Below are 134,714 nucleotides of genomic sequence, written 5' to 3'. Positions count from 1 at the left end.
CTCTGCTCACGATGACTTGATCGAAGCCACTCAGGATAGGGAGGAGGGTCAGCGCAATGACATAATAAACAATGAGTCACAGGCTACGACTTCTCAGTCACACAGTCTCGTTTCCAGCGACAAGGACACACCTCCGAGCGCTTCAAGTAGACATTCCGAGAATTCAGGTATGTCGCGGTTTCAGCCATCTCCGTTAACGGCTGAATCATGGCAATTAACAACTCTCCGGCAGCAACCTCTACGTCCTCGTCTATCTCCGTCTCAGACTCGTCTGATTACCTTGCACCTGCATCAAACGGCCGCCCGGTCAATTTTGGTGTAGTTTTCCCCGGTGTATACCGAAGCAGTTATCCAAAGCCCGAGGATTACGACTTTTTGGGAAGTTTAGGGCTCAAAACAGTCGTGTAAGTTGCCCTTCAGTTGCCCTGTACACCTGTACAAGTTATCAGCACTAACATGCTCCCAGGACCCTGGTGAAGAAGGACGAACTAGATCATGACTTGCAGTCGTTCTTAACCACCAATGGTATTCGCCAAGTCATCTTCAATATGAAGGGAACCAAAAAAGAGGCTATTCCCATGAGCACCATGAGGTCTATTCTTGAGCTCGTGCTGGATCAAAAAAATTACCCTCTAATGCTCCACTGCAACCATGGTAAACATCGAACTGGTTGTGTCGTGGCTGCAATCCGCAAACTTTCGGGTTGGCAGTTGGGTGCTGTCCTCGACGAGTACAAGGCCTTTGCTGAGCCCAAGGTCCGTGAATGCGACGTTGACTATATCAGCGCATTTCCTTGCGGGCCACTACAGAGCCTGTATGACTTGTACGGGGAACCCGCTAGATTCAGCCCAGTACAAGTACGGACCTTTTTTCGAGGCCTTCTCTTTACGTCGTTTGTGATGGTAGTATGGCTGGTTTCAGGGTCTCACATACATTTAGGACCTCACGACTCAGTCGTGTGAGACCACCTCTTCAGTCCACCTCCAAATGGTAAATCATAACGACATTCTCCAACCTACTCTACAACTATGCGGGTCAACATTTTCACCCGGCCGCTCTGAGTCATGGATGACACCTGCCTCTATGTACCAGCCGAGCAGATCAACAAGGCTCAACGTCCCGCCGATCAATGAATCGGAATACACATTACCACATCATATTAGACCTCACAGAGAGAATCGTTACAGTTAATACCCATGGTACATCGCATATTGGCGGTATCTCCGCCCTGTTTTTGACATTAGCCCTTGGTTTTTTTTTTTTCGATTTCCACCGAAGAGAACTGTAGCAAATCAGACGCATTGTTGGACATTTTTTTCATCGAGATTATTTGATGACCCAGGTTGGGGGCCTTAGAGAAAATCAAGAGCTGAGAAAATCTTGAGGCGGCGTTCTGGGAAAGAAAGAGGTGTCTTGGGGTTGGTGAAGAGGGAATTGTTTGATGGCATAGCCGGAAAAAGAATTGACCCCAGCGTTGTGTAGGAGTGTAGTGGCTACTTGTTTTTGGTTTGAGTTTTCTTTTGTGCTTGGCGTTGGCAGGATGCAATACTCTTCATGAGGAAAGCATGTATCATTATGGATAGCATCAATAGATGATTGCTGCCGCTGATGAGGAGCGACTTGTGATTATGTATCTGTTCATGCCAGTCATCCGTGTTTATCATGGCTCTGTTGGCGATTTAAACCCTGAAGTTGCTGACAGTGTAACAATAACTGGCAAATGACTTGGGTGTAGTTGATCGGTGTCGCGTCCGAATGGCCATGTGTACAATATATATATACATGGCGCGAATGTGTCCAGGTGCTTTGCTTTGCTTTGCTTTCGGAACGGGATGCGGACAATTGAAACGTCAGTGGTGAATACGTCATAAGCGGATGCCCTATGGGGAGCCAGGATCACGGCCTGGAGTGGATGTTTCTCATTCACAGCAAGCCTTGAAGCTTTCCATTCAAATTACACTCGTGTTTAACCCGAGAATACAAAAGATGCATGGGTGTCAAATCTTGAGTTTATATATTACACCATATTGTACATTCACTCTTTCCCAAACAACAACAGTCCGACAGACAACTTAACCCGCGTCCGTCATTTCCGCCCTAGTCATCTTTGGGCGCCCATCTGTTCCTCCTAATCCTCTCCTCCTCATCCTTTGCAAAGTCGCCGCCAAAGTACACCCATCCGCCAGCGACGGCGTTCGCAGCCCCTAACCCAATCGCCGTTCCTCTCACCAGACCCCTTGCAGAAAACTTGCTCCTGAAGGGCTGGCGCCTCCGCAGCGCGAGCAGCGCATACAAGCCCGACCAAGCGGCCGTGAGGCCAGCGCTGCCAGTTGGGTATCCCGACAGATTGAGGTATGACGAGAAGAGCAGAGGAGGTGTGAAAAGAAACAGGGGCAGCTTCTGGAGTGGACGGGCGTGGAGGGCTGTGACGAGGGTTGCCAGGAGGGCAGGGGGAAGGGAAGATGCTAGGATGAATGAGTTAGTCAACCGTTGTTACTCTGCGTCTAGATTATCCGGGACGAGGCGAGAGGGTTGCCTGGTGGTGATATAGCTATGACTCTTTCCTAGTCCCATCAAGGTGGTGGGATTTGCTGCCAGGAATACGAGATAATGCCGACGAGAAGGAATCGGACCTCGTTCGACGAAAATTCCTTGCATATCGAGGTCTTATACAGAGGGGAACACTGGGGACGTGGTGATGTGCAGAGTGAAGAGCACAAGGGGACGATCTGTGAGGATGACATCAAGGCCGCCACACGTCAAAGTGAATGAACCCCTGCCCCCAATGGAAGGAGAACACATTGATTTGCGAGAGCAAAGGGCCACAATAGAAAACTTACATCCCCAGTCTTGCAGATGCGCCACGACCGATTTGCTCTGGGATGGCGTGGTTGGAACCGTGGGTGTATCGCCTTGCGCAGCCATGATGGGGTCAATTGATGGTGTCTTGTGCTGACGCGGACGACCCTGGCACGGCTGCACGAACAGCTTCGGCCTTAAGACAGAGCCTCACAAGTGGTTGGGATATGTAAGCGATGCACCATGTGCTGCTGCCAATGCGGCAGATGATGAATCGAGGTGGTTGTTGGTGATGGCTGTGAACTGTGGGTGTTGCAGAGGGTGTTGCACACTCCTCCCAGCCTGCCTTCCGTTTATGGGCGCAAAAAAGTCGGATTCTTGGTTGTCAGTTGAGCCGCATCACACTCGGAATTACTAAGCCCCGACCACGCATCTTAGAATCTCAGAGGCTGCCCTGTGCATGGAAATCTGAGAACAACAGAAACATGGAAGCAACATGCAGCTATAACCACGCACTCTGTTTTCCATCGGGTTTGCGCGCCTGGTACCTTGGCCAATACTCTAGAGCCGTTGCACTCAGTTGCACCCAGTTGACTCCTTTCTCGGCACCAATTTATTGCGCGGCCTTGCCAGCTTGCCAGACTTCTTCTACTCCATAGAGTGCTTCAGCTGTTATTCCGCCCGCGGCTTCTAGATCCTTGCTCCGCATCTGCACCAGGGCCTCCGCTCCATGCAGACAAAGAGGGAGGAGGAGGGAACAACTCTCAACGGGGCTAGGAAAACTAGGCTCTGGGGCCAGGCACAAAGCACACCACAGCCTTAACCGTCAAGATGCCCTGTCGAACCAGCAAAGCTCCTGGGTCCCACGGTCCCGCGACTCCCGCCCCATGACCAACCGCATATTTTGTGCTGTCGGCGGTGAATTTTGCATACGACGGCGCATGCGGTGCGGTTCCCAGGGTTTTCCCCCATGCGAATGCACTTGTCAGGTGAGTTAGATGCCTGGTTGTGATGCAGGCAGATCCAAGTTCGTTAGCCCTCATCAGGCTGCAGTCTCCTCTTGTGCTCGGTCGAGTCACGATCGAATCGGAATCAACTGAAATGAAATTGCCAAAAGAACCTCTAAAGATCCCCTCTTTGCTGCGACCATAGTCACAACTCACAATGTCTCGACGAGCAAGGTCATGTCCACCAAATTACCTCATGCTTAATAATTTAGGGGGAATATGTCAATTCAATATATGCATCATTGGGGGGGGGGTTGTTCCATTTGCCAATACGGCCAAGTCGTCTCCTCCGTAGTGTGGTCTATCGCTGCGAAAAGAACACAAATTCCAAAAGCATTTAACAGAATAAGTATCAACACTGGGATACACTTGAACCAAGTGTTAACAGATTTGCATATGTCTTGCGACGTCGCAGCTCGGGTCTGGTCCAACTATGTGTCTGTAACCTTCTTTTCCATCTCTTCCCTTGCTATGTATATGATACATAGTACCATGCGCGTGGATTCGAAATACTTTGAAACCGATGGATGAACTAAACATCTAACGTGCTGAGGACCCCAATCCCTTACTGCTCCAAAACCTTACTACTGGCAAGGTGCTAACGGCATGTAGCCCACAGCTGTTAGGTCAAGGACAAGGATCACTGTCCCATGAAGCCCAAGAGAGGAGAGGAAAAGAAAAGAGAAGAAAAGAAAAGCAAAAGGGGCCACAAAAAAAGGTCGCAGACGGAATCGCAGGTCGTGACATTGTAAATATTCGTGAAACTATATGCATGTGCTGTGCAAAGAAAATAAGGAAAAACAGAATGACGAGTTGTGATGTCTCCCAGTCATCGTTTAGAAGATGAGAAACCGGCGTTGCCCCAATGGCACCTATCCACATGCAATCACCTCTAGACATAGCGCACATTGCTTGTCAGTAATTGTCATTGCTGATCCTGGTTTTGAGGCCAAATCGGGGGTCCTCATCTGGATACATTTGTTGATACATATCGAAGCCGGTTTGATTGGAGTAGCTTGAGAATGCGTGGGCATCATCTGTGTACATTGCTTCCGAGGTTGCGATAAACGAAGAGCCAATGCCAGTGCTTGTGCTGCCATCCAGCATCCATGTACCTTGTGTGTAGTCGCCAATAGCCGCAAAATCTCCCATTGGGGCAGTTGCAGGATACCCAGAAGACTGTGCTTCCATAGTCGAGGACATGATTGGGTAGCCGTCAAACGCAGTCATTCCATGCCCGGCGAGGACCGAGCACTCGTGATGCGTGTTCCCGCCAGTTACTACTGAATCTCCTCGAGAGCTGCCAGGCTGAGGAGTACCTCGCCTATCCTTGGATTTGGATGAATAGGATTTGTGAAAGCTTTTCGGGCTGCCACTACCATCACGACTACTTCTTGAACTACCCGCAGAAGGAGGGTCGGACTTTCTGTTCTTTTTTGAACGAGAATTTTCACGACTATATTCGCAGGTTAGACCTTGAGCGGTGCATCTCTCGCACCCGTCCTTGTCGCCGCTGCATTTCAACTGCTCTCGAAGAGGACCTGGTTAGCCTCAAGATCTCAGAAGTTCATGTTCGAGGTATGTTAAGGCCTGAGCTGCCATGTGCTCTGGCGATGGATTCTGGAGGGATCATTGTTTTGGCGGAATTATAAGAGCCCGTATGAATAATAGAGGAAATAATAAAAGGCTTGCGGGAGATATACTCCGGTCATACTGAGACAGATCAATCTGTAACGAAAACAGAAATGACTGTTTACAGTAGAAAACAACACCAGGACCCGGTAATCTGAGCGCGGAGTTTTAAGAGATAGGGCGTTTTTGATGCAGCGTACCTTCTTCTCATGGCATCCGTTACAAGCTTGATGCTGATTAGAGCGTGCTGTCTCATAATCGTGGGAAGTTTTCAGGTTTTCGACCTGTCCTTGACCTTTGCCGTACTTCCAGGTACCGAACATGTCTAGCTTCTCTCGCAGAAACTGCCTGAAACAAAATGGGGTGGTGAGTAACGCAAAAGAAAACTCGATTCAATATATCCGGCTGCTGCTCGAGCTACAGAAGACAGACTCAATGCTTGGTAACGATGGTTCCGAATGTAGATCTTGTTTGATAGGGTTGTCTATGCAGACAAAATGAAGTTCAAGACCAATTTGGTAAGCGTAGCGGCAATATATATTGAGGAGAACAGAGAGTGTAGGCCGATAGACCTGGTGTCTGGAAATGGATTAGTCGAAAGATGACGGCAAGGCTGAGAGAGGTCCAAGATTATATAGTACTGAGGTCAACAGGCCAAAAGGCGAGGGCCGAGCTGGATGAAGAGCAGGCATCCATGGGTGTATGGAGTCATCGTCTGCATATCAACGAGTCCTTTCCAGAAGCCGCATACCTCAGGCCCCGCGAGGTACCGCGAAGATTGAGACATGATACTCGAGAATGGTGTGCCCCCAAGGTACTAGAAGCGTACCAGACTAGCTAGGGAGGCGTGGGTGGAAGACAGGGAAAGGAAAAACTGCTCGTCTCATGGGGCAAAGCCACGAGAGAGGGCAAAGTAAAGGGTGTATGGAGCATGGAGTACGGAGTCCGGAGACCGGAGAACGGAGTGAGTGGATGAGAACTGCGGGCTTGCTGGTTGTTGGTGGTTGTTGTTGGTCGCTGGACGTTGAGACTTGGGGGATTCAAAAGCTCAAAAGTGTCTGGTGGTTGGCTGTGTCGAAACGCCCTCGAGGTACCGAGTACCAAAGTGCCTGAGGAAGGTATTGCAGAGTAGCATGTTCCAATGTCGAGTCAACTAGCTCCAGTCAGCATTGTAGACGGCGGATGCTCCGTACGGGACACTGGAGACGAGCCATTCGGGGCGAGGCCAGGCTGCAGTCCCCGCCATACCAAGCTGCCAGTGGATGTGAGCCAACCAGCACAAAGAGGATAAAGCAGCTCGAGGCGAAAGTGCTCGAGTGCTCAAGTGCCCCTAGCAGGAGCAGAATAGAGGAGCAATAACCGGGGAAAGAGCAGACGGCTCCCAAGCGGCCAAAGCAGGACAAGCGCAGGCACGAAAAACCATGAGGAAGCAGGAACAGGCAGGAACAGGCAGGAACAGGCAGGAGCAGGCAGGAGCAGGCAGGAACCCTATCCGACGTCACTGCCAAGTCTGACTCTTGCGGCCCTTTGGTGGCAGCCGGGCCCCCAGAATCCCAGCATATTATGGAGCATGGAGTTCGGAGCACTCAAGTCACAACTAATGTTCGAGTGCTCAAGTGCACGGGTAGCGCCCGAGATTTGGAAGTGGAAGTGCGGAAGTGTGTGCAAGTACAGAGTAGTGGGCCTGCCTAATGTCAACCAGACTCGTCGATGTTTGGCGGTACTACTGGGCCACTGGGGTTGCATCCACCGTAGCCGCCTGTGGCCGGCTGCTGGTGCTGCCCAGATGCCAACAATTCAGCGTACTGTTAGTCGCTCCAGCACGCTACTGCACGGTTTACAGCAGCTCCTGCCGTCTCTTAGCGTGCCCCACCCTCACCCTCACCCGAGCACTGCACTCGCTCAGAGGCGCGCTCCACGTTGCGCGACTTGATCACTGCGAGCAACTCATAACTTACAACCGTCAGACCCAACGTCGCCGTTCAAACATCAACATCAAAGTCTCGATGAAATGCACCAGCCCTCTGTACAACAGAGCTTTCTTCAACAACCTACCGCCCCTTTCTCCGCGTCAATGCGCCTCCGTGCCCTCGGGGCCCCGTGCTCCCGCGCCTTTCCCGACTAGCCAAGATCAAAAGCATAGTGCATGCTGGCAAGGGCTGCGTTCCTTTTGTCAGGTCTGCCTCTCCAGTGCCTTTCTTCAGGCCATCATTGTCCAGATTAGCATCCTGCAGAATCGACTGTCACCTTCAGACCCCGTTCGTTTGCTCAGTCCGCACCACCGTCGTGCCACCCCTACACCATGCAGGAGAAAGATCCCAGCGAGGCTGCCTAGTAAGGCCCTAGGCACGTGTGAACAATGGGGGGAAATATGCATGGGAAGAAACCTTATCTCCGACACAGAGCAAGTTAACTGCAGTCGTATCAAGCAAACAGAAAATGTGCTTGGGAATACGGAGTGTTGCTTCCCACGTTGGTCTGCCAAACCCGCCCATGACTCGCTTGTTTACACGAAGGTTTTATTGATCAGCAAATACGAATATCCCGGGCGGTTTTCGGCTCTGTGATGGCAAGCCTTACCAACAGCCAACGTATCACACTCCATGGGCGACCCGGCGCTGACCAAGCAGAAACAAACGTTTCAATCATGGTAATTGCAGCACATTCACACTCCGGTTTGTTTGTTGGTTGGTCATCCAGCCCGTCCGTGGCGATACCGGGGACGGCGACCAATGGCACAAACGGGGAGGGTGCTGTACAAGCAGCATAATACCGTTTCTCATCAATTCGACAGTTGGAAACAGGTTCAAAATCTTCATATGATGCGTACTATCAGGCATCTCATACGGGGTGCGAGGGCGATGCAGCCGGTAAAACTCGAAGCCTGTCGCGAATGTACCAGACATGCGCAACTGGTTCTAAGCTGCATTCCATCGTCAGCAGACCAGGGTTAACTGCTCAGAACATTTTTTTGCGCAAGACAAGACAGTACAATATGGACACAAATAACTCGGCATTGGTTGGTCGCCTTACAATACAAAACCGGCACTCCCACTGTCCCTGCATCTTAGATGTCATATGTTCTAAAAAAGGTTTGTTGGGCCTCACACAGATAGATCTCGAAATACGCCACATTATCTATAAGACAAGCCACAAGGCCCGCACCAGATGTACAGTACGAACAACCTTTTGGCGACAACTGGGGCCAGCATCTGCCTTCGCATAGAGTTCCTTCCGATTGGCCAATCTCTCACTTTTTACCCCTAAACCAGATACAGCTGGTTTTCTCACCCTGGTGATTTGTGGCGGGAACCCCTTGACAGTGTGGGCCGGAGAGGGTGGATCTGCTCCATGTGGGCAGACGACCCGGATACTAATTTGTCTTGGAGCCCCCCGAGGCTGATACCAATGGGAGGCAGCAACAGCACAGAATGATAAGATATCCAGATCTGCTATGAGCCTATGAAAAGATATAGTCCATCATGGCTGTGCAGATGCCGTTTTCTTGGCCTCTGGTAATCCGATCTCTCCACAAGGTTACGTTCCTGGGTCACCATCATTCTGCGCCAACGAAGCGCCCCAATGCCCGACTTAGCAGGCTTCTAGATCTGACCTACGTCACCAAAGACCGCGCGGGAGCGACCCTGCCACAGAACAATGTGCCATGTCATAAAATAGCCATACAAGCATGCTACATACCGCTTCTAGGACAATACAAACGGCCCAGCCATCGTCATCAGAGAGGTCTTGGTTTCAAATGGTTCAGATGCGCTAAAGTTTCACAAATGACAATACACCGTGCAACTCCTTCTCTGCTACTCTCAAATTATGGCGCCCTTTAAAAATGCGTTCCAAAGTAGGAACGAAGGACTCTTCACTCGTTTCGAGACCAGGATTGGAAAGACCCATCGAAAGGATTTGGGTGCCACGCCCCAACCACGATATGATCGACGGACAGGAGACTGGTATCAAAACGCCCAGCCTCGGCCAATGTGTCATAGAAAGTTGGCAGCACGAATCCAAGTCTGTGGGCAACCTTGCTCAAATGGCGTTGCGGGAGTTGGCTATGAAATTCGTCGTCCCGTTTGGCACCAGCAGCGCAAGGCTTTATTCGGGGCAAATCACGAATAGGGCTTAAGGTGGTTCGGAACAGCCACATGGACGTCCATCCCCAATCCACAATCCTAATCACAGCTTATCTACTTACTCTCAAGTCTGATGCTAGCGGTTTTGGTCGGCAGGGCGCAAATTCATCGACATCGGGCAAGCACCAAGCCAAGGTCAAATGACATTCCTGTTTCTGGGCTTCTAGAGAGGTTAGGGCCATAAAGGTATTCGCTCTGTAGAATATTCTGTGTAGCCCGGCGACTAGGACAACCAATTCAGCTTGCCTACCATCAAAGCCCCAGAGCCAGCCTTGCAAGCAACCCTGCCTGTCACACGAGATCGACCAGCCGATGCGGGTAATTCCCACACTGACGAGGCACCATGTACAGAGCTCGACTGTTTGCAACCGCGCCAAGCCGCTCCTCCCAGCTGAGCTGGATATCAAATACAAAGACATATGGCTGTAAATGTAGCACAACTGCTCCTTCAAGCTTCGTATCAATCGTCAGTAGCGATTTATGGGCTTTCTAGCGCACAAAATCATGGCAGCTACGTCATTTATTGGAAGACCGAGATTGATGTACTCTGGAACCAGCTACACGGTATCACGGAGTGAAACAAGAGATATAGATGCTTCGCGGCCTGCAGGTCTCTCGACAAACAACAATGGGATGATTCAACATTGGACAACATGGTTATTTACAAGAAGAAGAAAAATGATTCCAAAGTGGGAACATTACGAGAAACGTCGTGTTTCTCTCCTTCGGCGTTGGAATGCTTCCTGTCACAGTAAGTAAGCTTGGACTTTCTCATCCCACTAGTGTGGCTACTTCCAACAACACTATGACCTCTTGAATGTCTTGAAATGGTTCAACACGAGAGATATAACCGCAATCATAGATGACACAGCCTCTTCAGTGAGTCGGTTCGTAGTGCCTTCTCAGGGTGCGGTCGTGGTTGCATCCTAACCACGGCAACTGCCGCTGCAATGCACACGAGGCCATAGAGCACGGACAAGCCGCACGGAAAATTTAGAAGCCAACCTAAAATGTGCTGCAACAGTCCTGCCTTGCATTTCTGATAGCTGACTGCACCCCGGGGCTGAGCTCAAATTACGTCAAATAGCCCATCTCGGTATTTTCGTTGCTCGCCTTGTGTCTTCGTACAAATGCAAGCAGGTTGCACCGCCAGGGGCGGCTTTTTGTGTCACAGGATAAGACTCGGTCCTTGGAGCACGGGTATTTTTCCTCCAATGCCACCCACAAGGAGATGATCTTCTTAGGAGTCTATTTTGGGCCAATCTGGGTAGCCCTCTCTCTGTCTTGGCGCTCGGAAGCGGATATACATCCTTGCGCTCCAGCAGGCTTGGGGCCCGGGGGGACAAACATTGTGCGTGTCAACAGTATCAACGCCGATTCGAGCACATCAAAATTTCGCCACGGCCTGGAATCGTTCCTTTATAACGGAAACCTCCGGGTGTGGGGAGAGATACACTGTGGATGCGAACAGATATGCCTACCGAAACCACTGTGATGAAAAGTAGAGAAACAAGTTTGTCTTCTGTCATTTGTTTCGACTGTCGTTATTTCCAGACAATGGCATCCAGGGCTTGGCTTGGCGGGGGGTGGCCAGGCTTGGCAAGAAACATGGGGTCCTTGTCACTTCTCGCTTGCTTAGTTTTTACACTTACGCCCTATCTACATAGATCTTGGGTTTGCGGGCTATCTCACACCCCGTCACAATGCTCCTCCACTGGTGGAAAGGGGAATCAGCTTTGCCGATTAGGGTAAAATCCGCCGCTGCTAAGCCCATTACGAACTAAGAACTGGAAAGGGACCCAATGTCCTGTTTGTTTCATACCACAACAAAATGTCGAATGTCCTGTCTGCAGGGCCAATTGTGCACTTATGCGGGAGAAAGATTCACGAAACATCTGCACTCAACGGGCGGCTATGTGCTTTACTCCAGCACCTTGCGTCTATTATAACTACTTTCCACAATCACTTGAACGGGGTGGTTTGTTCAGAACCCACCAACCATGATTCTTATCAAAGGAGTCATTGTGACGGTTTCACCGTCAGTAAAATGCGCAGGCATCACGAGGTCAATAATAACAAGTCTCGCATGGATCACAATATCTTTTTTTGGGGGGGTTTATACTCAGTGTCTGGGCTACTACTCTCTCCTCCGGAACACGTCGGGGCTCTTCCAGTGTGGACCACATGGAAGCCAACGTCGCCAAATTACCGCTCTGCCAGCAGGCTCCGCCGCTCCCATACTTGTGCAAATAAAAAAAAAACAAAAGAAAAAAGGGATTAAAAAAAACCAATCATTCCCGTCTCCTGTATGTTGCTATTTTGTGCCCCACTAACCCCGGTTCAAGTCTAATTCCGTGTGCGGATGCCATGTGATGGTCGTTTGCGAGACCCCAGCAACCCCGATTTACGAATGCTGTGGCTGGCGGCTGGCGATTAAAGAAGGCACTTATCGAAGAGGTAAAAGTCCGGCTTGGCCATCCTTGTCGTTGTCGGTTGATGGAGCTTACACTCGCAGGGTCCCAGAACATAACAGGCGGCAGGATCTAGAGCTCTATATGCTTCACGAGACTATGTTTCTTCTTTCTAACTTCCAGAGTCTCGGATGGACCAAGGACTTTTTTGAGGTTCATATCTTCCGTTAGCTCAAAAATATTTCCGAATGGAGGGTGAACCAGAACAGTGTAGTCATGGGGATTGGACGTCAGCCTGCTCAGGAGATCGTACGCGCCCCAACGGAGTGGAAACGTGATGGTGTAAAAGCTTCCTCGCTCATTGGCCAAGTTGTTGCTCGTCATATCGATGACGCCCATGGTGTGCCGTTCCCCGCCTCCGCCGCCAAAATGCAAATGTTCTTGGTGTGACGAATGTTTGTGACTATGGTGGCCATGGTGGTGATGGTGGCCATGGTGGTGATGGTGGCCATGGTGGTGATGGTGGCCATGGTGGTGGTGGTGGTTGTGGAAACTCGGTCCGTGATAGTGATGCCCGCCAAAGTGGACGTGCCTCGGCAGGGGAGGCCCGAGGCACAATTCACAGAAATCCGCATCGTCGGGAAACGAAAAGCCGTCATCGCAAAACATGATGGCCTTTGATGACGAGCGATGGCGCGTCAACGAGGAAGACGAAGAAGATGACGATTTATGCGACGAACGTGACTTGCTGTGCGAGCAGGAGAAGCCCCAGTCGCAGCCGCACCGCTTGAATTTGATGGCGAGCGAAGTTTCTCTGATTTCCCTGATCCGGCAGGGCATTTGGAGTTCTGCTGAGGTGACTGCCTCTTTATGGATATTCTGTCCGTGTCGGATTGAGACTGAGGTGGGAGGCCGTGGTTATATGGCCGGCTGTTCAAACGTTTGGTGGTGGCCGTGGTGGTGGCCGTTGTCTTTGTTGCTCCATTACAATGGCCTTTGGGGAGCACGTCTCGACAAACAGCATCGTGTGGCAGCCGTCTTCCTGCGCAATAGCACAAGGTCTCTTTATCGGTGGCATAGGTTCCAAAGGTTTGTGAATACAGGGCCTCCCTACGCGCGGGTTGCCGCTGTGATTGATGAGAGAAGGTGTGAAGCGCTCCAGGAAACCGGGTTGAAACATTCGACAGGTGGATGCAAATGGCGCGCAACAAACGCGCACAATGACCTCAACTTACCCCCCCCCCCCCTGCCGACAACAGCTCTTTGCAGTTAGGGATAAATAAAAGCTGCTTTTACGCTTTACAAATGGGCTGCTGTTTCGCCCTCCCTTTAACTGCATGCAGGCGTAGAAGCAAGCACTGCCTGACCACTGTCCAACAAACCGAGAACAATGGCGCTGCCTTTTCACCAGCCATCTGCAAGCCAGGCCGTCTACAAAGAAAGTCCTCGGTCACCAAGGGCCTTTGAGCGGAGTAACCAGCGGTGCGCAAAGAAAGTTGCATTCAACGTGGCTCAGCTACAGGGCAATGAATGCATCTGATGCCGCCGATGATCAACATGGCTTTTTTGTCTGTTTTTTTTCCTTGTCGGCTGCGAAAATCCACTGGTGTATGCGTCTATCCAAGACCCCTCGCTCGTATCACCCCTGACTTTTTTGTCGTAGGGCTGACGTGGGCTTTGTGAGAGGAGGGCAGCGTCCTTCTAAAGGCGGACGATGCAGCGAGATGGTTACACAATGGGTCAGCGGTGGGCTTGCCGGGGGGCAAAACCCGGCTTGCAGCACTTGCAGATGATCAAGCATCGCCTTGGTGGTGATTGTGTGTTGGTCAGCGACTCGGCGTGCAAGTACGGTACTCTATACGGTAGGCCACGACGACTGTTCCTTTTCACGAACCGGTGCGTCACGCGGTCATCAATGAATACGGGCATCTACATGGTGTTCTCTGCCTTTGTGCCTGGTTTCCGTTTCCGCTCCCCGGGGGCGCTGACAAGCAGACATATAAAGAATCTTCCATGCTTCCACGCCCTGCAAATGCCACGTGTGATGGCCTGCGCCAGCGGGGGCCAAGCGAGCCACGCATCTCGAGGCTTATCTGAAAACTCGCCCTGTTGCGGCCGCCAAGTCCCGGGGTACTCCATCCGGCTCATCTTCTGGGTTGGTGAGGGACGCGGCCTGACGAGCTACTTTGCTCAGCCATCGGGCCAGTAAGACAGGCGAGGCAAGTTGGCTGAAACCTGGCGGAATTCAGGGCTTGTTTGTGGGTCTAATGATACAGACACCGCCCACAAGGCGATGAGCCCTCATTTACTACTAGTATATGCCGTTAGCCTGAGACCGGATGGAGGCTTGCAGGGTTCAGATCACAGTTACTAGGGTTAGTCTGGACTTTTGTGCTTTTAAGCCATGTGGAAAGAGGATACGGGGCCGGTAATTTGGCGTGTGAAGCGGGTGAAGCGGGCTTTGTAGTGTTGCATTGTGGTGGTGCTGACTTTGATGTTCAATGAGTTGATATTTGATGGGATTTGGCGTCGCCGGGCGGGATCCACGGCTCATTATCGTTTAAGGGAGAGTTGGTTGAGGCCTTGGTGAGACTACGTTTTTATTGATGCCGGCTGAGGGGGCGGGTTTCGCATTTTGCATCAAGAATTCCCAACATTTTTTAATATGAGCAACGAGGCCGCAGCGCTTACGTCTCGACTTACGAATCGGGTCATGTCGGTTCATGTTCGCTGTGTCTCAACTGCGGTTGTGGAAAGACGCCTGCACGACCTTGCCGCTCTGGTTCGTTTGGCTCACTCCTTGACGCAGGCACATGGTAGTAACTGAGCCACGCAAAAATACCAATGCTGCCGTTACGAATTGAGCGTATCTAACTGATAGCAGAGAAGATCGGCAACTCGGGGGCCTGCAATGCCATATGGCGGACGTAGCCAGGCTCTGGGCCCAGGTAAGAGGAAAGGGTACATCAGGATGCCGCTGATATTGCTGCTAAAGCGGCCTCTTCGCTTCAAGGTAAAGCAGTGCCCATATAGTTGATCAACCGAGAAGCACGTTATCAGTTATGCGCCATCCTGGTGAGCAGAAACTTTTATACTAATGGCTCTATAGTGTGATGTGAGTCTGTCCATACTGGGAGGATGGCTGCTGTACAAGATGCACGTCGAGAGCACTCGAGTCCATCGTGGAGATATATCGCCGTCATTCTCCATAGATGATGCTTGATACCAGATCTGGGAGTCGACTTTTGGCATTGTCTGTGGCTCTCGGTCATCGGCAAAACGAGCGGGAACATGGCATATGCTGAATGAACAGGTTTTTTTGGTGGCAGTGGGTGAACTGCAGGACGTGGATTTCCACACTTTTCTTGCAAGTCGTCTCTCCAACTGCGTGTCCTGCTTGCTCAGCCTGGAGTTGATAGTTCTGTTTGGGAACTGAGGATGGGGAACACTTCCTCTTAGCTCCAAGGAATATAGACAATGTACCTCAGCACCATACCGTAGAGTGACGGATTCAGCTCGCCATTTACCATGGCTTGCGGAGAGACTGGCCATGACTAATGAGCTGATGTGATGTAGCATCAAGCCGAGCCGAAAATGTACTCAGTACGGAGTAGTCAATCGTCAAATCGGATCCGGAAAAAGTTTCCAACGGAAGGGTATACTGTGGCTGAGGCTGAGAGTCCCCTAATGCCCTGGAGCTCTGCAACCAACCAGAGCACGTCAGCCACGCCTCCGCCACCCATTTGAGGCAAAAAGGCCAGGTTGAGCGAACCATCTGGAAAACATCTGACCCTGACCAGCCATTACTCTCCTCGTCACTTCCTTGGAGCCTTGCGACCACGTCCTCGGGTTTGGAGTTGCACGTTTTGCATTGTTACTCTCTTTGTTGACATTGTTGCCAACTGTCGACTTCATCCTTCTCTTTGTCGCCTGTCTGTCCCACCTATCGACTTCACAATGGCCGGCCTCAACCCCCAGATGTGAGTGGGTGAATCTCTGGTTCCTCTGCACGTGGACATGTGTCCGACGGCCCTCTATCGGGGAATATCACCAGTCGCGTGGCTTCATGTGTGCCGGCGCAGAGGACATCTGCATCGAATTTGTACCGGGTGACAATGTATGCTAATATCCCGTCCTGGACAGCACCAACCTCGTCATCATGTTGGGCATGATGCAGGTGTCGAAGCGCATTCCCTTTGACGACCCCAACGTCCTCAACACCGTTCGCGCCGTCTACCTGGGCAGCAATGTCCTCATTGCGCTGCTGTACCTGTACATTGGATCGCAGATCAACAAGAAGAAGGGTATGGCCGCCCAATTTTTTTTTTTTAATTTTTTTTAATGTTTTTTTTTTTTTTTTTGGCTCTCGTGTCTCGGGCTAGTTTTGCAGAACTTGTCAACTAGAACACCAATACGTGCTCGCACCTTGGTCGGCGCCAGAAGGAAAAACTAACACCGTATACACTAGACTTGACCACGCTCAAGTACGTCGAGCCCCCGCCAATGGGCTCCACCGAAGAAGGCAAGCTCGTCACGACCACGATCCAGGCCTACGACAAGGACCAGCTCCGCGCCCTCTTCCGCGGGCAGATGATGGGCATCGCCATCATGGCCTTTATGCACCTGTACATGAAGTACACCAACCCCCTCCTCATCCAGAGCATCCTGCCTGTCAAGAGCGCCCTCGAGAGCAACCTCGTCAAGATCCACATCTACGGCCAGCCCGCCAGCGGCGACCTCAAGCGCCCCTTCAAGCAGGCCGCCGGCTTCATGAGTGCCATGCAGCAGGGCCAGGCCCAGAGCGACAAGAAGGCTGTCGAGGCTGCCGAGAAGGCGGGCCGCGGCGGCGCCAAGGAAGAGTAGAGAGGGAAAAGGGGTCATGGCTAGTCAACACGTGGCAACTGCACAGACGATGCTGGGGGCAAGGGGGGGAGGCTTTCTGATGCTTCTGGTAGAAGCAGAATCCTTGGGATGAAAAGAACACATGGGTCGAAGGCCATGACGCCATCAGGCTTGTTGGATTGTATTAGATGTCTGTACCATGGAATGTAATTGGCTTCCTTTGGCGAATTCGCGGCTCCTCGGCTCGAGATTTTCCCCATCGAGGCGGTGAGGTGCGTATATGACGGGTGTCTACAACATGCACACGTTGCTGGTATAAAGTACCGGGTTGCTTACCAATATGCCGACGGGGGCATGTGGTTCCACTGTCGCGTGGTGACGAGACGCACATGCACGTATTAGTGGTTGCTGCTATATGATGACGGTGTTTGATGGAGTTGTTACCCAGCCGGCGCCATGACCTGCAATGTGTGTCCTTGATCGCCAGCTTATTCCAAAATGATCCAGGTGTTTCATATGACTTGCACGCGGGGGCCGTTTGTTTCCGTTTGGGTCTGGTGACGATTTGGCGGAACTCTTTGACGCCGCGGAGTAGGACCGGCCGCATGTTTGGTGCCCCGAGTCTAGAAGCTTCCTCGGGCGTGGATAGAAGTCGCCAATGTGTCGTGGGCGTTGCCGGTTCTCTGCGTGACGTTCTCATGCTGCGACTATCCGCCTCCCGACGCGCCTCCCGACGAGTACTGTATCTCTCGGGACTAAAAGCGCCTGGTAACGCCGGCTCTGGCCGAGGCGTAACGACTGCAACTACGATATACACGGCGTATATGACTCCGGGCCTGTGTAAGCCAACCGGTTGACGTCCTAAAGTGCAACTACGTCCCACGACCAAGCTCACAGCTGGCATTGGACCACTTTCAAAGAGGCCGTTCGCACCGTGCTACCCGCGATTTGGTTGGTTTACTAATCGCAGAATTGGAACAGCCAATTTTGGGGGCATAACGCACGTCCTACTCGTGGAACTTGGGTTGTTTTCTCACGCCCCTGGGCAGTTGAGCGAGACAAGGCATGTACATTCTGCGAAAGTCACATCTGACGTGTACTTGTTTATCCCTACCATGACACATGTGCTGGGCTCACTGTGTAGTACCAGGCGTCTGTTTGCGTCTGCCCGGCAAATAGTGCCTTTTTGAGAGGTATACGCAGCCCTCGCCATGTTCCCATGTGGCTGTACGCGCGGCATGCATGCATGTCAGCCCGCGTTTCAGCACGTCGAATGGGCAGAAATCTACTGTTTTATTTCCTTTTCTAGGCCTGTCATATACGCCAAACGCTGCTGGCCGACGTGCCATGTGATTCTGTGAAAAGCAATCGAATAGCTCTCCCGGACTGTTATGCTGCGAGTTCAAACCGGTGTATTTCGCTCTCGTGGCCGTCTAGTTCCTGCGGTTGGGCCGGCAGCCAGGTTGTCCTGGGCCTTTTCTTGTCCGCCCTTGTTAGCGAGCTCCTGATGATTGGTGCTGGCTCCCGCTCGCTTTCCGCGTCTCATGAAGGGTAGTGCTGCGATGGCCCCGATGGCAATAACACCGAGGGGGACGCCGAGTCCTGCGCCGATTTTGACGGCATTGTTGTCGTTGGCGTCTGAGACGCCGAGCTCGCAGTCGTCGCGATGGTCTGGTATCCGGATGGTGTGCGTTCTGGGCCCCATGAGAGAGTTGTTGTTGCAGGACCTTTGGCGATATTGCCGTTTTTGTCCAGAAATACGCCCTTTTTCTGGCCGCAGCACGCGTTGCCATCTTTATCGCAGCACAATGAGCCGCCGCTACAGACCGCAACTCAGGGAAATCGCCTGGCGGATTGGTCAGTCTTGGCCTCGTCTTTTTGCGTCCACGCCGTTAGCCGCGCATGTCAAGGTTGGAAAAGATGGCTTCATTCTCAAAGTTGTACCACAAGGCTAGGGGCGTTGAGACAGTGTAGCTGTGTCGATTGGTATAATTCGCCAGGCGTACCGTATTCGCAAATCTGGGGACATAGGCCCTTGTCCCAAGGTTTGACTGCACAAGGCCCTCTGATGAAAGTACCAGGTCCGTCGTCAGGCGTGTGACACAGGCGATAGACATGTGGCATCGATGCCGCAGCATGCATCAGATCCAGGGCATCGAGTGTTTTTCGCCCAGGCGGATCCGTCGTGGCCGTAGCAAGACATGACCTCCGATATATCCGCAGCACGAACGGTGACTATTGCTGCCGCCAGCAGCCCAAACACCTCGCTTCTTTATAGTTGGCATCTTGTGGTGCTGGATTGAACGTGAGAAGCTGGAAACGATGCGTGGGTAAAGATCAGATTGGACGGAGAATCAATATGGTCGTTTGAATGGAGTTAGGAATGGAGAAGAAAAGTCGCGGTTTTCAGCATGTTGACATCATGAATACGCAGGAAAGGAGCGGCTGAATCTGTTACGACCAACTTTGAACCGTTCATCCACTTCATCTCTATCAACCCTGGGGGGATCATCAAAGCGCCGCAAAAAACGCCGATATTGCAGGTGGGATCGCACGGCTTTGGCCGTGTGTCATTGCCAAGTTGAAAGTAAGTGGCGACTAGTGCCGACGTCCAGACAAGGGCATACAGCCTCAGTTTTACTGAATTCAAACTTGAAGCTGGCCACCATGAAGGTGAGTGAGCTAGTCTGTCAGTTAGTTGCTGGCCAGTTTCAACGAATTGTCAGAAAGTACTTTGCAGGTGCCTTTGCTTATGCTGCAAAGAGTCCTGCCTTTCAACGATGCCATTCTCAATACGAACGTTGTTTCGCATTTGCCACGTTATGTTTCGTGAATGCAGACTTCATCTCAGAGCTGCTTGGTCGCTCCCAGCTGGTCGATTTTGTGATCTCGACTCGCGGCTCATATTTCATTTGACGGTGAATGAGAAGATGGAGCAAATGATGAAGACTACATAGCTTGGAAAATGAAATGCGGACATGACAAGTGGCTCAATTTCTTAGACGGGCGATGGCGCATTTCTGGTGCATCTCTTGATGGCAAGTCACGTTTTGCGCCGCGCTCTTGAGTCAGAGTCAGGAAGGTGCGAGTGACATGGAGTGACATCAGGCATCCGGCCTTCCCCCACAGCTGGCCCCTCCACTTCCCATATCACCGTGAAACGTCTCACCACTTCAACACAATCGTATCTTCTGCAACGATAACCAACGTCCTGAACACTCCGTATCTGACTACGTGCCGCCGCGTCAACTCCAGCTTCAATGGAGCGAGGAACAACACCACCTCCGTCCATAACTGCACCTGTCGCATCGCCACCGACCCCCGAAGTTATCAGACGAATCGTGCGTCATTTCATCGCCATTTCGAGGTCTTGTGGTCTTCTTTTATCGCTCAAATGTACTGATATCTTCAAGGAAGAGAACCGATTACGTGCTAAAGCCATTCGAGACCAACGCGAAGCCGAGCAACGTGCTGCTGGCAAGACTCCGAGCATCCCCAAGTCTGCGGCCGGATTTGTTCCCACTGAAAATGTTCACGTATCCAAGCCAGTAAATGGCAAGCGCTTGCATAGCGAAATATCTACGCACGCTTCGTCTGCGATCGAGTCGGGCACCAACCGCGATGGCCGTAACAAAGGCGATGAAGAGGCTTTGCGCCCAGCCCGCAAGTTTACCAAGTTTGTCGATTACAATATGAGCTCCATGACGGATACAAAGGGTGGTTTTCTGACCACAGAAGATGACCCTCATAACTACGCCTTGGGCACAAAAAAACCGGGCCAGGAAGATGAGCAACGACCAAAGGACATGACTGTGCAGGAGTGGGAGCGCATGCAACTTATCCGGAAGCTTCAACGACAAAAGACGGGCCCATTTGAGCCCGGAATCAGTGTTTTAAACGATGAAGAGAAGAGAAAGAAGTGTAGAGAGTGCAAGAGCCTGGAGATTGATTTTGTCTGGGAAGAGGTCTTTCATATTTGCGTTTGCAACAAGTGTAAGGAAAAGTACCCCGAGAAGTACTCACTCCTGACCAAGACGGAGTGTAAGGAAGATTATTTATTAACAGACCGTGAGTTTTCTTTCTCTCTCTCTCTCTCTCTCTTTTTTTTTTTCTTTTTTGGGGGCATATTCTCTTTCTTACTGACACGTCACAGCTGAACTCCGAGATCCGGAGCTTTTACCCCATCTTTCGAAGCCAAACCCGCATAAGTCTCATTGGCATGACATGATGCTGTTCCTGCGATTCCAAGTTGAGGAGTATGCGGTCAACACGAAATGGGGATCTGCAGAAAAGCTGGATGCAGAGTATGAGAGACGAGAAGCACAAAAGAAGGCGCGGAAAGAGGCCAAGTTTAAAGAAAAACTGATGGATTTGAAGCGCAAGACTCGAACAGATGCCTTCCGACGACAGGCTGGTACGCTGGGCAAGTCGGGCGCAAACAAATTTGGAGATTCCATACGAGACACGAAGCATGTCCATCAATGGGGCCGCACTGTAGAAAATGAAGAGGGTATGACGATAAAGACATGTGTTGATTGCGGCATGGAAGTTGAAGAGCTGGAATTGTAATGAATTCGAGGTGCATGGAGTTGGTTCAAGTGTATAGATGGATTGATACCCATGGCATTGGAGTTTTCAGCGTGTTTGCGCGTATTTCAAATAGGAACTTTTTAAATATGAAGTCGAATACCAACATGCTCAGAAAATGGTATGATATCGTCATCTCGAACCTCGCCGTTGAGAGAGAACCTGCACCCAAAGAACTGCAATACCCACTGCCGATCATGTTCCATTCGTCTATCATGGACTACGTTGCCCTAGTTTTGCACGTCCAAAAGCGCAGATTCGCATGCTAAATGTGGCCATGCGTATTTCCCCTTTGGTGTGTATCTTGTCGGAGCTGAACGAGATGGAAGTGAGCTGCAGACAACTACCAAAAGCAATTTCGGCACTTGCGCAAATGGGCAAAAGTTCAATATGGATCTAGGCATCTCTGGTACTTGAGCCATGGAGTAACCGTATGTTCGTTGACATCCGTGCATCCACATATCTCCAGGTACACGGTTGGGTCCCAGCCTTGCGTGCGCAGTGTCCGTTGTAGTTGTCAGCAAACGTCGAGAAGGGACCAATACATGGTGCATATGCACGTATTTGCAGCAAATTGGGAATTTACACAATGACGAGCTCTTCGTGTACTCCGTACCCTTGAAGTCGGTACGGAGGACACCCCCACTGCCGGTGCAAATCCTCGGAACTGGTGCAGTTGGTCAGGGGGCGGATTGATGCCTTACGGCCTCACGCAAACGACGCCCTCTAATTGGCTAGCAGGAGCACCCGCATCCCAGCAAGGAACAGCAACATCGGGAGCTCAAGGTACTAGTTACACTAGCAAGCAAGTTGACCGGTTCGATAAACCTCATCGATTCCCAGCCTCAAAGCGCGCCACTACCGTAACCCTCAAGACCTCCTGAGCCATCTTCTACGCACGCGCAACCGCCGACGCCTCATTGCTGCCAGCATACGGCAGAGCCTGCGAACCAACCTCTCGACTGGCGTAGGCTCTCAATGAGCCCGCCTATTTAATCGAGGCGCGCCATGATGGGCCCGACCGTGGGCAACGGCGTGGGCGGCATGGAGATGGGTATGGGTATGGGTATAGGTATGCATCCAAACGGGCCAAATCAACCTCAGGCGACCGAGTATACTCTGCAGGGCGTTATGCGGTTCTTGCAGACCGAATGGCATCGACATGAGCGAGACAGAAACGCCTGGGAAATCGAGAAACAGGAGATGCGAGGGAGGATAGCTCATCTCGAGGGCCAGGCGCGGAGAGCAGATGCCACTCAGAAGGCCCTCAAGAAATACGTCACGATTCTTGAACGAAAGGTCAAGGACCAGGCGGCACAGCTGAAGGGCACTGCGGCTACGGAAGCTGCTGAGGCGGCAAAGAATGACCGTGCTGCCAAAATTCAGGAAAAGCTTCGAAGTGAGTCGCACTCCGCCGTCTGAAGTGCCGATATGACGAATGCGGCTAACCCAACATGTAGCTTCGTCGGATAAATACAACGTACCAGGCGTCGAGGGCATCGAGGTCGAGAAGCCCGATGATGATACGCAAAGAAACGAGCTGAAGACGTTCCTTGATCAATGCCAATCTGAATTTATGTACTTGATGATTACGCCCGCCAATCCCCAACCGCCCCGCGACTCACCACCGCTTCCGATGATTGAGGACTTGCGCGAAGTTGAACAATTTGGGATGCCACCACCCCAACACATGGATCGACAGTACCACATGCAACGACAGAATGCGAACCACGTCCAGGACTTCAACGTGATGAATGCGAGACAGCAGCCTCCCCAGAATGCTGGGCCTCAAATGCAGCAGCCCTCTGCCAACTTTGCTCCGAAGCAGGAGCTACAGCCACAGCCGATGCTTCGATCTGCCGGCGATAATCAGCAGGCCATGTACGGGACGCCCAGCGATTGGTCTGCCCCTGTATCCGTGACGACCCGTCCCGTCGAGGAAAATATGCCAGGTCTCAACCACGCTGCCGAGGCGCTGGGTGGTATTCAGGATACGACGGAGTCGAGAGACAAGGTTCCGCCAAATGCTGATCCCGATGGCTGGGACTTTCCAGAAGGTACCTTTCCAGAACCTGGGGCTGTTCCACAGAGTGCCCAGTCTGCAACGAACCGTCCCGACACCGACGTGTTTCCCAACGCCGAGTACCTGCCCAAGTCGCCCAACAGAGTGCCAAGCGGTGGACATCGGAGAAAAGGCTCAATGTCGAGAAGACGTAGCGGCGAGCATGAGTTGGGACTGGGATCTAGCCAAAGGTCGGACAGTGGCAACTTTAAGTTACGCTTTGGACTACGGGGTCATCTAGATACCGTCCGCACAGTCATCTTCTCTGGTGGTGGCAGCCCAGGAGAGCCTGAGATTTGTACGGCTGGCGACGACGGCATGATTAAACGGTTCCACATTCCCAGGCTCGACCATCCAGGCTCATTTGCCGGGGCTGCTTCTGATTTGGATGTCATTGCGAATTTCACACACCGTGGCCACTCCGGCTCGGTTTTGTGTCTAACGTCGTGGTCGCCTGCTCCCAACTTTTCTACTGGTGGTCGCGCGCAAGGTGATGGATGGATCTTTTCTGGCGGCCAAGATGCCACTATTCGTGTGTGGGAGCGTGGGCGAGTCGATCCCAAGGCAACTCTTGAGGGTCACACGGATGCCGTGTGGGCTCTGTGCGTCTTGCCCACCACATTGGGTGCAATATTCGGTACATCAAGTCCCTACGGGAACGCAGACCGCATACTACTCGTTTCTGGAGCCGCAGACGGATCGGTCCGTATCTGGTCAGTGAGCGCTCCACCACAGCTAAGCTCGCCGCAGCCAGGCTCGAATCGGGGCATGACTGGCCGCGGTGGCAGAGTCCGCGGCAACTCGATGAGTTCTGGCAGTGGCTTCTCGAACTCGCCCCAGGCCAGTGTCGCATCCAACTCCCCATTCCACTACACACTGGTGCACGTGGTCTTGCGGGGGGATGGCTCCAAGGGCAGCCCTACGTGCATCGCGCCGCTGGGGACCTCGGGCGAAACATTTGTCGTGTCTTACTCGGACGCAGCCGTCATTGTCTACGATACCAAATCTGGCGAGCAGGTTGGGTCGATGGACAGTATGGAAACGTACGACGGGTCAGTCAAGACGGGCGTCAACGCCATTGTGGCCACGACGATTGGCCTAGACCAAGGCAACCAGCACCATGGCAGCAGTCTGGGTGGCGAGGAGGAGAATGCGGCCGGGGGGCCGACGGGCGGGCGGTCTATGTCGGGCTCCGGCGTGGAGGGCACGATTATTTCGGGGCACGAAGATCGATTTGTGCGCTTCTTCGATGCCAACAGCGGTACGTATACGCTATGCGGCTTTGCCTTCCGCCAAGATGCATGGCAGCTCTACTAACTCTTGCCCTAGGCCAATGTACGTACAATATGCTGGCTCATCCCGACGCCATCTCCAGCCTGTCACTGAGCCCCGACGGCCGCGAACTCGTGAGCGCCGGCCACGACGCGTCATTGCGGTTCTGGAGTCTGGAGAAGAGATCATGTACACAAGAGATTACGAGTCACAGGGTGATGCGCGGGGAGGGCATTTGCTCATGCGTTTGGAGTCAGGACGGACGATGGGTGGTCAGCGGTGGCGGCGACGGAGTAGTCAAGGTATTTGCGCGATAATGAAAGGGTTTTTTTTTTTTTTTCGCTTCTTATATAAAGGCAGAGAGGGATGGCATGAGCGAGGGCCGTTTTTTTTTTCGGCTTTGTATCAATTGGCATTGTTGACGGCGTGCCTGTGTCAATAGTATGCTTCGGAGGGCCGTGTATTACGTCGATACCCGGCAACTGTGACCTGTCAATCTATGTCTGGCTGCGCTGGTGACGCGACTGCTATGTGAGGGCATGTATGCAACGGTAGGGCCATTTGGTGTAGCCAATCGAATCTGGTCCGACTCAAATCTAGATTGTCCGACGTCGCACAACGTCCATCCCCCGCAATCTCGAACCAACAAACATCGCTTATCGCCACACATCCACCCCCGTATGAATAGAATGACGTATCTCGGTCTTGGCCGGCGGCTTCGCAGCCTCGCGCATTGTTGTGGTGTTTTCGCACTACGGGGACGCGTGGGAGGGCTGGCGGTTAGTCGTGAATCCAGGACCGGCGGAAGTGCTTGCGACTGGGGTCGGGCTTGGGAGGAGAGGGCTTTGAAGTCGTGATGAGGTGGTATTGTGACGGATCAGAGGGGGGCTTGTTTGGAGACGTCACAGCCTTGTGCCGGCCATGGAACCAGCACCGACGAGGTTTGGAGCTTGCTGGTCATGATAAGACTATCAGGGTCTATCGAAGGCGTCATCTTGCATGTTCAACGAGTTGATTGTTTCTCAACTACACTAGGTTGCGCGTGTAAATTGTACAAAACTCTAACAACATATAGCAAGCCCTCATGGACAGTCTAGCGAGCAACGCAGGGCGGCAAAAATAAAAAACAACATCAAGCTTGTCCCGACTCCCCATCAAGTACCATTCTTGACCCTCAGCCTCGCTGCCTCTGTCCGGCGCTCCAGCGCAGTGAAATCTGAGAAATCAATCAGCAAGAGCTCAGTTCCTCAAAGAGGTCGACCAACCTTCTTTCAGCAGCGGGCCGCCCGACAGCGGAGTGGGCAACGCCTGCACAGCCGCTTGGATCTGCGGTTGACGCACAATGTCAGACGTGAGACACTGAGGGGAGTTTGTTCACTCACATTCTCCGCAACCAGCTTGCCGGCCAGCTCCTTGGTGCTGTCCACCAGCTCCCTGAGCTCGCGGGACCGCTTGTACGCAAAGCAAAAGGGCACGCGGTACGGGCTGACGACGACGTGCCGCGGGTCGTACCATTTGACCGAGGCGGCCGGCACGCTGAAGTGCTGGTCCGCGAGCCACTCCAGCAGCCGGGCATACTCGCTGAGTAGGTAGTACGCATACTGCTCGGTCCGCCGGTCCTTCCTGGCCTGGTCGATGAGGCGGCCGTCGACGGGGGCGCGATCCGCGACCTGGCCCATGAGGTTCTTCGTCCTGGCCCGGCCGAGCTTGTTGGTGGCTATGCCGTTGTGCACGAGGGCGATTGTCGTCGCCGCGCTCGCGAGAATGGCCTCCACGGCTCCCACGCTCTCCATGGCGGCTGTCTATATCTGAAAGGTTTTGCACAAGGGGTTTCGAGGTCTGCGGCAACTTTGGCAGGAGCACGTTCGTAAACCGCGCGAGATGTTGGCGATGTTGACGGCAAACAGCCAGCGAGGGCGAGCAGGTCGGCGCGGTGAATTGACGGCAGCGCATCCGGCCTGGAACGGGAATTCTGGCTGCTCATTCTTGTCGTTCAGCCACAAGATGGGACGTAGGTTTCTCATAGTAAGTAGCGACATGTGCCAGTGGTCCGAGTAAGCAACGCAAAACATAATATATGGGGAGTCGTGCGCCTCTTGCTCACATGGCCATGGGATTTCGCAACTGCGAGCCCGCAAATGATCAAGTCATGGCTACTATAACTCTAAAGCCGCCCTGTGCAACGGAGTCACAGAACCGACTCAACTGGCAGTTCGGTAATGGGAGCCGCATGGACGGGACTGCAGCACAGCGCCTGCCGTCAGCGCGGAAATGGGCCCAAATAGTCGTACCCGGGTGAGGTCGTTGATGGTCTGGACGTGTCGATGGCTGCCTCGTGTTGTATACTTGCCGAATTGTCGAAAATTGGCTGTCCAATCCAGCTTGGCTCATATACCACAATAGCACGCATTCATCACATCACCTACTACGATGGCTGCTCACAGCCAGTTCGAGTCTTCCGTAGTATAGTGGTCAGTATGCAAGCTTGTCACGCTTGAGACCGGTTCAATTCCCGGCGGGAGAGCCACTTTTCATTTTTGCCATCTCACGGCGCAAATAAAACACATAGTGAATTTTTTTTTGTTCCCATCTCATTCATTTTCTTGATCCCCTTTCGCTTCGGGGAGTTGTTCATTGGCGCAGGTGTCTGTTCTTGTCAGACGTAGTTGGGCTTGTGCAAGAAGCGTAGTATTAAACCGGTGCACGATGCTGCACTATGCCGGCCCAAGCCATCCAACGAGCTTCGTGTTCTAGCCACGAGGTTCCCTTTGGCCGATATTACATGATGAACAGATAATTTCACATCTTGGGCAGCATGATTTACTTGACATTACCGTATATTCACTAGGTACACGTAGAGAGGCAAGACTCGACTCGCTCTATTGGGAAGATGCTATTCGACGCCTCATGACGACTCTACAAGCCAATTCTTCCACCGGTCAACACTCAAATTTGACGCATCCCAGCCTCCCACCCTACCACCTAATCCGATATCAACCAGCGGTACCAAGCTGGGACGCCCGTGCGCACACTGGAATGGAAAGGCGCATTGCGACAGACGTTGGACCACTTGCTTGCATTCGTCCATGCTGAGCTCATCATTAAACATTATGGCACCTGCAAGTTGTTAGTGGGCTGCACGAATAGTATGTATGCTCTTTGTGTTCACCCTACTTCGACAAGATCTGGAGTGCAGCAGCTCCAGTATACCTTGGGGACAGTTGTGGAAACTGGAAACCCACGGGTTGCCCCGCTCATAGACCGGCTGAGATGGTATAGTTCTATCCTCAAGTTTCCAGGTTTCTTTGCGTACGAGGTCAATCAAGAGCTTTGGTTCGGTCCGACACCGCTCTAGAATGCTTGGCGGAAGAGACTTGATCTCAATCTGGTGCTCGTTCGTGCTGCTCGTCTTGCCTACGACATACATGATACCCCATGTACGAAAGTGGCTATGAAATCGACACAAAAGCTCGTATTCTCTGGCTGAGACCTCAAATACGATTGGCTTCTCCAAAAGCTCTGTCACGGCTCGCAATGGGTTTAGCTGAAAATACTGAGACATCAGCTCCTCTAGGCGACACCTCTCATCCGCCGCGTGTTGATCCAGCATGATGAGTGTCGATGATGCTTCTGTACCTTGGGCCACGTTTGGTGTATGCAGAGATAGCCGAAGAAGAAGGAACTTTTTGTCAACTTGGCCAATGACCTCAGCTTTAGCTAATGAAGTTCGGGACAGCCGTCCATTCAGGGCCATTGCAGCTGATTCGAACTGTACATTATATTCTTGGGAGTAGAATTTGCTGCATGGCCCGTCATAGTTTGCATTGACTGGCCGCTCTACGGGAACGGCCTGGTCAAGGGATGGTATTCGAGGCTCCGTTAATTCAAAGACGGGGTTCTTCCATGAACGCATGATGTTCTGCAGCCATTCCTGGGGTTGAGCTTTCGGGCCGCCTTCCGGAATCTGTTCAACTTTGCCTTGTCAATCTTGTCTTTTGGGACGATGGACAAGCCTTGGTGTCCGCTTCAAGGCTCTTTGTGTTGTTCTTTCCTGTGGTTGCCCTCGAGAGGACCTCAGGCTCGTTCGTATGTTGGCTCCGAACAGATGGTTCGATATCAGCAACATCGTCAAGTGGCCTTTGCAAAAGTACACCATTATCACCTACAAGACGGCGAGTTGTAGGCTTAGCGGGTGTAGCGAGACTCTCAATGGATTGGTGGGCGACCTTGTATTCAGCGACAGCCCGCCCGATTTTGAGACGATTCCATGCCTCGAATGGGCTGCATGGTCGTCGGAGTTCCGGCTCTGTGATTGCAGCAGAGGGTAGCCGGGAAGACTTTTGGCCTTCGGATATAGACTGCCTGGTCCTTACAGTGGCTGGCACCTCAGCGATTCGTTGGATTTGCTTGGGCTGCAGGAAATGCTTCTTCAGAAACCCGTAACAGACAACTTTGAGGAAGGTCAATTATGGCCTGCAGACTGTGTTTTGAGTCCCCGAGGACAGTCGTCCATAGCCAAGTCTTCATCGTTTCCGAGCAGGTGTATCTCTAGATAGAACATTGGCCACCGTTCAATGCCTTTTCTAGGCTTCCCCTGGACACCACCAATCTGCTCATCAGCGTCAACCACACCAAAGTTGGAACCCTGGAAAAGCTTGTTGACCTCTTCGTAAAGTACATTGGTGCCAAAGCTGTTGGGTATCGGTTGAATGCCGAGGCTCATTATCTGCGACCGACGGGTTGCGACAGGGTTTGTTGAGATGGCTCCCTTGATGCGGACACGACGACATGACGCCGATACGGGTACCCACGAGCCAGCGTCTTCGCTACCGGCCAGGCCTGACTGTGTGAATATCCGTGAAATTCGCGATGCGAACTCGTTGTTGCCCGATCTCAAGCGCTGTTCCCGTTGTGTATTTGCTTCCCTCAGGAAGATGGACACTTCGGTTGGCCACGGCAGCAGCAGCCCGGCAACATCTCGCATCAGAGATTCCCATTCCCTGTCGAGACGAACACGGTCAGAGAATAAAAGTCCTCGCTGCTTTACCCTGACGGGCATTGACCCAAATAGATTGCGAATGCTGATGCGGGTTCCATGGCTGAATAGTTCGAACCGCTGGTCTGGCAGGGCTGGAACATGGCGAGCAAGCACCTTGCCATTGTGAACGGAGAGAGATGCTTGAGATGCGTGGTGTCGATGATGCGACGTAGCTGTCAGGAGCGACAAGGTGGCGACGGAGGCAATAAAGCTGCCGTGACTGCCGTGGGTGTTTGGATTCGGCGGAGTCTTTGATGTGTCTAGTGAGTGTTAGCCCACATCTTGCATGTTGCAACATATGAACACCGGGTAGCATCGCACGGTGTAGTTTACACAGGCCGCCGTCTTGTTCAAATTCACTCGGTTCTATACCAAAACCGTTGTCTTGGACAGTACAGTTGCCCAAGACATAGTCGAGGCTGATGTTGACCTTGGTGGAGCATGCGTCCAGGGAGTTGGTGAGCAGACCGCACACAACTTGATTTAGGGAGGTGATTGCCGAGGAAGATTTGATTCTGTCAACGACATCCTTGGGGAGGGGGCGGATGGACATGATACGCACGTCCCATGTTGGCGCGAGAGTTGAGAGGTGAGAGCTGTGTGTGGTTGAGGTTGAAGCAAGTGGACATTTGGAGGCTGGCTGAGGAAGCAGCTGAAGCTGAGCTATGGTGGGGGCAGATGGGGCAGATGTGGCAGATGTACGGAGTACCCGGCCCAACCGTTGACGCCCTACTCAATCTAGAGTAACGGAATACCTTGGTACCTGGGTGGATTGTACCTTGTACTTCATTTTCGAGCCCAGCAGACTGGGAGGTTCGTGTAAGGCAGCACTAGGAGGATAAAATCAGCCGTCCAGGCGAGGAATGTGTCAGTTCCTCAGGGAAGGAAGGGTGCAGTGTCGTCGTGATTATTCTTTTGGCACCCCGGTAAAAAAGCCCACGGACCTCAATCTGCACGCAGTTCCAAGCTTGTTCTTGCAGCATTCGACGTTGAGGCGTCGTCTCGGGACCCGATGACCCGTTGACGCCTAGCAGCGCGAAGGGCTTGTTTCCGACCCGCCATGACGAAATAACCCAAGGTTCAGGTGCTCCTGAAATCAAGGATGCTGAAGTCAAAATTGAAATGCATGTGGCGCAACTTGTTGGGAACCATCAATCGACGGCAGCATTGAAACTGATATGCCTGCTACAGGGGGAAGGTGCGCTGAAGCGTAGCTGCCACAGCGGGTGCACCGCCCGGGGCCAGTAAGCGATGGGGCCTGGGACCATATAGTGCTCAAGTGCCGGTATCTGCCGCCAATATTGAAGTGGCCCAGCCATGTCGACGCACCGTGCTACTGACTGCTAGTACTGCATCCCGAGGTACCTGGATACTTCCAGCGGCATCCAAAGCCCAAGCAAGTGCGTTTGGATGATGGAGTTCAAGGTTTGCGTCCATCATCCGTAATAACACACGACTTCACCCCGACATCTCCGTCCTCCATCACACGCTCTCGTTTAAAGCGTACGCCCACCTGAGACGACGAGTTCCCCCGCGCCACCCTTATTTGCAGAGTGCCCCGTGTCGCCCTCGCTTCAGTTGCAAAAGGGCCGTCATCAGCCTTGGCCTCAAACACGTGCGATTGACGTCGTGATCCCACAGCCAAGCAGACAGAGCAAGGGTCTGGTCGCTGGGCTCTGGTCTGCTCCTCAGACCTCGAGATCCTCAACGTCCCCTCCCGCATATATCCATCTCCAACTCCGACCGTCTGTTGTCTGCCGTCGGAAGCTTGGACAACCGCGACGACTCCCGCTTTCAACGAGTTTGCCTGCCTGGCTGTCATGACCGCGGCGGATATGGTCAATGAACCTCACGGTAAGCTAGCCTCAGCCTTGCACCGTCAAACTTACCGCCGCGCTAGACGACCGTTGCCCAGCCCTGTCCATCCTTCTCTACCTCTCAAGACACGCATCTAATGAATTCCAGACCGACAGGCGCACCGGCGGCGCCCCTTCTCAACATGGGTCAAGAAGTTGACCAATTTCAAGTCCTCCTCCGACGGCGACCGCCCCAAGCGGCACATGAAGATGAAGCGCGGACATAAGTTGAACAACCCTTATCCTCAGTCCGGCCATGTGAGCCAAAATCAGCCCAACGACCCCAACAGGTCCCAACGGCCCCGTCAACAGGGCGAACCACACCGACGCGAATGGTGATAGCTCCTACTCCTTTACCACCGCCCGAACCGGAAGTATTACGTCGCTTGACCAGCCCGCACGAGGCTCTGTTGACGGCCTTGGCCTTGCGCCCACAACGGCTGGCACCGTCTCTACGGAAAATGAAGCTCCACGATCTCTTGCTCCCAGCCACGGAGGAGCTAGTTCTCTAGCTGGAACCAGTCGTACCATTGGTGGTGGAATGGACGGCCGAAGAGGAGGCGATAGCACCTTTTCCAGCCCTGCTCCTTCGGTACGATCTTTGACTACGACTCTGACCACGATTCAATCCGTGGCTCCCAACGGAAATACACCTTATGTTGCGGCGCCCCCGCATAGCAACACGCAATCCATACAATTCAGCCAGCCGTTTCCCTCCACGTCCCCGGCGTCGGCGATTCCGTCGCATCTGGCACCGACTAGCAACCCAACCACGTATACGACTGCCACTGCCAATAATCTCTTGACCGACAATGCCTCTATTTTGACACTGGCCTCGTCTAGCAAGCGCCATCGTCGCCGTTCTATGGACACCGACGCATCGGTACGCGCATTAGCCCCATCATCACTCTGGGGAGGCAGTCGTGAGAGTCTGCCACTTAGCGTTCTCAGTGCCAACATCGACCAGGGAGGCATGCCGACAACCCCTGGAATTCCGGGGAGCAGTTCACGCCTGGGTCCAGAGCGAAACAGCATCTACTCATCTACTGGCGTAGCTCCAGCCATCACCTGTGAGAGAAACAGCATTCTTGCCAAGCAAGGCGACGGAGCAAGTGTTCGGAGCGGCCCTTTGAGTCTTGGGCGGCCGGATAGCATTAGCGGAAGTATTGCAGGTGTGACCAGCCCGTTGGCCAGTCCGAGGGAGGAGCCGGAGCAGCAAAACCCCAAGGACGACGGGGCGGCTCCCGGACCGAAGGAAGACTAATCTGGGTAGTTGCTATCATGAGTAAACGAATAACTGGGCGTTGTGCGTGTTGGCTTGTGGGAAATTTGGCTTTGGGGCTGGTACACTTTGTTTTGGAGCTTGGGACTAGGAATTGTCTGGATGGTTAATGGCGGATAGGAGTAGCATAAGAGATACCCAGGACCACAGCTAGTCTGTGTCGGAATCGACTAGCAGCGGGCAGAAATGCAGACAAGGCGCATCAATAAGAAATACCAGCGTAAAGAATTGATTGTATTGATGTTGACTGACTGGCGGCGTTGTGCAGTGACGTGTAGTGACATAACTGCCTCGGTCAGCCACTCCGGAGGTGTGGCGGTGCTTGTTACCTCCAAAGTCACGGCTGGGCAATGAAAGTCGCCCCAGCCAGCAGAGCTTACCCGGAGCGAGCTGTCCCACCATTGTCGTCGTGAAGACAACCCGCCAACCTCACCTCTCCATCTTATCGGCACTCAATCATCTGATGCGTCGACATGGCAATTTCGGTACGTGTCTTTTGCTTCTCCCGTGGCAGAGGCTACCCCATCCACCCCAATCCCGAGACCTGCTGCCCGCACCCTGCCCAAGACTGCTGACACCCTACAGTGGAAGTCCTTCGACTTCTTCGAAGTCTCACAAGTCTCCCTCCCCGATGACGACACCCGTAGCCTGTTCGACGCCAACGAAATATCCAGCATCTGCTCCGGATCCGACAGTCTCTTTCTCGGCGGCAGCGATGGATCCGTCAGCATCATCGGCAAGAGCTGGAAAGTAGTTAGGACATTCCAGGCCCACGATGCCGGACGAGTCACACACATGCGCCAAGTCGAGGGGACGAGCTTACTCGTCACTGTCGCCGAGGACCTGAGCAGTGAACCCGTTCTCAAAGCCTGGGCGCTGGACAAGCTCGTCAAAAAGACCAACATGCCAACCTGTCTGAGCACCCTGATCATAAATAACGGCCGACGACAGTTTCCGATTTCTGCTTTTGCCGCCTCCGACGACCTGTCCCAGATTGCCGTCGGCTTTGGTAACGGTGCCGTGACGGTAATTCGGGGCGATCTTATCCATGACCTTGGCACGAAGCAGCGCATAGTATTTGAGTCTGAGGAACCAGTCACCGGTGTGCAGCTTGCGACAGATGAGAAGCTTACGACGTTGTTCATCTCCACGACTACGAGAATAGTCAAGCTAGGGTTGTCTAGGAAGGGTCAGGGCTTTCCCCCCAAGACTGTGGAGGATAGCGGCTGTGCGTGGGGATGCATGACGTTGAATAAAGAGACGGGCGATGTGGTGGTGGCGAGGGATGATGCCATCTACACATATTCGTTGGATGGTCGAGGACCGCCAAAGGCATATGAAGCCCCCAAGACCTTGATTGCCATGTATGAGAATTATGTGGCGCTCAAGTGTTTGCCGACGGGGCCCAATGGACGGGATCCGGATAGTATGCGACGGCGATTCGGGGGCGGCGGTAACGACGACTTGTTCAATGCCACAATGTTTGTTCTGCTGGAACCGGATCTGCGAGTCATTGCGCACTCTGAAACGATCATGTCCCCTGTGAGGTACATCTTTGATGTTTGGGGAGACTTGTATACTATGACGGAGGAGGGGAAGGTGAGCCTGAACCGCACTGCATGATCCGGTGTCAGTGGCTGATGTTTTGCAGATTTATCGGTATCATGAAAAGCCGTTGCAGCAGCGATTGGAGATGTTGTACCAACGCAACATGTTCCCTCTTGCTATTGAGCTGGCACAAGGCTCCGGAATGGACAGTCAGCAGCAGAGCATTATTCATCGCAAGTTTGGTGATCATTTATATCAGAAGGCTGATTACGACGGAGCCATGATGCAGTATATTCGGGCCATTGATACGACGGAGCCATCGCAGGTTATTCGCAAAGTATGTTTTTTTTTTTTTTTTTTTTTTTTTTTTTTTTTTTTTTTTTTTTTTTTTTTTTTTTTTTTGCCTGCGCGTTGAATTGAGCGCGAAAGAAGACGTAAATGTGCTGACAAGGCAGTTTCTTGATACCCAACGAATACATAATCTCATCCAGTACCTTGAGCAATTACACGAGCATAGAAAAGCTACGGCTGACCACACAACGTTACTCCTGAATTGCTACGCAAAGTTAAAGGACATTGCCAAGCTAGAAAAGTTTATCAAGTCACCGGGAGACTTGAAATTCGACCTGGACACGGCCATTGCCATGTGCCGACAGGGGGGATACTATGAGCAGGCTGCCTATCTCGCCAAACGGCATGGGGAGACGGAGCTTGTGGCCGATATTCTGATAGAGGATTCCAAGAGCTACGGTGAAGCGCTGGACTACATTTGGCGGCAAGATCCTGAAGTGGTAGGTCTGCGTCCGGACACACTATCAACGTGGTGACTGACTTGTTTCGTAGGCATATCCATGTATGCAAAAGTATGCTCGGGTACTCATCGAAAACTGTCCCAGAGAAGCGACAAAGCTGTTTATAGATTACTATACAGGGAAATACCGACCAAGAAAGTCGGCGGTTGCCATTCCTGGCGAAACATCATCGACTGGAGGCGTCACATCAGGTGCAACTAGTGCAGTGCAAAACCTTACCAATTATCTACCCTTTCCCTACATGGGCACATCCTCGGGACCAACGGCAACACCGGACACGCCTAGTAACACGAAGCAGCCGGCAAGCAATGGCACCCTCGAACTTGGCGAGGACGACCATCCTCCACCAAAGTACACAGTACCGGCACCGCGAACTGCATTTTCTTCATTCATCGACCACCCGGATGAGTTTATCACGTTTCTCGAAGCATGTCTCCAGGAGGGAGATTTGAAGGTCTCGGATCGAACAGATTTATACACCACTTTGTTTGAAATGTATCTGTATAAAGCCGGCGAGAAGAAGGGCCACCATCGAGAGGAGTGGGAGGCCAAGGCAAAGAAGCTGATTGAGGGAGAGCACGTACCCATGGAAAGCTCCAACGTGCTCTTGCTGTCAGACTTGTCCAATTTCCGTGACGGCACTGTCTTGGTCAAAGAGCAAGCGGGGCTGCTTTTTGACATTTTCCGATCGTACACGTCTGCCAAGGACACGCGCGGCGCCATCAAGGCTCTAAGAAAATACGGTCCCGAAGAACCGCAATTATACCCAGCAGCCCTCGCATACCTCACATCCGACCCCAAAGTCCTCGAAGAAGCGGGGCCGGACGAGCTGGCCAACGTGCTCTCCAAAATTGACAAAGACGGGCTCATGGCCCCTCTACAAGTGGTCCAAACTCTGGTTGGCCAATCATCGGCCGGCGGCGTAGCAACAATGGGCATGATCAAACCCTATCTTCACGACACGATTATGCGCGAGCGCAAAGAAATCCAAGACAATCGCAGACAAATCGACACGTTGCGCGTGGACACGGAAAAGCGGCGAGCAGAAATTGCAGATTTGGGTTCGAAACCGGCCGTCTTCCAAGCAACGCGGTGCTCGGACTGTGGACAGGGGCTGGACTTACCGTCTGTCCATTTTCTGTGCAAACATAGCTTCCACCAGCGGTGTCTCCGTGGTGGTGAGGGCGACGAGGTGGAGTGTCCGCTGTGCGCCGGGGGGAATGATCTCATTCGCAAGATGAGGGAGGAGCAGCGGAAGGCGGCAGAGAAGCACGAGCTGTTCAAGATTGAGCTGGAGGGCAGCGAAGATCGGTTCGGGACGGTGGCCCGGTGGTTTGGCAGGGGGGTGATGGACGGACAGAATAACGACGATAATGTTTGAGCAACTCGTAGCGGTCTGCCTTTATCAATTGAAATTTCGGAATGACTGAGTATGAGTCTACAAGGCTCTGCTCGTTTTCTTTTATGTCATGGTTGATGTGAGCTCCCAGGTTGACGTTGGGCGACCCGTGAAAGTCGTCTCGGCTCCGCGGTTTTGGTAAATGGGCCGGGGCCGGCTGCATGTGTCCCCATCTGGCAAGTCGGTCGCACATTACACGTCAGTTCTCCGAGAGTGGGGCCGGCATCAACCTCACCGCACCTCACCTCACCCGACTTCACCTCATGCCCCGAACAACGACCGACCGCCCGCCATGCCAGACGCGCAAATGACCACCAAGCAGACGGCCGCCCTGTTCGCAAACGCGCTCCGGTCCTTCTCCGCGTCCCGGGACGCCTTCCGCGTGCTGTCCACGGTACCCCCTCGCACAGAAACACCGCCGCCGCCGCCGGACAGCCTCGTCGTCCTGGACTCGAGCTTCAACCCGCCGACCCGGGCGCACGCGGCCATGGCCTCCTCGGCGGTGCGGCAGGCCGGCCCCCGCGCGCGGCTGGTGCTCCTGCTCTCGGTGACCAATGCCGACAAGGCGCTCGTCCCGGCGCCGCTGGAGGTGCGCCTCGGCATGATGGAGGCGCTCGCGCGCGAGCTGGTGCGCGAGCTGGCGCCGCTGCAGGCCGACGTGGCGGTTACTACGAGGCCGTACTTCCACGACAAGGCGGCGGCGATTGATGGCACGGGAAGGTACGGCGGCGCGGAGCAGGTGTTTCTGTGCGGGTTCGACACGGTGGTGCGCATCTTTGAGCCGCGCTACTATGGGGGTGGTGCGGGGATGGGGAGTGCGTTGGGGCCGTTTTTCCGGCGGGCGAGGCTGCGCGTGACGATGAGGCCGGATGATGCGTGGGGGACGGCTGAGGAGCAGGCCGCGTATGTGGGTGGTCTTGAGGGGACTTTGGGCAAGATTGGTGGTGACGGCGCGTGGGCGAGGAGGATTGAGTTGGTGGACGGGGTGGGGGGGGCGGTTAGTAGCTCGAGGGTGAGGGAGCTGGTGAGGACTGGGGAGAGGGGAGAGGGGGTCGAGGGCTTGGTTGGGGCCGAGGTCGCGAGGTGGATTGACGAGGAGGGCTTGTATAGGGAGTAGTTGCTGCTGTGATGGTGGTGACGAGAGGGAGTGTAGTGGCTGGGCTTGGGGTGTACTTCTGGAGGCTGGGCATCTGGTCTATTGGGTGGGTTGTTCGTTTTGTACCGGGGCAAAGAGATGGGTTTGCTTGGCTTTCACTGTTGGTCTGCGGCTCACGACACACGAGGAGGCAATGGCAAGGCTAGCAAAGAGTGGCTTGATTTGAATTTCCAAATCAGCAGAAGCAGAAGCTTGAGAGAATGACGGCTACAACTAGGGCCGGGGGGATGAGTGTACAAGGGTGAAACGACTTCGATGTCCCTGAAAAATGATGCAATACGGCGAATGTGTGTTGCAAAAGCAGCTCGGGGGCAGGGGCCAACTCGGCTCTACTCTCCTTAGCTTGGCTTCAACGCGCATTAGCCTGCACCTCACTCTCTATGCCTCGTGTCTTGTGGTACATGTTTTCCATTCCTGTAGAAGAATAAACCCAAATTTTCGCGTGAGATGCGTCCTCACATTTGGCTTCGCCGGTACCCTTGCACTTTTCGCACGCGGATTTGTTGCCACCACACTCGCAACGGTATTCGATATTCTGAGCAAGATAACTTCCGCAACCTTTGCAGGGGCAGATTTTCACGTGAGCCCAAATTTGGGCTTCTCTGAGAAACCGGCTGCCGCAATTCGAGCATATTCGCAAAATGACTGTGGATGGTGGTTTCTGGGTGGGAAATATGCTGCACACATGGCTTAGCCGACTCTCTCTCAGGTCCTTCCCACAGTAGCCGCAAAACACGCCCCTATTACGTTGCTTTTTATTATTGGATGCTTTAATTTATAGTAGGGTAAGTGAGATATATGCTGTGGCATTTTGTCCTCCTTTCTTACAGAAAAGAGTCTTACCCAGTGGTGTTGTGTTTGTCGGTTTTTGGAAGTTGAGGGCTTGGGACTTGCGAGGTTGGGAGAAAAAAGCCGAGATTCGGGGGAATAAGAGCTCCTTATATACTGTATGATGTCGTTGAACAAGTCGTGTACTCGATCTAACGGGATGATTGTGTGTTCTGCTACTATTATATCCAGCACAGGCACTGAATTACGCACACATCTAGCCGAAGGCGTGAGAGCTTGTTCCGTTGCTATTCTATCCAGAAAATGCAATAAATTCTCAGGCTAGTGTATTTTTTCAGAGCAGTGAGGGCTTGTGCTTTCACCGTTCTCACCCAACACGGACAATGAGCTGCGCATGTATCTAGCTTATAGCGCAAGGGCTTGTTTAAGTTTTTTTTGATCTAATGGCGGCACTGAACTACCAGAGGCATTTGTTTGGTCTCAGTTGCCAGGGTTCGTGCTTTCACTGTTTTACCAAATTCAGGCAATAAGCTACGCATGTATCTAGCCCACTACGCAGTGACATCTGGCATGCTGTTCTATCCGATAAAGACACTGAACTACTAGAAGCATATGCTTGGTGTGAACCATGTGGGCTTGTGGTTTCACTGCTCTTTATCTGACAGATGTACTACAACTACGCGTGCATTCGCTCTGTCGCAAGGGGGCTTGTTCTGCCACTGTTCTGAATAATATGACTACTACACTATGTATTGTGGGAGTTGGGCATGTGACATTGCGACAAGGGCAGGGACACTGCGCTTGGAACGTAGTGCCTTAATTCAATCTTTCCTAATCTGCTCCCAGGTATCAAACGTCCCTGGTTTTCCGTCGGACCTTGAGAGACCAAAGGACCATATATACACAAGAAGTCGGGGATTTTGGAGACCTAAGGCTGCCCTAGCCCAAGGCCCCAACGTAGGTCTCGTGACATCTTCTTTGTTGCTGTGTAACCGTTGTTGGCCCAACGCCTTTCTTGTGGCCTAACCGTGTGACGGACATGGCATAGACAAAGGCACAAAACACTTTAGGGAAGAAAGAATGAGAAGATATTTTTATTGAACACTAGATACATGTCTCATACTACTTCTGATACATAGCACACAGCGAACAGATTTATCAAGTCAGCGCTCATCTGTCACGCTTTAAATCTCGTTCTAGTCCTTGTGGTATATAATATCCTTGATAGGTATGTGCCCCCTTTCGTAAGAATAACCGAAGACTTGACGGTGGACTTTCGATTCACAGGGAACAAATCCCCAGCCAGAACAACTGCATCTTCTGTCTCGAGAGTTTTCCGCGAAGAATTCACAGTCCGTGCAAGGTTCTGCCGTGAGAGGCTTTTCGCATTTTTCGCACAAGCAGGTCTGCAGGTATCGTACCCGACAGAGACACCAGCTACGCATGCGTTGAGTCTATAGCGTGGGGTTCGCTTGTTCTGTAAATGTTTCTTCTCAACAGAGACCTAAGCGAGGCGTGAATTTAGTCCAAGAGTGAGGTTTGTTTGTTCAACAGGTGTTCTATCCAACAGAGACACTCGGCCACGTATGCATTGAAGCTGGAGCGTGAGACTTGTTAACCCAGCAAGGACGCCATGAAAGAATTTCGAGTATCCGAGCAATCCAAATAGCCGTGCAAGTAGTTATTTTGATGGCCCAAATGCAACGCACAAACAACACAACTGACTGTACACGATGTTCCCCGCGCAAGTCACCACGCCGCAATCGTAACTCGAGCTCTCATAGCGATAAAGGCTCTAAATAAGGAGCAAGCTAATTAGAATGAATTAATAGAATAGAATGGATCAATAGAAACTACGCGTAGCAATGATCAATCTCATTTCAGCGGAAATGCTCATCTTCCGCTAGGTAGATAATTACACGGTATATGTAATCCGTCCACGTGGCGGAGTTTACACGAGACCCGTAAAACAATCAATAAGATGTAAGTAAAGGATGTAAATAAATTTCTTGAAACCAAAAAAGATTGGTCAATTTGATCGGTAGGCATAAGGCAGCTTCTTATATAAACTACGATGCCGCGATCAAATGGATTCTACAATTTTCCCCGACTTTTCGTGTTTAGAAAGCCGCCACACATTATCAGCCTTTTACAATCAAGTCTTGCAACTGATGGGTCGGAGGATGAGTGCGGGACGTGTGCCAGTGGCCTTGTGTTTGAGCACAAAGATGTTTGTTGGTCTAGAGCTGCTCTACATTCACTGAGGCAATAGCAAGGCGAGTATTAAAGCATGGCTGGGTCCACATGTGTTTTATAGCGCAAATAGAGACAGGAAGGCGAGGATATAAAAATGAAGGTATTTATATATAAGGCTAAGCGCTTATAATATAACCCTCAAGATGGTGAACATGTCGGAGAAAGTGATTTTTTGGTATAATTTCGTGTCTCTTCCCTGCCCAGCCCTGGCCTGTCCCAACATGGCCCCTTCGATTGTTTGCGTGTTTGTCGTCTGTTGGAGGCGCGCGCGATGGAATGGGTCGTCGTCATGGTCGTTGCGGTTGTCGAGGATCCACGTCCCGATGTCGTCTCCAACTACTCATGCGAATATACCCCCCAGAGCATCCGCCATTTCAACCCGGGCTTCAAGCGAAGCATTCATCAACGCCGGTATCCGGTCAAGAAGTCCTTCATATTTTCCCTCAATCACCTCGATCATACTCACGTGACAGGGATCCTCACACCGGCCAGGGACGTGTTTACAGTCGTGGGAGCTTGGAGGACCCTTGGAGGGAGGCGCATTTTTGCAGCCGCACGGTTCCGGACCACGATGCTTCAATGGCTTTCTGCAGGCTTTGCAGGGGCATTGAAGCAAGTGCCCCCACATCATCTCCTCATTCCAAGCAGCTGTAGTCTCGCAAGAAGCACATACAAGTAGGTGGAGCGGGCCAAGTGGCTGTTGCGGCTGCGCGCCGAGTGTCAACACGATCTTCAACTTCTTGAATTTATCTGACTGTTTCCCCGATTCGGTGTTTTCTTGTAGAAATCGGTGGGCCATATGGGGACCTTTGATTACGCTCAAGTCTTCATCGCAGATTGTGCAAGGCTTAGTCATGTTGCTGTCCATGTCGCTTTTTCTTGTTAGTCGCAGCCCTCTCTACCTTACGAATAGATATACATACCTAGACGTTTCTTGGTGTGGTTTTTTTTTTTTTTTCTTTTTGGTGGCTCTCTTGAAACTTCTGCAACTGTCGTCCTGTGTCTTGTCTTTATTGTTCTTTGAAGTCGAGGGATTGTCGTAGCTTGCCGTGCAGAAGGGGCCTTTGGATCTGGGAGATTCCATGGCCTTTTATAGTCTTTTTCATGCCGGCCATACTGAACTACGCTTATACCCAAGACTGAAATATGACGTCTTGTTCTGCCGCTGTTCTGTCCAACAAAGACAATGAACTTGTCTCGAAAGACCTGGGCGAACATGACAATGCTGCAAGAAAGCCGTCAGATGCACCATCTGCAACATTTAACGCCACGTACCCCCAAAAAAGGTGGAATTCCAGATCTAGACCTTTGTGCAAGTAGTTTGAACACATGAAGCACACGATTTCACCGCCGACCGACCGACGAGTCTCGGCCTAGTTTCCTGGCACAACGCTTCGCCGCTGTCGTCAACAAGCCACTGCTCAGGCGTTTTCTTTTCTCACGGCCCTGTTTTGTTTCACAAGAAGCCAGCCTCTTCTCGGCGTTGAGTTCTCCGGGGTCGTGTATCAACATGTAATGAACACGTTCAATATGTTTCCTTTGCAACCAGGCTGACGAAGCAATGCATTTAACATCTCCCGGTACTATCTCTACCGTAATCTAGTATGCGAGTAAGCCATACTGCTTGTTCTGTTGGCTACTCAACATACGTTCGCAGGATCCGCCACACGGAGACTCTTCCTTGATATGTGACGAGACCCGGCTGCCAATGAGATATCCACCTAGAGTTGGATAGGTTTTGAAGCAGCCATTTCTATTAACATCCATTTATCTGCCTGGTTCGGCCTGGTATAATGCAAACCACTTGGCCTATGCCACTGTGAACCCGCAGCACACGTATTAGCAAAGCGTAAGCAAAGCTCCCAGTTCCCAAATGAGCATGTAGCATCGCATGCATCATCCCCCCTCCCTTCGAAAAAAAAGCAGTCCCCCGCCCCTCGAATTCAGTAGTTCAGTCGGTATTGCACCCGGCGCACGGTAAGCTAGATAGCTCACTACATCAAAGGGCTGTCAAGTTGCAGCCGGGAGGGGTAGAAGTCGAAGCGGACACGGTATCATCAAACTGTGTCTCTCATCGCGAGGCAATCCGGTGAGCTTCCTCCTTGCACCTCCGAGTCCCTGTCCCGTCACATGATCACAGTGAATGCCTAGGAGTATCCATTCATCCACAAGGGCCGACGGTCGCATGGACAAAAGATCTCAGCGGGATAGCACAAAGCGACGTTGCAGGGACGGCACATGAATCTTCATTATAATTTATGTGTTGTGGATGCCGGCTGGAACAGCAACTTGATGAAGAGCTTTGCGTACGCCTTTTCTCGTATTCAAGATTCTCTGTAGAGCAGTCTAAGAAGAAAAAATCAAGAGCACAGCAGCTCTCTAGACCCTTGTTTGTCTTCTTCCTTGACCGTGTGTGTTTGCTTCTTCTTTGTCCAGTGTCCGTCTTGGGTGCCTTCTCTGTACGCAAAAGCCATCGGGTCACTCCGCCGCCACGTAGTACGAAGTACAGCGGTTCTGCAGGTCTTACATGAATCAATGATGTCTTTTGTATGGGCAGCGATGCAGTGAGAATGACACATCAAGTGTTGCTGTGCGCTGTATGCAATGTTTGGTAGACTTGCGACGAGAGTTTCTGACATGGAAACTCGATAGGAGTTGTCAAGCAGCCCCCTTCGATTTGATTTACGATATTCCAGCGAATCATCTTCAAGGCAGTAGATATCGGCCAATGATGGCTCTTGGGCTAACGCAGGTATCCCTTTAGTCCCCACAGGTATCGCGAGTTTCAGAGTTTCCCTTGATCACTTAACAAGAGGGGAGCAACAGCAGGAACTTTGGCTAAACAATACGAAGAGTGAATGTTCATACAGGCTCTTTATCAAGTTTTGAAGAGAGGATCTACAAGTGCCTCTGACAAAAGCAATGTACATACAAAATATGACTCCATATTACTTTGTCTTTATATGTTAACTATTCTAGTCTCCACGTTGTCATATGGCCCAATACCTAATACAGCTACTACGCGGTCATGCTGTGTGATATGGCTGATTACATTAGTAGGCGCAGCTTATCGTCTCCCAACAAAACTTCACACGTAAGACCTCTGTTCCCTGACTGGTCTAGTTTGTCCATCACTGGCGAATGTCACCAGAGCAATGCGACCAACATCAGCTTCGGGTTCAGTGTCCCCTGGGCGAAACCGCGTGTGCTTGACGTTGTTTGCCCATGCGTCGGCAGGCCAGGCGGAAGACCCAGTTACTCGGCGAACCCTATTGCCAGGCAAGACAACGGAGACGGATCCCAACACGTCTGGGGCGACTATCTTTATTGGCACAATCATCATCACCAGTGCAAAGAAAGAGGCGATGAGAGACGCCAACATGAGCACGACGGACCAAGTGTCGTGGCGTCGAACAGTGTCTTTCCGTACAGTCGTGATGACCGTCAAATCCACAGTGAACTCTTTCAAATTATCATCTTGTGACTCGTCAAGTGCGCCCGTAGCTGCAGCCGGGAAGATGCCGACGTAGAGGAGGGTGTTGAGCCTAAACGCAGCTCAAACGTCGACCGCCCGATCGCTGACTATCACTTACGGTTAGCATGGATGGTAGCAAAAGTATATCCCTTCATGGGCAGTAGTAATCCTTGTGCAGGCAGAGCAAGTTTTTGGAAGCCAAGATTTCTGCCACATCTACACTGTCCTTGCAGCATTCCCTGGCTCTTGTTGGATAGACGCGAGACATTGATCATCTGATGTCCAGACATGCAGAAGTGACTAAAATTTCGGCCGGAAAGATGTCGTGAGAATTCGAGCCGGTCCGCATGTGGTGGAGATGGCGACGTCAAGGACTGACTGAGTCTTGGCTCATGTGCGACGATCCCAGACACGATTGTTCGAGAACGCGCTTCCAATTAGCTGAGCATAGCCCAGGCGACGAGACGGCTTCCTGCACAACCTCCAAGGCCCGCTATCGGCATTTATGAGCCCTGGTTGACCAAGTTCACACTGTGGGAAAACTGGCATAATAAGGTGATGACCACTATTCAAATTAGCCAGACTTGTGGTACAGTCTCATCATGTTCATAATGGGGCGTTGACGGCTGGGCTACCCTATGGCGCAAAGCGCACTCTGCGTCGATTACGGCAAAAAGTAAAAAGAAGAAAAAGATGGATGTTCTTTATATAAAGAGTACTCTCTGTCTACATGCGAGATGGGCGCGGCATGGAAACATGCGCCTTGTCAACATTGCACATCAAAAGCAACACATGTGTTACAGCAAAACACCGTAAGAGTAACATTGAACACTCGGCAGAACTCCCGGACCACGAGGCAACATGCCACCTTGTGCATACACGGCATTGCATATGTACACCAAGCCACAAGCGTCGAGCAGACCTCGCGGATGCAAAGCAACACAACGCCATGCAAGTTTCGCTCCCTGCACTGCGTGCAAAAAAAAAAATCCCGCCAAGCAGGTCCTCAGCAATAAACCCATAATACCACCGAAGCCACCCGCTCTTTTCTCACCCTACCGAGATGAGCCGCTCCACAATCCCTCGAAGTTTCTGCACCCAAGAGCAAAAAGCGCAAGGCTACTCGTGCCACGCCCCACCATTAGGTAATTCAGCTACAGAAGCTCTCACCACCTTTGGTGGTGCTTATCAGCAAGGCGGGCACATCAGCAAGGCGGGCAGGTTAGGGGGAGAAGAGGGAAACAGGGAAAGAGGGAAAGAAAGAGAGGAGAGGGAAAGAGAGAGAAAGGGGAAGAAAGGAAGAAAGAGGAGAAGGAGGAGGAGAAGAAGGGGAGGGGGAAAAAAGACGGAAAAGAAAGAGAAGAGAAGGAAAAGGAGAGAGAGGGGGGGGAAGGGGGGAAAAGAAAGACGGAAAGAAGAGGGGGAGAAGGGAAAGAAGAAGAAGAGGAAGGAGAGAAGGGGAGAGGAGAGAGGAGAGAGAGAGGAGGAAAGGAAAAGAGAGGGGAAAACGAGAGAGAGAGAAGAGAAAAAGAAGGAAGAAGGAAGGAAGGGAGAGGGAGAGAAGGCAGAGGAAGGGGACGGAAAAAGGAAAGAAAAAGAAGGAAAAGGAGGGGGAGAGGAGAAGAAGGGGAGGGAAAGAGGGTAGAGGGGAGAGAAGAGGGGAGAGAGAGGGTAGAGAGGAAGGGGAAAGGAGGAGAAAAGATGAGGAGGAGGGGTGGAAAGGGGGGCGGAGAAAAGAGGAGGAGGGAAAGGGAGGTGGAAAAATAGAAAGGAGGAGAAGGGAGAAAGGAAGGGGAGAGAAGAAAAGACGGGAAATGAGAAAGAAGAGAAGAAGAGGGAAAAGATAGAAAATCTAGTTATTTTATATTAGAATGTAATATTATATTTTTATTTAATTTATTATTTAAAATTTAAGAAAAATTATATTTAATTAATTAAAATATATAAAATTATAATTATAATATTTTATTATATAATATTATTTAATATATTTTATATAATTTATTTTATAATTTTATTTATTTTATTTAATATTATTTTATTTTTTAATAGTAATATTTATATGTAAGTGCCCGCCTTACTAATTGTAACGGTAGCTTAGGTTCTAAGGCATAGTAGGTCTATTTCTTAGAAAGTAAGTTAGGTTAAATGCTATAAAGTAGCTTTTAAGTAGTATTATAATAAGGCTATTAAGAGTATAACTCTTAATAGTAAGACTATTACTTAAATTAATTAATAAAGATTTAAACTATTTAACTATAAGAATATCTTCTCCTTAAGTACTCGTTTATCTCTTTATTATAATTCTAGATTAAATAGATTCTATTTAATCTCTTATACTAGATTAGGTTAATCCCCTTTAATCTATTAAGTTAAATTAGACTAATCTTATCTAATCCTCTCACGTAATCTACGATCCTATTAAGCCTTATTCTTATTTATATACTAGCGGCTTATAACGTTAGTTAATTACTTTAAGTACCCTTAGTTTATAATATAATACTTCTCCCCTATTAGTCTTATCCTTAAGGCTATTTTATTTCGTTTAATAAGTATTCTCTTTCTTTCTCTCTTTTCCCTTTTTTCTTTTCTTTATTATTCTTTTTATAATATCTTTTAACCGTATTTTAAAATAATAATCTTACCTTAATTAAAAGATTAATTATAAACGTCTTTTTAAGTTTATATTTGCCTTTAACTTTATTATACCTTCCTATAATTCGTGTTAAAAAAACAATTAAGAGTGTATTATTACTAAAGGGAAAGATAGGTGTAACGAATATGCTTTACGTGGTAATATTAACTGTAATTTAAGTGGAATATCTTTAAATGCTTATAATCGTATTCTTTACGAAAAGAATCGTTTAAATAAAGAACGTGCTTTAACTAAGAAGAATTTAAAGTAAGTAATAGCTTATTTATAATGGATTTATTATTAGGAGAAATTTCTACGATAAAAGGCTATAAAGATAATTACTCGTAGTATAAAGAGTCTAAATAAGTTAAAGGCTTAAAAGCATTTAAAGTTAAAGTTTAATATACTTAATTAAACACTTAAGTTTCTAGTAAACTTAGGTTTCCTTATTCCTAATAAGTTTTTATTCTCTAATAGAACTATTTAAGTAACGTTAAGTAGTTTATAAGATTCTTAGCTGGTTTTTAGGTGTTTTTAGAGTTTAAATATCCCTTTTATTTAACGAGATAATAATAATTCTTTATATCCTCTCGTGCTTTAAGTATTCGTTTAACTTTATATTTATTAATATCTTCTATTATAATATTAATAGTAATTATAGATTTATTTAATACTTTCTTTAATAATAATATATAAAATATAGAATAGATTCTTATTTTATTTAGTAATAATAGTTTATAGTTAGTATTTAAGATTTTCCATTTAATAAGAAATAGTCTAATCTTCTTTTAGTTAAGTTTATTATTAGGTTACTTAATTTTAATGTTTTTATAAATAAGATATACTTTATATCCCTTCTTTAGGATTAGCGCTAGTAATCTCTTTTTATTTATATAGTATTTTATTTAGTTCTATAAAAATATTTATTTCTATTATAAGTGTTTTTATATTTCTATTATAGTTATTATATACGTTATAGCTATTAGCGCGTTTACATTCTATATCGTATATATTTTAATAATAGGGTTAAATTCGTAATTTACCTTAAATAATAATATCTTTATATTATTAATCTTAGAGCTATTATAAGCCTATTATACTAGTAGTAGCTATTCTACTTAATTATTCTATTAGTAGTTAATATAGCTTTATAGATATTATTTAAGTATTTAATTTAAGATTTCTATTTATTTATTTAATTATAAGTGGAATACTATTAATAAGCTTTATTTAATCTTTATAGTTTCTATAAGGTATTTCTAAAAGTTTAAGGTAAATAATTTATTATAATCTAATATAAGCTTTATTAGTAATCTATACTATATAATAACTATTTTAAAGAACATATACGTTAAGTCCTTAGTATTACTTAATTCCTTATATAGAATATAATAAGCGTATTTTATAAGTTTATTTATAATAATTAAAATGCTATTATAAGCTACTCCTATTATAGGTTCCTTTAACTTTAATAGTTTAATAATAAAGTCTATTATAATAGTTTACTATACTCTTTCAAGTAATAGTATTAGTTATAGTTTATTATATAATACGTGTTATATTACCTTTACCTTATTATACGTATCGTATTTCTTAATAACTTCTTATACTATTTTTCTACTTTCTAAGAAGTTATATAATCTTTATAATCTACTAATTATCTTCCCTATACCCTAATATTCGTGTAATAGGTGCTCGTATATTTCTTTAATAAGCTACTCTTAAAGTGTACTAGGAATATACTACCGTTTATTATATAAGAAGGTTTTACCTTTCTTAAATAAATACGTTTTTATTTTCTAATTATTTAGGTAACTATTATTCTTAATATATATTATAATCTATTATATTTATGTTTTATTTAGCTTAACTTATTAGGTTATATTAACTTCTTAAATACCTAATATAAGGTTTTTATTCTTAATAGCGCGTAATAAGGGTATATTACTTACTTACTTATTTAATTTTAAATTCTCTCTTTAGCTAAGCGCGTTTACTCTTTTATTTTTAAATTCTTTATAGTATATAATTTTAAGTTATAATTTATAAGGGTTTTATACTATTTAATCTATCGTTTATTTAAATTCTTTATAGTTAAAAATAATATAAGATTCTTATAATTAATATAAACCTTAATTTAATGCTTTACTCCTATAAAATAGTGTCTTTATTCTTTAAAGTACTTAATAATAGCTATAAGTTCTTTATTATAAATTTTATAATTAAGTTTAAGTTTATAGAGTTTCTTTAAGAAGAATATAATTAAATATAATCTTTCTTAATTATCTTATTATTTAAGCTATTCGCCTAATATAAAGTTTAAGGCGTTCGTTTTAAGCTTATAAGATTTATTTTAATTAAATGCTTTTAATATAGGTTTTAACGTAATTAAATCTTTTATCTTTTAAAATACTATAGCTTTTAATTCGTTCTATTAAAAGCTAACTTCTTTTTTTATTAGGTTTATAAGAGGTTATAAAATATCTTTATATTCGCTTAAGAACTTATAATAAAAGTTTATAAATACTATAAATTCTTTAACTTCCTTTAAATTCTTTAATGTAGGCTATTTCTTAATAGTTTTAATCTTATTTAAGCTTATTTATATTTCTTTATATATAAGCACGTACCCTAAAAAGTGTATAGTATTCTAATAAAACTAGTATTTTAAGGCTTTAATTAAGAGTTTATTATTCTATAGAGTTTATAGTACCTTATATATATATCGTTTATATTTCTTAAGAGTATTTAAATAAATAAGAATATTATTAAGGTATATAACTATAAATACTTTTAGTTATTTTCGTAAGATTATATTAATTATTCTTTAAAAGGTTACTAGTACGTTAATAGGCTTAAAAGATATTACTAGATATTTATAGTATTCTCTACTAGTTTAAAATACTATTATTTACTTATAGCCTTCTTTTATTCATATAAGGTTATAGGCCTCTTTTAAGTTAAGTATAATAAACTATTTAGCTTTTTTAACTTTATCTTTAATTTCTATTATAAGCAGTAATAGGTATTAATTCTTAATTATAATCTTATTTAAGTGTTAATAATTAATATATAATTATAGTTTCCCGTTTTTCTTTAATACTTATAGAATTAAGTATTTTATTAGGGACTCTAATAGTCTTATATATCCCTTCTATAATATATCCTTTAAATACTCCTTAAGCGCCTTATCTTACTTAAGGTTCTAAGAATAAATCTTATTAAACGTTAGTTTAATACTAGATTAAAGTCTAATCTTATAGTCCTAGCGTAAATACTTTAATAGTTTTATTTTTAGCTCTTTATTAAATAGCTTACTATACTCTAAGTATTCCTTAAAAATCTCCGTTATCTTAGCTTTTAGCTCTTTAATAATTATATATATTCCTAAAGGCCTATTATAGTTTAAATAAGGTGCTCTTTATAGGCTACTCTTAGCTTTATAATTATATCCTAGTAAATTCTATTAAAGTTAGCTGGTTCTTTAATTAACTTATAAATTATTCACTTATAATTAGGGTATCCCTAATATAATATTATATTTTAAGATTACTATAATATTTAATATAACTTAATATTTTATACCTTATATATTAACGAGAAGCTACGTAACTTTTATATTAATTATCCCTTAACTATACTTTACTATAATTCCTTTTATAATTATAAGTTAATAAAGCTTATCTTTAAGTGTTTAAGGTAATTATAATTTATTAACGAGATTTAATAAGATAAAATTTTCTTATACTTTACTATTAATTATTACCTAAATCTTTCGTTTTATTATAATTATATTAATTATAAGGTATACTATACTACTAATATTTATAGTATATAAAGACCTATTAAATCTTCGTTAAGAAATTAGTTTTAATTATAATAATAGCTATCGTTTTTTAATTTATTAATCTTATTCTTATATTATTCTTTAACGCGTTATTTTAAGCGCTATTATTAATAGTAACTTTTAACGTATTATTAGAGCTTTCTTAGTAATCGCTTAACCTATTATTTATATTAATTAAACTTAAGCTAAGCGAGTTACTTATAGTTATATAATTCCCTTTCTCCTTATATTATAAGGTTATAACTTAAGTAGTATATATATTATTCTTAGTATAATATAACTTTCTATTTAATATCTTTAAATTAATTTATTATAATTTTAGTTGTATTATAAGGGTTATTCTCCTTCCCTTTTATTCTCGTAAAAACTATCTATTACCTTACTTATTACTAAGGTACGTATAATAATTATTATTATAATAAAAGGTTTAATTAAGGAGTTTATATTTAACTTTAAGTTTATCTTTCTTAATTAAATAATTCTCTTTCTCTTAGATTAGCTCTAATAAAGGTTCGCTTCTTAATAAGGGTATCTAGTATTTCTAAAAGTTATTAAGTATTAATTAGGTTTTAAATTCTTAATCTTTATTTAAACTAATATTATTTATTAACGTAAGGTTTCCTTTCTTACTTATTACACTAAGATTTCGCGTGAGTAAGTCTTCTTAGTTTATAGTATAAAGCTTTTTACCTTTAAAAATTAACTTTTATAGCTTCTTTAGGGCTTTACATTTATTCGTAAAGTATTTAGTCTTACTATAATTATAATAAGTCCTCCCCCTTTCCTTATTTATAGCGTTAAGTTTTATAAGTCTAGCGTAATACCTATATACTATTAATATTTAGCGTAGCTTATTACTATTAGATTTATTAAACCTAGTATATAATTTAAATTTCCTATAACTTTTTTTATAACGTTACTTATATAAGCGATTATTTACCTTAATAACTATTTTAATAAAGTTATTAAATAACTTAAAATAATTTTCTTAATAAATGTTATTCTTTACTTCTTCTTTAAGTTCTTAATAAAAGACTTTTATTTTAGGTTTAATATTCTAGTTAAGTTTTACTATAATACGCTTAAACTTCTTAGCGTAATAAGCTATAGATTTAATTTACTTAAGTTAAGTAAGCTATTATATAGCTTTCTTATACTTATTAGGGTTTTTAAATGTAATAAGAAGTTATTCTTTAAAGGTTTTATAATTAAAGAAGATATAAATAACTTTTACTTTAACTTTAACGTTATATTTAAGATATACGTGAAAGGTTAGCTCTTATTACTTTATTACTTTCCTAGTTAAGAGATTACTAATATAAAGAATTTATAACTTAAGTATTATATAAATTTTTTCATTAACTTATAGGTAAGCTTAAGCTTATATAAGAAAGTTCCTTATATTACCCTTATAATTATTATATAATTTAAGCTTAAGGAATTTTAGTATATTATTATTATTAATAGAGAATATAAGTATAAGATTTTAAACTACTATAAGTTTCTCTTCTTATACCTTAAGTTTTTTATAGAGATTATTCTATTAATTAAAAAGCTATTAATTCTACTTCTTAAGCTTAATAATCTTATTATAAAGGTACTTTATTATCTTCTTAGGGTTAATAGTCTTTTCGCTTAAAGTAAATATCTTAAAAGTTATTACTACTTAAAGTTTTAAAGTAACTTATTAAATAGAATTAATTAAAATGTAATAGTAGCTTAAGTTTTAAGGTATAATAGGTTTATTTCTTAAAAAGTAAGTTAAGTTAAATACTATAAAGTAGCTTTTAAGTAATATTATAATAAGGCTATTAAGAGTATAACTCTTAATAGTAAGACTATTACTTAAATTAATTAATAGAGATTTAAATTATTTAATTATAGGAATACCTTCTCCTTAAGTACTTATTTATCTCTTTATTATAATTTTAAATTAAATAGATCCCATTTAATCCCCCGTACTAGATTAGGTTAATCCCCTTTAATCTATTAAGTTAAATTAAACTAATCCCATTTAATCCCCTCACGTGACCTGTAATCCCGTTGGGCCCTATTCTTGTCTGCATGCTAGCGGCCTATAACGCCGGCCAACTGCTTCAGGTACCCTTGGTTCGTAACACTAATGTGCCCGCCTTAGTGATAAGCACCACCAAAGGTGGTGAGAGCTTCTGTAGCTGAATTACCTAATGGTGGGGCGTGGCACGAGTAGAGCAAACGCAGCCCGCCAGACAATCCACACCAGATCCGCCCCAATCAAACAACCCCGCTTTCCTCTCACCGTCAACTCACTTCCCCTTCACCACGGCGGGACCCCTCGCGCCGCGAAAGAAATACTGCCGCCCAAAAAAAACTTTTAGGCGGTCACGCGCTCACCGCCCGCCTCGCAAATCCTCTATAAAAGAACCCTCTGCCGCACACACTTTCAGACCTTTTTTTCCTTTCTTCTTCATGTCGACAATACTTCAGTAAGCGCACACCTAGCTGCTCCCTCTTGCACCACAACGCCCATTTCTGACAATCCTTGCAGGAGAATCATTTCTATAGTATTCGACCTTCTCTTGGTTTCCTAAAGAAGCCACAGAATCCACCCTGGTTGATGAATGAATATCCTCGACGCCCTAGAGTGAAAGCTCCGGTTCCTCTCGCTCTGTCCGCAAGGACGGCGGTGTTTGCGCTCTGCAGACACTGTATAGAGAGATTGTTCCCATGTGGCATGGCAACATGTCGGGAAGCTTTGTTGATGATCTCGACCCTGTTCGTTGTCTTGCCTTCGGGCGCATGGGCAGGGTGGGCGTTGATGGACGTCTGACAGGCTCCTCTTTTCTTTTCATTGCTGTCTGAGCTTGACTTGGACGTGAGGAAGAGTTTGCATTTTGGCCTGAGTGGATGTTTGATTTGATGTTCGCAAACCTGAATTGACTGCCTGCACTGAAACCCTGACGCCATCTGACCCGAAGAATATTTCACGGGCCCATAGTAGCGCTATGCCGGCTTCATCCATTGCAAGCCGATGATGCTCTAGCAGACGTATTTTTTCGGCCGTGCAGAAGCCGACGCCACGAGCTACAATTGAGTCGCTGCGGATCATCAAGTAGGTTGGACGCCAACGTAGAAGACATTCCTACGCACATGATCCGGTAAACAGACCTTGTGCAATGCCATGCCAGACCAACTTTGCTAGACTGGTACCAAACCACATCTGGGAAAGCCCTGCTCCGCCCAGTCGAGTCGCCTAGTTTCCACAACACCACAAACAATCGTTGGAACGAGAGCACGACGCGGCAAACAAATAAACAAACAAACAAACAACACCCCATTATACACATGACTCAATAAATTAGTCCCATTGCTAACGCAGAAATAGTGCCCATGCGTCCCGAAAACGACCAACGTCCCAACGATGCAGACAACAAACAATGCTTTCGCCCAGCCATCTCGATACACAGCTCAACAAGTAGAGATACACGTATGGAACACCGCCCTTTCCACCTGATCCGGGTGCTTGCAGCAGGACAGGGAACCATGAAAGTCTGTACAGTTTATCAAGTCACTACACCTCTTCCCCGCCCACCATTCACAATCCATACGCTCGCCCGCTCGACCCGCGGCCTATCGTCTTGAAGCTCTTGTAACTCCCATCTTCTCCCATGACATCGAAGCGTTTGAGGCCCATCACCTCGGACGTGAAGCCGCTAAAGTAGAACCCAATCACCACCACAAAATACGTCAGCACCAAGATGCTGCCCTTGAAATAATTGCTCTTTCCTTCGCCGTAGACGTAGCTCAGCAAGAAGACGCACAGAATAACCGTCACCATATCCCACTGCGGGAACAGCAGAGAAAAGGTGTACAAGCTAGGGTCGCTGCCGCTGGGGATGTTGGCGTACACGGCTGAGAACAACACGAGCGCAGGAATCTGCAGCAGGCAGACTTGCAGCGCGTATGCGGAACCGATTTCCATTGACAGTGCAATGTTTCCGTTCATTGCAAAGGAGATGGCGTTCTGTCATGATGATGATTATTATTACATGTCATATTTGCAGCAATTTTTTTTTTTCGAGCGAGGCGCCAACTTACCAGGAACTCGGTGGTATTGGGAACAAGTGCAAAAAGCGTGATACCCAAAAACTTTTGATCAATCGAGAAACTCTCCAAAACAACGTCCACCGTGTCCACTAGAATTTCCGCAATGACGGCATACAATACGGTGGCTCCCAACAGAATGATGGAACTCTTTGCGCGACCCCAGTTTGGAGCATCATGGCCGCCTCCTCCATGGCCTCCAGCATGCACGGTTGCCGTTTCACCAGCCGCCGTGGCTTCATCCGCCTGGTGCTGATGCGTTCGAATGGTGCCGTGTTGGCCCGGGGTAGAAGATAGCTTTCGCAGCCTTTCCCGATCCCTCGATGCGAGCGTGGCCGCAGTGGCTGCAATGTGTGCGACCTCCCGAGCCAGAGCGGTGTTGTCCGCTTGGCTGAGACCAGGCACATTAACGGTAGACCGAATCGTATCGCTGCCCTTAGGAGGAACTACGTGTGGGGTTGCGGCCATGCCGTTGGTGGCAGCGTCTGGGACAGGTGCCTGGCGGCCCATTTCCTCAGGGCGAGGTTGAAGCCCGACATGCTTTAGTGACTGGCCCAGAATGCGTTTATAGAGATGAGAGTCGCGGATATCCGTCCCAGTAGTTTCGGCCGCCGAAGGTTGCGAGGCCCGAAGTAGAGATGCTTGGAGTTGCTCTTCGTGCTTCTTCTCCTCAATTTCGGCGTTCCAGATGACGGCGGCGTGAGTTCGCAGCGTGAACCACAGTCCGATCAAGTATGAGAAGAAGAGCATGGCAGCAGCCAGGTAACAGTACGGTCGCACGGCCTCGAGATAAAACCGATCGTCAAGCGCCGGTGCCTGCGAGAAGTAGCATCGACGACAATCGCGAACACCACCAGAACCATCCTTTCCGCCATGTCCCAAGTCATCGCAATCCGTACAGCTCAGCTCATGGGTTCCATAGATTTGATAGAATAGTGTCGGACCAAAGGCACCCACTACGGCAAATAGTAGCATGGTGGACGTGACACCAGCCGACCGGGCATTGAATCTCTGCGTCTTGCGCTTGAGGGCGCCAAAACACATGGAAATGCCAGGCAAGAAGAGGATACCGGCGAATATGCTGCCGACAATGCTGCCTTCCACGAGCTGACCCTTGCCCTGGCTGAGAGCAACGCAATAGAGAAACACTTCGACAACAGTGGCGAAGAAAGCATTGATGGCCGCACCCAGTCCCATGGACGACTGGGCCGATATGGATGCAACCGCCTGGCCAATGAAATACGCTAGGGGGATGATGGACAACAGACCGGCAGTAAACAGGAAAGCCGGGGAGGTAATGAAGCTCTCCACGTGAAGTACGCCCTCGAGGACGGCCCAGTCGAAAATCACAAAGCACACGACGGCCATGAGGTTGATGAGGAAGATGTTGGTGCCGTCAATGGTGTACTTCCAATACTTGGAGCCAACGGCTCGGTAGGTGCACACCAAAATGGACGAGTCGGGCGCGTCTTCGCTTCGCATGTAGCCCATGTGAGTCTCAAACGACAGGGCGAGTGGATGTCGACGGAGATGATCGAATAGGAGGATCGTCACTTTGCCCATGGGAATCCAAAAAACGAGGAACCAACAAATGGCAGAAGTGATGATCAAGGCCGGCGAAATGAGGCAGTAAAAGAAGACGAAAAAGATGACCCTGCCAATGTTCCACTCGCCCCTGCCAAAGAGGCGCCGTCGTCTCTTCATGCGAGGGTGCGTATCGCCAGAAGAGGCGCCCCGTCGACCCCGTCCTAGCAGGCTATCAGTTTCGCTGCGCTCGGAATCGATACTTTGTCTTGACCGCCCGACAATGGATCGGTTGCCGTCGGGCCCAAAGAAAAGCCGGCCGTACTCTAAATCGCCGCTCTGCCACTGCTCATACTCCGAGATGCTTCGGCCTTCATCTCCGTCTTCGTGTGAGTACGCTTCGTCCTTCTCCATACGTACAAACTTGCCAAAGGGGTAAAACAGGTAGCCGGCCAAACCCCATAAAACTCGCCCATACTCTTTGCCACTAGGGGCCGCTGCAAAAAGTAAGCAAACGATGGCCCCAAGAGCTGCAAATGTGGCCATCCACCATCCAAATACAAGGGTCCAGACAAGGTTGAACAGCAGAAGCCAATTGCTCACGCGGCCTCCAGGAGAGGAGTGAATATCTGCCTGGGCAAACTTTTGAATGGACCGGTCCTTCTTGTACAATGCGGGCTTCCAGACTCTGATACCAAAAGGATGGGTCTGGTTTATTGCCTGCTGTCTGTCTTTGAGAGTAAAGCTTTCGGCCTCACTTATCTCGCCGTCAGAATCACAGTCAACGTGCTCTTCCAGTGGCAACTCCTCACTATGCTCTTGTTCGTCCTCTTCTGTTGTCGTGGTGGGAACACCCCCAGCGCGAGTTTCCTCTTCGTCTTCTCCATCGCCACCAGCTCGATATGACTGGAGGCGAGACAGTGGTGTGCTAGCCTGTTGCGACCGCCGACGAGTCGAGTAGCCTTGGCGCTCGGCAGCATCGGCCACGACCTCGTGAGGTTCATCGTCGGCAGAGAAGATTTCGCCACGGTGCGGAGTGTTGGAAGATGTCCTCCTGGACAGTGGTGGTTTTCGCAACCGGGGAAACGACTTGACCTTATGGGGATGTTTGAAACCCGATCGCGATGACTGAGGCGTTCCTTTGGACGGGGGGCGGTCTTGCGATTGCGACGACTCAGCTGCGGTTTGGCTACTGCTTGCGGTGGGAGGATTGTTTATGGATCCTACAGATGACGGCGTCAGCATATGCGCAGACGTGAAGTTGCGAGCAGCAGCACATTAGATAGATGGGTTGAAACGAATGAAAAAGAATTGACACGTACCATATCCAGCACCTTCGGGTCTGTGTCGCACGGTTTCGGTTGACTGGTAGCTCTCCCCGAAGCCATCGCCGGGACGACTTTCTCTTGTGTTGTCGTCTGTGCTGCGACTTGCGTCAGTCGAGGATGCGAGTGGTGTTTGACGACGTCCCGACGACGCGCCGTCCTTGCTTGGAGTATCCATGGGTTCACAGGCAGCGGTACTCCAGCCGCAGAGTTGCCGTGCTCAAACAAAGGTCGATCAGCAAGGTTGCAGTGCAATGCAAAGAAAAACTGCCGACCGGGATTAGGAGATTGGAGAAGCAGCACGCAGCGGAGCTCAGGACAGCTCAATCAAGTACAGAAAATAGAGAGCATTTCCTTGCGCCTGCCTTCTGTGAAACTGATGCTGCGTTTAGGAAGCAGCAAAAGGGAAATAGGATCGGACGGGATTGTTTCTGTAGCAAAGCATGCGGCAGAAAATGATGAAGCGACACGAGGAGGAAAGCTAGAGTAGCACCGGCAGACGCGGCAACGGACGGAGTCAGTCCTACGATTGAGGCACGGGACTAGCGTGGGAGTTGCTCGGGGGCGGAAGGGGGTCGGGGCAGTTTGCGGCGTCGTGCGTGATGGATGGGTTGGTGGAGAGTGATCGGACGACGAGGGCGATGGAGATGATGGCCGGTGAGGCTTCCAATGGCTGGGCGCCGGCGTGAGAGAAGCCGAGATGGGTTTTGCCTGGATGCCTCACGCAGCTGGATAAGCTGAAGGACTACCTAGGCGGTAAAGAACTCACACCAGTTTGTGGTGGAAATGAGGGAACAAAAAAAAAAATCAAAATGAAGAACCAAATAATAAAGACGAGAGAGACGCGCCTATGTAAGAAGATCCCAGCTGGGCTTATTGGCTGTGGTCCTTGGCAATCCTGAACCTTGTCTCTGGGCTTGGCACTGAGCACGACGCCTTCTTTGGCTGGACGTCGCTCACGCCGAGACTCAGTCACAGAGTGGATGCAGCCAAGCCGGGCTACGTTTTTAGGAGAACCGAGTACCGGATGCATCATGGCATGAAAATAAGGCAACTGGGTCGCCATGGACGCAGGCCCATCATTATCATCGTCATCATCAGGGGGCCCCCTCGACCTCCTAGTAATCATCGATCAAATCACACACACCCTTCGCCGACCCTCGCAAACACAACATACATCGACCATTGGCCCATACCAAAGGGGAAGAACTCCATACCAATGCTCCCTAAGGCCTCAATCCTGCCTCCGGATCGCATCATCTGTCGTTCACCATCTGTGACTCGAGCATCTGGGATGTTAGATGACACCGTTTCGGACCGTCACTGCTGTTGTGTAACATCCTGAACATGATTCCATCAATGCTACTGAAGCTTCTATGTTGCGGCGAGGCTGCCAAATCCATTATCTCTGCCACCAAACCCGTGCGTAGGTCTCGATGGCTCACCATGCCGTCTTGACCAATATGAAGAGACGCCTCGTGGCCTCCGCTATGCCATCTGCCCCCATTTCGACGTCGCACAGCATTAAGTCCGTATCTCTTGCCAATAATTACTACAAGTGCCGGCAGGCCAAGATGTCCACCCACCCACTTCATAGGTGAGGTTGCGGGTTGGCGAGGGACTGGATGCCACCTTCAATTTCCTTACGCCTCGCCATGTGCCTAGTAGTAATCAACCCATGCCGAGTTCAACACCGGATGCAAGACACCAGACGGTCCGTTGTTGTGGTGGGCGCTGATAGGCGTCGGCCCCCGCGTGACTCAAAGAATGGAGGAGCCACGAAGCGCGTGCAGTGTGTCTTTGGACCCCTTTCGAGGTGTTCCATGCGCGCTCACCTCACAATTGTGGTGATAGTCTGGCGTGGCCGGCTGCAGGTCTCAGCGTCCTGGCGGTTGTTGGTGAATGGACATTGGAAACTGGAAAGGCGGCGGGCAGCTTAACCGGAGAGGAATATTGTAGCTGCAGATGTGCGCGTATTCCGTCCATCGGAGAATCCCATGACCCATCACACGATACTCCTTCGCATCTTGTTGATCGGTTCGAAAGACTGATGATATCTGACCGGATACCTAGATTCTTGGATCCCCAGATACGACCGACCACTGGGAAGACCAGGCAGTCATGATCCACTGCGGCCCGACGGTAGGTATGGGCCTGGCAACTGCAGCATTTCAGCTTTTCGCCTCCAGCAGAATCCCCACCCTCCATAATGCAAACCGGTGGCTGCTTGGGATGCGCCTTTGTTTTCCCCACAAACTGGATAAACGCGGTTGGCGTTGGGAGAGGGAGGGACAGACATTTGAGACGAGCCTTCTCGGAGCCCGGCAGAAACTTCTTCCGGGCGGCCATAACCAGTGCCGTGCATGTCGCTCACGCAGCCCAAAGCAATGCCATGGCCAGCTGCTTACGAGACACCCTGCAGCCTTGTCAAGCTTCACCTCGAGGTGCACATCACCACCATCCAACGCCATCGCAACAACCACGAACAGCATCCCCCAAACGATTCGAGTCCATCACATCCGGTGTTCCTGAACTGCCTCCGGATCTGCGTCTAGCAGTCGACACCTGCGACGCCTGATTCTCCCTTTCTCCTCCCTCCCCAGATAGACGTCTCAGCATACAAGAAGACATCATGCCGCTCGACGAATACTACCACAACAAGATCGAGGCAATGAAGCTCGAGATCCTCAAGGGTCAAGCAGCTCTGCGCCGTCTCGAGGCCCAACGGAATGACTATAACTCACGCGTGCGGTTACTCAGGGAAGAGCTCGGTCTGTTGCAGCAACCCGGTTCCTATGTCGGCGAGGTGGTCAAGGTCATGGGCACCAAAAAGGTGCTCGTCAAGGTGCACCCCGAAGGGAAATACGGTACGCTACCACCAGCCAAACAAGGGCCATTACTCAGATCCCCTTCCCTATCAAAGGCTTATAGCTAACATTGGTCATCAGTCGTCGACGTTTCCGACAGTGTCGACGTAGCCAAGCTCACCCCGGGAAAGCGCGTCACCCTCCTCTCCGACAGCTACAAGCTCGAGAAACTCCTCCCCTCGTCCGTCGACCCCCTAGTGTCGCTCATGATGGTGGAGAAAGTCCCCGACAGCACCTACGACATGATTGGCGGTCTCGACCAGCAGATCAAGGAAATCAAAGAAGTCATCGAGCTTGGCCTCAAGCACCCCGAGCTCTTCGAGTCCCTGGGAATCGCGCAGCCCAAGGGCGTGCTCCTCTACGGCCCCCCCGGTACAGGAAAGACGCTCCTCGCCCGAGCCGTCGCACACCACACTGCCTGTAAATTCATCAGAGTGTCCGGCTCGGAACTCGTCCAGAAGTACATTGGTGAAGGGTCCCGCATGGTGCGCGAGCTCTTCATCATGGCACGTGAGCATGCGCCGTCCATCATTTTCATGGACGAAATCGACAGCATTGGCTCCTCACGAGTCGAGGGCTCCTCGGGGGGCGACTCGGAAGTCCAGCGAACCATGTTGGAGCTCCTCAACCAGCTGGACGGTTTCGAGCCCACCAAGAACATCAAAATCATCATGGCCACGAACCGTCTGGATATTCTGGACCCGGCGCTCCTCCGACCAGGCCGCATCGATCGTAAAATCGAATTCCCGCCTCCGAGCGTCGAGGCCAGAGCGGATATTCTGCGCATTCACAGCCGCAAGATGAATCTTACCAGAGGTATCAACTTGACCAAGATTGCTGAGAAGATGAATGGTTGCTCCGGCGCAGAATTGAAGGGTGTGTGCACAGAGGCGGGCATGTATGCCTTGCGAGAGAGGAGAGTCCATGTTACGCAGGAGGATTTCGAGCTGGCTACGGCCAAGATTCTGAACAAGCATGACGATAAGGAGGTGTCGCTGGGCAAGCTGTGGAAGTAAGGTACAAAGCAAGAAATTTGTGTTTGTTCTTGCCGGCGAGGGTGTGCGTGGCTTGCTGGTCTGCATATAGAGAGGGACGGGCTTGTATGGATATGTAAATGTACCATTATTCGGACATGTCTCTGTTTTCCCCTATGTGATGTACGAATTTCTCAACTTGTGCCTAATGCACCAAATCATGTCATGTTTCTGGCTATAGGTTGTAGTTTTCAAGAGCTACAGCATGTCGAGTTTTAGCGAGGACGACAATCTAGCATGAACACAGGATGCAAAATGGGCCAGCAACTGCAACCACTTCTCAAATCATAGCCTTTTCATGACTGGTTACGACTTGACTGAATATATCGGTGACGAGTGTTGTCTAAGCTCGCTTCTCGCCCTCGGGAGACACGACGCCGTGCATACCAGTGTACTTGGACACTTCGGCTGGTTTCCAGCCACACTTGTTCAGCAGCTCCTTATCCTCGAGCTGGTAAACCTGTACCTTGAGTGGGCGGCAGCACTTGATCATTTCTTTTTCGTTGTCACTGCCAAACCCCCAGGCCGAGAGATCACCGCCGGGGCAAGTGCCTGCTGATATATTAGACATGGGGCCCAAAAAGATGGCGGAAAACATTGACAACGTGAGAGGGTGGAATGCGAGTTCAAAGAGAGAGAAAAGGAAAAAAAAAGGAGGATCAAGGGATACGCACTCAAGGCCATTAGGAGATCTTGCTCGGCCAAGAACTCAATGCTGTCGCCGGCCTGCGCAGGACTAGGGTTCATAAAGTAGCGGCCTTGCTCGTCTAGGCCGGTGACTTGGAAGATGTTGATCACGTCATGGACATCCGACTCGTTGAGGCCATAGGGCCTCACGGCCCGAGTCAAGTTTGAGTGACAGTGGAAGTCGTATTGCTCCCCGGCCAGGACGGTGTTGATATAAGGATCACAGCGCGTGCCTAGCAAGTCGTGCACTCTTCCGCCGTGAGGATCCACGCCGTACCAGTCAAGGCTATCGTGGATGATGGTCGCCAGTGGCCGCATGTAGGGCAGCACTGACCAGAGGCGGTCATGGGTACTAACGTGCGAAGCATGGAGCTGCCTGGTGCGGCTTGCCCAGAAGCGTTCGCGGGGGTTGTGACGATTCCATATGTTCAAGTCGCCTATGTGCGTGTTAGTTTGCAAAAAGTTCAGCCGCGGGAGGGATAGTTGTGAGTGGAACTGGGTGTTTTATATGGCTAGACATCAAGCGATTGCGCATCGACTCACCGACTTGGGGCCCTTCGGGGGTGCTAATCTTCACAATCGAACCAGCTGGCGCTTCCCATGCTCTGCCTGCTCGAATGGGAAGAGTAAATTCGTCGATTAGAACCCGAGGCGCCTTCTGTATGGTGGCGTATGCCTCTTTATCAACCGCTAGTGGCGATCCGGCCGTGGGCAGATATGCCGGAGCGGCCTTGGGGATGCCGTCCCTCGCCTTGAGTCGTTGCTCAATGGATTCTCTGGTTTGAAGCTGTGACATGGTGATCGTTTGGCTTACTTTTTGACTGTTGGGAAGGCTGCGGCGTTTATTCTACCTCGAGTTCCGATGACCGGAGTCGGGTGGAATTCGGTTGGGCAATCCGCTTCATATGGGCTTTACCAACATCAGCAGGCGTCTGGCATGTTTTGCATCCAAATGGAGACTTACCCAGTAACAGCCAACTTGAGGTATCATAACATAAACATCATTTGGTTGACTGCCCTCGGCTTCGCTATTGAAGCTGGGTTCGATTAGTCAGGCATCAAACTCGACGAGAGGGCGTTGATGGGTGGTGGATCAGGGCGGACGCGCGAGTCCGTTCCGTAGATTTTGTAATTGGACTCGGAACCACACAGTTCATGACATCTTGGTCGTAATTCAAGCCAGAGATTGCCAGAAATCCGGAACAAGACAATTGGGTTGACAATGAAAAAAACGCTTGCGCAGCTAGCATCATATTCAATGTTATCACAACAAATCTGTCTCTCAAGCGCCTGTAGCAGCTTCGGTCTCCGATAAGAAGCCAACTGCTCTCGAATGTGGGGCAACTGAACTGAACTCATCCTCTCTTTAAGAATCCCTCCGTGTCATGCATGATGAAATTGCCGGCCACAAAGCAAACGAGGGGGTGACGACCAATTCCCATCGCGCGTGCTGCTGTGTTACCTGACGGTGTGTTTTAACCCCGGAGTTGTACGAAGTAACTAGTACTCCGTACTCCGGAGAACGGTCGCCAGCGCTATTATAGCCACAAGGCCCTGATTCTCGAGTCTTCTGTAGGGATCGAAGCTGCCGGAAGCCGTCGTGTGAAAACAGGCCATGCTTCGAGCCAACAAGTTAACGCTACGAGCTAGCGTCGGACCAGCACCCGTCCGGGACACACCACACGCATCCACACTTCTCCATTGCTGAGCGCACGAAGGTCTAGAATCATGGATCGGCATGACGTTGGAGAGATCTGCACAACAGGCCTCAGTTGCGGCGTAAACTTGAGCAAATGAAGTGCCATCTGACGGCCTATACTTGGCGGAGGCGGTAGCATCTTCACAAAACAAGATGTCTCTTGTGACCGAGGCCGCAGAAGTGTCGGAACCAGTCTTATTCTGACCATGTAACTATTGTGCATGGCCACCTTGGCTGCTGGAGGTGATGAACCAGCAGGCGACATTGCCCCGAGGGTACGGCAGCAACACAACTGCAATCTGCGTCTCGCGCCTCGAGGTGAATAGTACAGCATGGACTGGACCTCACGCGCCATTCAGTGTCGTTTTCCCAACGAACACCCAAGTCATATCCCACCACAAACAACCGGTGACAGGCAGGGCCACGTCTTGTCGTGCAGGACCCCTCTCTCCCAGCATGGGGTCTGCAAAAGGACCCTGCATCGTAGCTCCTCCAAATAGTGAAGGGCAAGTCGCAGTTGCAAACGCAAGGGGCGCGGTTGGATGTCAGATGGGAATCTTGGGCATGTTTGGTTGGCTGTAGTGCACCGAAAGCTTGTACTATTGGCGAAGTGTCGGCGTGACGGGGGCGGCTTTAGGCGGAAATGGCATCCCCCTAACTAAACCCCCTCTTGCCAGTGCTTCAGCAACTTCTGACGGATGGGACGCTGGAGTTCGAACTTGGTACCGTAGTGACAATATATGGGCATGGTAAAATGTGAAGGCGGTTTAACACAATTCAACCAGACTGTTGAGGGTTGCAAAGCAGCACAGCTTTTTCACGTGCCTGGCGGATATTGGGAGCCTGGCAGCTTGTAGCCAGTCGGTCGCTCCTGCCAAGAAGTTGCGACTTGGGCCGAGCCACGCTACCACCACTGACGACTCCGTGTCAAGATTTTCCGTCACTTGGCGAGTACGGAGTAGTCAACTACCATTAATAAACATTGAATGTATTTAAAACTGCCAGTTGGCGGCCTCATCACCAGAGTCTACAGAGCGCAGCGCCTATAAGGCTTTTTCAGTATGTGGATCGTCCGCAATTCCCATTTGAGATTCTTTGAACTACCTTGACACGCACACACTACATGCCGCTGCGGTTGTGCGAGCGCCCAAAGCAGCTTATTTCCATGACGGGTGGTGGTATTGCAGGCGAGCTTGGATACAAATGACCCCGAATGGCAGCCTCACGGATTCTTCGAGTTCGTAGTGTACAGTGAGTTCATCAGCGGAGAAGCACGTGAAGCATACCACAAGTTTGGTGCCAGTCGAGTGCTGACTGACTGGGGCCGACTGGAGGAGCAGCAAGTCTTGGGCCCACCAAGTGATCACGACACATCTGACGTCATTCCTCTGCACTTATTACGGTTTGCGTTGCGATTTTGGTATCTCTGCCGAGCGCATGGGTCAGACACTCCTTGCAACAGTAACTTGAGTCAGACGAAGAAGCAAACAAGGGCTACAGAAGGAAACGAAATCCACCGTCAATGGTTCCGAAGTCTTTTGGCCTTCTTTCCTGGCTGCATTGAGTGCAGCATGGCAGGACGCGTCTCCGTATGGTGTAGTAGTACCAGATGATGGCGAAGTCCACTTATCGAATGATGGGCACGACGTCGCGACCTGATGCGACTCGGCTACAGCCTGACTTGACGCATTGGGTGGTTCACCGCAACCAGTCCTCTCTTGGTTGGGTTTGGGATGCTCCGGATTGTGGTAAATGCGGATTACGAAGTACCATTGCTATCTATATTGCTGGCTTCCTACAGGGTAGATGGCGCCTATGGAGTAGACGGGCTGCAGAAGGGCTTTGTGCAATAATCCTAACTGGGTGCTAGTTGGTTGGATGAAACGGGCAGCAACATTGAACATTGTATCGTTGGCGTCCAGGCGCAGCAAGGAGACCCAAGTCGCCCAGGTGACTCGACTACATGGATGATTCGGATTCTGCTTGTACGGACGGAGTGTTGTTACGATGGATGGGATACTTGTTTTGTCTGGACATGCCGGTAGTCCACCAGACGATGTCCTCTGGGCTCGGTACGGTGAGAAGCAAAGGAGGCGGCGACAACGGGCGAGTGGAGCGCCTAATGTTCGATGTGGATTCTCGAGAATCGAAAAAGGTCTGGACCCGAATCGCCAAGGTGTCTTGCGGCGCTGTGACGTTTTGCTGGGGCGCCACGTATGTGTTGGTTGGTGGAAGGCACACGCGAGCCCCTCGGACGCCCTCTGACGCCCCTCTGACGCCCTCAGGGAACAGTCAACGGGGTGGGCGGAGACCTTCGGCGCCTCAATGACGACGGGTCGTGAAGCTCTGGGACATGGCATAGCAGCCAGATTAGAGGTGGTGGTGGGCGCAAGAGCCCTGTCAAATCAATGGTCCAGAACTCTGCAAGGAAATGGGGGGGAATATACCAGTTATACAGAACCTGGACAGGTGAGTGGGAAGCAATACGATGCGGTGAAGCCCCTTGCTAGCTGTGGAAGTTTGACCTGGGACGGACCCGAGGTGTCAATTCCATGTTGCCTTTTGACTTTGACCTTGGACTCGAGGTCAGGTACCGGCTACTGCCGCCGGCTTCTCGGTGGCTGGCCAAACCCACAGCAGGCGGTACTGGATACCAGCTTCATCTGCTCATCTGCTCATCTTCATCCATGGACAATGTGACGTCTTTTCTCCGAATTCCACGGCTGTGGACACCAACTCGGACGAGCCTGTGAGCAGACAGCATGGAATTGTCTCGAACGTGCCGACGTCGGTCAGATGCTGCAGTCGCAATACTGGGTTAGAATAGCGTGTTGCTCTCGGCCCGGCAGAGCATCTCGAACGAGGTGGGTTTCGCATCGGGTCGCCAGCATGTTAATTTTAGTACGTACGTTGGACGGAGAAAGCTGTTTAGTTGGTTAATGCCGCTCCGTCCTCGGTAACACTTACCAACCCTGTCTGTCTGTCTGTCCATCATCCCATCCATCCGCATCCTCATTCACACGCTTCTTCCACCAAGGCCCAACGGCCGAAAGAGGCTCTGTCCCGGCTGCTCGATTACTTACATGCGCTCCTGTGTTACCCCGAGGGTGCAAGTGCAGGCAGCGTCTCAAGCCTCATCACGCTCAAGCCCCAGGCCCCAAGCCGCGCCCGGGTTCTGACCACCGCCCTGTTTCTTTCGTCTCGTCAATCCTCCTTTGCAAATTCGGGGTCCCTGTCGATTGGCACGAGCAAAGCGCAGACTCCCTTTTTAGTCGTCTTGGCTGCTCCCCCCCTGACCTTACCTTGCTCTCCCTTGCTGTTCTCGCTTTCATTCTGGACCGACTCTCCACATCTTTCCATCTTGGCCGCCCTTTCGAGCCTGCTGTTGAAGGATTGAGTACGCTGCGTCTCAGAAATCAACCGTCTGTTTAAAGTTCTGCGAGACCGGCGCCACTGATCGCGAGACCCGCGGCTCTGGGTCCTGTCCTATTCGCCACTCAAGTCGGTCTCAGTCGAAGGCTTGTCTCTGCCACAAGTCAGGGTCCCCTACCGTATTTGCGTACTCCGTCTTCGCCTTACCGCCACTCTGGACCTCTGACGTCGGTGTCGGGTGAGTGTCGGGTGTGGGTGTGCATGTGTGTGTGTGTGTGCGCGCGCGCGTGTGTGTGGAATCCATCCACCACCCATTATTATCCACTTTGTCATTGTTGTCGACTTCACCCTTCATCTTCTAGTCATTCTTTTTTTTCACTTCGCCTTTCACTCGTTTCCCTTCTTCATTCATGTCGACGCTGGCAACCTGACCTTTTCTCTTTTCTTCTTCTTCCCCTTCTTTCGGTTTTCTCGACCCTGGTATCCACCCCTGTGCCGGCTTTGAGATTTAGTAAAGTATCAATACTTTGGGCCATCGTCAAAACCCCATTTCTACCAACACAAGCTTTCGCCATGCGCTTGCTCTAGGACCTCGGGCATTTGTGCTGCACATAGTGCTTCCATTCATCCACAGTCCACCAATACGGCTTGCTTATTTCATCATGAAGACTCAATCGCGGCATTCCCCTGCCGCAGTCAGTCCTTATTCCCACCACCACTCTCATGGCTCACGTTCGCATAGGGCGACCAAGCCCACAACCTCACCAGCAACCTCACCGCGAGCGCCATATTCCGTCGGACAAAACTACCCGCCAATGCTGTCTCCCAATATGGCCGTAGAAAGTGGCCGCGCGCCAAGTCCAAATTACTTTGGACTTGTCATCGAACCCAGCCATGACCCCAGGGATTCGTCTGCCCTAGCCAGAGAGAACTGGAGTCCTGGCTCGTCTGTGAAATCCTTTGCCGCAGCGCTGCCAAAACAAATCACCTTGGACCCGAATCCCGAATTCGAAGCCTTCAGGAAGGCTGCCGATCTGAACAGGGGCAAGTCCTTCTCACTCGCCACATCGCATGCCGTCTTGCCGACCTCACACCCGACTCCTGTCCGGCCCCGACCGCCTAGATGGCACACGTATACAAGCGACACTGGCGCCGATGCTTCGTTCCCAAAGTCCATCAGGTCCCTCAAGGCAAAATCGACAAGCAAGAGCGACGTCGACCATGACAGTCTGCACGACTCGGCCTATGCTTCCTCGGATTCGAAACGTAACTCTGAGTCGTCATTAATACCACCAACCCAGATCACGGCTTCGATGCCTTTTGAGTCACCTCGGCAAATCGAGACACCTCATCGGCGACCTCATGTACCCCGAGCGGACCCCCACGATTGCCTTCTATCCTTGCCTCTGCCCCAACCGGATCCTCCTTCGCCCGAGCTGACCGATACAACGCGTGCTACGACTTTACCGCCAAAGTTGGAATTTGGTCCATCGTCCATGATATCCGGCAGTCAACTCAAACAATTGATGGAAACCGTCGGAGATGGCAAGATGCTCTTGTTGGACATCCGCTCTTCCCAGAGCTTTGCACACTCTCGTATCCAGGGGGCATTGAACTTGTGTATACCAACCACACTGCTGAAGCGTTCAACCTTTAACCTCAAAAAGCTACAGCAAACCTTTCAGGGAAACTTGGGTTCAGAGCAGTTCTCTAGATGGCGAGATATGGATTGGATTGTAGTCTATGATGCGCATGCGTCCGATAAGCGCGATGCCGTTACAGCACAAAATATGATCAAGAAGTTTACCAGTGAGGGCTACCGAGGAAATACCGCAATTCTTTGCGGTGGGTTTACAATGTTCAGCGCCTCATTCCCCGGCCTCGTCGACACGTCGTCCAATTTACCATCGCCCACACAGGGGAACTGCGGCAATACTAGCAAAGGCACGCTTGCTCAGGTCATAGGCGGCGTCAATCTCCCTACGACTAGCAACGACCACAACCCATTCTTCTCTAATATCAGACAGAATATGGATCTCGCCGATGGTGTGGGCCAATTTGAAATTGGGCGACCCCAGGACCTGGAATCGCCATTATTACCCACATGGCTCCGCGATGCATCATCCCGGAGTGATCATGGCAAAAAGGTCTCTAACAAGTTTTTAAATATCGAACTAGACGAACAGTCCCGAATGAGGACTGCATATGCAGCCTTTCAACCTAACCAGAAGCCGCAAGACTGCAAGTTTCAATTATCGGGCGTTGAAAAAGGAATCAAGAACCGCTACAAGGACATCTTGCCCTTTGAGCATGCCAGAGTCCGGCTCCAGGAAACACGCGGGGGGTCGTGTGACTACGTCAACGCAAGCCACCTGTCTACGTCCAGAAGCAACAAACGATACATTGCTACCCAAGGGCCACTGCCTGCGACGTATGAGGTGGGTTCCTAAATCCCATTGAGTTTGCTAATTTATGTCTAGAGTAAGCCCGTGAAGTCTCCAGCTAACACACTCTGTTTAGGACTTTTGGTCAGTTATTTGGGAGCAAGATGTCCGCGTGATCGTCATGTTGACGGCTGAGAGTGAAGGCGGCCAACTCAAGTGCCACCCGTACTGGAAAGGTAGAGATTTTGGACCCATCAGGCTGAAAGCATTATCGGAAAAGAAAGCTTCCCTAGACATTGATAAACACCGATCCGAATCGAGCCCGACCCGTTGCTCGTCCTCGCCCCATGAGTTTGGACGCAAGCGCGCAAACACGACAACTACGTCTCAGTCACCAAGTCCAGCAGGGGCACAAGGCCAGGGACAGTCAGAGACGCCATATGTCACGATTAGAAAGTTTGCCCTATCTCATGCCGCGCATCCTTTTGCACCGATGCGGGAAATCACTCACCTGCATTTTGCGGCCTGGCCAGACTTTGGAACGCCTGCTCAGCCATCACACCTGCTAGCTCTGGTTGAACTCGCCAACGTGATGCAGCGAGCCGCCAGGCCAGTGGAGACGACGTCTATCGTTGGCTCCAAGATACCAACCATCGACTCGATCCCGGTAACCTGGTATGATGAACCGGAACAAGACGCCAATTCTCGGCCCATGTTGGTACATTGCTCAGCAGGGTGTGGACGCACCGGAGCTTTCTGTACAGTTGATAGCGTCATTGACATGTTGAAACGCCAGCGACAGGCCAATATCGCAGGGTTACGACCCAAGGACAGCGAGGGCGACATCAAAATGGGCGCTCACGACGAATCCGTTTCCCCAATGACGACCAAGGATGCTGCCTCTCGAGGCTTTTTCGATAGAGGCACGGGTGGTAATAATTCACAGACATGGGAGTCATTTGACATCGATACGACTTGGGTACTAGACGACCGTGTGGATTTGATCCAGAAGACGGTTCAAGATTTCAGAGAACAAAGGCTTAGCATGGTCCAAAGCCTACGGCAGTATGTGTTGTGTTATGAAACCATTCTGGAATGGCTCAATAGGATGCAAGACAAGACCTGGAGTACCATGGGAGGTCGCGCACGAAGGGGTAGTCTCCAACAAGTGAGGAGCTGAGAGTAAGATGTGGAGGAAACGTGATGAGATGGGAGAGTCGGCCAAATATCAGAGCACGGTCAAGGAAGTGGACATTGCATTCTAGCGTCGCGCGGCATAAACGAGCAGGCATGGCTTTCTGGCTTTTCTCTTTTTCTTTTTCTTCGCGCGGAGGATAAGCGGGGGGATATTCATGGGATCGGCGAAATCATTTGGGTTCAAAACACTTGTCCGGCTAGAGGAGAGATTCGAGCAACATGGGGGAGGCGTTTCTTTTGGATTGACATTGAGACCGGGATAATTTCCTGAGTCTTGGGAAATTACACGAGCGACAGTAAGCACCTCAAGGACAGAGGTTGCTAGAAATGCCACAGTGGCCATGGGGTCCTATTTTTGACTGCGTAGGAAAACAAGAACAACATAAGGTGGTTGAAGATGGCACTAACACGGTTGGGCGAGCCCGAAACACGTAGGCAGCCGTGAGCACCTAGATGGGTAGCAGCGTTACGAATAGGAATAATAATTGACCAGACATTATGAGTGGACGCTGTCATGCCGCCTGTGCTATCCGTCAGCGACTAAGTGGCCGAGCCACTTGATACATTTTTACCACTATCCCTTTGCGAAGGTCCAGTTGCTGTAGCGGACTGGATTCTGACTAATCAAAAATTCACATTAAAAGGTACATATATTTACTAGGAAATCATGTGATAATATAAGTACCTACGATCTCTAAAATTATAAGCAGATATATAAATTTATTAGCTGTTCTTGTTGGCAAAAAAGTACCTTCAAGTATTGCGGGTCGAATACAGCAAGCAGTTGGACCTTCGGCACACTTGGAGGAAGTAGGCGCCTTGGCTAGGTACTCCGTACCTAAGTCGGTAATGTTCGTGTTCAACGTTATGATGTGTCAGCTTTTGGCAACATTGCCCTGCATGCACGCAGTCTTGAGTTATCCCTGCCCGGGCTAGGCCACACCCGTGGCCAGATTCCGTGACTTTTCCCAAGATCTCATGCATTGATGCAAGTTCTGGATGCTCTCCTGCATTGGGCACATGGCACCTCGCACCTTCCCAGGTTCCGAGGCCGGGCGACGCCGCCCCTGTCGATGCTACATGTGGACGGCGGCCTTGTCTAAGATGGTATTATTATTTCTGTTTTGTTTTATTTTACTTTTTTTGCCGGCTATCTAGAGGTTTTGCAGCAAAGCCTCAGACAGTAGCGTAATCGTGCGATGCCTTGTTGGTCTTGCTTTGGCTCCAGCTGTGGCACGCACGAGCCACGATAGTTGATTGAGCATTTTACACCTTCTTCACGCCAACTCTCATTGCGGAGGAGTTTGAAGATGCTGGTTCCGCCCCACCCATCCGAAACTGGAACCTTCCAGCGCGGAAGGAAGCGAGTGGTCGTCGGAAGCGCCTTCCCAACTTGCCATGACCATGGGTTGCTTGCTGGCGATACGAATTTTGTGATAAACTTGTCTTCTGCACCCTCTCGCCGCTTGAATCGAATTCATGAGTGTGCAGGGCCATGATTTTGATGACGTGCTGCCCCATTGTCAGCAGACGCCTTGTGCCATTGCCGCCACCATCGCCACGTTCCCGCCCTCAGCCTGTCCCCGCTGCACCATATCTGCCTTCGTCACTGGACTAGATTGGCGGCGCCCTGGACTTGACCAACTTTCTTTGTTTTTGACTATTGTCTGCAAACAAATCGACACTTGCTGTCCAGGAGTGCAAACGGACCGATTCTGTTGCTGTATATCGAGTGCTCGAATATAAATTGTTGCTCCCTTTCATCCTCAACCTCAACTCAACTTTGCAGTGCAAGCACAGGCCTACTGAGTGTTGCCTCCCAAGTCGGTCAGCGATCGACGGTCAACTATTCGACTCGACGCAGTCACCTCACGATAATACGTTTGGCTCGACCGTTCGCCTTCGTAACGCAAACATACTGCGCTTTATTACACACCGTTGCGTTGTCGTCCTCATTCTTCCGTGCGTCGTCGTCACCCCGCGAACTGTCGAGGTCTGACTCGGACTTGTTTTGCGGCTGGTACCGCAAACAGTTGCGGCGCACCTTATTTCGAATTCCCCAAAAAGTGAAACTCCCACCCTCCCGACCAACTTCCTTCCTAAATAACGGCCGCAGTATCCATCGTCTGCTCCGACAGACACGATGCGTCGCCCTTCTCCCGACCTTACCGAACCCCCGCGCAATCTCCAAGAATCAAACGGTCCTACTTCCGACGACGCGACGGCGATGGATTTGGATCTTGCTATGCCGCCCTCTGACGATGACGTGCTTGAGCACGACAACAGAATATATACCCCGCCCCCGAGAGTCGCTGCCCGCTTCTATCGCCCGTCGCAAGCCCGTCGCAGAGACTCGGCGGCTTCGTCGCGGCGCAACTCCATCTCGTCTGCGCACTCGCGCTGCTCCTCTCTCCAGCATGGCCCGTCCCGCAACGACAACGACCAGAGCAAGTATGTCGCACAGCACCTTCGACGAGCCTCGTTTCTGGAGGACCGACGAGCCCGTCTTGCTGACCGGGCCGCTCATGCCGAAAAGGTGCGACATCGTGCTGCGCTTGCCAAGGCTGCACCTCGCGGCCCAACCGCATCGGAAGAACGCGCGCTTGCTGCGCAACAGGCACGCGAACGCAATCTTGCCGAGATTGTTGCCAACTGTGCAGAGGAGGTGCGAAAGGCGAAACAAGTTGCCGAACTTGCAAAGGAGAGACGAGAGCAGGAGGTAGCCAAGATGCGCGCCCAAATGGAGGAGCGCATGGCTGAGGCAGAGAGGAGGAGAGAAGAGCTCCTAAACAAAAGTGCCACGAAGCGGGCTCGTGGCCAGAGCGTCATGGCCAGAAAAGCAAGCGAAACCTTGGCGCAAGTGAAGGAGGATACTAAACCTAGGCTGAGCGAAGACGATGCTGCTGCATGCATTCAAGGGTGGTGGAGGGGCCGCACTCGAAAACGCATCATACAAGAGTTCAATGGCCTGGGTCTATCCGTAGACGGCATTCGAGATACGTCTTTCGATACGGTGGTGGAACTATTGGCGCAGGAAAAGGTTCTCATCGTCACGGCACGGCTGCTAAGAATCTGTGGTCTTAAAGAAGGGGCTCCGGGGTCCGTGGACGAAATGGCTGCTGTTCGCACATTCTTGAGTGCATTTCTCATCTTGGGTCATCCTCATCAAGTCCTCATCAACAAGAACGAACCTGAAAGCGAATCGCAACTCGATGTGCTGAGTTCTCACCGGTTACCGAGCACAGACTTGGCGAATCCTCAACTGCAGGATTTGGTTGGCAAGGCTAAAGATCTTCTGGTCAACTTTGAAAACATCTTTGTTCGACTGACCGCGTCCAACCGATACACCATGCCGCCGGCTCTGAAATCAACTCTTCCTGAAGCATATGCCGTGTTTTACAACGCCTTCATTGCGTGGAAGTCCCGTGACTCCAACGCACTGATTGAGGTCATGCTGATGCAGTTTGTGGAGCTGGATGCGATCTTCCAAACGGTCAAAGATACCACAGATGACGCCGCGGCTAGTCTTTACCGCAAAAGCATCCAGGACTCTCAGCTTATGCTCATAGTGCGAATCAAGAAACTGGCTGGCGCAGAGAAGGGCAAGAGGTTAATCTTCAAGGCGGTCAGTGAGGCGAGAAAGTCTCGCAAGGCAAAGAAACAGACTGGGGACACGAAGCCGCGAGTTGCCGAGGGATCTGCCGGTGATGTGACGGCTACCGCTTCCAGCCTCGTGTCGTCTGAAGCGCAAACCCTCACTCCGCCGACGACACCTTCAGGAAAAAGCGAAAGTGAAAGTAAGCCGGTCGTGGTCAAGACTGGGCTCAACGGCTTGCTCCCCGATAACCGCATTGTTGTACATGAACTGGCAATCAACAAGGAGTATCAAATTCCATCCGAGGAGTATGTCGAGCAGCAGGCTGCTCTTGCACGGCCGCTATATATGCAGATGCGCGCTGCCATGGCTGAGAATGATGCCGAGTCAAATTTCAGGTATTTCATTCTCATGGCAAGCAATATCAAAGAGAAGCTGCAGCGTCTATTGAGACCCGGCAATTCCATGTATAACCTCATTGGAGAGATTCTAGACCCTGAATTGGCTGAGAGACAGTTCGTTGTGGGCAGTTTCTCATACGAGAAGTTCTTCACGGCCATGGGCTCGTTGCTTCCCAAATTGTGCGCCCCGTTCCGGGACGATGAAGTAAAGAATGTGGTGCAGAATAAACTAAGCGATGGCGATTTGATTGATCGGGTCGAGGCATTGAACAGCTTCATCGACGTGATGCTTTGCGACTATATCAACTATTTACTGCGCATCGCGGCGCCACAGCTCATCGATTCCGCTTCTCAGTACGAAGCGAAACGGTTCACGGCAGATGTTGCGAAGGGCGGCATGAATCTGAACATTGCCGAGGCTGCTTGGAGATCAGCCACAACCAAGGTCATGGACGAGGTGCGGAAGCGCGATCCCGAGGGTGTCAACCATCCAAAGTCGAAACCCGGTGCTGCTCGGTTCTATGCCCAGATGCTGGTGGATGTTTTCACGCAGCCCACGCCCGTGAAGATGGAGCAGATACCAGAAATGCTGCAGCTTGACCACCGACGGATCAACGAAGTATCTTGCACGATTCAGCGCATCATTACCGCCGGGGCCGTACTGCTGCAGTGCAAGAACCTCCTCAAAAGAGATGTTCGCTCCGCCTGGAAGACGGAAGCAACGCGTATTATGACTGTTCTCGAAGCCAATCATTCGTCATTAGATGCCACGGTGCAGGGGACAATGGCGGCTCTCGAAGCAGGTCGGTCCATGCCAGCCGTCACCAAGTCGCATCTGCGGGCGCTTGTGACCAAAGTCCTCAAGGCGAGCCAAGAAATGTCGGAACAAAACACCGAGCCCAGGGAGCCGGTGCTCCGGCTACTCTTGACGCGCCTGAGGGGCAATATCCTTGCCAGACTTGCACCTGGCTCGGCTAGTGAGAAAGTCAAGGCGGCAAATACGGCGGGCGAGAAACTGGCTAGCTTGGGGCTGTCAGAGTTTGTCGAGCGGGTTCGAGGTATTTCTGACTTGTTGGATAAGGTTGGGAGCGTGGACAGGGCGGCACATGGCACTTGGTGGGATGCGGTTGCGACAAAGGTGCAGCAGGAGGATATGACGTGATGGGGGCGGGTGCATGGAAGTCAGTAAGGGCTTGAAATTGAAGCATGAGAGCGAAATGGGCTAGGACCCGATTGAATGATGCTATTTACGAGAATGACGCGTGGTGAGGAACTTGGTTTTTTTCTTTCTCTCTTTCTTTTTTTTTCCCGGAGCGGCGTTACGGACGGATGAATACTGGTTCAGCGGCATGCTTAGTTGGGCTCATTCAGGGTACTGCATGGTGCATCTTTTTGTTCTTGTCCTGTCATGGTTTTACATTGCCTATTTGGCTAGCGCTTCAAGACTTGTTGGCTTAGTATTTGTTGTCTATGATGCGTATGACGTGTGGTGTGTGCTGGAGGTGTTTTCGATGCATGCCATTGGACCGGAACTCGGGCAAGCTTATACCAATCTATGGTTCAAGCAGCATAGATGCGATGGAGTTGGTGGGTGTTGGAGGGCTTTGGGTCTCCCTCGTCGATGGCCAATGTTGGTGCATGGTTTGCCTTTGCAGCACGGATAGTCGCTTCTGACGGCCGCTTGCTGATGTAGATGCTCCGATGTGTTTGGACCGCCGGGGCTACATGGTGCCCTGGCTTGGTCTAAGGCGTAGTCGTTCCTTGTCGGACATGGAGTTGCGGGCATGAGGAAGGCTGGGGGGGAGTCGTGTTTACTGGCAGTGCCTGGGTCTGCGGATTGGACTTCCCGGGGTCTGGTTAGTTTGGTCAATGAGCCTGATCGGACTACCTGTTGGGGAGACTTGCTGAATCCCAAGGCGGCCTGTGTGAGTTGGGTCAAAATATAAGGGTATCTGATAGACTCTCTAGATTTGACAGATTTCCTGACGTAGGGGGGTTTGCCTCAGCTTGTCCAAAACATCACGGCTGTTTAACTTATTCACTAATTGTTTTTACGGAGAATTCCTGAAGGAGAAAGGTTGACCTGAGTTTGGTTAAAATATAAGGCTGGCGCAGGCCGATTCATTATGCCATTACACAGATTTCCTGACGCAAGAACAGAGGCTTGCCTGAGTTTAGTCAATTATAAGACTGGCCGCCTGATTTGCCATAAATTACCTGCTTTTACACTAATTTCACTAATTACAAGGGGGTCCAATTTAACTTGCTCAAAATATAATAGCTGTGTAACTAATTCACTACCTGCTTTTATAGACTTACTAATTCCGAGGAGGTCTGCTTCAGTTGTTCAAACTGGTGGCTGTCCAACAAATGGGATGGTGCCATAGGTCCACCCAAGGCATAGTATACTATCACCCTGTCCTGCAAACGCGGCTACAGGTACGTTCCAAAAAGAGTTTGCAAGTCATGACCTGGCCCCTGGATGTAAATGCACCACACTGCATCCCATCACACACAGTGCGTAATACAGTGCGCGACACAATCCGCACACATCCAACGTGCTCCTTTTCCAGCATCACAGCCTCAACGCGCATGAAATTTCTCTCACGCATAGACCCGACGACGGCGTGAATACTGGCGGCCACGTGTGGCCTGTATCGCCACTTGTATTAGTACTGTACCATATCTGTGTATTGTTTGCATACTTCTTTTCTTCGTTTCTCTTTCTTTTCATCGTGCTCTGCCACTTGTGTGCGTCGGGCCCCCGACTGCAACGTACAAAAGTGCCGGTTCAACAACGCACCGAGTTGCGATCCACGCGGAGCTACACGGACGGGTACGGTAACCCGGCCTTGGGACGAACAACGCCCACAGCTGTGTGAGAGCACTATACCACGTCGTCCATCGAGCTAGATTGCTGCCAGGAACAGCCCGCTGATAGAAGGCGGAAGGAAAAACAAAAAGTCTACTGGTAGGGACCAAGCTTCGGAAGCACGGCTGACCAATTGACAAATCTACGGGGTTTCAGCCATGTCGACATGCCTGACGTGGCAACTCGGCGGTCTTGGTCGTGCTCCTTTGTGGAGACGAGCCGTGCTTTTGACCCGAAGCAAGGCGGCCTTTGGAACTGTTGATGGAACGAGGGCGTTGAGCTGCCTGGTGTCGAATTCGGCTTCGGCCTTGGTTTGGTCTGTGGAATCTTCAACAGTGGTTTCGACATGCAAGACGGCTTCGTCTGGGGTGGCAAGTGCTTCTAGGGGAGCTTTGTCAAGTCGATCACGCCCGTTTCTCCTTGGTTCTGCGTTTGCGAGGTACGTTTTTTCGTTGGCAGTGAAGCAATTACCCCGTCTCAGCTGGTCGGGTATATTGACGGCGCGGCGCCTCTTCCGTTCCATGTTCCGCTGCATGCACCACCATTCAATCTGATGGATGCATCGGTTCATATTGGCCACGGAACAGGGGAATGGAACAGGAAATTCTCGCCTGGCTTTCTCCCAGCTTTGCCCCTCCCCCCACTTCGCCTTATCCCAACCCATGATTGGACGATTGACTTTCTGCACTCGGTCCCCCGCTCTCAAAGGTCCCTCGTCCCACCATGGCGTCGGCGGCGAGGGGCAGGCAGAGCTTGGGAACAAAGCTTTCGTAACAGCTTCTGCCTCCATATTCGCGACGCTATAACCTTGTATCACGTTGGCTATTAGTCACGGCTGCTGCGGTCATAGAGAATTACTAGTCTGCCGGACAAGAGATATTGGGTCCAAGCTCCTCGTGTGCCTCGGGCTAGCTCCAGACGCCGCCATCCCTGGCACAGCTTTTATTCTATCTTTTGCCATTCCGGATCAGCTTGAAGCTAACTCTTTCAATCTCCCCCAGTCTATCTCCTCGGACACAATCTAGGTTCTGCTCTGCTCACGCTAGAGCAAGAAATCCTGCAAGGATGGCTGACCGCGAGATTCTTCCCGACAACCTCAAGCCCGTTCACTACAGTGTGTCTCTCCGAGACCTTGAGTTCAAGAACTGGACCTACCAGGGTACAGTGACGTACGCTTCGGCTTCTTATCTTTAGAGTCTCCCGAGGTCTTCTGCCGGCTAATACCTATCACAGCATTGATTCCGAGATTGTCAAGCCCACCAAGAAGATTGTCCTCAACACCCTCGAGATTAAGATTACCAGCGCCAAAGTCGTTGTAGACCACACCAAGTCCTCTCAGGCCATCCAGTCTACCAATTTCACCTACGATGAACGTGCCCAGCGCGCCAGCATCACCTTTGATCAGGAGCTCCCCGTCTCCAAGAAGGCCTCCGTTGTTATCAACTTTGAGGGCATCATGAACAACGAGATGGCTGGCTTTTACCGCTCCAAGTACAAGCCTGCCGTCACTCCTGCCAAGTCGGTTCCTCATGATGACGAGTGGCATTACATGTTCAGCACCCAGTTTGAGTCTTGCGATGCGCGACGCGCTTTCCCCTGCTTTGACGAGCCCAACCTGAAGGCCACTTTTGACTTTGAAATCGAAATACCCACCGATCAGGCCGCTCTCAGCAACATGCCTGTCAAGGAAACCAAGCCCACCAAGGATGGATGGAACATGGTTTCCTTTGAGACTTCTCCCGTCATGAGCACCTACCTCCTGGCATGGGCTGTTGGTGACTTTGAGTACATTGAACAGCTCACGGACCGCCGGTACAATGGCAAGCAAATTCCCGTCCGTGTCTACACCACGCGAGGACTCAAGGAACAGGGACGGTGGGCTTTGCAGCATGCCCCCAAGATTATCGACTTCTTCTCCGAGATCTTCGACATTGACTACCCACTGCCCAAGGCCGATCTTTTGGCCGTCCACGAGTTCACCCATGGTGCCATGGAGAACTGGGGTCTCGTCACCTACCGTACCACCCAGGTTCTCTTCGATGAGAAGACCTCGGATGCTCGATTCAAGAATGCCGTCGCCTACGTTGTTGCCCATGAGCTTGCCCACCAGTGGTTCGGTAACCTGGTCACCATGGACTGGTGGGATGAGCTGTGGTTGAATGAGGGTTTTGCCACCTGGGTCGGTTGGCACGCCGTTGACCACCTGCACCCCGACTGGCAGGTCTGGGCTCAGTTCGTCAACGAGGGCATGGAGGCTGCTTTCCGTCTCGATGGTATCCGTGCCAGTCACCCCATCCACGTCCCTGTACGTGATGCCCTCGATGTCAACCAGATCTTCGACTCCATCAGCTACCTCAAGGGCTGCTCTGCAATTCGCATGTTGGCCAACCATCTAGGCGTCGAAACCTTCCTCAAGGGCGTTTCCAACTATCTCAAGGCCCACGCTTACGGCAACGCCAAGACCAAGGCTCTATGGGATGCGCTGAGCGAGGCTTCTGGCAAGGAGGTCAACGCTCTCATGGGACCCTGGATCTCCAAGATTGGTCACCCTGTGGTGACAGTTGCCGAGGAGCCCGGTCAAATCTCCATCAGACAGTCTCGGTTCCTGTCCACCGGCGACGTCAAGCCCGAAGATGACACCACAACGTGGTGGGTCCCTCTTGGCCTCGAGGGCAGGAAGGGGGAGAGTGGTGTCAACACCATGTCTCTTCTCCAGAAGGAGGAGACTATCCGCGACATTGATGACGAGTTTTACAAGCTCAACAGCGGCGCCACTGGCTTCTACCGCGTCAACTACCCCCCTGCTCGCCTTGCCAAGCTCAGCACCCAACTCGACAAACTGAGCACCGAGGACAAGATTGCCATTATTGGTTCTACTGCGGATTTGGCCTTTGCCGGGAACAGCACGACTGCTGCTCTGTTTACCTTCCTCGAAGGCTTTAGCAAAGAGACTCACCCTCTTGTCTGGACCCAGGTCCTCGACTCTATTGGCTCTGTCAAGTCTGTCTTTAACGAGGACAAGGAGATCAAGAAGGGTGTGGAGAACTTTGCTCTCAAGCTCATCTCGGATAAGGTCAAGGAGATTGGCTGGGATGCCGCTGAGAATGAAGAATACTTGACCACCATGTTGCGCAAGCGCATTATTGGCGTTGCTGTTGCCAGCGGGCACGCCGAGTAAGTAGATTTTTGTCTCTTCGCATTCAATTTGCAATGTCGTTACTAATGCTCTACCAGGGCCGAAGAGGAAGCCCTGAGGCGCTTCAATGCCTGGCACGAGAACGCCGAGGCCAACCCCCTCCCGCCCTCTTTGCGACTCCCGGTCTGGCGTGCTGCCGTCAAGAAGGATACCGCCCGCGCAGTCGAGATCCTGAAGAACGAGTGGTTTAACACCAAGTCCATTGATGGCAAGCTGATCTGTCTTAATGCTCTGCCGGCGCCCGAGGACGAACAGATCCTGAAGGAACAAATCGTCCCATTCAACTTCAACGAGTCCCCCCCCAGCAACGCCGTCAACGCCGCTGACATGCACGTCCTCGGCATGGGTCTGGCCGGCAACCCCGTCGGTCGCCAGGTGCAGTGGGCTTTCATGAAGGCTAACTGGGATGCATGCGTTGCAAAGCTCGGCAACCCCATTGTTGTCGACCGATTCGTGCGTGTCAGTCTGGGCGGGTTCACCGATGTCTCTGCTGTGGACGACATTGAGCAGTTCTTCAAGGACAAGGATACCAAGAGCTTTGACCGAACTCTGGAGACGGTCAAGGACAAGATTCGCGGCCGTGCTGCCTACAAGCAGCGTGATGCTGCCGCTCTGAAGGAGTGGCTTGGCGCTAATAAGTATTTGTGAAGACCAAAGTTGTAGGGATGATGGGCGGATTGTGTTGAAGGAGCAGATGTAGATGGCTAGTCTATAATACGTGACTGTTATTTGCGGTCAGACCAGTTGGGTGTCTAAAATCTGTAGCTATTTAAAAAAGACTTTCTCGAGCAAGTGCGTAGTAAATAATTGGTCCTTGCTCAGTGGTCGGTTTGCCCTACTCAGCACAGCATGTGGTATTTTCGACACTCGTACCCGCTGTTAGTCCTGTAGATATATTTCATGTACAATGCAGATTGGTGATTTGCAGTAGCCGACACGCATATATAATCAGCGTACGTCTGCGGAAGAACGTGGTCTATGTGGGCAAGTTTCGCCATCACTCTCGTGCCTCTCTGAAATAGTCCTTCGCTATCATGACTAGCGCTGTCTCTAGCCATGATGATGATGAGAGTGGGTTCCCCTCATCGCAAACGCCGTGTCGGCCTATCGACTTGGCTTCGTCGGTGGCCGTGTAAGCAGCCAGCTTCAGCTCGACGAGCGAAAGTCAAAGTACGCGGAACTCGCAGCGTTCACGAACGCTGAGCCCGACGAAATCGGTACGTTGTAGCCAGAATCAGCTGCCGATGCCAGCGCCGCTTTAAACAACACATTGGATATTTTTGATGCAGCGACTACGGTATTGTTGACGAATCCGGGGTCTTGGATGAACATGCAAATGCAACGTCACAGAATCCCCTCACCTTGTGCTTCAGCACGCTTTAAGGGGGATGCGAGGAGTTCCCATGTGATTATGAACTGTATTTTTCTTGCTTCATTGCATCGTCCTTTGCACTGTGCAATGCTACCTGAATTCCATCGTCTCGAATGGAAGTGCCATAGGCAACAATGATCAAGGACGTGCAGAGAGTCTCGCCCCCATCCACGCAAGCCACTACCTGACGTCGGCACTATGCGACACTCTCCAAGCGTTTGAGCCAGGCGTGGTCCTCCTGTTCCCCGGCTAGATCCCAAACTCTAGACTGAAGAGGGACATGTCACGCCAAAATTGACCCTCTTTACATTGGGTCCTGGTCTTGCCAGCAAAACATATCCAAGGGGGCTTTCCCGCAGAACACTCTGCTAACAGGATGTCGTTGTGCCTCTGCTGGGCTAGTGTATGGTGAACGATTCGTTATCATGCCTGTGTAGCTGCCGCTAAATATAGGACTCTAGGTGTGCATATGTCACTGACAGCCAACTAGAACATGTTGTACCAGTTTATCGGTAGGCAGGACGGCTGGGGCTTGAAGGAGTGTCTCGGCTACTAGAGGTATGTGGGAATACATTACGGAAGACACAGTGTGTTTATCGGAATGTCCGCCGCAGTCCATCCTCCGGTAGTCAACTAGTAGAAATGCCATGGTGTAGCCGAAGGGAAACGGGGTTGAATACGGGCTTGTACAATAAAGTAAAATATACGTCCGTTAATGGAGGAGTGTCGCTGGTCCGATCCTCATGTGCGTTAAGAGCTCAAGAACCCCCTATACAGAGTACGGAGTTCTAGACAATCCCGATCTACGACCCAGATCCCCGCAAACGCACGGCGCACCGAAAACTGCCAGTTTGGGATGGCGCTAGGGACGGGACGGCCCGAGGCTCGATTCATGACGGAACACCCGAGGCTCGATGTTTTCGTGACGATGACACTTCCACCAGACCCTCAGAGGTTATATCCTTCGGGAACCTTCCCGATTGCCCGACAAAGCAAGAGCTGGTGGTGGAGAGGTCGCAGAGGCATGGGCAGGTCGGTGACCCAGAGGGCCAGAGCCAGCTGTGGATGCTATTGAGCCGTTGCAGGTCGAGCTCTCGCGCGAGACAGGCCGTCACATCCGGACCAATAGGGGCCAAGTCATTCGAATTCGTGCGGTATGACACGAGCAGGGACGAATGCAGCCGTTCGTGGCGGTGTCGGGATGTGTTGGCGGTGTCCTCGCTCTTGTCGCTGGGAAGCTGGATAGATAATAGGGCAGACTGTTAGCAGAATTGTTAGCTTGAAAGGGTCGACCAACGGAGATCACAGTAAGCGAATGCCCGACTCTGTCGACTTCCCACCTCGGCACCGTTTTGATTTGTATTGGCGATTTCTCTTGAGACGCCGAAGTTTACTGCCACAAGTGTGGTGGAGTGGCGAGAGAGCCCTCTAAGCCAACCTGATCGCAAAGCTAGTGCAACTGCTATTCCATCAGACCACATCACATCAAGAGAAGAATAGGAGGCGATGCCATGGTCTTTTGTCAAGAACCCGTTGGCCCTTGAGAGATCTGGGAATGGTGTGGTATCCCCCCAGACCAGTTAAGGCCGCAACGATGTATCTTTCAAGGACAAGGGCCCCGTGCTTTTTCATCATTCGCTGAGCAGGACGGAGAACAGGCGGCACGCAGGTGTGGTTACATTTCAGCTATCCGTCCACAGAGTCATCTGGCCTCCGGTCTCTGTTTCCTGCCCAACCCCCTTTCAGCTTCCATTTTACTGGTGTCATAATGCTTGCTCTTTAGCCCCAACACTGGGGAAATTCTTCACTCCGCCCGTTGACGTTTTTCCAGACTAAAGCGGCCGGCTCGACGGGTCCTTCTTTTCGTCTGTCTAGTAAAGGCCACAGAATCACCACCGCGCCGCGTAAGGACTCCAATGATTGTTGTTTTCGGTCTTTATAATCTCGGGATAATAGAAATAGCTTTTACTCGGTGTTGTTGCGCATGGTCAAGCGAAGCTGCTCTTACCGGATCATTCCAAATGTCCACGATGGCTACTTCTGATACACAGCCACGCTCTCTTTCACACACCACCGAATGGGGTTATACAAATGAGCATTATACTGTAGGATGGATTTGTGCTCTTCACATCGAGTTGGCAGCTTCCAAGGAAATGTTACCTAAGAGGCATCCAGGCCTCCCACAGGACGAGAAGGATGCAAATACCTATACGCTAGAACAGATTGGACCGCATAATGTTGTACTTGCTTGTCTACCATCGGGAACAACAGGTACACATGCTGCGGCTACAGCAGCAAATGACCTACTCCGCAGCTTTCCGAAAATCCGCTTTGGCTTGATGGTCGGCGTCGGAGGTGGAGCGCCAGCCACCCCAAGTGACGATCCGTCTGAAGACCTCCGTCTTGGGGATGTAGTAGTCAGTAACCCGGAAGGCGCCCATGGTGAGAGAGAATTACTTTGGTCAAGGAAATATCTGAGCTTATACAATTAGCAGGGGGGCGTTTTACAATATGACTTCGGCAAAACCATTAAGGAGGGCAAATTTACTCAAACAGGCGTATTGAACAAACCGCCTATCGTATTGAGAGCCGCGGTCTCGCAACTACGCGCACAACACGAAACTGAGGAGAGCGCAGTCCGTCAGCATGTTTTGCAGATGCTGAAATCGAAACCAAAGATGATGCGGAAGTACAAGTATCAAGGCCCCGAGGATGATCAGCTGTTCGAATCGGATTACAATCACGATGAATCAGGCAAAGGCTGTGAAATCTGCGACAAGGAGCGATTGTCAAGTCGAAAGCCCCGAGACACGGAAGATCCAGTCATCCATTACGGTCTTATTGGCTCAGCAAATCAGGTTATGAGGCATGGTGCTACCCGAGAAATGCTCCGCCAGGAGAAGGGAATACTTTGCTTTGAGACGGAGGCGGCTGGACTCATGGACAATTTTCCGTGTCTTATCATACGAGGGATCTGCGACTATTCAGACACTCATAAGAATAAGCGCTGGCAGCCGTATGCGGCGGCAACGGCAGCGCCATATGCCAAGGAACTTCTCGAAGTCATACCCCCAAGTCGGGTGGTATCAACAAAGGAGGCATCCAAAATTGTGGTGCTTGATTAGCTCAGACCAGCAGCAGAGGGAGGAGGGAGCGAAGCTGACGGTATTCCTATTTAGTGCGAGCAGAAGTTGAGCCTATAACTGCAAAACTTGGGCCCCTATTAGATAGTTCGAGAAACTCTTCAAGTATTTTGTAAGATTCTCTGTATTGAATTTTAATAGGACAATAGCGTAAAGAATAGGACGAGATTTTAGATTGGATTATCGCTTCTCCTACCTACGAACAACAATACGAGCTCAAACCGGAAGAGTTCACCCGTTGCATTCATATACTGCAACTGCAAAAGGCAAGAAGAGCAAACTACTGAAAGACTGCTTGGCGTGCTTCTTCGACAATTTCTTGGGCAATGCGCTTCCGTTCCGGAGTCAGTCAAGACGCTGTATAACAACCATAGGAGCACGGGAACACATCTCTCCCTCGAGGGAATACTTCACACCCTATCTACAATTATTGGCAATCAAGACCGAGCATACCTAGTCATCGATGCCCTGGACGAATGTCCGGACAGCAGCCGCGAACATCTACTGACCAAAATTCGGGAACTACAAAAGAATACCCATGCAAAGGTTATGGCAACATCCCGCCCTGTCGACGATATCGAAAGATGGTTTGCGGGAGACACAAAGCTAAGAATTCAGGCAGACTCAGCAGACGTGGGACGCTATTTGGATGACCATCGGCCGACTCTGTCTGAGTGCGTTAGAGAAGACGATGACTTGTGGAACGAAATCAAAACAGAAATTGTCAAGGCAGCGGATGGAATGTAAGTATTGGAAGTACGGCATTCGTTTAAAATTCTCACCTTCTCACTGGTGCCCAGGTTCCTCCTCGCTACTCTTCATTTCGGGTCTCTAAAAGGGGAGAGAAGAGCGAGAGATGTCAGAAAAGCATTGCGTGCTCTTCCACAAGGCTTACAGGCATTGCCGAGGGTATACGACAGTGCCATGGACAGGATTGACCTACAAGGTGTAAAAGACGGCAAATGGGCTAGACGTGTCCTATCGTGGGTGGTTTGCGCAAAGCGACCCTTGACACCAACGGAACTTCAGCATGCTTTATGTGTAGAGATTGGCAATCGAGAGCTAAAGCGGCCGACCTTTCGCTAGGGGAAGTAATCTCTCTTTGTGCAGGGCTCGTCACACTCAATAAGGAGAGCAACGTTGTGCAGCTCGCCCACTACACCGCTCAGCAGTATTTCGAGGACGCTCAGCAACAGCTGAGGCTAAGCTGGATTCGCACAGCACAGAAGGATATTGCAGCGACTTGTATCACTTATCTATCATTTGACGTCTTTGAGGCCGGATCCTGTCCAACTTGTGAAGATTTCCAGGCCCGGCTACAAAATAATCCCCTTTACGACTGTGCCGCACGAAATTGGGGACATGATGCTTCCACGGTTCCCTTAGAGGAACAGTTGATTATTGGTCTCCTTGGGAGCGAGGCCAAGGTATCCGCCTGTAGCCAGGCATTGATGGCTCCTGGAAGCTACTTATTCAAAGGGCCACGGACTGAAATGACAGCTGCACACCTTGCCGCCTACTTTGGGCTGAGCGGTGTAATAACCATCTTGTTTAAGAATAATTATCCTCTGGATTGTGAGGATAGTTACAGACGGACGCCGCTGTCGTGGGCCGCCCAGGGGGGCCACGAGGCCGCGGTGAAGCTGCTGCTCAAGAAGGGCGCCTCCGTTGGAACCAAAGACGAGTGCTATCGGACGCCCCTATGGTGGGCGAGCTGGTCCGGGCACGAGGGTATCGTCAGGCTGCTTCTCGAGAATGGGGCCAATGTCCAGTCCCAGGACAAGTATGGCAGTACACCACTGTCATTTGCTGCCGAGATGAGGCACGAGGCCGTGGCTCAGCTGCTGCTCGACTACGGCGCCGACGTTGAGTCTAAGGACAGGTACGGTCGGACGCTGCTATTATGTGCCGCCGGTAAGACGGGTATGAAGGCCGTAGTCAAGCTGCTACTTAACTACGGCGCTGATATTGCGGCCAAGGACGGAGACGGTCGGACGCCGTTATTACATGCCACCAGAGGGGGCCATACGGCCGTGGTGAAGCTGCTGCTTGAGCAGGGCGCCGATGTTGAGACGAAGGACGGTGACGTTGGCCGGACACCGCTATCGTGGGCCGCCGAGAGCGGTCACGAGGCCGTGGTAAAGCTGCTGCTCGATTACGGCGCCAACATTGAGGCGAAGGATAATCAACATAACCAGACACCGCTATCACGGGCCGCTGGCAAGGGCCACGAGGCTGTCGTGAAGCTGCTACGACAACATTCCCGATGAGGCCAGATATTCCTTTTCCTTCAATGCAGTGGTGTGATACTCACATGGCCTGCCATGTCTGACCTCAGCTTTCCTAGGCCCTTTCCTAGTCGCTGGAGTACCCTCGAAGGTGTTGCGTTCCGTTGCCCTAGGCTCTACCATAACAAGCCGTAACAATACGCACTCTTCACTCCGGCTTAGTTCTGATGCCTTTGTGAAAAGCGTATCGAAGGGGTTCAAGTTTATTTATAGCCGTGGTCTCTGAGCTTTCACAAGTTATTGCTAGCCTCTGATATCGATTGACTCGGATATAACGTGGTAAAACAGACTGCCAAATTTGCATCGGCCGACGTGTCTTAAGTCATACGAAACCCGGAGTGACTGGCCGTGGCGGGGTGGGCGAACCAGGCAAATTTCTTAGTGTAAGTGATAAGTCCAAGGTTTACATTAGTCTGATCTCATGTACTACTGCGTTGCAACTCGCTTATACATATTGATAACCCCGGGAGACTAACGCGGTGCGAGGACGTTGTCAACTCAGTCAACATGATCACTACTCTACAAGACGTCATACCAGGCGCATGCCTTAATTATCCTGGTTGTACCTCGACGTACGGATTGATGCCATCCCCTCATTGAATAGTTGTGTTGCCGACCTGAAAGGGACTTTTCATGTCCTGTGTGGGCTTGTATTCTTGCTAGCTAATACTAGCTAAAATAATCTATAATAAGGGGTCAAATGTGGCCTTCTAGCTGCCTGAGGTAGCTAGCTGTGGGCAGCTTACACTACAACCCAAATCCCCAATTCTGGGACGTAGTAAAGAGCCTAGTAATCCAAGGAGCTAGATTCATACAAAGGAGCGGTCAAGTTAGAAGCCCAAGATATCTCCCTTTGTTGAGCCCTTGGGCCTGAGACCGTTTTCCTTCCTCCGCTGATGCTAGCCCTCGTCAACCTTGGCGTTGACTAGTCAGTCCATGTGACACAATTCCATCTTTAGCATGAGAATAAGCGATGAGAAAACTCGTGCTGTCTCCAACAGGAAGGTGATTCAACATTTCTGAGTGTAACATCGCCTTGGGTGTTGAGAGCATCGTAAGCTGGATATTAGAGATGTTTTGCGCGAATATAAAGAGCCGTGTTCTTGCTCCCGTTACGAAATCGAGCAGCGCCACAGAAAACGGGACGGACCGAGAATGGAATTGACATCTCCAGTATAAGTGGCTCCCAATGCGTCTGCATTGTAGTCCCATTTGTGTTAGAGGGACAAAAAAACCCTCGAGCCAAAATGCAAATGTATTTCAGCCTAGTGGCGCGAGTACGACAAGCCGTGTTGCTCATTTCTCAATCCACCAGATTTATTCCGCAATTGTGCTAATAGCTTGTAGCTGCATCTTTTGTTCGCTAGATAATCGCGGAAACCAAGCGGAATAGACAGCGTAATCTGACGGAGATGGGGTCTCGACGACAAAAGTCGACCCGCCAACTCAGACCTCAGCGCATCTATAACGAAGGAGTCGTCCCATTCCCATTCTTCATAATCGTCTAAATCTGGTGGTAAATCAAGCACTTCAAGATTTAGAAGAAGAGTAGTTAAAAGCCTCATAGTTGGAGATGGCAATGTTGGGGAGGTATTAGAAGGGAAGGACATCGGCTGTGTTGCAGTTATGTGGTGGTGCCATTCTTTGGCCCTGTACTCAGATGTGACGTGACGCAGCTGCGTAAAGGTAGGTAAATGGGATTCTCTTGGCTTGCAAAGGGCGCATCGAAGCACCCCTCCCCAAAGTCGGCTCTTGATAGTAAAGTTTGGACCAAGATACAGAGATGCCAGATTAGGCATGGATGCCGGGAGGTTTGTCACGACCGCACCAACAGTACCGACTCGCAGCTCGTCTATCCAAGATTCAGTAAGTCGTACCCCAGTAGACTGGATAAACTTGGTTGCCTTTTTAACTAGAAGCGGGCTGGCAGAAAATGCGGGCGGTTCCCGGACTTGAGGGCGATTTTCAAACCCATCTCCTTGGAAGCGCAGCTTGTGGACATGGCCAGCTAGGTCGGGTCTGTCGAGAATGCTTCGCAACACTAGCATCGCAGGCGGCGTGCTACGCAAAGCCCAGGTGGTATCGATAGTTGAGTAGACTAGCGGTTCGGCTGCATTGCGAATATTTCTGTTGACCCTACCCATGGAGAGCAAGTTGGTCAAGGGAAGCAACTCTAGGACGGACAATATCAGCTCACTTGGCCAGTCAAATGGCGCCGCGGCCATCTTCCCAAGTTTGTACAAAACAAGCTAATCGCGTTCCTTGATCCGGCCCGTCCTGCACCGATTCATGAAAAGGAGGCATCGTGGTAGATTTAAATGAACCTCCGGTACCGGGGAAAGCAGAAACCAATCAAGAATAAGATGTCAAGTACAAGGTTCCTAAGACAAAAGGATGTAACGGTATACAGCGGTACCTCGAATTCAGAGTTGCTTAGGTGATATCTTCAAGTTCAAGTTTATATCAAATGCTGCAAGGCGCAACCGGCTTACCTACTCCGAAATCAACCCCCGCGCATGAACTAAGTACTGCTCAGTCCATTTGCCCATGTCTGTCGTACCAGAGCCATGACTCATGCGCGGAGAAGTGACGTGCAGCAGAACAACATGGAAAACGTATGATACCTTGGAACTACGCCATCGCCTAATCTGTGTCCCTGTCTGGGATTAGACACGATGAGCCCCTGCAATCAAAAGTTCACTGTCAAAGTGTCCACACGAATCGCATCGGTCCCTGGTTGTGTAAGACAACGTCATGACTAACAGATGTAAATTGATGAGAGTGAGAGCGACTAAAATACTACGCCACCCCTTGCACGTTAGAGCTGTGGGTGCAAGGGGTACGATCATCCGAAGGCTGGGAGTCCTTGGGCCAAGCAACTATTAAGCCATTACATTTAGCTAGCTATCTAGTTATGCAGAGCCGTGGTCTGACCTATATGGATTCCGTGTAAGGACCTGTCGTCTTCTATGCCGCTCATCCCTCATCTTCATCTTCATACCCTCTGGTGGAGACTCGTAAAACAGGTGACCACGATCAAAGGGCGCATCCAGCATCAAGCCCTGGAGCGTTTTTACGCGAGAGACAGCTACGTAGCTTAAACCAGTCTGAAAGTCCCGACAGGAGAGATCTGTCACGATGACATCTTCAGTGATGCTCTGCGACTTGTGAACCGTAATGGCGTAGCATACGATCAGGGGAAACTGCGTGCGAGTGCAGAGAGTGCTTCCGATGAGGAAGTCCCTGTCTACTGGGAGAATCGGGACAATCTTTCTGCCATCAGCGGTGGTCAGGAACACAGGTCCACTGTACTTGTCAAACTCCATCATGATAACACAGGGAGGGTCTTGGACTGGGTCAGCCCCCGGTGCCCAGCCGATATCGTAAACGGTACCGCGAGCGCCGTTGCAGAGACCAACTGGCTGCCAAAGGTTAGATGTCAGCATCAGACGGGCGCCAATGCATATAGGGATCTGCTTCGCAAGGTTGCCCGCCTTGTCATCAGGCGCCGCAGCCGCGCCAAGGCCGACATTCTTAGCCTTGACCTGAATGACTGGCCGGCCGAGGCGGTCGAGGTGGTAGTGGTTATATTCGTTCACCCTATCTTTCGTGGCGTATACTCGCAAGGCGTTGGCGAACCTGGCGACCTCCAGATCATCTAGCTTCGCCTGTACTCGACCGGAAAGGAGTTTCCAGGACTCGACTGACAGTTGGAGGAGCCGCAATTCCTCGAGAGCTGTGCGAAACGCCTTCTGATCGTCGCCCCGTTGCCGTTGGACAACCTTCAAGAAGACTGATTTATCGAAGCGTCTATATGCGTTCCTGCCTTTGATCTCCACTCCCTGCACCTCTTTATCGTAATAGAGCGGCTTCTGTAGCACGGGTGGAAGCTGGAAGAAGTCGCCAACCAGAAGGATGTTAAGACTACCAAAGAACTCCTCATTCCTACTCGGGAACGCCTCGCGCAGGCGGTCATCGATCCAAGAAAGCTGTCGCAGTCCCAGCATGCTCTTCTCATCGATGATCAGGTAGTTGATGTCCTTCAGCTTCTTCTGGAGCTGGGCCATGTCAGTGGGCGAGAGGGGCTTGAAGTCCTTGTTGATTGGAAGGTGTAACAGGGAGTGCAAAGTAGTGCCCGATATCTGATTTCCCGCGACGCCAGTGGGCGCGGCACGCCAAACAGGTGTCCCTCTCCCGGCAGCAGCGGCTTGGAGGTGCGCGGAGAGCAAATTAATGAGGTATGACTTCCCGGTACCACCTCCACCATCCACATGGAGCAGCAACTGAGAGGGTTCCTGATTCAGGAAGTGGTCCATCACGGTATCGTATACTAAGCGCTGATCCCGGTTTAGGGAATCTCGAGCTTCCAAGGGCTGATGATCCACATCAAGGTCAAGGCGGTTTGCCGCCTTGCGTTGCTTCCAGTAGTCGCCCTTGAGAATACCGTCATCAGTATACCGTCCAACGTGAGGGGTCCAATCATAATTGATGTCGATGTCTCGGCGGCCGAGCATGTCGATATCCTCTTCCTCCAGCGGGCGGTCGGGAAGCATGCGGGCGAGTTCATGCCAGTCTTCATCCACAATGGGCTCTTCATGGACCTCAAGCTCAAATTCGTCGTCCTCAGCCCTCAATTCATTTGTATCTGGCTCCCCATAATGATCGTCCGCATGGGTGTCACGGTGCTGCTCTCTGCAAAACCTGTACGCAGCCGCGAAGGAATCGAACCGCTGCCCGCCCACGGTGAGCAACTCCTCTGGAGAGCGATGCGGATGAGCCATCATCAATTTAACACGGCAGAAGTCACCAAACTGGGGAGATGCCTCCACGGACCTGTATCGAGGAAAGTAAGACAGGACTCTCTTCTTCGCGTTGGCAGCGAGTCTCCTCCACGTCTTGAGATTATACGATTGCAGGTACTCGAGGTAAGTTGCATCCTCGTGCTGGTCATTTCTCTCGAGATACCTCCTGTAGCTGCCGACGGTCTCGTTGACATCTTCATCCACGCGATACGAACGTGCATGTTGCTCCAAAGGACGGCAGTCGACAGAGACCACCATCCGCGTGCCTTCCTGCAGAGGAATGTTAAGGAGAAGATGGGAAATCTCCTGCGCCGAGTAATCTCTCTCGGCAATCAGCTTATTCATCAGGCGAGAGGAGAAGGATAATAGCGGCTGAAGGTGTGCCGTGTGCGGCAAAACCTGGTCTGCAAGCTTACAGTAAGGCTCAGTCTTCTTCTCAGATTTGCTGCAATACTTGGCAGCGTACGTAATAACCGCCTGTAGGCTGGTGCAAGGAGATATGTCGATATTGGCTAGCCAGCCTAGTATAATGGCGGGATTGAAGTGATTCATGAGGTTGTCATTCCGCGCCGCCTCGAAGACATAGTACGACTTGCCTTCCTTCCTGATCACTGCGGCCAGCTCCCGCAAGGCACGAGGAAAGTCAAAACGACACTCCCGCTCTGGATTGGCCGCATTGGCCGCCTCGATATCTGCAGCAGCGCCTTCCATATCCCTCGCCAGATCAACGGTTCTCTTCCTTACGCGTAAGCAGTATGTGGTATTGCATCTGTGGCGCTGGCAGCGGTTGACGATTTGTGAGAGACGCAGGAATGTCAGTTCTGTACTCAGTGGATCTACGCTCAGGGGGTTACCCTCACCCTGGGGCATAGTCCTAGTCGGCTCAGGATTAATGGCAGTGATGTGGAATCCCCACGTGCGTGCAAAAACATCACGAGCGGCTTCATCCACCATGTCGACTCTTGGGCAATTCTCCATCCAGTACAGGCCATGGTTGTGCGGACTGCCACGCCCTTGCCATTCATACCGATCCCAGTAATCCGTAATGTTGAACTTCTTGCTTAACACGATATCTCGAAAGAAACAGTATCGGCGGTAGAAATGGAAAGCAGCAATGTGAGGATTCTGACGCAAAAGTTGGCGCGAGAGACCCATCCTCTCGGACTCGGACGCAGCCAGCCATTCATCATATCGGGGCATGTGCTGGTAGAGACTCCGCCAGTGTAAATCTGCCGGGCTGAATGTGATGAATGCACCAGGACATCCAAGGTTGTAGGCATAGGCCTCGAGGTCCTGCCTCTTCCTGTTCCAGAAGGGGCGCGTGCCGCGAATAGGTACCGCATGTCTTGTGATTGAGTTGATTAGCACCTGCGCCTCAGGGTCCTCGCTGTGCTCCAGTGCCTGAACAAGCTGCTCCCGTGTGAGCGGTTCATGACTACCATCGTGTTGCTTCACGAAGAATTTGGACCGTGCACGGGCCTGTGACCGCATCAGAGTATTGAAGGCGACGAAGCGGAAGGTCGGGTGGCGTGCAAAACGCCCGTCATGCCAGCGCATCGCGTGCTCGATGTAGTCCTTGTAGTCGATTGACCGTAGCCGAGGCTCAACAAAGTCGGCTCTCCCGTCAGGAAAGAGGCAGGGAAAAGCTAAGGAGAGTAGGGCATGAGAGCGATTGAACTCATTAATGGGTGTGCGCCGTATATTCGGAAGCTGCAGCTCGTGCTGCACCTGCTCCTGGAAGCTTGTGGAAAGCCTTGGTTCAGCTTCTGGTTCTCCGGCAAGAATAGACCGCAGAGCATCGAGCTCCGTGTCCTTGGCCAAAAGGTCCGGCACCGCAGCCTCGTCCTCCAGGTCCGGTTCTGCCTCCTCATCTTCCTCGGGTCCAACTTCGGCAGCCTCCACCTGGCTCTGGGGGATGTCGTCCAGGACATTGCCATCTTGAGGCAATTGACTCAGCCGCTCTTCGTCGATGACGATGCATCGATAGCCAGGATGATGGCGCCGGAGGTAGTTAAGCCATATGGCAACTGGCTGGCGGCGTACACGGAACTGGCGGGTGAATTGCCGGCTAAGGTTTGCATGGGACGACGTATTGGAAGGACGGAGTAATACAGTGTTCAACTCCCGCGGCAAAAGCGGGAGTTGGTTGTACACCAAGCCAACCTCGCGGAGAAAGTGAACAACATGTCCCCGATATTTGTACTGCTGGCCCCGCACAAGCATAATATTCACGTGGACGTGAACACGGCCTATTAAAGACTCTTCAGTAGGTGTAAGCTGAGGCAATTGAGTCGGTACGGAGCCAAAATCCAACTGGTTGTCCACAGAGAAGAAGTACGGCTCTTCAGGGCCGCGTTTATCATCCTTTCGACAGCAACGCGCACAAATGCCATCAGAATCGATCTTCATCTGGAACCAACGCTCTTGACATCGACCACAAAATTGCATTTGGTCATTGTCCAGCTTTGTCCAGAACTCACGGAGGATTGCTTTATCACGACAGGTCAAGGCGCAAGCGTCCAGGTCCCCATTCCACACCGGATCTTGTGCGTGAAATACGGCCGATTCTTCAGGTGGAATCATCACTGGACTCCGGTACCGTCGTGGCGGCCCCGACGATCGAGTTTGCCTTTGAGATTTTTTTGGCCGCCCTCCTGTACCAGGGGCAGGACCACGGCGAGCACGGCGACGAGGCCCTGACTTTCTGGAAGGCTGCCGCGAGCAATAGCGAAGAGGGCTTTCGTCCAAGGCATTGCTATTATCGTTCCCGTCTTCGTCCCCTAGATCGGAATCAGACTCTACCCCTAGGTGTTCGAGGTACTTCCGTGGTCGAGCAGGTGAAAGCAGCAAGTTGAAATAGTCCTCGACGTCAACATCAGATTCAGAGAACTGTCCCCTGTCATCCGCTTCCTTGGTCATTCCATCCCCATCTGGGAGCTCATTTGCCTGTAGTCGATCTTGACTCCCAGCTACGTTCCGTGGTTAGCTTGAACAAACTGCCGGGACCACAGCACAAGGATACCTTCTCCAGGACCATCAGAACCTTCAAAGACGCCGAGTTGAGAGATTGTGGGAGTTAGTGACACAGCCTCCCCTGCACGGCGTCGTGAACGATGGTCGCGCCGAATAGTGGCCTGCTTGGCCCTGGCGCCGGCCTTGGAGGCATCATCTTGCGAGTCCTTCCCGCCCTTGTGGAACCTAACAGCCAGGTAAGAGTAGTCCACACCAGTCGTGCTGCTTCGGACAGTAGATGGATCAGAATGTGAGGCGACAGGATCGGTCGAGGGCGGCACAGGCGGTGAGGGAGCTAGAGCCCGGAAGAGCCGCGAGCTCGCTTGGGTTGGTGGGATCGGCGTCCCCAGCACTATCTGCGGCTGGCTGCCTGGCTCTCCGAACAAACTCCTAGCTGTATGTTGTTGCCGTAGCTTCTCTGGCGATGTAGGTTGGGTTCCAGATCTCTGGTTAGGAGGCGATAGGCCAGCGTCTCTGTCGGTTCTTTTCGGGGCAGATCTCTCAGCTGAGGTAGGACGGACAGCCAGCTTTCTCAATGCAAGGACGGCACCTTTGGACCTGGCACGCTTGATCAGGTTAGGGAGGCATATATAGTATATCAATGGTGTCAGTTACCTCGGAATTGCGGTGGTCCCGGCATTCCAGACAGGTTGTAGTTGGATTGGCAGATTTCCTCCTGCTAACGAAATTACTTGGTGATTTTGTTCGGTCGCAAGACGGGCAATGGACTGCCAATTCAGATCTAGGACTAATATTACCCCTAGAATCATAATCCATACCCAACCATGCGGTACATCTGTTTCAATAATGGAAGAAAGGCTGCTGGCCAAGCAAACGAACAGATCGCTGGGCAAATTTAGCGATTGTAAACGATTGTAAACGATTGTAAACGATTGTAAACAGAGAAGTAAACAAAGAAGCACCGACAGACGGTGGCTGTCCTTTACCCACTTTTCTAGAGCCACCAACCAATCCAGCCTTCTTTCGCGATTTCCCATACAAAATTTGGACCAATAGAAACTTATTTGTCAAGCCTGCACCAAACCCTCATTATTCGGAAAACTTATGGATTAATGTAGAGTCAGCCTTCGGCTGAAAAAACATGGCAAGTCCCTGCATGGGCTCTTGACCCTCGGACAATCCAATGCTCATAAACAGTTGCGGTCACAACACGACCTGCCTTGATTCCAGAAACGGGCTCACAATTGTCCGCTACATGAATCTTTGGACAACCTCCCCGCCTCTACTGCTTAAGCTTGTCTATACAATCGTGATACTCTTCGGTTCTCCTTTAAGGATAAAGCCCGGTTCTTCAACGTAGAGCCTGCCGTCCATGAGATTTGCCACGAAGCCCGCATTATTTTTCTTCTGTCCCAGCTGAGGAAGAAATTCCGGCACGTTGCTGTTGATAATCTTGAAGTCAAAGAGGGTATTCTTGGGCGGCGGCACAATGCCGTCGTCCTCGGCTCTCCTGGACAGCTTGGTGTCTGAGCCTACGGGGGGACACTTCTCATCGAGGCCCTTGGGCCTGGGCAGGTCGGTGCGAGTCTCCCACTTGCCCAGTCCGCCCGCCTTCTCTGGAATGAAGAACTCGTTGGTGGGTAGCCAGAACCAGTTATTTTTCAAGAGGCAAAATCTGTCACCATCCTTGTCTATGTACCACCTTACCGCCTCGAGGACGTTCTTGACCTTGGACTTCTCCGTCTCAGCCAGTGACTCGGTGATGAGTGCCTGTGCCTTGACAGGTTCTCCGTCTTTCGTCTGAAGAGCATATGAAAATGAGCACTTCTCCGTGTGTTTGAGGCCGTGGAGGTACCCGGGGCGGTGCATCTTGATGCAATCCGAGACGGGACCAGCGGATAATTCGCCGTGGATATTGTCATAGTTAGAGTTGAAAAAATCAAGAGCAATTGACCTTACGGCGGGGCACGTTGGGAAAAGCCCAAGACTTAATTTTCTCTCGCCACGACCCAGGCAGCTCGTATCGACACATGGTGTCAGCGAGCAGGTTCCCTTGATCGTCGTGATGTATGTCCAGGTGAAAATTCTGCAGACGCTGTTAGGTGGGCAAGTCTCGCTGCTCCTGACGCTATAAGGCACTCAGTCTGTTTTGAGGACTCGCCGTTCTCTCCGCCTGTTATTCGCTGATTTCCATAGACGGTGCCGGAGCCAGAGGATGAGAAGATACTGACACCAACAGAGGCTTCGATTGTAGCCGAGCCTCCAACTTCAATGGATTTCTCCTTGTTCCATCCGAGCCTTTCGCTATTGATTTTTGCCATTGATTTTTGCCACGGATGTGGTTATCTCCAATGGTATAGCCTCGTCTCCCGAGATGCGACTGGGATAGTCGGCGTGGGGATTGATATCAAGACTTGCGTCCTCGGACTTGACAAAGTTGTGCAGGTACAAGCATTTACGCTCGTCTTCCAACACGTCATCCATTTTGATTTTGGAGTCTTTCAGGGGGATCTCCGAGTAGAGAACCCCGTCAATGATTCTGCGCCCAGTGGCCTTCATGTCGCCTTGCACTTTCTTGTCATTGCGTATGACGGCAGCCAAGTCGAAAAAGAGTCTCGTGGTAGGACTGAGCCGCAGACACAGGCTGCCGAGGTGGACAGCATTGTCCAGAGCATCATGTTGACCATGGTTGACGCCAAGTTGGAGTGACGAGTGAATGAAAGACATGAGAATATAATGAAGAAGAAGGGAGAGTATAGTTCTAAAAGAAAAGAGAGTCGTTGTCAAGAGTAGATTTATCTGGATTAAAACCCGATGCTCTTGAGGATTTTCGAAATTTTCGAGGCAAGAACCTTGGATATAAATATTTCTTAAAGCTACGCTGTACTTGGGATATGGTGTCATTCCCACTCGAAAACAGAAGCCTCGGTTTTCTGCCAAGTCTTGCGGGCTCTGGTGTATTCTATAAAGGCAGCTTGAAAGATAGCAAGATAAAGCCGAGATGCGCCGGCATGAGGACGGTCGTCTCCGTCTTCCCTGCCGCCGAGCACGAACATCGTCCGTGTGAAGGAGAGATGGGATGAGCTGTAAACCCTTTTTTTTTAAAAAAAAAAAAAGAAACGTCTTAGGCACGTCAAGCGGAGTTTGACAGCTGCCGCATAAAGTAGAAGGTGTCCCTGGTCTTAGCAGCCCCATACGCAAGCCTGAAAAGCAGTAGATAGCCAATATGAATGTGAAACGACACCCAAAGGCCCAGAATGTTCATGTTCGGTTGTTCGACTCAGAAGTGGCAATGCTTTGTAAAGATGGGTCCGCCTGAAGCCGCTGAGACTACCACACTCAACAGAGACGCGTTTCAGGCTTGGAAGGGTTCGTACCTCCCCGGTCCTACCCGATAGCTTCGTAGGACCTGACTATTGACGGTACTGAGACTACCGCGACTCTCCTTTGCCGCAGTGCCCCTGTAGTGTAGACTTGGTGGCGGTCTCAGCGGTAATACAATCAGCCATCTAGAGAGCCGCAGCAGGTACTTGCTTGTTGGGCGGTCCAAAGTTTTGGCACTGTGTGTTGCGAGAATAGCCGGGCAATGGTATGTAATGAAATGTGTTCGCATTGAAGTTTTCATGAGCAACGCCGGGGCCGACGCGTGGGCTTTGTTTTTGCAGCTTCGCCGTGGCTGTTTAGTCGCGGGCATGGAGGAAGGTTCGGCCTGGAAAGGGTCTTCGTGCTGAAAGATCGAAGAACCTCAATTCGCCCCGGCTCCGAGGCCAAAACTTCCTTGGCCAGCCGTTTAAAGAGGCAGCATCATCTTTTCCCAAACAGCCTTGGCCGTTGTTTCCACCACGAGAAGGTGGGGCGGGGTCGCGGTTTGGTATTGTTTATCAGCCCCGCTTGGTCACTTGTGATTGCCTGGGCAACCAAGCCCTTGGACACTAGCCATTTATCATGCGGCCAACCTTGCTCAAACTCCCCCATCGCCAGTCAACCAAACCATGGGATCCATCGACGACTGGCTAGCTGGCATTTCTGCAGGCGATAATTCACACTGCGCAGCAAGGACACATATCAAGCGCAAACGATCATACCCGTTGACGCCGGATTCCGCCTGCGAAACGACCACGAATGGAATGGCTCATCCGGATACTCCGACAAAGAGGCAGAAGAGGACTGCAGAAAATAGCGATTGGGACGAGACCCCAAAGGCAAGCCTAATAAACGCGCCGGCCTCAGTATCTGCATCGTCGTCACCAACAAAGCGATCCTTAAGTGGCCGATCCAGCTCGTCTGCCTCCTCGTCTCGCCGTAAAATCCAGGCGCTAGCTGTCAGTGAGCAAGGCATCATTAGGCGGCAATTAAGCGGCCTCCAAACCCCTGGCCTTCCCGAAGCCATAAAAGGTCCTTTGCGGAAGATTATAAGCCTTCAGCGGGGGAGGCAAGTTCTTTCTTCGCATTGCAACAAGCTCGACTTCGGCGATCTTATTCGCGATTTTGAGCTCTCGTCAGATGCTTTCGCCGATCCGGGGAACGGTGGCAGTGAGCTTTCCCCGCAAGACGTGGAAAGAATAGCAAAAAAAGCTCGGCGCTGCTTCGAACGCGATCACGATGAGTCACCTTGGAACGCCGAGGTCCACCAGGATCTGTTCGAGACAACCATCCGCGGACCCAAATTTGCTCAAGTTGGCCAGCCGCAGCTTGTTGACTTCAGTATCTGGTACGTTATTATGATCCTCTCCACCAGCCGAGCATCCGAGTGAGTAACCTCGTAACTTAGCACTTCTGCCCGTCTGATTAAAGAGTATTTGCTCTCACCTGCTCCTGACCAACGGATCGACTTCTGCTTCTATATCGATGCTGCAGCTGACGGCGACTATGCACGGAAGGTTGATGCAATACGGCAGGAGCTACCCGAAAAAAGCATAAACCAAACCTCATACGGGCCTCATCTCCCGTATCCTATATTTTCTGTAACTGAAACTAAAAGGCCGGGAAACTATTTTGACGACGCAATGCTTCAGCTTGCCGTCTTTCAGGCCGCTCAACTCAAGCTACTACGATCTCTTTTGCGCAAGGCTTTCCACCGACACGTCCAGCCAGATCAGCCTCCCACAATTCAGAATCATCCGTTCCTCGACCCGGCATCACAATATGTGAACGACTCCCTAGCCCAGTTGGGGGCTCTACATAATATTCTTATTCAAGGCCATCAATGGCACTACACAGCCATCTCCCCAGAATTGCAGGACGCATTCGGAGGCCCATCTCAAAAGGCAGTATGGACTTTCCCCTCCTCTCAATAGTCTCTTTCTCCTGGTCCAAGTCCTCTGATCCGAACTTACGATAGATTCTCTGGCTACCCGAGCTGATTGCAAACACGAATACAGAGCTTGGTATTCATCAAGTTTCCGCCTTCATCCAATACATGAAAGATGAACTTGCGGTACAGTACTGGGTATGGTTTAAGAAGTACATCCTCGATTGATTCCTGCTGCGTCTCCAAGACCTCTGTTCTACGCGAAACTTGGTCAACCATGTCAGAGTGGAGCAAGTTGGTGGTGCCTGCTCACCCAGACTCTCATCTCACCTGTCGTAGCTTATTGGCTTTCTACATTGAGGTCCTGAACTGTTCCCATACTAATCGCAGAGCCGCCATTGAAAGCATAAGGTAGGATTCCAAGAAAACTGGCGGGCCAACCATCTGTAGCGGCACGGCCCTTTTCGATGAAAAAGAGGATCAGGGGCACACTCCCACTCTCATTATCTATGGCGGACCTGGGTGTCCTTTTTAGTGCAAACAGAGTGGTTACACTAGAAGGCCTGTAGGCCCGGCGATTCGCGAATTGGACGTAAATCGTCACGGGCCCGGAACATATCTTTGTGTTGGTGGGGAGGTATTTGTTGGACTATGCGGCCCGGAATTGGCGCCGTTGATAATCGACCTGCTATATTATGCATATGCAGAACCTCATAATATCACCAATCCCTCCTTCGTTCTGGAGCTAATATGATGGTGTAGTTGCTTATGCGGTTGTTTCTTGTGTTCACGACATTGCGCGGTTGGACATGAAAGTCGCCCGCACCAGGGTTATGCAGCTCGTCTGGCGCCATCGTGGTGGTCCTTTGCGCGAGGTGTTTTCTTCGGCTCCATCGTTCCACCATTCTGCTTTTGGGCTTTTGGGCTGGGTGCCTGGAAGCCGAACTGGGGACAAGGAGTGTAATGGCTGGATAACGACCCTCTTCCAACCATAGAAAACCTTCCCCTCGTTGGTAGTAGGATGGTTACGTGGTGTTGTCGCTTCGCCTGTGCGCCGGCGCACTTCGTCCGTATTATCCATGTATTCGATTCCCCACTATCCTTCCGTAACCCCCCCCATCTTTCTGGCGACCTCCTCGTCAAATAAGCCGGACCTCCTTGCTGACGAAAAACTCATTCACAACATTCTCACGGAGCGGCCCGTCGGCTTGCGAATACACCACCGCGTACGTACAGTAGTTGTCTAGGTGCACATCGATCAAGGGCATGAGTCTGCTTCGGGAAGTCCGACCTGTTGATTATCTCAAGTTGAGGCTAGATGAAAGGAAGCTTGCAGCCATCAAACGACTGGAGAGTCTGGGCCAGCGTACTATTGCAGAGTGAGAGCGTCGACAGGAAAAGACGCTGCCACCGGGCCATACTAGTGAATAGGGGAGGGCCGGCAGATGACCACGTAGACCACTAAGGGGCAGTTAATGAAGATAAAGGCCCTGATCCTATAAACCGCGGCTGATCGTTAGCCGGCTGAAGAAGATACTTACGATAGTAGTGTTACGAACGACACTGCACAAGACACGGGACGGGACCGCACCGGCTAGGACAGGCACGACTCGTGGGCACAAGAAGAAGGCAGGGGCACGTGACTAGCTACGTGACCTAAGAGGCGATTAAAGAGGTTAATATTTAAACACATTAACTAAGGAGAATTAAACCAATTAAACCTTAAGCTAATTAATTAAGGTTTAAAGAGATTAATAGTTAAGCTAATTAATCTAGGACTATAATAAAGAGATAAACGAGTACTTAAGGAGAAGGTATTCCTATAATTAAATAATTTAAATCTTTATTAATTAATTTAAGTAATAGTTTTACTATTAAGAGTTATACTCTTAATAGCCTTATTATAATATTACTTAAAAGCTACTTTATAGTATTTAACTTAACTTACTTTCTAAGAAATAAACCTATTATACCTTAAAACCTAAGCTATTATTACATTTTAATTAATTCTATTTAATAAGTTACCTTAAAACTTTAAGTAATAATAACTTCTAAGATATTTACTTTAAGCGGAAAGACTATTAACCCTAAGGAGATAATAAAGTACCTTTATAATAAGATTATTAAGCTTAAGAAGTAGAATTAATAGCTTCTTAATTAATAGAATAATTTCTACGAAAAACTTAAGGTATAAAAAGAGAAACTTATAATAGTTTAAAATCTTATACCTATATTCTTTATTAATAATAATAATATATTAAAATTCCTTAAGCTTAAATTATACGATAGTTATAAAGGTAATATAAGGAACTTTCTTATATAAGCTTAAGCTTACCTATAAGTTAACGAAAAAATCTATATAACACTTAAGTTATAGATTCTTTATATTAGTAACCTCTTAACTAGGAAAGTAATAGAGTGGTAAGAGCTAACCCTTCGCGTATATTTTAAGTATAGCGTTAAAGCTAAAGTAAAAGTTATTTATATTTTCTTTAATTATAAAACCTTTAAAGAATAACTTCTCGCCCTAATAAGTATAAAGAAGCTATATAATAGCTTACTTAACTTAAGTAAACCGAATTTATAGCTTACTACGCTAAGGAGTTTAAACGCATTATAGTAAAACTTAATTAGAATACTAAACCTAAAATAAAAGTCTTTTACTAAGAACTTAAAGAAGAAGTAAAGAATAATATTTATTAAGAAGATTATCTTAAGTTATTTAATAACTTTATTAAAATAGTTATTAAGGTAAATAACCGTTTATATAAGTAACGTTACGAAAAAAGTTACAGGAAATTTAAATTATATACTAGGTTTAATAAACCTAATAATAGTAAGCCACGCTAAACATTAATAGTATATAGGTACCACGCTAAACCTATAGAACTTAACGCTATAAATAAGAAAAGGGGAAAGACTTATTATAATTATAGTAAGACTAAACACTTTACAAATAAATATAAAGCCTTAAAGAAGCTATAAAAGCTAATTCCTAAAGGTAAAAAGCTTTATACTATAAACCAAGAAAACTTACCTACGCGAAATCTTAATATAGCAAGTAATAAAGAAAGCCTTACGTTAATAAATAATATTAGTTTAAATAAAGATTAGAAATTTAAAACCTAATTAATACCTAATAACTTTTAAGAATACTAGATACCCTTACTAAAAAGTAAACCTTTACTAGAATAAATCTAAGAAGAAAAGAATTATTTAACTAAGAAAGAAAAACCTAAAATTAAATATAAACTCCTTAATTAAACCTTTTATTATAATAATAATTACTACACGTACCTTAATAGTAAGTAAGGTAGTAAATAGTTTCTACGAGAACGAAAGAGAAGAAGAATAACCCTTATAATATAATTAAAATTATAATAAACTAATTTAAAGATATTAAACGGGAAGTTATACTATACTAAGAATAACGTATATACTACCTAAGCTATAACCCTATAATATAAGAAGAAAGGGAACTATATAACTATAAGTAACTTGCTTAGCCTAAGTTTAATTAATATAAATAATAGGTTAAGCAATTACCAAGAAAGCTCTAATAATATATTAAAAGATAACTACTAATAATAGCGCCTAGAATAACGCGCTAAAGAATAATATAAGAATAGAATTAATAAATTAGGAAACGATAGCTATTATTATAATTAAAACCAATTTCTTAACGGAGATCTAATAGGTCTCTATATACTATAAATATTAGTAGTATAATACACCTTATAATTAATATAATTATAATAGAATAAAAGATTTAGGTAATAATTAATAGTAGAGTATAAGAAAATTTTATCTTACTAAATCTCGTTAATAAATTATAATTACCTTAAACACTTAAAGATAAGCCTTATTAACTTATAACTATAAAAGAAACTACGGTAAAGTATAGCTAAGAAGTAATTAACATAAAAGTAACGTAACTTCTCGTTAATATATAAGGTACGAAATACTAGGTTACGTTAAATATTATAACAATCTTAAAACATTATATTATATTAAGGATACCCTAGTTATAAGCGAGTAATCTATAAGTTAATTAAAGAACCAGCTAACTTTAATAGAATTTACTAGAATATAATTATAAAGCTAAGAGCGGCCTATAAAGGGCACCTTATTTAAACTATAATAGGCCTCTAGGAATATATATAATTACTAAAGAGCTAAAAGCTAAGATAACGGAGATTTCTAAGAAATACTTAAAGTATAGTAAGCTATTTAACGAAGAGCTAAAAATAGGACTACTAGAGCATTCACGCTAAGACTATAAGATTAGACTCTAGCCTAGTACTAAACTAACGTTTAATAAGATTTATCCTTAAAACCCTAAGTAAGATAAGGCGCTTAAGAAGTATTTAAAAAACATATTATAAAAGGGATATATAAGACTATTAAAGTTTCTAGTAGAATACTTAATTCTATAGGTATTAAAGAAGAACGAGAAACTATAACTATACATTAATTACTAACACTTAAATAAGATTATAATTAAGAATTAATACCCGTTACTACTTATAACGGAAATTAAAGATAAAGTTAAAAAAGCTAAATAGTTTATTACACTTAACTTAAAAGGAGCCTATAACCTTATACGAATAAAAGAAAGCCACGAGTAAATAATAGTATTTTAAACTAGTAGAGAATACTATAAATATCTAGTAATACCTTTTAGGCTTACTAACGTACTAGTAACCTTTTAAAGACTAATTAATATAATCTTATAAAAACAACTAGAAGTGTTTATAATTATATACCTTAATAATATCCTTATTTATTTAAATACCCTTAAGAAACACAAATAATATATATATAAGGTACTATAAACTCTATAAGATAATAAACTCTTAATTAAAGCCTTAAAATACTAGTTCTACTAGAATACTATACACTTTCTAAGGTACGTGCTTATATATAAAGAAATATAAATAAGCCTAAATAAGATTAAAACTATTAAGGAATAATCTACACTAAAGAATCTAAAAGAAGTTAAAGGATTTATAATATTTATAAACTTTTACCGTAAGTTCTTAAGCGAATATAAAGACATTTTATAACCTCTTATAAACCTAATAAAGAAAGAAGTTAGCTTTTAATAGAACGAACTAGAAGCTATAGTATTTTAAAAGATAAAAGATTTAATTACGTTAGAACCTATATTAAAAGCACTTAATTAAGATAAACCTTATAAGCTTAAAATAAACGCCTTAGACTTTACACTAGGTGAATAGCTTAAATAATAAGATAACTAAGGAAGATTACACCTAGTTATATTCTTCTTAAAGAAACTCTACGAACCTAAACTTAATTATAGAATCTATAATAAAGAACTTATAGCTATTATTAAGTGCTTTAAAGAATAAAGACACTATCTTATAAAAGTAAAGTATTAAATTAAGGTTTATATTAACTATAAGAATCTCACATTATTCTTAACTATAAAGAATCTAAATAAACGATAGATTAAATAGTATAAAACCCTTACGAATTATAACTTTAAGATTATATACTATAAAGGATCTAAAAATAAAAGAGTAAACGCGCTTAGCCGAAAAGAGAACTTAAAATCAAATAAGTAAGTAAGTAATATACCCTTATTACATGCTATTAAGGATAAGAACCTTATACTAGGCACTTAAGAAATTAATATAATATAATAAGTTAAGCTAAATAAAACATAAATATATTAAATCGCATTATACATTAAAAATAATAGCTATTTAAATAATTAAAAAACGAAAACGCATTTATCTAAGGAAGGTAAGACCTTCTTATATAATAAATAGTAGTATATTTCTAGTACACTTAAGAATAGCTTATTAAGGAAATACACGAGCACCTATTACATGAATATTAAGGTATAAGGAAAACGATTAGTAGGCTAAGGAGATTATATAACTTCCTAGAAAGTAAAAAAATAATATAAGAAGTTATTAAGAAATGTAACACGTGTAATAAAGTAAAATTAGCGTAACACGTATTATACGAAGAATTACAACTAATATCGCTACCTAAAAGAGTATAGTAAACTATTATAATAGACTTTATCGTTAAACTATTAAAGTTAAAAGAACCTATAATAAGAGTAGCTTATAATAGCATTCTAGTTATTGTGGATAAACTTATAAAATACGCCTATTATATTCCATATAAGGAATTAAGTAATACTAAGGACTTAGCGTATATATTCTTTAAAATAGTTATTATATAGTATGAATTACTAATAAAGCTTATATTAGATCGCGATAAATTATTCACCTTAAACTTTTAGAAATGCCTTATAAAAACCATAAAGATTAAATAAAGCTTATTAATAATATTCCACCTATAATTAAATAAACAAATAGAAATCTTAAACTAAATACTCGAATAATATCTGTAAAGCTATATTAACTACTAATAGAATAATTAAGTAAAATAGCTATTACTAGCATAATAGGCTTATAATAGCTCTAAGTGTAACGGTGGCTTAGGTTCTAAGGCACAGTAGGTCTGTTTCTTAGGAAGTAAGTCAGGTTGAATGCTACAGAGTAGCTTTTGAGCAGTATCACAATAAGGCCGTTAAGAGTATAACTCTCAATAGTAAAACTATTGCTTAGATTGATCAATAGAGATCTAGACTATCTGACTATGGGAATACCTCCTCCTTAAGTACTCGTCTATCTCTCTATTGTAGTCCTGGATCAGATAGATCCCATCTGATCCCCCGTGCTGGATCAGGTTGATCCCCTCTGATCCATTGAGTTGGATCAGACTGATCCCATCTGATCCCCTCACGTGACCTGCGATCCCGTCGGGCCCCATTCTTGTCTGCATGCTGGCGGCCCATGACGCCGGCCAACTGCTTCAGGTACCCTTGGTTCGTAACATAATACTCCTCCCCCATTGGTCTTGTCCTCAAGGCCATTTCGTTTCGTCCGGTAAGTATTCTCTTCCTTCCCCTCTTTCCCTTTTTTCTTTCTTCGTCATTCTTTTCACAATGTCTTCTGACCGTGTTTCGAAACAGCGATCTCGCCCTAACCAGAAGATTGATCGCAAACGTCTTTCCGAGTTCATATCTGCCTTTGGCTTCGTCATGCCTTCCTGCGATTCGTGTCGAAAAAACAATCGAGAGTGCATTGTCGCTGAAGGGAAAGACAGGTGCAGCGAATGTGCTTTGCGTGGTTACACCAGCTGCAATCCGGGCGGAACGTCTTCGGATGCTTATAATCGTGTCCTTCGCGAAAAGGATCGTCTCGACAGAGAACGTGCTTCGGCCGAGGAGGATTTGGAGCGGGCGATGGCTCGTTTGCAAAGGATTCGTCGTCAGGAGAAATTTTTGCGACAAAAGGCTGCGGAGATGATTGCTCGTGGTGTGGAGAGTCTGGACGAGTTAGAGGCCCAGGAGCGTCTGGAGTTGGAGTCCAACATGCTTAATCAGACACCCGAGTTTCTAGCAGACTTGGGTTTCCCTATTCCTGATGAGTTTTTATTCTCTGGTGGAACTGTTCAAGCGACGTCGAGCAGTTCGTGAGATTCTTGGCTGGTTCCCAGGTGTTTTCGGAGTTTGGATATCCCTTCCATTTAACGAGATAATGACGATTCTTTGTATCTCCCCGTGCTTTGAGTATCCGTTCGACTTCGTATTCGTTGGTATCTTCCGTTGTGATGTTGGTAGCGATTGTAGATTCATCTGGTGCTTTCTCTAGTAGCGATATATGAAATATGGGATGGATTTTCATTCCATCTGGTAATGATAGTTCGTAGTTGGTATTCGAGATTTTCCGTTTGATAAGGAATGGTCCGATCTTCTTCCAGTCGAGTTTGTCGCTGGGTCGCTTAGTTTTGATGTTTTTGCGAATGAGGTATACTTTATGTCCCTCCTCTAGGATTGGCGCTGGCAATCTCTTTCTGTCCGCGTAGTGTTTCATTCGGTTCTGCAAAAATATCCATTCCTGTTGCAAGTGTTTCTGTATTTCTGTCATGGTTGCTGCATGCGTTGTAGCTGCTGGCGCGTTCACATTCTGTGTCGCATGTGTCTCGATGATAGGGTCAAATCCGTAATTTGCCCTGAACGGTGACATCTTCATGTTGTCAATTTCGGAGCTATTGTAAGCCCATTGTGCTAGTGGTAGCCATTCTACCCAATCATTCTGTTGGTAGTTGACATAGCTTCGCAGATATTGTTCGAGTATTTGGTTCAAGATTTCTGTTTGTCCATCTGATTGTGGGTGGAATGCCGTTGATAAGCTTTGTTTGATCTTCATGGTTTCCATGAGGCATTTCCAAAAGTTTGAGGTGAACAATTTGTCGCGATCCGATATAAGCTTTGTTGGTAATCCATGTTGTGCAATGACTGTTTTGAAGAACATATACGCTAAGTCCTTGGTGTTGCTCGATTCCTTGTATGGAATGTAGTAGGCGTATTTTGTGAGTTTGTCCACAATAACTAGGATGCTGTCGTAAGCTACTCCTGTCATGGGTTCTTTTGACTTCGGTAGTTTGACGATGAAGTCCATTGTAACAGTTTGCCATGCTCTCTCAGGTGGCGATATCGGTTGTAATTCTCCGTATGGTGCGTGTCGCGCTGATTTTGCTTTGTTGCACGTGTCGCATTTCTTGATGACTTCTTGTACCATTTTTCTGCTTTCTGGGAAGTCGTACGATCTTCTTAGCCTGCTGATCGTTTTCCCTACACCCTGATGTCCGTGTAGTGGGTGCTCGTGTATTTCCTTGACAAGCTGTTCTTGAAGTGTACTGGGAACATACTGCCGTTCATTGTACAAGAAGGTCTTGCCTTCCTTGGACAGATGCGTTTTCGTTTCCCAATTGTCCAGATAGCTGTCATTCTTAATGCATGATGCGATCCGATGCATCCATGTTTCATCTGGCTTGACTTGCCATGTCATGTTGATTTCTCGGGTGCCTAGCACAAGGTTCCCATCCTTGGTGGCGCGTAGCAAGGGTGCATTACTCACTTGCTCATCCGATTTCAAATCCTCTCTTCGGCTGAGCGCGTCTGCTCTTCCGTTTTCGGATCCTTTACGGTATATGATTTCGAAGTCATAATCCGTGAGGGTTTCATACCATCTGATCTGTCGTTTGTTCAGATCCTTTGTGGTCAAGAACGATGTGAGATTCTTGTGATCGGTATAGACCTTGATTTGATGCTTTGCTCCTATGAGATAGTGTCTCCATTCTTTGAAGCACTCAATGATAGCCATGAGTTCTTTGTCGTGGATCCCATAGTTGAGTTCGGGTCCGTGGAGTTTCTTCGAGAAGAATGCAACTGGGTGCAATCTTCCTTGATCATCTCGTTGTCCAAGCTGTCCGCCTAGTGCAAAGTCTGAGGCGTCCGTTTCAAGCTCATAAGGTTTGTCCTGATCAGGTGCTTTCAACACAGGTTCTGACGTAACTAAATCTTTCATTTTCTGGAATGCCGTGGCTTCTGGTTCGTTCCATTGGAAGCCGACTTCTTTCTTTGTTAGGTTTGTAAGAGGTCGTGAGATGTCTCCATATCCGCTCAAGAACTTGCGGTAGAAGTTCACGAATGCTGTGAATCCTCTAACTTCCTTCAGATTCTTTGGTGTAGGCCATTCCTTGATGGTTTTGATCTTATCCGGGCTCATTCGTATTTCTCCGTATGTGAGCACGTACCCTAGAAAGTGCACAGTGTTCTGGTGGAACTGGCATTTCGAGGCTTCGACTAAGAGTTTGTTGTCCTGTAGAGTTTGTAGTACCTCATGTACATGTCGTTTGTGTTCCTCAAGGGTATCTGAATAAATGAGGATATCGTCGAGGTATACAACCACAAACACTCCTAGTTGTTTCCGTAAGATTGTATCGATCATTCTTTGAAAGGTTGCTGGTGCGTTGGTAAGCCCGAAAGGCATCACTAGATATTCGTAGTGTCCTCTGCTGGTTCGAAATGCTGTCATCCACTCGTGGCCTTCTTTCATCCGTATAAGGTTATAGGCTCCTTTTAAGTCGAGTGTGGTGAACCATTTGGCTTTTCCAACTTTGTCTCTGATTTCCGTCATAAGCGGTAACGGGTATCGATTCTTGATTGTGATCTTATTCAAGTGTCGGTAATCGATGCATGGTCGTAGTTTCCCGTTCTTCTTTGGTACCCACAGGATTGGGTATCCTGCTGGGGACTCTGATGGTCGTATGTATCCTTTTTGTAGCATGTCCTCCAGATACTCCTTGAGCGCCTTGTCCTGCTCAGGGTTCTGAGGATAAATTTTGTTGAACGTTGGTTCAGTACCGGGCTGGAGTCTGATCTCGTGGTCCCAGCGTGAATGCTCCGGTAGTCCTGTTTCTAGCTCTCCGCTGAACAGCTTGCTGTACTGTGAGTATTCCTCGGGAATCTCCGTTGTCTCAGCTTTTGGCTCTCTGGCGATCACATATATTCCTAGAGGCCTGTCGTAGTTCGAATGAGGTGCCCTTCGTAGGCCGCTCTCTGCTTCGTAACCGCATCCTGGTAAATCCCATTGAAGTTGGCCGGTTCTCCAATTGACTCGTGGATTGCTCGCCCGCAACCAGGGTATCCCTAATATAACATCGTGTTTTGAGATCACTGTGATATCTAGTGTAACTCGGTGTTTCGTGCCTTGTATGTCGACTAGAAGCTGCGCAACTTCCATGTCAACTACTCCTTGGCTATACTTCACCGCAGTTCCTTCCACAGTCGTGAGTCGGTAGGGCTCGTCTTTGGGTGTCCAAGGCAATCGTAATCTGTTGACGAGATTCGGCGAGATAAAATTTCCTTGTGCTCCGCTATCAATCATTGCCTGGATCCTTTGTCCCATTATAGTCATGTCGATCATGAGGTGTGCTGTGCTGCCGATGTTTGCAGTACATAGAGACCTGTCAGATCTCCGTCGAGGAATCGGTCTTAATTGCGACGACGGCTGTCGTTTCCCGATTTGTTGATCCTGTCCTCATGTCGTTCTCTAGCGCGTTGTTCTAGGCGCTGTCGTCGGCGGTTGTCTTCCGACGCATTGTTGGAGCTTCCTTGGTGATCGCTTGATCTACCATCTGTGTTAATCGAACTCGGGCTAAGCGAGTTGCTCACAGTCACACAGTTCCCTTCCTCCTTGCATTGTGGGGTTATGGCTTGGGTAGTGTGTGCGTTATCCTTAGCACAGTATAACTTTCCGTTCAATATCTTTGAATCGGTTCGTCGTAATTTCGGTTGTATCGTAAGGGTTGTTCTCCTTCCCTTTCGTTCTCGTGGAAACCATCCGCTACCTTGCTTGCTGCTAAGGTGCGTGTAGCAATTGTCATCGTAACAGAAGGTCCAATTAAGGAGTCTGTGTTCGATTTCAGGTTCGTCTTTCTCAGTTGGATGATTCTCTTCTTCTTGGATCTGTTCCAGTGAAGGTTCACTTTTTGGTGAGGGTGTCCAGTGTTCCCAAAAGTCGTCGGGTACTGGTTGGGTTCCGAATTCCCAATCTTCATCCGAACTGATGTTGTTTGCTAACGTGGGGCTTCCTTCATTGCTTGCCATACTAAGATTTCGCGTGGGCAAGTCTTCTCGATTTGCGGCATGGAGCTTCTTGCCTTCAGGGATTGGCTTCCATGGCTTTTTCGGGGCTCTGCATTTATTCGCAAAGTGTCCAGTCTTGCCACAATTGTAACAAGTCTTCCCCTTTTCCTTATTCGCGGCGTCAAGTTCCATAGGTCCGGCGTGGTACCCGTATGCTGTCGATGTTCGGCGTGGCTTGCTACTATTAGGTTTATTGAACCTAGCATATGTTCCGAATTTCCTGTGACTTTTTTCGTGACGTCGCTCGTATAGACGGTTGTCTGCCTTGATGACCATTTCGACGAAGTCGTCAAATAACTCAGGACGATCTTCTCGATAAATGTCATCCTTCACTTCTTCTTTGAGTCCTTGATAGAAGACTTCCATTTTGGGTTCGGTATTCCAGTTGAGTTTTGCTGCGATGCGTTTGAATTCCCTAGCGTAATGAGCTGCAGATCCGGTCTGCTTGAGTCGAGTAAGTTGTCGTGTAGCTTCCTTATGCTCATCGGGATTTCCAAATGCAGCGAGAAGTCGTTCTTCGAAGGTTTCGTAATCAGAGAAGATGTGGACAACTTCCGCTCCGGCTTCGGCACCGTGCTTAAGATGTGCGCGGAGGGTTGGCTCCCACCATTCCATTGCTTTCCCAGTCAAGAGGTTGCCAATGCAAAGAATCTGTGACTCAGGTGTCGTGTAGATTTTTTCGTTGACTCGTAGGTAAGCTTGGGCTTGTGTGAGAAAGTTCCTCACATCACCCTTGTAGCCATCGTATGATTCAGGCTTGGGGAATTTTGGCATGTTGTTGTTGTTGATAGAGGATGCAGGTGTGAGATTTTGAACTGCTGCAAGTTCCTCTTCTCGTGCCTCAAGTTTTTCGTAGAGATCATTCTGTCGGTCGAGAAGCTGTCGATTCTGCTTCTCGAGCTCGGTGATCTTGTCATGAAGGTACTTCATCATCTCCCCGGGGTTGGTGGTCTTTCCGCTTGAAGTAGACATCTTGGAAGTCGTTACTGCTCAAAGTTTCAAGGTAACTTACTGAACAGGATTGATCAAAATGTAACGGTGGCTTAGGTTCTAAGGCACAGTAGGTCTGTTTCTTAGGAAGTAAGTCAGGTTGAATGCTACAGAGTAGCTTTTGAGCAGTATCACAATAAGGCCGTTAAGAGTATAACTCTCAATAGTAAAACTATTGCTTAGATTGATCAATAGAGATCTAGACTATCTGACTATGGGAATACCTCCTCCTTAAGTACTCGTCTATCTCTCTATTGTAGTCCTGGATCAGATAGATCCCATCTGATCCCCCGTGCTGGATCAGGTTGATCCCCTCTGATCCATTGAGTTGGATCAGACTGATCCCATCTGATCCCCTCACGTGACCTGCGATCCCGTCGGGCCCCATTCTTGTCTGCATGCTGGCGGCCCATGACGCCGGCCAACTGCTTCAGGTACCCTTGGTTCGTAACACTAAGATTAACAATATAAAGATATTACCATTTAGGGTAAATTACGGATTTAACCCTATTATTAAAACACATGTAACACAGAATGTAAACGCACTAGTAGCTATAACGTATATAGCAATTATAATAGAAATATAAAAACACTTATAATAGAAATAGATATTTTTATAGAATTAAATAAAATACTACGCGAATAAAAAGAGATTACTAGCACTAATCCTAAAGGAGAGATATAAAGTATACCTTATTCGTAAAAACAATAAAACTAAGCAACCTAATAATAAACTTAACTAAAAGAAGATTAGATTATTTCTTATTAAATGAAAAATCTTAAATACTAACTATAAACTATTATTATTAAATAGAATAAGAATTTATCCTATATTTCATATATTACTATTAGAGAAAGCATTAGATAAATTTATAATTACTATAAATATTATAACGAAAGATACTAATAAATATAAAGTTAAACGAATACTTAAAGTATAAGGGAATATAAAGAATTACTATTATCTTATTAAATAAAAGGGATATTTAAACTCTAAAAACACCTAGAAACTAGCTAAGAATCTTACGAACTACTTAACGTTACTTAAATAGTTTTATTCCTAAGAAACGTATTTTAATTAATCTCCTAAGCATCGCCTAATAACTTAATATTAAACTTAATATTTAAGGAATAAATTAAAGTAGAATTTAGATTCTTAGAAGAAGTAAAAAGAACCCTTATAGTCTTTTAAAGCTATTTCACTTTCTTACATTTCACACGTTTTAACTCTTTAACGTTATTAATACTACGCGTAACCGCACGCATTATTTTCTTAAACTATAATTTCTTTTATTTCCATAAATATAAGACCTTTTAATTCTCGGCTAAAGCACGCTTCTTAGCTTCTTTAAGCTCCCTCTTAAGCTTATAATATTAATTCGTAATACTATGAAGCTATTAAGGGGTTACCCTTATAATATTATAATTCCCTTACTTATTTATTACACACTTTATATAATAACTTAAATTAGAAATAAAGGCTTTATATTAAGAAAATCCTATACGAGCGTAGTAAGCGTAAGCCTTTATAAGGGATAAAAACGAATTATTAATTATCGTAAAAAGAAGGTTATCTTAATAAAGGGAAGAAGTAAATAAAGCTTTAAACCGCTATTTTAAGACACGGTTAATTAATATAATAGTATATAATAATAAAAGAAAGAAAACGCATAACACTTAAGCCAGCCTATTTTAATAGCCTTAAGAATAAGACTAATAAAGGAGGGGTATAATATTACGAATAATACTATATAAGACACGAGATAGAACCGTATTAGCTAAGATAAGCATGACTCGTAGGCATAAGAAGAAGGTAGGGGCATGTAACTAACCACGTAACCTAAGAGGCGATTAAAGAGGTTAATATTTAAATATATTAATTAAAGAGAATTAAACTAACTAAACCTTAAGCTAGTTAATTAAGGTTTAAAGAGATTAATAGTTAAGCTAATTAATCTAGGACTATAATAGAGAGATAAACGAGTACTTAAGGAGAACGTATTTCTATAATTAAATAGTTTAAATCTCTATTAATTAATCTAAGTAATAGTTTTATTATTCAGAGTTATACTCTTAACGGCCTTATTATAATATTACTTAAAAGCTACTTTATAGCATTTAACCTAACTTACTTCCTAAGAAACAAACCTACTATGCCTTAGAACCTAAGCCACCGTTACAAGTAGGGGTTTTCCCGCGTATTAACTCTATTAGGTTTAGCTAATTAATAGTATAATAATATGTTTAATACGTTTTAATAGATTATATTTAGCTTTTAAAATTAACTAGAAACTTTCTTTTATAAGTATTTACGTGATTTTTATTAATATAATACATTATAAATAAAGGGTTATAAATAATATAAAATTTATTTATAACTTTATATGTAAATCTCTTATTAAAAATAGGTAAGCGCTATATTTATACGTGTTATATAGTGTTTTTAGCCGGCTAACTATTAGTCGCGGTTTATAGGATTAGGGCTAAAAAAGGCCCTACTCGTACCCGCCCTACTATTTTAGGGGCCTCGTTTCACTTACTAGTATTACCAGTAACTACTTAAAGGTTAGAGCTCTAAATGTATTATATTTTTTGTATTTTTTACTATACTATATTATATTATAATATATTATAAAATAAGAATACCTATAAATATATTATAAGGCTATAAAATATCTAATACTATAAGTAAATACTTATATAAGTTTATTATATATTAAAATAAAGCTTAAAATTAGAGCTATAATAAGAAAACTATATTTTCAATTTTTAAAAAAGCTTAAATATTTAATAATAAATCTAATAAGATACTTAAATTATAATAATAAATACATAAATTAGCTAATATTATAACTAATTAGCTTATATAAAAACTTAAGTTCTTTTAGCTTATTATAAGCTAAAAAACTAGATTATATAATTTTCTAAAAAGTTACTATACTATACTATACTATAAAAACTATATTATATAGTTTTTTAAGCTTTAGGCTTAAAGGCTTATATAAGAACCCACTTTTTTAAATTAGCTTATAATATAAAATTAATACTAGTTATTCGTAAAACTTATAATTTAATAAGTATTTTATTAGATTTAATATTATTTATTATATTAGAAACTATATATAAGAATAGACCTAAGGTATAAGACGATTAAATAGGGACTTAGGAAGTTAGGAAAGAACTTTATTCTTAAGTCTCTTATAAGTATAAGACTAAAACTTATTTAAATTACTTAATATTTAAATTAATTTTTATATACTTATATATTAAGGGTTTTAGCTTTAATTTATACTTACTTCTTATATCCAGACGTCTATTACGTCGGTTCCCGTTTGTAGTTAAAAATAGGATGACTTCATAATATTTAATATTTCACAAAAGCAGTCACAGGGCGATTGTAACCTCCATGTACTCCTATCTTAGGTACTAGCTCAAGATCCCGAAGAATATCTACAATTATGATGAATCAGGCTTCCAACTTGGCCAGAAAAAATCCCCACGGGTGGTTACCAAGTATAAGCGCCGTACGACGTCTATTCCAACCAGTGGAACTGGATACTTGTTAGAGGTCGACAAACTGATCATATGACAGATGCTCGTCCAAGCGATTTTCACTGGCTTGCTGCATCTTTGCCGCAGTAGATGGCGAAGGCTCGGCCTCCTGGAAGGGACACGCAATTGGTTAGGACCAGTTGACTGTTTAGGAAAATTGTTTGTCCGGCGGAACGGCGGTGGGTGACGGCACTGCAATGTCGCAGAAATGTCAGGCATCTAGGTGGTGATGTTCTGTCACCTGACAACCTATGTGGCCCTTCGTAATAGGGGTATATAACTAATACGTATACCATTCCTCCTTGCCTCACCTCAGCTACAACCTCTTGCTTCATAATTCATCATATTGAACAAAGCAACCTGTGCCCACCATGGCTACCAATGACGTCGCATACTCTGTTGACCAAGAAATTGCAGATTTCTTCGAGAAGACGACAGTCACTCGCTCAGCCTGTGACAAGTTCGCGAGGGAGCATGTTGGTGGAAACATCGTTCCGGTGGCCGTGCAGGGTGTGTGCAGCTATACCGTCTATGCGGGGAACAATACCGAATTCGTCGTGCAATTCCGCCTTGCGTCCCTCCAACTAAGTATGGAGACTGCGAAACTTGCTCGAAGCATCTACAGCCACTTTGCACCTCAAGTGACTTTTATGGGACAGATTGGAAAAGCTACAGAGAGCAAAGAAGCCCTTTTCATCTACGTCATGAGTCGACTCCGAGGCATTAGTTACTTGGATTTTATCCTGGCACATAATAGCCAAGTGCCCGAAAACTCGCCCGAGTTTTCTTCATGGCGCAAGAATCTTGTAATTGACATTGCGAAGTATGCTTAGTGTTCTCGTTCCAAATATACCGAACTACTAATTGAATGCCCTGTTAGATTCTTTGCCCTTTCGTGGAAACGTCCTCAAGATGTTGGTCAAACGTACCGCGACGACTTGTACAGTCGATACAAAAGTGAGCTGAATTCGTTGCTTGCTTCTCTCCCAGATCGCTTCCACCCATTAATCCAGGGGTGTCTCAACTCATTACCCACCATTTTTTCTCTTCCAATGGTGCTAGTCCACAAAGACTTTGGTGTTTGCAATATTATTGTGAACGAAATGTCTTGCAATCTTGTTGGGGTTGTGGATTGGGCAGAAGCAGAGATTGCACCATTTGGCTTGAATCTCTTTTCTCACCAGCGACTGATAAGTAAGGTCCATCTCAAGAAAGGCTGGGTCCGGTATGACGATTACGTCGTTTTGGAGGATATGTTCTGGAGCACGTTCAGCGTTGAAGCTGGAGGGTTGGGCAATGACACAATCAGAGCCATCAAATCAGCAAGAATTGTGGGACTACTGCTATCTCGTGGCTTCACAAGTCGTCTCGCGAATATGCCGGAGCCAGTACCTATTCGGGATGATGAAAGTGGAGCATATAACATGCGTGATCTAGATGGGCTGTTAATCAATCCGGCTACAAGGTTTACGGATTTAGCATAGACGATGGGAAAAGAACTGGGATAAGAGATAAAAGGGGCAATAATAGAACAAATCAAATATTCCCAACCACAGCAAGAGCGGCCTTCAGATCGTCGACATTTTCCAGTTTAGGAAGAGGCTTCCCTGCATTAAAGACTTTGTGATTGTCTGAGGTCATAACCGCATGAGTTTCATTTGCAGAGCAAACACGCGGCTTACTACCACTCGCCTCGAATTTCCAGCCAGTGATACATCATACGGGTCGGTACAGTGTTCTTGGCAAAGGTGGATTCCACCATGACAGTTGCTTGGTCGAGAATGAGTTCCGACATGGAGCCATCACTGCATCCAAGAATTTGGAGACCAATGAGACTTGTAAGATTCTTCTTGATAATGTAGTTAATGAACTCGTCGAGAAATCCCGGGCCAACGCCAGACAAATCAGGAAGAGGCCCGTCCTGTAGCTCATAAGCACACAGCCCGCCCTGATATAGGGCCAAGATATGTCCATGGACACGGGACGGATCAATCTCGTCAATATCGGTGACTTTAGTCCAGCGAAGGGAAGGGTTTTCGAAGTTGGACCCAAGCATGACGGTGTTCTTGGGAATCTTGAAGTGGCCGTGGATCAAGTGAATCCCAAGAACCTTGTCGGCATTGTGACGGACGAACATTTGAGCAAGGTCTGTAATATGCTCTTCAGAAACGGGTGGCTGGTCGGAGTCATCAAGAAGCGTGTTGTACCTATAGGCGTCAGCTGCCGGGTCCTTGACAGATAGGAAGGATGCCAATGGCCAAGATGGATTTCATACAGTTCACCACTTGCGCGGAAATCCTGCATCTCCAGAGCCATATCAATTCGAGGAAGAACGGAATATTTCGCAACTTGAGCCGCCATTCTGCGTAGAAGTCTTGCTGCAGGGGTTTAATGAAATTTGTATTCTGCCAACAAAGACAAGATTTGAAGGGCACCTAGTTTATGAAATGACAAAGGAATTCACTCTGTACTTATCCTCTCGAGGAAGAATAATGGCCCCCTTGCCACGAGCTAGGCTCAAAATGCGGCTCTGTCCATTTACACATATGCTGACGTGGTTCTCGGCTTGTAGTGAGAGTCTCTTGAGGGATGTGACTTGACATTTCCTTCGTGCACTAGCGCGTGTCCATCCGTCTCCATTTTGGGTGTGGATGAAGTCGTATTTTTTGTCTTTCGGCCTACCGTGCAGTATTTTTAATCGATGGCTGCGTGCATGTGAGTGAGTGGTTCAAAATTTATTGAGTTGGGGTGTGATTCCCGGAATTAGGGTCAAAAAATTAAGGTGAACTTTTTAACCCTGGTCAGTACATGCTCCATTAATTTAAAGTGGGAATATTACTTTATACCGTCCCACAGTGATTTTTTTAGGCTTATATGTCTCAAGTCTCCTTGTAAGGTAGGTTATTTAGTGTTTCGTGCCGTATCGCGAGCCTTAAATTACTATCGCCGTATCGCGAGCCTTAAATTACTATCGCCGTATCGCGAGCCTCAAATTATTATCGCCGTATCGCGAGCCTTAAATTATTATCGCCGTATCGCGAGCCTAAAATTATTATCGCCGTATCGCGAGCCTGAAATTATTATTGCTATATTGCGAGCCTTAAATTATTATCGCTGTTATTATTAATTAAAAAAGTTAATATTAGAAGGTTATTTAAGCTAATTAATAAGCTTATTTTATTTAAAGAAGAATATTAATTACTTTAATTAATAGAAATTAATATAAAGCTACTATTAATATTTTTAACGAAGAATTTTTAAAAGATTTCACGTAAATCTTAATAATTAAGCCTTTTATAAGTATTAAAGTTACCTCTATTAGCTTAATATATTATAAGTAAAGATAAATAAAGGTTTATGTAAAATATTAAGTCTTTACTTAAATTTATATGTTATATCCAGCTAATTTAAGTCTAGCGCCTATATTATACTAAATTATGCGTCGAAATTAAGGTCAAAAGATTGACCCCAATTCCGGGAATCACACCCCAACAAGTGGAGAGGGGAACCCTGTCACTGACTGCCACTTACTAGGTCTGTGCAGAGAATCCAAGAGGAAAATCAGACGGATAGGTAAGGTGCAAATACCTAATGTTCGAGCAACAATGACCAGAGCGGGGTAAGGTTGCGTGTTGCGCACGTCCAATGGATATGACTCACTGCCGCTGCGAGGACCTGAGCACACGAGACGTGCTCTGGGCATTTTACCAGGATTTAGGGCAGCCTCGAGTATAGAATGTGAGTAATTGACTCCCACATGCTACTACAGTGGCGCCGCAAAGCCTGAAACCATCCGAGTACCTTTCTTTACCGCCTCCTTATTGAGAACGTACCGTCAATTAGCTACAATCTATAAATGGTGCGGCCACTATTTGCCGGCAGAATAATTAACGTGATACATCATTTGGTTTCAGACTTTTGCAGCGTCACTTGAAGGAGCGCCTTCAGGCCAGTCTACTAATAAAACTTCTTAACCACAAGGATCCGTATGATATCAACAGTTGAGAGGACATATACTGAGGGGATCCATGTATGGGCTCCAAAGAGATACGGCATATGTACATTAGGACATGTATTCTCTTCTCATTGTTAAGCGTGTCTATGCGAAAGTAAGATGTTCATACTGCGTTCTGGGGCTCGGAAAATGTAGAATGAGACTGCCGTCTTTCTTATGCTTATTGTAGTAATTTGGAGCTATGCAGTATGTGAGTAGCGTATCATGATGGACTAAACAATGTACGTACCGTCGCAAGTTGAGTCTGAAGTTTGGGCTTTATACAGGCAATGATTGTCAAGCCTGATATAACAAGGAATAACCCCATTGAGCCAATAGACGCTGCCCACAAAGCTCGTTGGTGTCTCGCAGTTGTGAGGTCTGGCTCTCGCCAAACCATTTTGTAAGTACTTATTTGCGTACAGCATGGCTTCATGCAAATGACCCAGGCCCGAATAATTTGAGCATGAACGAAGCTTAGACTAGCCAAGCATAAGATTATATATGATAGAATGAACGCTCTGTGATGCTCCTGCATTTTGGGTCAATTATGCACGTGCGGTAGACAAGAAACCCCCCTTTGAAACGCACCGGAAAATACAAGGAAAGCGATAGAGCAGTAACTGCTCCCACCAATAACAGGGCAGATATCATATGGGTTAATGAGGATTGCAAAGTGGAAACAGATAGGTACTGAAAAGGTCAGTGTCGCTCTCCTTCTATTCAAGCGCCCTTACCTCATTCAAATTGAGTAAAAGAAAAACACTGCCAATTTCCTGCTGCAGTATTGGCCAAGACAGGTCTGGAACAGAGTTAGACACGATAGGGATTGAGAGGAGGGGGCTGGATCATTTACCTTTCGTCCGCCTCAATTCAAACAGTAGGAGCGGAATAGATGCTATCAGACCCAAAAATGCGGCACCGCCTATAATAAGTTGGCTGGAAATGAGAAATTCACGGTTCAATCTTGGGAGGCTGAAAGCCTTGATAGAGAAGAGCCAGAGAAGAAGACTTGTTCCACAGCAGAAGGATGCTATTGCGGATGCAGCCAGTTGAAAAACCGCCTCAGAATACATCTTTTTCTTGAATTTTTATGTTTCGAGAAGAAAAAACCGTACCTATACTTTTCCTGAGCTTGGCTACCGTAGGGTTTTAGATATTTTCAGGCTTGGATAAACCACTTTAACTCTATTTAATCCGACCCAAGTGCTACCTAGGAGGTACAGGACAGTAGGAAGAGTTACCTGATGCGGAACGAGGAATTTTGGGACAAAATGTCTAAGCTTCGAGGTAAATTGACTATAGCGTACACAAGATCTGCCAAGCATTCTACCTCCTGCTCAATATGCATGTACCACTTACCTCGGTCATTTTGCCATGATTTTGAGAAAGTTCTGACCATCAATCTCGGTCATATTATGAACTATCCTGTCTTGCTTAATACCGCGTTGTTGTTGACTGTTTCTACTCCTGCAGGCTTGTGTAAATCAGAGTAGGCAGATACATTGGGATCGAATGAGATTCTCTCGCACGGGAATCTGACGGCTTGATTTATGACTTTGCCTTCTCTGGTTCGTTCAAGATGAAACTGCGAAGTATGAATGCCCAACTTGGGGCAGGACGGTAACAAGCTCAAACGACCAACCTCCTAATATCCTCAACCCGGGCAGCCGACGACGTCCATATTAATCACAACATCTCACAACTACTAGCAACGATACGTACGTGCTTAGCGAATCGCAGCGATCAACTTTATACCCGAAGAACGCACGTTTCGATTCAAACACATTCGAATTCCCACGACCAAGTTCGATCATTTTGGGTCCCCCCCCGCGAGCACTAGTCTTGGTGTGCTGATCCTTTCGGATGGCAAATGAAGCGAAGGTGACACAGTCCGACTTGGTATGGCATATGTCCCGGTATTTTGCATACTCTTTCTGACCCGAGCAGGCGAGCCGCTGGCAAAATTTTACCACCGCCACATTTCAAGAGTCTGATAGGAAAGCCGCTCACCAGATCGATGCGTCCCTGACCGAAGAACAATTCTTTGCATGCGAATCTTGCGAGGAGATACTGTTTCAGAATGGGGATGGCTCAACCCTATTCCGGGCAGAGGGGAGTGGACAAATGAAGCTACCGCCAGGCATACAGGTCAGGGCAAAGGGTGGGTCGGCGAAATCACGACCGGTAGATTGAATTTACGAAATTGTAACATGATGTCCAGCCAACAGTCAGACTGATCATCATGAGTTGTGCTGGATATATATCTGCCTTCACACACTTAGTCTCAATCTCCCCGGTTTCCTGACTCCAGGCTTGAATCCTTGTAATAGCCTCGAAAGCATCATCTCCGAACGCCACAGCTATCTGGTTCTTGACAGCGCAACCAACCGAAAAACGCTCTGCTCCAAGTCAGTACTGGCCGGCTGCGACATGGAAGTCACTTACCAGCAGCCATTGTATCGCTCTCTGCGCATCCAAACAGATTTTGAAGGAGGCTCTGATCAAACATAATCATTACTCTGATTAACCCGTCTGTAGATCCCTCAGATGGGAGAAAAGTTGTGACGTAGCCGCGGACAGCCTTAATAAGCAACCGAGGAAATGTAGTTTGCATGGACTCAGGCTTGATATTTGTAGTATAGCACCAGGACGGTCCTCCGCTGAGAGAGTATTGAAGACTTGGTCGTATAGTGCCATTAACAATTCGTCTCAGACTGATATATTGTTAGCTACTTTTGCAAGATATACGGAAGATAGAACCTGCTTTTAAGATAATCTTCGTCGGCTGATAAGCTTAGAACTATCTTGTTTATCTTATCGCTCTTAGCGATAATCTTCACAGTTATTTAAGATGCGAAAACAGCTTATTCAAGTAAGATATTAATTACGAAACGTAAAGAAAGGTTAAGCTTATCTCTATTATATTATCTTTAATAAAAACGTTCTTATACTTAGCTTTAACTTAGCTTTATTAACTTTTATAAAATTTAATATTATTACTTATTTTAATTACTAGATTTATAATTATTTTTACTTAAAGGTAAGTTAAGTTTAATTTAACTTTAACCTATAATCTTATTTTTCTTATATATTAATTAATTACTTTATAGGTTTTTATTAACGTGAAAACTCACTTAATTTTACCTTAACTTTAAGCTGAACTTAATAAACTTATTATTATTTTTAAGCTTTATGTCCGGCGGCTGTCTGCTGAAGGACAAGTGGTGATTTCACCTACATGTATGGCGTCTTCCCAAAAAGCTCGTCGCCCTCACCGACAATACACACAGCACCGGAAATAAACCAGTCCAGTTCCCCGTTTTTGACAACCCTGTTTTATCAGAATGATCGGAACGGAGTAGCTGTTCCGTACATCCTCTGGTAGCTACAAATCCGCAACGCTACTGGTAGCTGGAAAGATACTCAACAGTATCTAAGCCAGCAACAGAACACGGTGATTTGTATTCTCCAGTCAGGTTGTGTGCAGTACAATCTGCCACCGTTCGTAGGGCTATCACCCATCCGTATGGGAGGATGGCACGGGGAAATGATGATGGGCAGTGATGAGCTGTGCCTGCAAGCAATAACCATTGGAAATGAGTTCCTTGTAGATCGCCTCAAACAATACATGTATATGGTTTGCAACTTGGCAGGAGGTTCCCTGAGCACTGAAGGATATCGTCAATCAACAGCATAGCTGGCCAAACACACGGGTGTTGTAGACGGCTAAGCAAGCTATTCTGGTACTGCACAAAACATTAGATCACCTCAGGCATCATATGCATGATAAATTAGCTGGTGTTCAACTTGACCCAGAGCCAGCTAGCTACTTTGTGATGCAAGGCTGGCTCCTATGCCGGTCTCACACTCGTCTACTTGTCCAATCCTCGAGATTCAATAATGTCAACAATGCTCGTCTTGCCCAGACGCTCGGCCACCTGCACCGGTGTCTCTCTCCGATCGTTTACCAGATCAGTCCTTGCCCCTCGCCCAAGTAAAAACCGCACAAAGTCGCTCTGCGAAGCCGTGCCACCCTCACGCATGCCGCCCTCTACGGCAAAGTGCAGCGCACAGCCTAATGGAACTTGGATAAGCTGCATGCTGTCGTCATACTGCGACCTGGTAAATATCTCGTCAATATCGGCGCCGTGCTCCAGGAGCGTCTCGGCGGTGCGAGTTCGCCAATATTGCGCAGCCTGCTGAAGGGCTCGCGATCCTGCCACCCGCGCTCCGTACCCGAGGAGGGCACGCAGCACTTCGTCATTCGGCAGCCTCGCAGCCACTCCAAGAAGGCTGTTGGACATGTAGTAGCCGTTGGGATCGGCGCCCTTGAAGAGCAGGTACTCCGCAAGCGCAAGCTGGTTGCTGGAGACGGCTTGTGCCAACGGCGAGCCAGCTACACCCAAGCCGATATTGGGGTCCATGCCAAAGTCGAAAAACACGCGGAAGAGCCCGACGGGGTCCTTGCCGCCGATGGCTTCGTGGATGACGCCGTCCTCGTAGACGTGCCACTTGTCGGGGATGTCATTATAGGTGTATCCGTCTGGCAGGAGGGGATCCCAGCGCTTGTCTGGCCGGGCTAGACAGCCAGGGAGGTGCTGGAAAAGGAAGCGAGTACTCTCTGCCTGGCCTTGCTTGGCGGCAGTCTGGAGGAGGAACCCATCCGTGGGGAGATGAGCTGGGTTGAGGCTTTGCACTGACCCAAGCAGTTCTCTCAGACGGTCGACGTCGCCGGCAGAGGATGCCTGGACAAGCTTGTCGCCCTGCTCTTCTAGTCTGCGTAGGTCTGAAGGAGACCCATTGAGGGACTGGATAGGTCCGTTACCAGCGCTACCCATGGTGATACTGAGCCGTTGTCTGGCCAGGTGGCTAGCAAATATATCGGTGGAGTGGTTCTTGGAGGCTGCAGGTGCCGCTGACGTCTTTGGGGGGGGGAAGATTGCCGGGCTTTTATAGGGGCGAATTTACGCATGATACAGCACGGCGGGGGTGTATATATATATCAAGTGTCGGTACGCTCACGAGGGATACATATTATGGAAAGTATGGGCCAAAAGCTGCCTGCACGTACAGGCTTGACGGCGCCAGACCAGTCTCTTTGTTTCCAGACACACCAGCATTGGGTCCGTAAAGTACGGATTGCCTATGGAGCTAGGTGTCCCCCACCATGATATGATTTATTGGAAGCTCGTCCTCACAACGCGGCTAGCCAAGTAAGACATGTATCAGCAGGACGTATATCGCCGATTGTAGAACAGGCAAAGCTCGGTGTGTCGAGGTCTCAGCCCACCCCCAATCGATGTTACTTGAAATACACTCTGGTGGACTATATATATTTTGAGGGATGCCAAATCAACGTAAAGCTGGCCACGTAGAGCATCGTGTAGCCTTCCAAGCGTGTAAATTGAAGACTTGGTAGCCAACCACGACGAGCACGTAAAAGCGAATGAGTAAAGAGAAGAACAGAACAAGACAAAACGAGAGACAGAACTTTGGAAATAGTCAATGTAACCTCGCTTGCCGACACGCTTCCCAGTCCCAGCCCAGCAAGGCAAGAGCGCAAGCCGAGTCAACCTCATGCTCAGCCACGTCATGCCCGTCACAGACAATCTGGGTTACTCCCCATTCGATGCGCCGTTCTAATCCATAATCTTCTCTATCAGACCGGCGGGCTTGGTCGTTCCGTCTTTGTAGAGAATAAACTTTAGTATGCTGTTGATCCTAGCAGGCCTGGCATTCAGAGAGTCGATGAGAATCCTCTTCTCTATCCTACACCAGACAGCCAAGCATCGTGTTATATCCTTCTGCTCCGCGGCACGAGCCTCGGTAAAGTAGGCATACACGTGGGCTCTGGCAAGCTCGGCCATGACCTTGGAGATGGGATCCCAAAACATTTTGAACGTCTCATCCCAGTCCTTCCAGTGTCCGCCCTCGGATTTGGGCTTCTTATAGATTTCCCACTCCATCTTTCTCTGAATCAACATGCCTACCGTGAATCGCTGATTTTGTGTCGCAAAAGCCTGAGCTTGAGCCTCGGTTGCGCCGGACCAGAAGACGAGCTTCTGGGTATAGTTGACATATCCTGGCTGACTGTTGAGCGCTGTCAGGTAATCCCTGAAGTCCTTTTCCGTGGGAGGCTTGGCCAGTTCCTTGACCAGGCTGTCGACGTCATTTCTTGCGTCGAAGGGAACGGTCGAGAGAGCGAGATGCTCGTTCAGCCCATCAAGGTCGACGGCATGTCGTGCCAAGTCACCGCCTAGTGTGATTATTAGCAAGAGGCCAATGTCAGATTTTCAAACCGGTGCTCTATCTACGTTGACTGGTGCACCGTACAGGACTCAGGGGGGCTTACTGTCTTCATAATCGCCACGTTTGACTGTCTCAACAGGAGCACCGAGGACATTGGCAACCAGGGCTGAAAATGCCACCAACGTGAAGGCCTTCCTTAGGAAACGCATATTGAAGAGAATGGAACTTAGTATGGATATTCACTATCCAATGTGAATTTGATTAGAATGCTGTGAGTTCTGGTGTCGGTTTACGAGTTTCAACATGATAATAAATCTACTATATATATCCCGTCTATTCCAGCGAAATATAGCGGTATCGAATATATAATCTTATCAAGTATAGTATGTTGTGCCGTGCCGTCCCTCAGACACCATGGTAACAACCACTTGCCGTCACAATTGGCATGAGCTGCAGCACGACGTTAAGCAGCCACATCGAACTACTCGTATGCTCTTGCACGTTGTCTCTGACCAGCTACTGTCTTGCATGTAAGAGCGGAATAGGGCCTCGGCCGATTGCGCTGCGAACCCGAGCACCATGCGTATTCATATTCCATCCACGGACTGCAAGATGCCACACTGCACAATCCAGGCCATTCGGGAAGATGTATCCATGCAGTACTCTCGAAATGACAAAAAGGAGCAGGATACTAACTATTGCATACTATTATATGTGAAGCACTGTTTTTAAACGACGTATGTGGCATCAATCAGAGATATGTATTTCTTGAATAAAGATATTTGCAATCTCTCCTTTATTCCCAACTTGCAGCAAGTGAGGGATTTCAATCTCCAGAGCTTCTAGCGTGCTTATTCTCTCCAGTTTTTTGCCAGAGTCTGCTGCGGAGAGGACAATGTCTTATGCTATTGTCTCGGCTTATGATGCCTGGAACTTGGCCAGCTTTTGCGCTTTAGAAACAATTAGTCAAATTGTTCCAGTTTAAAACCAAAAAAAGAAAAAAGAAAAAAAGGTACATCTGTGCTCAGAGTTGTATTCCTAGCCTTGTCGTGTCAGCAGCTTGTATCTAACATCGGTCTTGGTACGGCTTGGTAGCATCCACGGTTGAGACAACCCGTACTTGATATCACGGCATGTACTTGACCTAATTGGCTGACTAGAGAGCAATCGGCGCCTGCATACCAAAATGCAACTTGAGAAAACTACGGAGTAGAGATGACAAGTTTATGCAAGACGGCGTATTCTTTTAAAGAAGTTTAGTAGACAACAGAAACCAAATCGGGGAACCGACTACCCCGTGAATCAGTCATCTGAAAGCCGGATCAAACTCGATGAGTTGGTCACAAGAAGCGTTGTTCCACGGCAAGAGACTTCTATCCAAGCACGTCTGCTGCATGCAACTAGTGCAGATTTCACACCGAAGTTGCGGAATTGCAGTCACGCGCTCAATTAGTCTGCAGATGTTTCAGAGTCAAGTCTGGTCGGCTATTACGTCGAGCGGGCGAAGCTCGGCACTCCCAAAGGTATCCAAAGCCACCATCTCTTTAGACGCTTCGCGGCTTGGCGATGGTCAGCTGAATGTTCTGCACACGCATGGCTGGCAAGACTCCCTAAGACATCTGTCAAGTCGAGAGCCGTACAAGTCGGCCGATTGTTCCAAATTGGTGCCGTGATGACTTGGAATATGCCACGACGGGTGTTGGGTTGACGGCTGAGCCATGGAGCAAAACAATCCCAGAGATGGCGGCCCTTGGGGAGTGTTCCCACTATCCAGCTTCTATGTGTGCCCTTTTAGCTCCTTGGCCCGTGATGGAAATGCCTTTTTTTGTATAGATTCAAAGGCACCAAGTATCGGCTTACAAAAGTGGCAGCATCCTTATGACAACGACTTGTAGAAGCTCGTTTCCATCACATTATTGAAAGACTATGGGTTCCAACAAGAACCTGCAATTCCATAGGAGACATACTACAGCTCGATATCCCCATCATGTTGCTCCGGTATGACTAAACGCCAAGCCTCGAGTAGGTGCAATTTTTGCAGGATGAAGCTTCGTGACGCAAAATCCCACTGCGTTTTCAAAAGAGCCAGTATAAACGCATCTAGTGCATTACAAAAAGACCCAAGAGCCCTAGCACGCGAGACAGTGAGCAGCTATATCGACTTGAAAACAACTACCAGACAGAATGCAGTCAAAGTCTGTTTTTGTGTGCCATAGCACAATATCGCACCCAGACTTCCCCGCCAATAGACGACGACCAATTCCATCCGCCATCATCAGTAACCAAAGACTCGTCACCCCATCTACTCCAGCTTCGGACCCGTAGTCCCTGGCTTGACGCCGACGCCAAGAACAACCAAGACCCGGACGACCAAGAACGGCGCCGTGCTCCAAAACACCAGGTGATCGTCCAGTGTCCAAGCCGACAGACGAGCCCAGCTCGCCCACCCGCCCACGGCCTGGGCCGCCGAGTGGCAGAAGGCGACGTCGCTGACCAGCATGCCGGCGCACAGGAGCCGCCAGAGCCGCACGTCGTCGCAGGCACGCATCACCACGGCCTCGACAAACGCAAAGTACAGCCAGGCGCCGCCCAGCGAAGTGTACAAGAAGGTCGACCCCGCGGCGAAGGCGCCCCCGTGCCGCGTCATGGTCGACAGGTACGCCTCGGGCGCGCGGAACACCATGATGGCCCCGTTTACCGCAAACAGAGGCTCGACGACGGTTAACAGGAGACGATAGGAGCGCGGGACGCGTTCCGAAGCCGATGCTGTTTCTTGGGGCGGCATTCTGTTCCGCAAGGCTCGAGATGGGCTGGTGTCTGTTGAGGAGTTTGTGTCGGAGTTGGTTTTGTTGTGCGTGGAGCCGTTTGCCGCCGCGGCTATTGGTGTCTGGCTTTATCCGACCCGAAACGTCGCATGTCTTGTTCGAGACTGGGTTCAAGAAACGGTCATTTGTAGTTTTATTTGCATTTTTTTCTTTTCAAATTTGTTTCTCCTTTCTTTCTTCCTTGGAAGAAAATAGTACCCTCTGTCGTATGCCATCTCCATGGTTCCTACTATAACCCTAACCCTCATCGCATTCCATGGTGACAACTTCCAACGATGGGAGGTTTTCCCAGCCGCACAGGACCCTGGATTGCGTACCGGGGCGAAACCAAGGTGAATGATTCTGGGGAACAGGCTGTGGCACGACTGTTTCAAGGCCCCACGTGATGCGTAATGCCTATGCTAGGACTCGTCGACTAAGAGATAAGAGCGCGTGGCTCAAAGCAGTATCTCGCTGGGCGCGTTGGGGTCCTGGGTTCGAGTTGCATGATGCTTGTAATCAAGCCAGCCGCTCCATTGCAAGTCTGCTAGACACGCGCAGAGACGCCTTGCGGCATCCGCTTTGAACGGCGGCATATTGGTCTCGGCACCAAGACTGAGGGTCGGGACTCGCCGGGGAAATGAGCAGAACAATACCGTACGGAACTCCAGTTTCAGGGGAATGTTCGGCTGAGCAGACATGGCCCCCCCCCCTGGTACTCGATACTCGGTGCTTATGTACAATGTCGCCCTGGGTTCCGCACCAGACTTTCAACCAAGACTCCCCCACGCCGTTCATTTTCCATCAGCACTTTGTCCTGGACGGGCAGTGTCAGACGCCACTTGGAATCCTGTCAGGGCTGCCTCGAGTCAAAATGTTCCCGAGACATGTTTCTAGAAGCATCAGTGCGCTCTTCAGCCCCTTCTTCACTAAACTAGTCGTGGCTTCTTGGGTGCCAGGGGCGCACAGCACAAGTCCATTGTAGCAGGGAGATGCGATCTTGATGGACGTGAGCCAGGTCCACCATCCGGCTAGGATATCGTGTGTGGACATGCCTTTGCCGGGAACATGTTTCAACCCAACAAACTCTAGAGGCAGATGCTATTGGCACATGACTCAGCGGAATGTTATTTTCGGCGAGGCCAGGTTTGAAGGAGCAAGCTAGCGTGCGAGGACCGGCATGACATTGCGAGGGAAAAAAACCAGCGACCTGCGATGCCTTTGTGGCCGAGAGGGATGGTCCCTCAAGATCCGGGTCGCAGGGCCGGATAGATAGGATACACCCAGTCTTCACAACCCTGTACCCGACAAGACTTTGACAATGAGTTTGTCCAATGTAAGTGCTCCTGCCTATTTCGTCTTGACCTAACTACTGTGTCCAGACGAGCCAAGGTCGACGGCGTAGCGCATACAAGTTGCTGAAGAGGCCTTGGCGTCTCGCAAAACCTTAATCACAGCCGACGCGCATTACCTTCTAACCAGACTTGGTAACCCATCGGCAGCGACCTGGCTGAAGGGGACCCGAGAGTCTCGACTTTGGCGGCCCCATTGATCGACTCCAAGACTAGTCTTCCCTGTTCAAGCAAAAGGATCGGTCTTGTTACTGGCATTACTGGAAACTCTAGGGGGGGGGTTGCCACCTTGAATGCGTGCGTTTTCGTTTCCGTTGCGAGAAGCTTGCTAGAACTTGGTCCGTTCCGTTCCATGCAGATGTCAGTCGAGCCTAGTTGGATTACGACAAGGGGTAGTTATTTTCGCTTTCGATCCGTTGTGCAGAGCACGTTTCTCCAAAAGAGAAAATCCAGCTCCTGCACTTGTCTCGCATATTGTTCCTCTGACAAACTGTCTTGGCTTTTTTGTTTAAAAAAAAAAAAACAAGTCTCTCCCGTCAAGGCAGCTGACGCAGATCACAAGTGGCAAAGAGACTTGATGCGTTCCCCAACAGTGACATGATGGAGCAGCATCATGATCTCTCCATGCACAACAAGTCTTTGTTGGTGAGGGCAACGACGCTGTTCTTGATGGTGGTAGGGCTGCTGTCTTGCATCACGCGAATTTCCATGAAATGGTTCACCGTCAGGAAACTGAGTCTAGATGACCAACTCGCCATGGCGGCCACCGTAAGTGCGCCCCCCTGCTGGAAATTGCCCGAGGGCACTGTGCTGATGATGGAACTATTTGGCCCTATTGCTTAATAGGCCCTGGCAGTTGCGCAGTCTGTCGTGGTTGTTGCAGAAGCAGACAACGGGCTGGGCCAGCACCTGGATGATCTGCGCCGCGATCATGTCACGTATGTCCTCAAGGTAAGATGCACTTCTTTTTGGGGGGGAGGGGGTTCGTCTTGAAGCTCACGGCGGACTAGGCCCAATATGCTGCCGGTGCTCTCTTTATTGCTAGTATGACGCTGGCCAAATTATCCGCCATCACGACACTCTGGGTGCTCGCGCCGCTGTATCACAGACGCACCGTCATCGTCACCTGCTCCTTCATCGTCCTCTGGGCGTTGACGTCGATCGTTCCGGCCCTTTTGCAGTGCGGGATACCGATTCCGTGGGATTACATGTCCGGCCAATGTTTCCAGCGGGTATGCTTGGGAGAATCCCCGCGAGCGGTGTGCCGATATTGACTACTGTGCAGGCTGCCTTTTGGATATACGTCGCCGTCGGCGACATCGCGACTGACGTTGCCATTGTCACCATCATGCTCACCATTTCCTTCAACCTCCAGCTACCAATGTCGAAAAAGATGCTGGTAGGAGGTGTATTTGGGAGTCGCATCTTGTGAGTCGCAGCGACCCTCGGCCATGGGGAGCGGGTTTTTAACAAACATTGAATCTGCTCTAGAGTCACGCCAGCAATCATCGGCCACATGGTCGTCTTTCACGACATCATCGACAAGGGCGACGCAACGTTCCACATGGCGCTGCCCACCATCCTGGCGCAGCTCGTGCAGTGCCTGAGCATCGTGACCGCCTGCGCGCCGTACCTGAAGCCGTTCCTCGACAGCTTCAAGTCCGGCGCCATGATTGCGGTCGACGCCTCGTCGCAGAACACGGGGGCCAAGAGCAAGAGCGGCAGCGGCAAATACGCAGCCGCGGCGTCGGCGCAGAACAGCAAGCAGCGGCGCGATTCACTCTTGGGGCGAGGAGCGTCGCGCAGAGGCGACGGCGACATTGAGCTGGGGAGCATTCCTGCTTCCAAGACGGCCACGACGGTGACGGCGAACCAGGACGTCAGCGCCGAGGGCTGGGACAGACGCAGCCATACGAGCCAGACGGTGCTGGTGCAGCAGTCCTGGCAGGTGGACATTGAGGCCAAGTCGCCGGTTAGTGCAAGCAGGACGCAGAATTAGATGATTGCAGTAATGTATTATGATTTCCCTTGGGTTAGAGCCCCCTGGCGCAGGGCAAATGCAGCAATAGACGGGCTTGTGCAGGGCCCAACCACGTAGTATACGGATGTCTTGCAAGGACTTGGTGAACGAGCAGCCTCGCAAAGGATCCTGGTCAGGGACTTTGAACACAAAGGGCGATTTCTCCGTCCCTGTACTCCGTAGAGGGTCAACTGCCTTTGATTGCCCGTCGATCCTCGGGGCCGAGCAGGCGCTCTCTTCGCCCCGTGGGAACGGACAGGCACCGGGGACGGGTGACGGGTCAATCAATTCGGCAGGCCCTTTTCTTTTTTTTTTCTTTTCTCGGTTCCAGGAGTAATCATGAGCACGGATGGCGCGATTGGACACGCCAGGGGAGCTGATTCTGCAACAGGTGGAAACAAGCTTGAATGCTTCATGCGCCGACAACCAACCACGGCACATGGTGCCGGTTCCGCATCAAGACGACGCGAATCTGAGTCCCCTGGTCCTTGCCCATCTTGTTAGGCTGCGTTGGTTGAGTTATGCGTCATGCGCGCTAATGCGGCTCGCGCCATGAACCCTGGTTTCAGACTAGGTTTGACCATGTTGGAGCTTTGAGTTGCTCTTGATTTCTCGTCTGCGAACCCGTGGCTCTTGCTGGCCTCGTCTCTAGATCGCGGGCAGGAGAGAAAAAGCCGGGCGTGGCAACAACACCATCATCGTCGTCATCATCACCATCGTGTGCCTCGCTCGTCACCAGGTTCATGTCACAATGAGTGTACGACGAGAGGGCCATGTCCTCGACGACATGACGGGAAGCAAGTCTGCTAACCCTACCATTACCAATGCATCCCAGAAAGACCTCCACGACCGCCATCAGTTGGCACGGCTGGGCAAGAAGTCGGTCCTCAGGGTACGCCGCCGCACAACACGGGCTACCAAGCATCTGGCTGATTCGTCCTTCTGTTTATAGCGCAACTTTGGCTTCCTGTCCACCGTCGGCTTCAGCTGCGCCGTCCTCATCACCTGGGAGGGCACGCTGATGAGCTTCGCGCCCGGCCTTCTCAACGGCGGCTCCGCGGGCCTCATCTGGGGGTTCCTGATCGTCTGGCTGTGCAACATCAGCGTCTTCACCACGCTCTCGGAGCTCCTCTCCATGGCTCCCACCTCGGGCGGCCAGTACCACTGGGTGGCCATGCTGGCGCCTCGCTGGTGCTCCAAGTTCCTCAGCTACGTCACCGGATGGTTGACGATAGGCGGCTGGCAGGGCGCGTGTGCGTCGGTCGGATACCTCACCGGCACCATGATCCAGGGCCT

At 48.5% G+C, this 134,714-nt stretch overlaps 35 protein-coding genes and 1 non-coding gene across 39 annotated transcripts in view; 20 read left to right on the top strand and 16 right to left on the bottom strand.

Annotated features, from left to right (window-relative positions):
• The window catches only part of SIW14_1 (tyrosine-protein phosphatase siw14), a 2,225-nt gene extending 644 nt beyond the window's left edge, over positions 1-1,581 (top strand). The window contains exons 1-3 of the mRNA XM_066119935.1: positions 1-167; positions 233-404; positions 467-1,581. The exon at positions 1-167 is cut by the window's left edge and continues 644 nt beyond it. Coding sequence (XP_065975053.1) covers positions 1-167; positions 233-404; positions 467-962 — 835 coding nt within the window. The 3' untranslated portion in view covers positions 963-1,581. The remainder of the gene's footprint in view (positions 168-232; positions 405-466) is intronic.
• A 360-nt stretch (positions 1,582-1,941) lies between these two features.
• On the bottom strand, positions 1,942-3,180 carry J3458_011677 (uncharacterized protein). Its single transcript, XM_007810916.2, has 2 exons — positions 2,841-3,180; positions 1,942-2,465 (listed from the first exon to the last, which is right to left on the bottom strand). The coding sequence occupies exons 1-2, from the start codon at positions 2,923-2,925 to the stop codon at positions 2,098-2,100; spliced, it is 453 nt and encodes a 150-aa protein (XP_007809107.1). The 5' UTR covers positions 2,926-3,180; the 3' UTR covers positions 1,942-2,097.
• Positions 3,181-4,721: 1,541 nt separating this feature from the next.
• J3458_011676 (uncharacterized protein) lies at positions 4,722-5,761 on the bottom strand (the record flags this gene model as incomplete). Its single annotated transcript, XM_066119934.1, has 2 exons — positions 4,722-5,330; positions 5,639-5,761. The coding sequence occupies 2 exons, from the start codon at positions 5,759-5,761 to the stop codon at positions 4,722-4,724; spliced, it is 732 nt and encodes a 243-aa protein (XP_065975052.1).
• Positions 5,762-11,693: 5,932 nt separating this feature from the next.
• Positions 11,694-13,176, bottom strand: J3458_011675 (uncharacterized protein). Of its 2 annotated transcripts, XM_066119933.1 has the most exons (2): positions 12,735-13,176; positions 11,694-12,669 (listed from the first exon to the last, which is right to left on the bottom strand). In XM_066119933.1, exon 2 carries the CDS (start codon positions 12,661-12,663, stop codon positions 12,127-12,129), a length of 537 nt encoding a protein of 178 aa, XP_065975051.1. In that variant the 5' UTR covers positions 12,664-12,669; positions 12,735-13,176; the 3' UTR covers positions 11,694-12,126. The 2 variants fall into 2 exon arrangements, with proteins under 2 accessions (XP_065975051.1, XP_065975050.1); XM_066119932.1 differs by having other exon boundaries at positions 11,694-13,176.
• A 2,775-nt stretch (positions 13,177-15,951) lies between these two features.
• On the top strand, positions 15,952-16,857 carry PHO88 (phosphate transporter (Pho88); the record flags this gene model as incomplete). Its single annotated transcript, XM_007810919.1, has 3 exons — positions 15,952-15,974; positions 16,138-16,298; positions 16,463-16,857. The coding sequence occupies 3 exons, from the start codon at positions 15,952-15,954 to the stop codon at positions 16,855-16,857; spliced, it is 579 nt and encodes a 192-aa protein (XP_007809110.1).
• A 1,381-nt stretch (positions 16,858-18,238) lies between these two features.
• J3458_011673 (uncharacterized protein) lies at positions 18,239-18,541 on the bottom strand (the record flags this gene model as incomplete). The annotated part of the gene is made up of 1 exon (XM_007810920.1): positions 18,239-18,541. One exon carries the CDS (start codon positions 18,539-18,541, stop codon positions 18,239-18,241), a length of 303 nt encoding a protein of 100 aa, XP_007809111.1.
• Positions 18,542-20,096: 1,555 nt separating this feature from the next.
• RAD14 (DNA repair protein rad14) lies at positions 20,097-21,405 on the top strand (the record flags this gene model as incomplete). Its single annotated transcript, XM_066119931.1, has 3 exons — positions 20,097-20,177; positions 20,250-20,904; positions 20,990-21,405. 3 exons carry the CDS (start codon positions 20,097-20,099, stop codon positions 21,403-21,405), a joined length of 1,152 nt encoding a protein of 383 aa, XP_065975049.1.
• An 840-nt stretch (positions 21,406-22,245) lies between these two features.
• ADI1_6 (1,2-dihydroxy-3-keto-5-methylthiopentene dioxygenase) lies at positions 22,246-26,037 on the top strand. Its single transcript, XM_066119930.1, has 3 exons — positions 22,246-22,822; positions 22,884-24,746; positions 24,815-26,037. Exons 1-3 carry the CDS (start codon positions 22,432-22,434, stop codon positions 25,072-25,074), a joined length of 2,514 nt encoding a protein of 837 aa, XP_065975048.1. The 5' UTR covers positions 22,246-22,431; the 3' UTR covers positions 25,075-26,037.
• J3458_011670 (uncharacterized protein) lies at positions 25,912-26,550 on the bottom strand (the record flags this gene model as incomplete). The annotated part of the gene is made up of 3 exons (XM_007810923.1): positions 25,912-25,973; positions 26,023-26,083; positions 26,140-26,550. The coding sequence occupies 3 exons, from the start codon at positions 26,548-26,550 to the stop codon at positions 25,912-25,914; spliced, it is 534 nt and encodes a 177-aa protein (XP_007809114.1).
• Positions 26,551-27,211: 661 nt separating this feature from the next.
• On the top strand, positions 27,212-27,281 carry J3458_011669. Its single transcript has one exon. It is a non-coding gene; the product is annotated as a tRNA-Asp (tRNA).
• A 299-nt stretch (positions 27,282-27,580) lies between these two features.
• MLH3_2 (DNA mismatch repair protein) lies at positions 27,581-28,722 on the bottom strand. Its single transcript, XM_066119929.1, has 2 exons — positions 27,932-28,722; positions 27,581-27,874 (listed from the first exon to the last, which is right to left on the bottom strand). Exons 1-2 carry the CDS (start codon positions 28,668-28,670, stop codon positions 27,663-27,665), a joined length of 951 nt encoding a protein of 316 aa, XP_065975047.1. The 5' UTR covers positions 28,671-28,722; the 3' UTR covers positions 27,581-27,662.
• An 8-nt stretch (positions 28,723-28,730) lies between these two features.
• On the bottom strand, positions 28,731-30,998 carry MLH3_1 (DNA mismatch repair protein). Its single transcript, XM_007810924.2, has 2 exons — positions 30,117-30,998; positions 28,731-30,055 (listed from the first exon to the last, which is right to left on the bottom strand). The coding sequence occupies exons 1-2, from the start codon at positions 30,346-30,348 to the stop codon at positions 29,220-29,222; spliced, it is 1,068 nt and encodes a 355-aa protein (XP_007809115.2). The 5' UTR covers positions 30,349-30,998; the 3' UTR covers positions 28,731-29,219.
• Positions 30,999-31,265: 267 nt separating this feature from the next.
• On the top strand, positions 31,266-33,155 carry J3458_011666 (uncharacterized protein). The gene is made up of 2 exons (XM_066119928.1): positions 31,266-31,649; positions 31,761-33,155. Exon 2 carries the CDS (start codon positions 32,193-32,195, stop codon positions 32,913-32,915), a length of 723 nt encoding a protein of 240 aa, XP_065975046.1. The 5' UTR covers positions 31,266-31,649; positions 31,761-32,192; the 3' UTR covers positions 32,916-33,155.
• Positions 33,156-33,338: 183 nt separating this feature from the next.
• On the top strand, positions 33,339-36,745 carry VPS11_2 (Vacuolar protein sorting-associated protein 11). The gene is made up of 5 exons (XM_066119927.1): positions 33,339-33,418; positions 33,519-34,532; positions 34,585-34,818; positions 34,937-35,272; positions 35,325-36,745. The coding sequence occupies exons 1-5, from the start codon at positions 33,407-33,409 to the stop codon at positions 36,672-36,674; spliced, it is 2,946 nt and encodes a 981-aa protein (XP_065975045.1). The 5' UTR covers positions 33,339-33,406; the 3' UTR covers positions 36,675-36,745.
• Positions 36,746-36,867: 122 nt separating this feature from the next.
• Positions 36,868-38,299, top strand: VPS11_1 (Vacuolar protein sorting-associated protein 11). Its single transcript, XM_066119926.1, has one exon. It carries the CDS (start codon positions 36,985-36,987, stop codon positions 37,807-37,809), a length of 825 nt encoding a protein of 274 aa, XP_065975044.1. The 5' UTR covers positions 36,868-36,984; the 3' UTR covers positions 37,810-38,299.
• A 5,749-nt stretch (positions 38,300-44,048) lies between these two features.
• Positions 44,049-44,423, top strand: J3458_011663 (uncharacterized protein; the record flags this gene model as incomplete). The annotated part of the gene is made up of 1 exon (XM_066119925.1): positions 44,049-44,423. The coding sequence occupies one exon, from the start codon at positions 44,049-44,051 to the stop codon at positions 44,421-44,423; it is 375 nt and encodes a 124-aa protein (XP_065975043.1).
• A 9,589-nt stretch (positions 44,424-54,012) lies between these two features.
• J3458_011662 (uncharacterized protein) lies at positions 54,013-59,408 on the bottom strand. Its single transcript, XM_007810927.2, has 3 exons — positions 57,780-59,408; positions 54,928-57,680; positions 54,013-54,853 (listed from the first exon to the last, which is right to left on the bottom strand). Exons 1-3 carry the CDS (start codon positions 57,958-57,960, stop codon positions 54,425-54,427), a joined length of 3,363 nt encoding a protein of 1,120 aa, XP_007809118.1. The 5' UTR covers positions 57,961-59,408; the 3' UTR covers positions 54,013-54,424.
• A 1,006-nt stretch (positions 59,409-60,414) lies between these two features.
• On the top strand, positions 60,415-61,665 carry LET1_1 (26S protease regulatory subunit 8; the record flags this gene model as incomplete). The annotated part of the gene is made up of 2 exons (XM_007810928.1): positions 60,415-60,649; positions 60,731-61,665. 2 exons carry the CDS (start codon positions 60,415-60,417, stop codon positions 61,663-61,665), a joined length of 1,170 nt encoding a protein of 389 aa, XP_007809119.1.
• Positions 61,666-62,026: 361 nt separating this feature from the next.
• Positions 62,027-63,166, bottom strand: J3458_011660 (uncharacterized protein; the record flags this gene model as incomplete). Its single annotated transcript, XM_007810929.2, has 3 exons — positions 62,027-62,235; positions 62,358-62,807; positions 62,914-63,166. The coding sequence occupies 3 exons, from the start codon at positions 63,164-63,166 to the stop codon at positions 62,027-62,029; spliced, it is 912 nt and encodes a 303-aa protein (XP_007809120.2).
• A 251-nt stretch (positions 63,167-63,417) lies between these two features.
• On the bottom strand, positions 63,418-63,729 carry J3458_011659 (uncharacterized protein; the record flags this gene model as incomplete). The annotated part of the gene is made up of 1 exon (XM_066119924.1): positions 63,418-63,729. One exon carries the CDS (start codon positions 63,727-63,729, stop codon positions 63,418-63,420), a length of 312 nt encoding a protein of 103 aa, XP_065975042.1.
• A 586-nt stretch (positions 63,730-64,315) lies between these two features.
• Positions 64,316-64,651, top strand: J3458_011658 (uncharacterized protein; the record flags this gene model as incomplete). The annotated part of the gene is made up of 1 exon (XM_066119923.1): positions 64,316-64,651. The coding sequence occupies one exon, from the start codon at positions 64,316-64,318 to the stop codon at positions 64,649-64,651; it is 336 nt and encodes a 111-aa protein (XP_065975041.1).
• Positions 64,652-66,923: 2,272 nt separating this feature from the next.
• Ptp2_1 (phosphotyrosine-specific ptp2-like protein) lies at positions 66,924-71,518 on the top strand. Its single transcript, XM_007810930.2, has 2 exons — positions 66,924-69,879; positions 69,962-71,518. The coding sequence occupies exons 1-2, from the start codon at positions 68,104-68,106 to the stop codon at positions 71,003-71,005; spliced, it is 2,820 nt and encodes a 939-aa protein (XP_007809121.2). The 5' UTR covers positions 66,924-68,103; the 3' UTR covers positions 71,006-71,518.
• Positions 71,519-73,048: 1,530 nt separating this feature from the next.
• J3458_011656 (uncharacterized protein) lies at positions 73,049-77,156 on the top strand. The gene has a single exon (XM_007810931.2). The coding sequence runs from the start codon at positions 73,166-73,168 to the stop codon at positions 76,178-76,180; it is 3,015 nt and encodes a 1,004-aa protein (XP_007809122.2). The 5' UTR covers positions 73,049-73,165; the 3' UTR covers positions 76,181-77,156.
• A 459-nt stretch (positions 77,157-77,615) lies between these two features.
• On the top strand, positions 77,616-82,066 carry J3458_011655 (uncharacterized protein). Its single transcript, XM_007810932.2, has 4 exons — positions 77,616-78,329; positions 78,892-79,059; positions 79,124-81,064; positions 81,125-82,066. Exons 1-4 carry the CDS (start codon positions 78,049-78,051, stop codon positions 81,732-81,734), a joined length of 3,000 nt encoding a protein of 999 aa, XP_007809123.2. The 5' UTR covers positions 77,616-78,048; the 3' UTR covers positions 81,735-82,066.
• Positions 82,067-84,488: 2,422 nt separating this feature from the next.
• On the top strand, positions 84,489-85,583 carry J3458_011654 (uncharacterized protein; the record flags this gene model as incomplete). Its single annotated transcript, XM_007810933.2, has 2 exons — positions 84,489-84,875; positions 84,954-85,583. 2 exons carry the CDS (start codon positions 84,489-84,491, stop codon positions 85,581-85,583), a joined length of 1,017 nt encoding a protein of 338 aa, XP_007809124.2.
• A 1,055-nt stretch (positions 85,584-86,638) lies between these two features.
• J3458_011653 (uncharacterized protein) lies at positions 86,639-87,871 on the top strand (the record flags this gene model as incomplete). Its single annotated transcript, XM_066119922.1, has 1 exon — positions 86,639-87,871. One exon carries the CDS (start codon positions 86,639-86,641, stop codon positions 87,869-87,871), a length of 1,233 nt encoding a protein of 410 aa, XP_065975040.1.
• Positions 87,872-96,963: 9,092 nt separating this feature from the next.
• Positions 96,964-97,533, bottom strand: J3458_011652 (uncharacterized protein; the record flags this gene model as incomplete). Its single annotated transcript, XM_066119921.1, has 1 exon — positions 96,964-97,533. One exon carries the CDS (start codon positions 97,531-97,533, stop codon positions 96,964-96,966), a length of 570 nt encoding a protein of 189 aa, XP_065975039.1.
• A 435-nt stretch (positions 97,534-97,968) lies between these two features.
• On the bottom strand, positions 97,969-98,391 carry J3458_011651 (uncharacterized protein; the record flags this gene model as incomplete). The annotated part of the gene is made up of 1 exon (XM_066119920.1): positions 97,969-98,391. The coding sequence occupies one exon, from the start codon at positions 98,389-98,391 to the stop codon at positions 97,969-97,971; it is 423 nt and encodes a 140-aa protein (XP_065975038.1).
• A 1,265-nt stretch (positions 98,392-99,656) lies between these two features.
• Positions 99,657-102,727, top strand: J3458_011650 (uncharacterized protein; the record flags this gene model as incomplete). 2 transcript variants are annotated; one of them, XM_066119918.1, is made up of 3 exons in its annotated part: positions 99,657-100,375; positions 100,436-100,934; positions 101,006-102,727. In XM_066119918.1, the coding sequence occupies 3 exons, from the start codon at positions 99,657-99,659 to the stop codon at positions 101,141-101,143; spliced, it is 1,356 nt and encodes a 451-aa protein (XP_065975036.1). In that variant the 3' UTR covers positions 101,144-102,727. The 2 variants fall into 2 exon arrangements, with proteins under 2 accessions (XP_065975036.1, XP_065975037.1); XM_066119919.1 differs by having other exon boundaries at positions 100,436-102,727.
• Positions 102,728-117,321: 14,594 nt separating this feature from the next.
• J3458_011648 (uncharacterized protein) lies at positions 117,322-119,460 on the bottom strand. The gene is made up of 2 exons (XM_007809677.2): positions 119,272-119,460; positions 117,322-119,203 (listed from the first exon to the last, which is right to left on the bottom strand). The coding sequence occupies exons 1-2, from the start codon at positions 119,355-119,357 to the stop codon at positions 118,678-118,680; spliced, it is 612 nt and encodes a 203-aa protein (XP_007807868.1). The 5' UTR covers positions 119,358-119,460; the 3' UTR covers positions 117,322-118,677.
• On the top strand, positions 117,328-118,561 carry J3458_011649 (uncharacterized protein). The gene is made up of 2 exons (XM_007809678.2): positions 117,328-117,819; positions 117,877-118,561. Exons 1-2 carry the CDS (start codon positions 117,368-117,370, stop codon positions 118,478-118,480), a joined length of 1,056 nt encoding a protein of 351 aa, XP_007807869.2. The 5' UTR covers positions 117,328-117,367; the 3' UTR covers positions 118,481-118,561.
• A 5,405-nt stretch (positions 119,461-124,865) lies between the features above and the next one.
• J3458_011647 (uncharacterized protein) lies at positions 124,866-125,831 on the bottom strand (the record flags this gene model as incomplete). Its single annotated transcript, XM_007809676.2, has 1 exon — positions 124,866-125,831. The coding sequence occupies one exon, from the start codon at positions 125,829-125,831 to the stop codon at positions 124,866-124,868; it is 966 nt and encodes a 321-aa protein (XP_007807867.1).
• Positions 125,832-126,632: 801 nt separating this feature from the next.
• Positions 126,633-127,451, bottom strand: J3458_011646 (uncharacterized protein; the record flags this gene model as incomplete). The annotated part of the gene is made up of 2 exons (XM_007809675.1): positions 126,633-127,249; positions 127,346-127,451. The coding sequence occupies 2 exons, from the start codon at positions 127,449-127,451 to the stop codon at positions 126,633-126,635; spliced, it is 723 nt and encodes a 240-aa protein (XP_007807866.1).
• A 2,093-nt stretch (positions 127,452-129,544) lies between these two features.
• Positions 129,545-130,027, bottom strand: J3458_011645 (uncharacterized protein; the record flags this gene model as incomplete). Its single annotated transcript, XM_066119917.1, has 1 exon — positions 129,545-130,027. The coding sequence occupies one exon, from the start codon at positions 130,025-130,027 to the stop codon at positions 129,545-129,547; it is 483 nt and encodes a 160-aa protein (XP_065975035.1).
• A 748-nt stretch (positions 130,028-130,775) lies between these two features.
• On the top strand, positions 130,776-133,397 carry J3458_011644 (uncharacterized protein; the record flags this gene model as incomplete). The annotated part of the gene is made up of 5 exons (XM_066119916.1): positions 130,776-132,166; positions 132,245-132,349; positions 132,409-132,630; positions 132,684-132,826; positions 132,890-133,397. The coding sequence occupies exons 1-5, from the start codon at positions 131,996-131,998 to the stop codon at positions 133,395-133,397; spliced, it is 1,149 nt and encodes a 382-aa protein (XP_065975034.1). The 5' UTR covers positions 130,776-131,995.
• Positions 133,398-134,044: 647 nt separating this feature from the next.
• Positions 134,045-134,714, top strand: part of J3458_011643 (uncharacterized protein) — a 2,155-nt gene continuing 1,485 nt past the window's right edge. Inside the window, exons 1-2 of one of the 2 annotated variants that reach the window (XM_066119914.1) lie at positions 134,045-134,310; positions 134,371-134,714. The exon at positions 134,371-134,714 is cut by the window's right edge and continues 302 nt beyond it. In XM_066119914.1, the coding sequence (XP_065975032.1) occupies positions 134,170-134,310; positions 134,371-134,714 (485 nt within the window). In that variant the 5' untranslated portion in view covers positions 134,045-134,169. The other variant, XM_066119915.1, reaches the window with a different exon arrangement.

The sequence above is a fragment of the Metarhizium acridum genome (assembly GCF_019434415.1).
Source record: "Metarhizium acridum strain ARSEF 324 chromosome Unknown scaffold_234, whole genome shotgun sequence".
Classification (NCBI taxonomy): domain Eukaryota; kingdom Fungi; phylum Ascomycota; class Sordariomycetes; order Hypocreales; family Clavicipitaceae; genus Metarhizium; species Metarhizium acridum.
The sequence above is the reverse complement of the archived record's forward strand: the minus strand, read 5'-3'. Positions and strand labels throughout refer to the sequence as shown.

Excerpts from the sequence above, each read along its gene's own strand:
- J3458_011655 (XM_007810932.2), top strand. The coding sequence starts at position 78,049 with ATGTCGACATGCCTGACGTGGCAACTCGGCGGTCTTGGTCGTGCTCCT. Across the intron at positions 79,060-79,123 it reads ACCTACCAGGGTACAGTGAC|CATTGATTCCGAGATTGTCA; the intron begins GTACGCTTCGGC and ends TACCTATCACAG. Across the intron at positions 81,065-81,124 it reads GTTGCCAGCGGGCACGCCGA|GGCCGAAGAGGAAGCCCTGA; the intron begins GTAAGTAGATTT and ends ATGCTCTACCAG.
- J3458_011662 (XM_007810927.2), bottom strand. The coding sequence starts at position 57,960 with ATGGATACTCCAAGCAAGGACGGCGCGTCGTCGGGACGTCGTCAAACA. Across the intron at positions 57,681-57,779 it reads ACCCGAAGGTGCTGGATATG|GATCCATAAACAATCCTCCC; the intron begins GTACGTGTCAAT and ends CGTCATCTGTAG. Across the intron at positions 54,854-54,927 it reads CCAATACCACCGAGTTCCTG|AACGCCATCTCCTTTGCAAT; the intron begins GTAAGTTGGCGC and ends TCATCATGACAG.
- J3458_011675 (XM_066119932.1), bottom strand. The coding sequence starts at position 12,834 with ATGCCCTGCCGGATCAGGGAAATCAGAGAAACTTCGCTCGCCATCAAA.
- MLH3_2 (XM_066119929.1), bottom strand. The coding sequence starts at position 28,670 with ATGCGTTCATGGAAGAACCCCGTCTTTGAATTAACGGAGCCTCGAATA. Across the intron at positions 27,875-27,931 it reads GCACTCCAGATCTTGTCGAA|GTGCCATAATGTTTAATGAT; the intron begins GTAGGGTGAACA and ends AACAACTTGCAG.
- VPS11_1 (XM_066119926.1), top strand. The coding sequence starts at position 36,985 with ATGCCAGACGCGCAAATGACCACCAAGCAGACGGCCGCCCTGTTCGCA.
- MLH3_1 (XM_007810924.2), bottom strand. The coding sequence starts at position 30,348 with ATGTCCATCCGCCCCCTCCCCAAGGATGTCGTTGACAGAATCAAATCT. Across the intron at positions 30,056-30,116 it reads CGGCCTGTGTAAACTACACC|ACACATCAAAGACTCCGCCG; the intron begins GTGCGATGCTAC and ends AACACTCACTAG.
- J3458_011649 (XM_007809678.2), top strand. The coding sequence starts at position 117,368 with ATGGCTACCAATGACGTCGCATACTCTGTTGACCAAGAAATTGCAGAT. Across the intron at positions 117,820-117,876 it reads CTTGTAATTGACATTGCGAA|ATTCTTTGCCCTTTCGTGGA; the intron begins GTATGCTTAGTG and ends ATGCCCTGTTAG.
- J3458_011656 (XM_007810931.2), top strand. The coding sequence starts at position 73,166 with ATGCGTCGCCCTTCTCCCGACCTTACCGAACCCCCGCGCAATCTCCAA.
- J3458_011666 (XM_066119928.1), top strand. The coding sequence starts at position 32,193 with ATGGACGGCCGAAGAGGAGGCGATAGCACCTTTTCCAGCCCTGCTCCT.
- Ptp2_1 (XM_007810930.2), top strand. The coding sequence starts at position 68,104 with ATGAAGACTCAATCGCGGCATTCCCCTGCCGCAGTCAGTCCTTATTCC. Across the intron at positions 69,880-69,961 it reads CACTGCCTGCGACGTATGAG|GACTTTTGGTCAGTTATTTG; the intron begins GTGGGTTCCTAA and ends CACTCTGTTTAG.
- VPS11_2 (XM_066119927.1), top strand. Across the intron at positions 34,533-34,584 it reads CTATGACGGAGGAGGGGAAG|ATTTATCGGTATCATGAAAA; the intron begins GTGAGCCTGAAC and ends GATGTTTTGCAG. Across the intron at positions 35,273-35,324 it reads GGCGGCAAGATCCTGAAGTG|GCATATCCATGTATGCAAAA; the intron begins GTAGGTCTGCGT and ends CTTGTTTCGTAG.
- J3458_011677 (XM_007810916.2), bottom strand. The coding sequence starts at position 2,925 with ATGGCTGCGCAAGGCGATACACCCACGGTTCCAACCACGCCATCCCAG. Across the intron at positions 2,466-2,840 it reads GCATCTGCAAGACTGGGGAT|CATCTTCCCTTCCCCCTGCC; the intron begins GTAAGTTTTCTA and ends CATTCATCCTAG.
- J3458_011648 (XM_007809677.2), bottom strand. The coding sequence starts at position 119,357 with ATGGCGGCTCAAGTTGCGAAATATTCCGTTCTTCCTCGAATTGATATG. Across the intron at positions 119,204-119,271 it reads TTCCGCGCAAGTGGTGAACT|GTACAACACGCTTCTTGATG; the intron begins GTATGAAATCCA and ends TGACGCCTATAG.
- ADI1_6 (XM_066119930.1), top strand. The coding sequence starts at position 22,432 with ATGATGGGCCCGACCGTGGGCAACGGCGTGGGCGGCATGGAGATGGGT. Across the intron at positions 22,823-22,883 it reads AATTCAGGAAAAGCTTCGAA|CTTCGTCGGATAAATACAAC; the intron begins GTGAGTCGCACT and ends CCCAACATGTAG. Across the intron at positions 24,747-24,814 it reads CTTCTTCGATGCCAACAGCG|GCCAATGTACGTACAATATG; the intron begins GTACGTATACGC and ends CTCTTGCCCTAG.